Raw genomic sequence first — 144179 nt, forward strand, 5'->3', positions numbered from 1 at the left:
GGGCCCCATGTAAGCATGTAGATACACAGCTAATTGATTGCGTCAGTGCAATTCTCTCATGCAGTTTCAATCTTTGAAGATGGAAGACTCACGACAGATGACAATTCTCATGTGAAATTTACTGACAGTCATTAGAAAGAAGACTTCCATCAAAACGTCCGATTACTCTTCTCAAGATAAAAGTGAAGATAGTGGGTATGTTTGCTAGAAGAAAGGATATTGGACTCAAACATGTCCACATCATATGAAACGAACCACAAATGCAGGAGAAAAAAAGAGGAGATAGCAAAGTTACCTGTTATCAATATCAAGAAAAAGAAAATTGGTCTTCAAAATATCTCGAATAAAAAGTGATCAAATGGAAGAAACTATTAAATTTAAAAAAGAAAGACAAAAAAGAAGAACAAAGAATATGTGATGTCTTATGAAATTTCATTCTGATTCTTATTTAGGAGAATATCCTAAAAAGTAAGCGTATCTTTGCTTTGATTTTTTTGTCTGCATAAGATAAAACACATACACAAACATACACTCGACCATTTTATAATGTAGGAATCTGATTTTTTCTTGTTGAATTTGGCAATGATTTGGGCGGTACCTGTCTTTTCTAACAGATTTGCGTGGGTCTGAAAAGGATCGTTTGGGATTTCGAATAAAACAACTTATGAACATTTTGGACATCAAGTGCAACTGGCTCAAACCGTTTCCACATCTATGTCTTACTCCCGCATCTGCTGTGATAGTGGAAGTATTGGTTACTGATGCTGCTGGTGTCTCAGTGGTGGTAGTTGATGTCGATGCAATCATAGAAGGCTTAGCAATCTTGCATCATGAAGGTCTCTTGCTTTTAGGTTTGTCTCATGAAGTTTGGTACGCTTCTCTAAGATTTGTTACAAGAAAATGCTCATTTTGTTTTCATTCTTTATCCTTTTCTCACCGTTTAAAGTTTCCCACTTCTGCTCTTCTTGCGTTTTTTGTCTCCTCTTGTTGCTGTTGAACAAATACTTATCTTCTTTAAGACATTCCAAAAAATTCTATAACGTTCATTTTTCTTTCTGAAAATTTCATTGACTGGTAATGATGGAGAAGGAGGTGAAGGGATTACTACCACAATAGTTCTTGCTAAAAAGGTAAGAAAGAAATCTTACAAAGTCAATTTGAAGTTATTCTCTTAACGAACCATGCTTGCTACAGAAGCAGCAGCAATTGTACTATCACTCCGGGTATACGAAGCGTCCAGTGCACTCCAGCAATGGTAAATCGTAGGAACGCAAAATATATGTGTGTGTGCTCTGTGTTTTCTGCTCTCAAGACAGCAGAATAAAATGTGGACAAGTGTTGATATGTCTACTATCATTTCAAACATGCTGTTTAATTTGGAGTGCCTCGTGTATATAAAGTCAGCGTGAACGATCATACAGATAACACATGCATTTGGAAGAGAAGAAGCTTTGTGGAAAGGTTAGGATTCCTTAGACGATTATGAGCCAATGAACTGACTGTAAAGAGATGCTACATGCGATAACCCTTTTTGGTTAAAAAATCCCAACGACCCTTTTCAGAATGATCCTACTCAAATCATTAACACTATATATTTTATATTTGCATGTTTGTGTATTTGTAGATTTCTATATGTTCGTAATCGACTGAAACTGTATACACTTTCTACACAACTTGTATGTGATATTACGTTTGTGGGAGTGGGGTGTACATAAACACGACTTTATATTTGTGTTAGATCGTCCGTATTCTTTCACATCCTCCATTTTCGTTCGATAGTATACGTGGGGCTTTCATTACTTCACACGACTTGTTGGATAGTAAATGTGGGCTATTATATAGTATAGTGTTTTTTGTTAGATAATAGATAAATAAGTATTGGTCACTACACACGGCGTGTTGGATAGTATTTGCGGGATAATGGATTGTAAATATGGGTTGTTGGGTATTATATAAATATATAATGGATGGTAGATAATTAAGTGGTGGATAGTAGCTCAGTAAGCATTGGATAGTAGACACCTATTTAACATTACATTTTTCATCTCACCCTCTACAGACCCACACACACACTTTTTAATGTATATATATTATCTTCAATTACCGTTTGGCTCTGAAGTGCCATACAGTATAAATCTACAGCGTTAAGTTAATTCTCCTTTGACTCTAAAGTACAACATATTACTTCTGATCTACTTCACAGCTATATCATTCAGAAATAAGGCACTAATAAAATATGACACGGGAGAATAACCCATTTTCTTGGTAGTATCTTTTTCTTATTGCAAGTCCAACTGTTCTTCAATTTATCTCAACTTCTTTTCCTAGCGTTCTAAAAATTTATGTGAAAACGAGATGGCGAACAAGATAATCGGATCTTGTGGTATAACGGTGATGAACAAGCGATGAAAATACATTTTCGCATTCAACCCAATGTAACATGTACGCGTTGATTTAAAAAAGAAATGTTCATGATTGTTTACATCGATGAGAAAGTAGGAGTTTGCCAAACAGAACAGAAAAGAGAATGTATCTGAATTTCTCCGCGAAAGGAGCATGTTACACGGAATAATTTTAAAAAGCAAACGAATTAATTTCATCAAAGTCTACAGGTTTCGATGTCTATATTGAAATAAAAAGAATACTGCCACTTTTGCAACACCGTGTTTTGTATCCGCATGTGTAAAAAATAAAAAAATAAAAACGGATTCAGACTGGAAAGACAGTCATGGAGATTACATCAGTAGCATAATACAGATTAGCACTGACTTGTTAGAAATCTTGAAGACCTTTTTGAAACTGTATTCAGAATTGTGAATTCAGTGTGTGTAAGAAAGCCAAAGATCATTAATTGGAAAGGAAAATATATAATACTTGGATGAAAATGCTTTTTGTCGGTGTTCATTGTGTGTATAACAGATTAAAAGTTTTATTTTGTTGTGCTGTGGTGGTGGACGTGTAAGTTGAATAGTTGTTGGTAATTGTTCTGTTTAGTTTTGTTATGTGTGTGTATGTAGTCTTTGACTAGCTTGTGCAACACCAAACAAACTATGATAGTACCCCTCTCCCGGCAATAGGTACATTGTTATGAACTATCGTGCTGCTCCAATAAACAGGAAACACAATCAACAGCGACAGAAATGACATGGCTAACAAGGAAGTATCATTTGAGTCGTCGGAGCTTCTAAACTATGTGTTTGTACAACAAGCTTTTATAAAGACAGCTAAAGAACTGCATACATATGTGGTCAAGAAACTAAAAGCAATTCACGAGGATGTCTATAGCACGTGTTCAAAATACAAACCATGCGAACAGTACTGCAGTGAAACTTTGCAAGACTCACACAAGTAAGAGTTTTTATTAATTAGCAAGCGTTTCGCTTGCTTTCCCACTCGAAACTGCCAATGTCGCCTAATCACTGAATCTATAACAAATACTCATATCTTGTGCAAAGAGAAGACAGGGGGCGGGAGGAAGGGGGTAGGCGGGAGCAGAGGTACATAAAATATCCAATCGGCAGCTTAACCAAGGTCATCGTCGCAATTCAAAGGAGACATTCCGCTAAACCACTTCACCGTGTAGGCCTATTCTACGCGTCGGGTAATTCTGCAACAAGATACATCATTTATGTAAACATTGGATCACGTGTTGTTTTTGGTCAAAAATCCAATTTTTTATGATAAGGAAAGATCGTCCTTTAATTAAGGAAAGTGTTATTCATAAAGTGTACAAAAATATTCCACATTCCTATTCTAAATACATATGAAAATGTGATTTCTAAATGTCAACATGAAGACTTACTCCATGATGTTCTTGAACTTGTAACCCAGAAAAATGTATATAATATTTCTCCTTCAGAATCATACAGATAAATACAATTTTTAACTTAGAATAATACTGCATCTTAATCCAAGTTTCTAATTCTGCAGGAAGTTGTTCTACACCCATTTTATTGTATGCTCTCAAACTTGTCAACTTACCGCTCGAACGAATTCTCAAGAATATCCGGGTCATATAGTTATTTTGAAATTCTTTACTAATTTTATTTCCACGTTTTAAACATATTAGATCCTACTCATTGTTGTTTCTCTTCAACATATATATATATATATATATATATATATATATATATATATATATATATATATATATATATATATATATATATATATATATATATATATATATATATATATATATATATATATATATATATAATCTACTTGTTGCTTGAAGAAAGAAAAAGAACTTGTTCAAACTATTGTTAAGTTGGGCCGATTTGTCTTTCGAGTTGTGCCTAATTGTCTTTCAAGTTGGGACGAATTGACTTCATTTCGGCCCAATTCGGGCCGAATTGTCTTTGGGACGAACTGACTATAATCTGACTTAAAAGGTAAAACTCTCCCATCCCTCATTCGATCCCACAGCTTCAGTCCACTTTTTGTCTGGTAAAGAGGGTCATTCGGAAAAAGAAAGAACCCTTTTGTCCCATCATCACTCTTTTTGTTACATCCATATGCAACACAGTGCACCATATTTACTTTACAAAGGCACGATCGTAAGATATATCACATAGACATTTACGTGGGGAAGTCAAACATTGGAATGGCTAGGTTGAACAGAAGAGATAAATGTACGTCATATCCATTTTTGGCACGCGGAAACTATCGATTAATTACGGAGATTGCAGAATAATATTTGTCATTTAAAAAAGCGGATTATTTAGTCTAATTAAACGTTTCTGTGGTGTGCATACATAACAAATGCGTTTTGTTTATGATTATAATAATATCACACGTTTGTACAATATAGGGGGCAAGTGACCTTTAAGTTCCATGCTGGCTAAAGGGCTACGTACGGTTTATAACAGTTGACTAAAGTTTTGGTCGGCTAGTCGCTTCAAAAAGATTTACGCTCTTTGTGTCGCTAAGAAAGCCATATTTATTGGCTCACAGTTACTGGTGAAAAGATTTGGGCCCAAGTCTCGCTGAACATCAAACGAGTCGTACCAGCCAATCAGAATTAGAAGAATTTAAAAGTCTACCAGTAGGATGAGCTAATCTTCCAGACAGACAAGGGGACAATGAAATATCTAACCATACCTGGGTAAAATTAATCAGTGGTTTCCTGACCATTGAGAAGGGCGGAGTGTAATTGAAGTGCACGCGCAATACAGAGTCTCTCCCCAAAAGGGGATCAAGATAAAGTAGATCCAACAAGAATGGCTCTTTCCCTGACAAGGGGAGAACAACAAAAAACAACTATCACTCTAGAACAATATAGGACCAAGGAGGCATTATAAAATACAAAATTTAAAGTGTCTTCTGTCTCTGGGGTGCTGGCATCGTGTGCTGTGGCTGTACAGGCCTATGCGCGAGTGACAGTCCATATTGCAGTTGATGCAGACATACTGGGAAGTCTGAGTTACTGCGGTTGCTGCCGCGCTTTTCTTTCTCTCACGATTCTCTGCCGCCAACTGGCCTCTCCTCACATAGGCGACTGCCATGCAATTGCTTAACGGCAGTCTCCAGGTACCTTGGTCCTCGGCCAGCGCTTCCCAGCCGTTGGGTGAAATGTCACATGCTTTCATGTCCCTCTTGCACATATCCTTTAAACGGAGTGAGTGGCGGCCAACTCTTCTGGTGCCAGTGGCCAGCTGTCCATATAGGATGTCCTTTGGCAGCCTCCCATCCTCCATGCGTCGGAAGTGTCCCAGCCATCGAAGGCGGCGTTTGCTCAGCAGGGAGTACATGCTGAGGGTACTTGCACGCTGAAGGATCTAGCTGTGTGGGAATCGGTCTTGCCAGTTGATTTTCAGGATGCGTTTTAGGTACCGTATATGGAAGGAGTTGAGCCGGCACTCTTGCCTTATGTAGGTACTCCAGGTCTCACTTCCATACACAAGGGTGCTAAGAACGCAGGCCTGGTAGACCTGAATCTTGGTGTGCTCTGTCAGCGCGTTGTTTTCCCACACCCTCTTCGTTAGTCGTGCCATGATGGTGTTTGCCTTTCCGAGCCTTCTGTCCAGCTCCACATCAAGCGAGAGAGTGTTGCTAATGGTTGACCCCAGGTACGTAAAGTTATTGACTACTTCCAGGGTCAAAAATCAATTTTGATGGAAGGGAAAATGGTGGTATCTTGAACGCTCACGTTTGTCTTTTCTTGGCTAATGGTGAACCCAAACTGCTTGCAGGCATCAGCGAAACGGTCTCCCAGTCGCTGGAGGGCATCCTCTTTGTGGGTCACAGAATCGCGTCATCTGCAAAAAACATCTCCCTGATGAGCACCGACCTCAATTTGGTCTTCGAGCGCAGTCGTGCCAGGTTGAACAGCCTCCCGTCGGACCTGGTGTGTAGATATATGCCATCAGTGGACGAGTCAAAGGCGTGGGACAGGAGCAGGGAGAAGAAGATCCCGAAAAGGGTTGGCGAAAGCACGCAGCCCTGCTTGACACCGCTGTTGCTTGGGAAGGAAGCTGAGGAGGATCCATCATACAGGACTGTTCCTTTCATATCGGCATGGAAAGAGATTTCTTTCTGCTCTTCTCTTGGATTTGTCGTAGGGAGAATATCATGTCTGTCGTCGACCTGTCTGCTCTGAAGCCGCACTGAGATTCCGGGTACTCACGGTCCGTCAGCAGCCCAGGAGCGAGATCCCTCTGTAATTGTTACAGTCACTGCGGTCGCCCTTGTTTTTGTAAAGGTCACAATTGTGGTGTCGCGCATGTCTTGGGGCACTGCTCCTTCCTCGCAGCAGAGGAAAAGTAGCTCATGGAGCGGCTGAAGCATTGTTGGTTTCTCACATTTGATAGCTTGGTGCGGGATGCTGTCACTACCTGGTGCTTTGTCGTTTGGGAGGGAGTCTATTGCTTTGCTGAGCTCCTCTAAGGTGGGCACTTTATCGAGCTCCTTCATGGTGGGCAGTTTCTTTATGCTGCTAATGGTCGTATTGGTGAGTGACGTTTCTCGGGAGTATAGCTCTGAGTAGTGCTCCACCCATCTGGCCATCTGTTTCTTACGGTCAGCGATCTTCTCTCCCGTCAGAGATATCAGCGGGGCGACCCCTTTTACTGTAGGGCCTAGAGCCTTCTTGATGCCACTGTACGAACCTTGGATGTGTCCGGACTCGGCATTGCGCTGGATTCCTTCACACAGTTGTTGCCAGTACTCGTTCGCGCACTCTCTGGCGATGCGTTGGGTGTTGCTTCGGGTACCTCTGAAAGCATCAAGTGTCCGTTCATTAGGGCATTTTTTGTAAGCTATGAAGGCTTTTTGTTTGTCCTCCATTATTGGTTCCATCCTTGATAGGTGTGCGTTGAACCAGTCCTGGCTTCGCTGTTTCTTCTTGCCAAACGTGGACATAGCTGTGCTGTAGATGGCACCCTTCATGGCGTTCCACTTGGCTGTCTCCTCGTGCTCTGGCAGGTCATGGAGAGCCTGGCCAAAGGCGGACGCATACTCCTTCACCTTGGAGGGGACCGACATCTGCGCAGTGTTTATGCGAGGGAGTCCTTTTATTTTTGAGCGGTGTAGTGTGTGTGGCTGTAGGCGCACCCTGCTCCTAACGAGGGTGTGGTCGGAGTCGCAGTCTGCACTGTGGTAGGTTCTGATGGAGAGGACGCTGTTAAGGGCAGAGCGCCTTGTGATGACCATGTCGAGCTGGTGTCAGCGATGAGATGAATCCTGGGCTGACCAGACGTCAGGATTCCCCTCTCGTCCTTGCTGATGGGGTCCAAAGGAATGCTGAGCATGACATTAGGCACCAGTTCGGATGCAGGAGCTGCCGGAAGGACGTCGTAGTTGACACCCAGCTGCCTTAGGGGCTCCACTCCAGATTTTCTGTCTGGGTTTACTCCCGTAGCCTTTCCTTCTCCCGAAGATATCCACAAGGCACCAGAGCCATCATCCAGTGGATGGGACTTGGTGGGTTTGGAATCAGAGTTTCCTTCTCCTTGATGAACTGCCTGAAAAGGCTAACGAGCTCCGTCTGCTAGGGTTAAATATAACCAGGAATGAACTATGAACATTAACAACCTAAAATGAACAATAAATGGAGGGATTAAACCTCAAAATCAATGCCGTTAATATTAACGGTATCAACGAGAAAACAAACGAACTAATACGTCCATCCCAAAATTACGATATCATACTTGTACAAGAAACCCGCAATACGTCTAAAGCAACAGTACAAAAACTAGAAGAGAAGTTAAACGCTTTAGTTTTTGTAAATGAGCATAGTTCAGAGATTAAATCTGGGGTAGTTTCAATAATTAGACGAAATGCCAAGGGATTAGACCAAGAAATAGAACCAACGCCTTCTGAACTAAAAGTTCGTTATTTACATGTAAAAATACAAATTTGGAACATAATAAATGTCTATGTTCCAAAAAGTATGAATATAAAAAACTAGTTCTATAACTTTCTTAACTTTACATATACAAAAGTACGTACTATAAAACTGCCTTATAGGCGGAGACTTTAATTGGGTTGACACCGATCTGGACAGAAATGGAGGAATGCCATATGCAGATTCGGCTACAACCCCATATATTAAAACCTATAAATATACAAATAATTTATTGCGTATATTTAGAGTTTTATATATATACAAAATTGAATGCACACATATGTATTCGCAAACAAAAGGGAGTAGGATCGATACATTTTATATATCAGAAATGTGTTGGGCAAATGTCGATACATTTGCAATTCTGTCTGAGCACATCTCTGATCATAAACCAGTTGAAATCAATCTACGTGCTAAAATCCTGAATAAATGGGGTCAAGGTATATGGAAGCTGAACGGTGCAAACCTGCGCGATAGTGATTATATGAGCTCCGTTCAACACTACCTAAATGAATTTACACAAAACGAGCAACCAGACATTCTTCGTGACAGGGAAAAACTAAAAGATTTAATCAAAAATATGTCGAAAGACTATAGTACAATTAATACAATACACAGGGAATGGATTCTTAATAAATACAAGGAAGTACAGAAAAAAGAGGTCAAAACTAAAGAGGATAAAAACAAAGAAGAAGAATATGACAAAATACAAAGAAACATAAGAGAAGAAACTAGAGCTGGAGAATTTAGTGACATATATACAGAAGGAAGAGGTATTTGTAGAAGGCTTGAATTAGAAAAGGGAAGAACATAAAGATGGACAAACTCAAAATAAACAATAAAATTGTATTTAATAAAAAAGAAATACTAAATGAAGGACAAAACTACTACAGAAAATTGTATACCTCTCAACAAATTGATCTTAATATAATGGATCATTACATCAACAATACAATGTTAAATAGAATAACAGATGAAGTAAGAATAATGTGTGACAGATTCTTCACTGTAGATGAAGTCCGTGACGCAAAAAATCCCTTAACAAAATGTAAAGCGCCGGGATCTGATGGTCCTACATCCGATTTTTACATGACGTTCCAGGAACAAGTCCAATAGTGGAACTTTTGTATAATAATATTTACTTTAAAAGAGAAATGACCAACTCTACGAAAAAGGTGATTATTACCCTTATTTATAAAGGGAAAGGCGAGAGCGAGACCATTGGAAACTGGCGCCCTATCACCCTACTTAACACATAATACAAATTATTGAGTAAGATTTTAACACAAAATTAACTTCATGTATAAAAATATTAGTAGACCCAAACCAAAGTTGTGGTGGTCTAGGAAGAAATATTTTAAATAACACTCTCTCCATTGGCTCCATCATTGATTTGCTGAAGCAGAGGGATGACAGGTGAGCCATGCTGTTCTTCGAACAGGAGAAAGCCTTTGATCGAATAGAGCATGGTTTTATTTTTTTAGTTTTAACTAAATGTGGATTTTGCGATAACTGTATCGGCTGGATCCAAGCCATGTACAATCGAATTTCATCTAAAGTAGTAGTTAATGGGGCATTGACGGGAGACATACCAGTAGAAAGATCAGTGAGGCAGGGATGCCCCCTGTCCATGTTCCTATATGTACTGGCAATTTAAGCATTAAATAAAAACATATCAACAAATAAAAATATAGAAGGTATAAGAATTTCCAACATGGAGAGAGAATTTACAACCCTTCTTCATGCGGATGATTGTACAAATTTCATTCGAAATGGATACTCTTTTAATCACCTAAATAAGGAATATTCTGATTTTGGTAGAGCCTTAGGCTCTGACTTAATCATAATAAAACATAAATATTGTTAATTGGGAATTGGCAATCATCCTGGATAGCACCCACACCTAATTAAAGAGCATGTTAAGGCACTAGGAGTCTTCTATGGGACGGACGCCATAGACCTTAACTTTAAACATATTTTAAATAAAGTGGAAGATAACATTGAAAAATGGTTGTACGTTCCATTGAATATAATGGAACGAATACAAGTCTCAAAGACCTACATATATAGTCAGATACAGAAGTGACTGATAGTATGTTAAATGTTATAGAAGACAAAATCATCCACTCCATATGGACTAGAAATATGTACTACCTTCAAAAAAATTCCTCTACAAAGCTAAAAACGAGGGAGGATTTGGTCTCCCCCATTTAGGCAATAAATAGAAAGCAAATATCATTAATATAAAAAGACTATTACTAATATCCATGGGAAGCAATATATGTATATTTCTATGGATATCTATGCAAACAGTATGATCACATTTATAAGAATAACAAATTTACTAAGTGTCTGGTAGCTCCCCGCAAATGTAAACGGGTGAGTGAAATGATATATAAGTGCAGCGATTTAAAAGAATATTGGGGAAAAGACCAATATTATAAAACCTATAAAAAACTTAATGAACATTTGCTGAAACATATAAAAATGCCAGTAGAAATAAGGAATCCAATGTTAAATTGGAAGAAAATATGGAAGAAATGGGAGAAAATTAAATCTCCTTCTAACCAAACAATTATGTTTTTATTTTTGCATGACGCATGGATGACCGGAGAGGAAGCTTTTCATAGACATATTATACACCTAATCCCTCCGTTTCATCTCTGCGGTCAAAATTTAGATTAAAAGACACCTAATCTTGCATTGCACACAAACGGCGTTTGCTAGAAATAAAAGAAAAGATGCCTTAATTCAAAAACAAGGATTAGCGGAATATAACAACTTTCTATATACGAATGAAATTAACGATGATGAGCTGTATGAAGACTTGAAAGATTTTATAATCAACATTACGCTGGTCAAAGCAGGCATTGTCTTCAGCGCTCATTTGTTTATTCCGCTTAGTCATGACAAGGACGGATTCAAACCTACTACTACGTGGATTCACTGTGGCATTCTCTAGATCCTGAAACGCTAAGACAGCGGCGTCAGCAACGATGAATTTAGCAGAGGAATCGAAAAGATTCTTGAAAGTCTGGAAAGATACACCAATGCAGGATCAGCTGCTTAACCGGCACAGCAAGTACGCGCATAAAAATATCCATGCAGACGTTGCATGCATGTATTTAACACTCAAGAACTGCTCGTTAGTCACGACTTTTACTAGGGCGGTTTCAGTGAAAAACTACAGCGCACAATCGTTCCCGAGTCTGGTAAAAAACATTGTCAAATTTACTGCAGTGCAACGAGATATGAAAATGCCTTAATGTTGCAGTAGAAGGCTCAGTTGTTACAGATGCGAATGCGTCTGGTTCTTCTTTCGTACACGCTGCCAAGAAAGACACAAATGCGCCTGATATCGACCAGACAGTACAAGTCGCTGAACAAATTCCATGTGGGTTTTGTTATGTTGTGTTTCGATGTGATGGTAAAACAGAGCCTCCAGTCAGTTATCGTGCTGAGGGTTCTCTAGACACAGCAGAGGAGTTCCTTCTCGCGAACGAAGCCACAGAGAAATGGATTCGACAGCAATTCGATTCGCCACAACGCCTTATTATGACTGGTAATAACATTAGTGCGTTTACTGCAGCCACACACCACAGGAATTGTGAAAAAGCTTTCACTTCCCAAAAACAAAGCCCGTCCTGTGATGAAGGTCAAAGTCGTCGTTCCAAAGTTCTGATCACTGGAACATCACTGGAGCGTACAGAGGTGCCGCATACAACGCGCGTAATCTGTAGCTGAGAATATATCACAGCAAAACCAGAATCCCCGTAGTGCTTTATAATCTGCGTGGGTACGACGGCCACTTGATCATACAAGCAATAGCCACGGCATCTGACTCACCGATTAGCGTGATATGATACCGAACAACATGGAAAAATAGATGAATATTTCGACTTGGACAATTGAAGTTCATCGATTCAATCCATTTTAGGAACTTGTCCCTGGAGAAGTTAGCGAGCAATCTGACGGTGTAGAACGTCAAAGTCACTCGTCGATACTGTTCCACCAATACGGACATGATCGTGAGAAAAAGGACGTATTTGTGCGAGTACATGAACGACTGAAGTATATTTGCCGAAACTCAGATGACACCAATCGATGCATTCTATTCATCGTTGGCCCGTAAAGCAATTTATGCCGCCGAATACGAACTTGCGAAGAACGTTTGGTCTGCGTTCCAGAGCCAAAACCTTGGTGACTATCACGATCTGTATCTGCATACGGACGAGTTGTAGCTAGCCGACGTGTTTGAGGAATTTCGTGACGCCATGATGCACGTATACAAGCTCGATCCCGCCCATTACTTTTGCGCAGCGTGTACAGGCTGGGATGCACTGCTGTCAAATATCAACATCAAGCTGTAATTGCTCAGAGACATTGACCAGCATCTGTTTATCGAGCTTCGTGGTGGAATATCTATGTCCAGTCACAGATACGCTTGTGCGAACAACCCCAAAGTATCCGGGTATAACCCCGCTGAACCCAATCGTTACATCATGTGTCTCGATACCAATAATTTTTATTATCGGACCATGATGCAACCGTTGACAGTAGGTGGATTACATTGGATCGATCCTGGGCACATTGATCTTTCCAAGGATCTGCATGATCACAACATCCACAGTGACACGGATGCTTCTTTGAAGTCGACCTAGAATATCCTAAGCATTTGCACGTGGACCACAACGATTATCCGCTGACCCCAAAAGCTCTGTCGATGCCCGAATCGTGGTTGTCTCGTATCTCTGCTCGATCGTGACCGAGTCCGTCAGCAAGTACACCAAATGTTCCACATTCGTTCCGAGTCTCAGGACCAAACATAACCATGTACGAAATATGCAGTTGCACTTGGGACTGGGATTGCGTGTCACCAAGATCCATCAAATGCTTAAATTCCGTGTTTGGGAAAACCATGTAAAATCTGTGTCAAAGAATCTGCGTAGAGGATAGACTTCGAAGGCTCATTGCGGTCCCAGCTTTCGAGTCCAGAATAATCTTTGATGGAGGACTTCTTGCCGTTCACAGTAAAATAAATCAAAACTCACACTGACGAAACCAATCTATGTGGGATCATTCGTGCTGGACTTGTCGAAGCTGCTCATATATGAGTTTAACTTTGATAAGATTAAACCGTTTTATCAGGATCGGGTGAAGATGGTGTACACCGACACTGACTAGTTGCTGCTGTATATCGCCACCGACGATGTGTACGCGGACATGGCACAGCCAAGTTTGACCAAAGAATTTGATATCAGCGAGTATCCGAAAGAACATCCGCTGTACTCCAACAAAAACGAAAAGATGGTTGGCAAGTTTAAAGACGAATGCTAGGGCAAACCGATCGAAGCGTATGTGGGACTAAAGCAGAAATATACCCAATTTTGATTGGACCTAAAAACACCATAAAGACCAAAGGTGTTTCACGAGTGATTGTACAGAAAGATCTCAAACACAAACTGCACCTGGAAAGTCATCTAGACCTCTTGCGTTCGCACACACAGCAATATGATCCGATCGAAGAACCATCGCATATGTGTATACCGGTGCACAAGGCAAGTTTGTTCCTGATGGATACCAAATGATGGATACCAAACGATGGATACTCTCCGATGGCATCACTACTCACGTGTTTGGCAATCGCATTATTGCAACCGATACTGGTTAATGATGTGGCAACATAAATCCTGGTGTCATTTTTCTCGCACAAATCCTTGGCTAAGAGGACGAGGCCTACCGGGCGATGATGACCCCAATCGGTAAAGAGCTAGTTGACTGGGAGTATCATTCCGTTCCACCTCGACAGACCATACGGGATCAGTGGCAGGACGTTGTTATCCACGTTCCAACTTTCCAGGTGCATACAAATACCGAACAAACTTGTCTCCGAGCGGTTGTAATGGTGCCGGCTGTAAAAGCGCTTTCTGAGTAACCGTGACGGTCTTTTGTCGAATCACATTGGCTGGTTGTAATCTCGTCGTGCGTATAACTTCATTGTTTAAAGCTTCCATGACTCATGGAAGTCGTGCTACCCATTCCTGGGACCGTTCTGACTTCATACGTATTTCCTGTGTGTACTGATGGCCATATAACCGTATCGCAAGTGTACGGTTTAATCGTTCCGCTATAGCTTGATCATGATGCATACTGACATGCCCGACACGTACTCGCACACCGTATTTGGTTAAAAATTTAACCACAGATCACAGAAATTCTTTACCAGGATCCACTTGTAACAAACGTGGCCATGTGAGTGCTTGAGTTCATTTGCGACATTGACACAATGTTTGTACCTCAACGGCTTCGCATCTTTGTATATGCTGAACACATCGAAAATTATCTTGTGGAAGAAGTAACAAATTAGTTTGATTGACTTCAATCGGTGCTTGGACATCAAATCAGCAGAGCGAAATCTTTTATGGTACGGGTAAATAAATTTGCCACATGGCTTGTTTGGCCAACCACGCTCGAGCAATTCCATGAATGACCTTGTCTGCAGTAGCTAACTGCTCCACAGCGGTTTCACCTCACCAGTACCCACGGGTACTGTATTATATTTTGGATAATGTGTGTCTCTTTGTGTCCATTGTTTATACCGGTTTACTTTTGTATGCCTCGGAGTAGATTCTGTCTACCACTCAATACAATCTTGGTTTTCATGCCGCCATTGACGACCATACGTGCATTTCGTTCTCCCAATGTTGGTTTAATTGCATTCAAGTCATGGATGAGATCCACGTCGGCGCGCTGACTCCCACGGAAATCATTGGATGCTTTTTAAGGAAGGTCATATTGGTAACACGCCGAATCCACGCGATTGATAGGTGCTTCGCCGGACTTTGGCTGATTATTGTGAGAATCGAGTCGCATATGAAGAGGCGTACCATATCCACAGTAATTATATCTATAAATCTTTTTTTCGCCCGGATATTTTCTTCATTTTGCTTCTGGTAACATTGCTCATGCAGCCACGATATCAGCCCCGCCAGTGACCTTTTCTAAACTGGACCCTACAAACGTGAATTTCTTTGCTCCACTCCATATCGAACATACGTCCCGGTAACAGCTGTTAATCCATCATGTGTCTGAACTTGAGTTGGATTCTGGTACGTGTTTTCCCGTGACATCGCAATATGAAGACATGATTGCATTATAACGACCGTCAATTTTTTTATGACATCACGCACAAGACAATTCGAATATGCTTTCAGCGTCATCGATTGCTCGGCACAAGAAAGGCCTAAACCACCAAGAATGGCGATGAAACCGTGTCTCCAAACTCAGCTCGGGCACTCATAAATTATCCCTGCTGGATCTGGTAAAACACAAATGTTGTTGAACTTGGTTTACGATGGTTAACCTGAGACAGTTTGTACGTGATTGCACCGGTGGCTGATGATCAACCGTGTTATAATGTGCACAAAGATGTTCAAACTGCGTTAGGAAACAAAAATAATGCTTCCACCTATTTCTTTTCTATCTTTTACGACGCCCATGCCATTGACGATTTGGATGCTAATAAAAACAATCTGGCGGTGTACGACCAGGTGATGCTCAAGAATTAAGTCAATTCCACAAACATATTTTCTTGAGGCCCATGCAAAACGGGGACGTGATTTATTTGACACAGCGCTTGTTCCCAAAGTGAACCGTGACAACTGTAACATGTGATAATATTTCGTGGTTTTGACGGGCATGCTTTTGGAAACATTAATTGGACTTGTTGTGCCGCCGACCACAATGGGATGAATTTCGTGACATGTTCGCTTGAATCACGATTTATTGGCTGGTGGGCCACGCTATAAATTTGTCGTTTCCTGTAAAACATTTGTGGAAGCTGAGGGAAGACTGGTGAGCGAGAACATTGGTAATTATGATGCCAATCCCCAGGTGGGAATTGTTAACAATGGCATCATGGCCTAGTTGAACAGTAGATGTCATTCCATCGATGGAAATGAAACCATTGAAGTGGCCACTATGATTTTCAGACTCGCCTGATATAATTACACTAGAACCGCTGGTCCAACCATGATATTTGTCAAAGATGTAGGTCAGGGGTGCACAACTCAGGCCGGATCTGGGCCGCGAACGTGTTCTGTCCGGCCCTCAGGACAAATTAAAACAACACAGAAATCTGGTCCGTGAACAGTAATTATATTAAAGAAATTAGTGTTTGTGGCCCTCGAGTGGTCTTAGAAAAAGCAATCTAAAATGGTTGTGCACCCGTGATGTTGCTGATCGTGCAGATCATAGACCAATTATAATCAGATGGCCTCAAACTGCTGATCGTGGTGCTGTTGCAGCTAAAGAAAATTTAGCGTTTCCTAATCCTGAGTTTAAACTTGGATATACACAGCGTCAATAACAATTCACTGGCGCTTCATTGAGATGTTCGAGCGCCATTTCCCTCTGTCATATCTTTGGGTTTTGCACACATGTTCGCAAGGTGATATTTGGAGGTAAACACACGGTCACCATGTTTCTTAAAAACAATTCCAACGATGCCATTTGGCGCGGTGCATGTACTCCCGCCGATACAGTTGTGTTTGATGCACTGACTTAGTGAATGTCCGTGTTATCCCCTTCACTGAGCTCAGAATCACGCTTGTTATCGTTTATGCAATGGGGAACATCATCAACACAGTCGTTTCACGCACATACCATAGAGAAACAACCGCCCACTGGTATTGTTGGGCAGCTTACTTGGCAAATAAGTACCCAGCATGCTCTTACTGTAAGAAAACATGTGTTCTTTACGTTTCAACACCAACGCTTAAAAATTACCAGGGACAGAGTAAAACGATATTTGACAATTTAGAAGTGACTTGGGTCTCTGTGGTTAAACGGTAACAAGTAACCTGTGGAAGAAATTTGTCTTGACTACACAGAAGCCAATCACATTTCACGGGCATATCACAATCTTTGGTCGTACATGGACGGGCACTAAAACGTTGGCACGGGCCTGCAATTTTCCCAGCAAGACTTTTGTACGTCGTAGCAGATTTATTGCTTTTCATTGGAGCATCATGAGTTTTTCAGGCAGTCCGTCGTCGACATGTATTTTCATGTATGTCGGTGATGCTGGTGGTACTAATTACAAATGCTGTGCTGTGATACTTTCTGACAAGACGCTGTTGTTGGAGGACGGTGGTGACCGATGGTGATCAATGCATCTCTGAAAAATGCGTATAATTTTCTCAAATTCACAAATGAACCTGTTTCATATTTGAATAATAATGTACTACCACGAAGTGAAGGTCGGCTTTACTCAAAGTCATCTGGGAAAAAGTAAACACGTAACCAAAAACAATTTTGGGTTCACACTGAAACTGCCTGCAAGAAAATTTATTGGAAATGTCCCGGTGTAGTTGACCCAAACACAACTATCTCAGCGTAATGCTGCCAAACAAAAAAGTACTTAAGTAACATTCAAATTACCCAAGTCAGAGGTAGCGCAAATGCAAATGACTGTTGAGATATTTCAAATCATTGCAGCGATTATAATATTATTGGCAGCAGCAGCTCCAGCACATTCACAACCTGAAGCGTTAGGGGCTGTCGGAACTGCTTCTGGAATGTGTTGGAAAAGGCTGTTGTCGGTCGCATAAGAAAAGGAAGAGGTCTTTGATTGCAGGCACGAGTCGTCAAATAGCATCGGGCTGAGGTCTTCGATTGCCCGGTCGCAGAAGATCATACGTCAATTGAACAGTCTTAATTTACTAGCGATGGCACAATCGATCAAACATTTTCATGGTGTTTTTATGCAACATGAACTTGTAGAGATGGTCCCACGTACACGCGAAACGGGCATTGTCAGTCTGGATTCATCCACAGGCTCTTGCACTTACTGGGTCACATACGTGGTGACACCTCAACATAGTTTGTATTTTGACTCGTATGGACTTTCAACGCCAGTCGAAGTGGTTAATTATTTATCACGGGGTACTGGTGGAGGTAGATAACAGAGTTGTCTTCCATTGTTTCATTCGATTTGGCCAGTACAAACACGGTTGGATGGCCCATATCCGGTCATCTTGTCATGGAAGCGTTGCGTGCACTGCAGCGCTTACCAACCAGAAAACATTTCTTGATCTCACATTAAAGTACATGTGATATTATTATTGAACCATTACTATCAAGATATGTGGTCATTACTCTGCTCGACGACACGATACTGATGTTGATCTGAGTCGATCTGTCACCAAAGCGGATTTGAGCGAGATTACCAGTTGTGTTGTTGTTGGCGTCGATCCAGGTGAAGTTTTGATTTTTGAGGATAAATCTGTTAAACTGGAAACGTCAAACGTGGACATGCAAAATATCATTGTCAAGTTGAAAGACGAGTTTGTAGTAAAAAAAATCTGATTTAACTCATTGACAAGGGTGGGATTAGACAGCGGGGTGTCGGTTGCGATTACCAAAAGCTATGTTGATATAGTTAATATTGCAGTAAGGCAATACGTAACAGATGAAATCGCTCACATGCCTGAACAGCCATGTGCAGTAGGGTTATGAGTTTTAAAATTACGGAATATTATTTAAAGAAGGAGAAGAACACGCTAGCTCATCCTTGGCAAATTATAGGCTTATTTTCTCCTAATGTTGAAATGGTTTTGATGGAACTAAACGCCACATCTTAAAGGTGCGCAAGTCTGGATGGTACGTTTGTATCATAACCAGATCTAAAGTTAAGTTGGGTCGAAAGGGAATGTTGATACCTGATATATGGGATACTAGTACTGATTTTGTGCCAATAATATCACCAGTTACAAGGCCGGACAGTACTGAAATGGAATTTTACACTGTTACATTACCAATATCGTTGGTCACTGGAGATGAAATTCAGTTTGAAGCACTCATCATTTAGCCTGCCTGGTACTTAAAAGTCTTTGGCGTTAAGATTAGATTTTTACCCTTATGTTTATGTAATGGATTCAGATCGCGGTGATGTGGTTGCGGAATTTATAGAGGCTTTTTGGATCTGCTGGCAGTGGATGTTAACATCGATAACAAATTTGCGTCACTTCTCGAGGAATATCTGAGTTAGAGTGGTATCACCAATCCCGCGTATAAACTGTTATATAAATTTAGTAAGGGTCAAGTAGAAATTATTATTTGAAATCACCCTGATGTGCTACAACTTACACGAGGCCAGCTTGGAATCATCGCACGTATGCGTGGAAACGCCGAAGCGTTGACTTCTTCACCAGATGCAAATGCACTCCGGGATTGTTTTTGCTATGTTGAAATAACATTAACTGACGTCCCCACCCGGTTACGTTCACCATCGAACATTTTAAACCAACATTGATTCAACAGAGAAACGAAAGGTCTCTAGAGTTATTCACTAAAGACACACTTGTACGGGTCACACTTATTGGGCAAAGACGATCGTTTGATGTGAAAGCCTCCGGCGTAATGGTCATGTTTTTGTATGAGAGGGGTGATAAAACGCCAGAACGCACCATCGCCAAAGACTTAAGTATTTCCGAGGTAGAGATTTTTTTATAACTATATAACAATTGTGTTAGTCAAGAGGAATACTTGGCCAGAAGTGCGAGTGCGTATAGCCCCTGTGCGTAATGTTGAGACCGGGCAAGGTCTACCTGTCATGCAATTAAAATATGCGATTGTATTATTGATAGAAGAACTATGATAGACTCTAAACCGTATCGTCCTAAAAATAATCGAAGTGGAACAACAGCTGCGGGATGAAATTTCCAAGAGAACCGCGTTGATCGTAAAATACAAATGCATGTGTCTGCAATGCATGTTTCTGGTCGTAGATGCTGAGGCAGCATCTGTAAGTCTTTGTGTGACTGGAATCACAAAAACATCCACCATTGTACATTCACCAGTCGGTATTGCTGTCGGAGCTATATCGATAGTAACCATTGTTTCTGAGTGGCCCGAGCAAGTTAATTTCGATGTGACTGCAATACCGAGTAATCGTCTATTTAGAACTGCTAGTGGCCACCAAGAGCAGCCTCAATACGATCAGTAAATTTTACTCGGTAGCAGTCGAGTATAAAATAATCAGTGTGGCCAAGTTTGAGATTGTGCAGGCGGAAATGGGAAATCGTAGAGAGTTGCGAACACAAATAGGAAACAACGCTGATTTACAAATGGAAAGTCAAATAAAATTAATCTTCTTGGAGCGTGTATATCTATCGCTAGGATAACACTTTCCAGTCTCTCTGCAGAGATTTTTCTTACCAAAATCGCTGCAGACTAGCAGCAGAATCGTACGAAAGTGCTGATTGGTCTTACTTGGTACCCTATGGAGACACAGACAGCCGTACGAGAATATAACCCTAATGATTCAATTACTCGCGTCACTTGTGTGTGTTTACACTTCCAGCAACCCCTTGGCAAAAACGTAACCAAAATGCTATGGGCCGCGAGGGGGATAGCTTGTCATGGGGGGTTAGAGACGAGAACTGGTATCCGGTTGCCCATACAGTATCTAATGAGGCAAACATGTCACTTCTTTACTACTACTTCTTTCTTCTTTTGCCCCCCCCCCCAAGTAGCCATTATTAAATTTTAGGTTTTGAATTAAAATATTATACAATGTATTTGTGTTAACCTATATTCCCTATAGAGTAATGTGCACTTATAATGAATTGTGAAGTAGTGAATGGGATGGTTCACTGACTCAGTGCTACTTATATAAGGGAATAATAAACCCCCCAAAATAAACACCATTTTATTATTTTCAGCTGGTGTGTTGCATGTCAAGAATGGAAGAAAAACCTAATCAAAATACATTCGACCAAGACGGAGGCCGGTTTGCTGGGATAAAATGAGTTCATGGGAATGGCCAAAAAATTATAGAGAACTTGGAAGAGTTTTTGGCCCGCAGCATGGTGAGTATTGGAAGGAAGAAACATTAAACGATTTGCCAACTTACCTGGAAATAATCAAGAGCTGTAAGGAATTTCGACTACCCGGGAGAGTACTAGAACAGGTCAAAGAAATTAAAGAAGCCAGAAATAAATACACAGGGCATAATCCATCTTTAAAAATATCTGAAAATGTCAAACATCGTGTATTTGACATGCTAAACAAATTTATCTCTGCAGATGAAATCTCTCGAGAAATAAACTCATCGTCATTGTTACTGGTTTTACATGATATTCAGATGGGGAAACCATTTCATTTGAATCCAGAAGATTTCAATCAGGTTAAAACAGTTGAGTGTGAAAAACGTAATACAAAATGTGGCGAGAGTGGCAGTCATCAACTCCAATTAATATCAAATGATTTGGAAACTCAGCAAAATGGCACAACAATTATTAAAAAAGAGGATAAAGGAAGGAGAGATGACAGTTCTTCATACAGAAAAGTTGCACTCGCCGGTATTCTCATCTTTATTTTCTCTGTCTTAATTTTTGCTGGTATGTTTACAAGAACGGGAGAGGATTCTCTCTATGGTAAGTAATTTTATTTGATCGGCTGCATGATGATGAATACACATTATTTAGTTAACTCTATTTACGTCCTGCTAACGGTATAACTACGAGTTTGATCATTTGTCCGAAGAGTACTGAAAAGATATTTTGTCCGCCAAATACCTTAAGCCTCTCTATCCCCATGATAAATAAGATTTTGCAGACAATAACCAACACTGATTGTTTTATACTAAAGAAAATACCAGTCACTGTCTCCAAATAAAAAAAGTTATTCAAAACTGGTCCATGTACATATTTCTACCCTTCATTTAAAAGAGTTGCATTTGTTACTCCAAAAGCATAATTCTAAGTCCATCACTGCAAATTAAGTCCTTTCTCATTTAGATATTCGAGTTAAAAGGATTATGGTCATGTCCGAATAAAATCCCTTATACATTCAGATTCAATAATCTCGAATTTAAATAACAAACTTAGAACACCAGTTACTGAGCCCCACTTTCATGAAAAAAGACCATAACGGAACCACAACGAAGTTATCTCCGAAACACATGAACAGAAAATAAATGTTTAATTCAGGTTTGACGTTTGGTTTATCTCAACACTACGACATACAGTGTAACTTGTCCTGAACTACAACTCTGTTTAACGCTCATATTAACAGAGAATTTAAACAAATGTTGAAAGAGATTTTTTTTAAATGCTACATAGAATACAACTGGTTCCCATACAAGACATTAAAAATGTTTCACACATAAATATCAAAGATTACAATGATGATTCATTGCTTGACATGAAATTCTGTCAAATCAGTTCATGAAAGGCATCACGATCTTTTCGCATTAACAGATCAAAGTGTGTCCGAGTTAATAAAACTGACATGTAGGTTTTACTTTTACATTCAGTTAGGGAAACTGCTGACTGCATGATTGATACTGTTACCTGATGAACTTGCTCTTGAATCTGCCAACAACAGCTATTTAGCATGGTCTCTTGTCACCTTAATATTTTACAAAATGATGACTTGACATACGTCAAAGGAAAAATAAACATATTTTACTGATTATGGATCTGAAGAACATAAAAGAGAACATGCGGGGTTTGAAGAACCCTTACCTGACTATGACTAAAAGGCTTATAAACGCCATTATAATAGCAGAGTTTGTACAATTGAATACCAACTGTACTGTCGCTGACGAAATTTACTCAGTTACGAGAAGTAATAGAATAATGGGATGGGCTTATTTCTTTCTGCAAGTTAGCAACCCTTTAATAGCAGACTAACTAACAAGATATACTTTGACTATAAAATCTTATGTGAAGTGCATTTAACGAGCTGAGGTTCAAAATGGACCAGCTATGATATAGGCTGTTTCCATGGTACATGACATTGTTACAAACTTGTTTGAAAAATTTGTTTTGGGAGAACATGGCTATGAATCAGATGAAAACATAATAAGATTTCAGGAATATATTTCAGATGTATATATATATATATATATATATATATATATATATATATATATATATATATATATATATATATATATATATATATATATATATATATATATATATATTATGCATGTGTGTGTGTATAGACTCGTAACAGAAAAAAGGTTGCTGTTCCTTAGGATATGAATTTCTCTAAATTATTTCAGAGAAGCTATGTTTTTGAAATTTAAATTGGTCTTTTTCTAGAATTGTCTAAATCCTAGCTATTATGTCACATTGTAGAAATCTTTAGTGAAGCCAACAAGCTTTTTACAATGTCATCTAAAGTGGAGACCGTTATTTCAAATCCTACCCTGGAACAGTTAGACTCCTTGAAAAGAGGATGAATTGCTTCAGCTTGCCAGAAAATATGATCTTTCTCAGGCAAATGATTCTTTAACGAAGCGAGGAACAAAAACTATTCTGATCCAATATTTGATTTTAAAGACGGTTCTTGATAAAAAGTGCTTTGGATTTGATTTGTAAGTCTGTATCAGACTCTAGCATAAAATTAAAGTAATTAAAATTAAAATAGAAGATGGAAATAGAGTTTAAAAAGGTTTAACTTCAGAAAGAGAAAGAAGAGAACTAAATGCAAAAGCAATTAGATAAAGAGGAAAGAGAGAGGAAAATAGAATTGGAGAAAAGGGAGAAAGAGAGAGAGAGACAAATGCAGTTACAGGAAGAATTAAAAATGCAGCTACAGAAAGAATAAAAGGAAGTGGAATTGGAGAAATTATAAAGAGAGAGGAAAATGCATTTGGAGAAAGATGAGAGAGAGACAAATGCAGTTACAGAAAGAGGAGAAACAATGCAAATGCAATTGGAGAAAGAGGAAAGAGAGAGAGACAAATGAAAATGCAAATGCAGAGAGAAAGAGAAAAGGAACAAAGGGAATATCAATTTAGATTAAACGAATTAGAGCTGGTAGGTGAAAAGCGATTCTACACTTTACACACAAATTCAAGTGTTGGTGTTACTAAGAATATCAAGTTAGTACCCTATTGAAGAGAAAAAGAAGTAGATACATATTTTCCTCATTTTGAAAAAATGCTGAAAATTCGAATTGGCCAAAAGAGCATTGGGTTCTATTATTACAAAATGGACTTTATGGCTAAGCTCGAGACATCTACGAGTCCCTGTCAGTACTGCAAAGTGCTGACTATGTTCTGGTTAAGGGATGCATCTTGAAGGGTTATGAGTGAGTACCCGAGGCTTAAAGGCAAATTTTCAGTAACTATAACAAAGAGCCTGGACAAAATCATGGTGAATTGGCAAGATCAAAAGAGCAGTTATTTGATATGAGATGTTTAGCCAATGAAGTTTATAAAGATTACGAAAATCTCAGACAACTCATATTAGTTGAAGAGTTCAAGAATTGCGCTCATAGTGACATTAGACTTCACGTGATGAGCATAAAGTAGAAACGTTAGAAAATAATCATCATACAGTTGACTATTATTCATTAGCTGATAAAGGTTCTTTTGTCAATAAGTCTAATAGGAAAAAACTATTTCAGTCTAATACAAATCTCAGTCTGGCACAAGTTTTAGAAATCAAGTTTCTGATAAGACTTTTCAGAAGTCCTTGCCTTTTTTTAAGTGTACTAATTGCAATACGAAAGGGCACATTTTTTTCTCACTTGTGCAAATTGTAAAATAAGCAACAGAATCAAGACAGACCTATTCCAAATTCTATGTTTTCTAAGAATCAAGGTCATGGTCATGTATTGAAAACAATACGTTTGTTGGTTCCAAAAACCCCAGTCTGATTTTAGTATGCAGGATTATGAACCATTCATGTTTAAAGGTTCTTTATCACTCTTGGGTGGTTCTGCCAATCCTATCCCTATTAACATTTTAAGGGACAGAAGAGTTTCTCAGAGTTTCTGTTATCAGGTACTTTGCCCTTTTCTTAAAAGTCTACTTCTAATGAGAGTGTTCTCGTTCTGGGAGTAGAGTGCGGCTTTCTTAATGTTCCTCATTTATTGCTAGGCAATGACCTAACTGGAGATAAGTTTGTGGTTAATTCACTTGTATTGCTCGGATCAGGACGTTGCTTCTTTCGAAAATGAAATCCCTCATTTATACCTAGCTTGCGCAGTTACTAGGGCTATGGAGAAGAACGATCTCGAGAGTGATGTTGATCAGGAAATTAATACTTTGGCTGGTCAGGCTTTTGACGAGATCAATTTTGCCCTTCTTTTGGATCAACCAAAGGGTATTGGTCACAGTCATCCTCTTTTAAGTACTCATTCTCTTTATTCTAATAAAAGTGACAATCGAAATTCATTATTGAGAGAAACAAGATCCTGAGATTTCCTGTTTGTTACAGAAGGTTAATAGCGAAATTGAAGCCGGAGACGCACCCGTTTGTTATTTTGTTTAGAATTGGGTCCTTATGAGCACAAAGAGGAGCCTCTGAGATAACTGCTGGTGAAGTGTGGTGAGTGAGCTATCAAATGTTAATTCCAAAATCGTATAGACAGGATATTCCTAGTTTAGCCCAGTTGTTCATTCAGGGATCAATAAGGCTTATCCCAAGATCTTGTATCATATATGTTGTCCAAAAATTAAAAGTGATGTTTGTAAATACAGCAGATCTTGTCATACTTGTCAAAATGACAGGAAAATACAATCAGAATATATATAAGGCTTCTCTTCATCTTATTTCTGCATTGTCAAACCATTTATCAGAATATGTTCGTCTGTATAGGTTCCTTACCTTAAACCAAGTTAGTCAACCAATCCTTGTTGACCATCATGTGCGCGTCTACAAGATTCCCAGAGGCATTTGTTTTTCACAATGTGGCCTGCCAAATCTGTCCAATCTGATTATGGGTAAGATATTATGTCTGGAATATGCCAGCAGTTATGAGTGAATTAGCATTCAGCAAGTCAAACGTTTTGCCTATCTCCATAAAAGCCAATGGGCTTTAGAAAGATTTCATTGAAAAGATTGGGATAAAGTTCTTAATTTACTAGTGCTTGCTGCTAGAGAATCAGTTCAAGATTGTTTGGGATTTATTCATTTTGATCTAGTTTGTTCACATACTATGCGTGAACAAATGCAGTTGTTAAAAGAGACCCGTATAGTTTGTACTCTACTCGTTCAAAAATGTAATTAAGGTATTTACAAAAATACAATGGAAAGGAGTTTTGCTGAGCCTGCTGATAGAGTTCTGGCTCTCTTGCCCATACCTCAAAATCCTATTCAGGCTGAGTAGTATGGTCCTTACACAGTTGAAAAGAAGGTATGTGATTTAAATTGTATCATTATTACTCCAAGTATGCGAAAACAAAAAACAACTTGGCATATAAATATATTAAAGGTGTATGATGATAAATATAGCAATGTAGATAATGCAATCAATGTAGTTGTACCTGTCCCACAATGTGGGAAGTTAAGCTATATAATGCAATGATACTATATTGACGTTTACATAGCCAATCTTCAGAAATTATGAATAATTTGGCCCTGACATTTTCACATCTACAGCAGCAAGAAAAGAATGTACTAAAACAGGCATTACTTGTATATGAGCACTTGTTTCTAGATATTCCAACTCGAACAAATAACAGCTAACATAACGTTGAAATTGTAGATTCCACACATGTGAAACAGCATCCGTATAGGATGAACCCTCTCAAAACGTAATGTTTGAAAAAACGGAATTCAGTAATTGCGGGAGACCCATTTCATAGAAGCGAGTAAACTTGACATGAGTTCCCAATGCATTTTGTATCGAAGTCAGATAATACTTTCCGCATGTGCACCGCTTATAGAAAGATGAACAGTGTGACTAAAACAGAATCATTTCTATTGCCAAGAATCGATGAATCAATTGATAAATTGGAAATGCAAAGTATGTGACCAATTGGACCTCCTGAAATCATTCTGCAAATTTCACTGACGGAAAAGACAAAAGAACTGTCGGCATTCGTAACTCCACATGGACTTTATCAAAATAAGGTCATGCAGTTTGGGATTTTGTCAATATAAGGTCATACCGTTTGGGATGAAAGGTTCGCCCGGTACTTTTCAACGTTTAATGAACTTGATTACATTTCATCTAGACAATTGTAATGAATATAATTATATTTGGTCTAGATAATTGAAATGTTTAATTGATGATATCATCTGCAACAAAACCTGGAAAGATCACTTGTAGACGATTCGGAAATTTTGTCATAGACACAGTGATGTAAATTGGCAATTAATTTATCCAAAGTGAGTTTTGCTCTCCTTGTGTTACATTTCTAGGACATATCGCGGGACACGGAGACGTGAAATCTATAGATCCTAAGGTTAAGTGTCTCTCTGAATTCAGTGTGGCTATCAATAAAAAGCAACTGATGCGATATTTGGCTATGGCTAAATATTATAGAAAATTTTACTCCAATGTTTTCATCATTGCTGAACCTCTTACAAAGTTATTGAGTAAGAAAACAAATATTCATTGGACTGAAAAATGTCAGAAGGTTTTTGATAAGTTAAAATCCATACTAAAAAGCACACCAGTTTTTACAGCTCCAATCATTTAAAATGTCTGTTGATGAAAATGATTTGGGATTGGTGCAGTATTGATTCAAGAAGAAAAAATGATGTAAATCATCCAGTGTGCTATTTTTTAAGACATTAAACACGCGACAGAGAAAGGTTTTACAACTGAGAAAGAATATTTGGCTTTGATGCTAGCTTTGCAACACGTTGAAGTGTATATCAGTTTCGCACCTTCTCCAATTATTGTAATTAGTGATCACAGTCTCCTTACTTTCAGTAGTAAGATGAAACTCAAAGATTATTAAGGTGTCGTTTGATGTTGCATGACTACAATATTGATATTATCAGGTCAGTCAAGGGAAGTACAATGAAATAAGAGATGCACTTTAACGAATATGGAAATATTTTATTGTTTCATGTATACTTTGTGTCATTCATAAGATTTCATCTTATGTAAATTTTTGTCACATGTACATTTGCAAAATAGTTCAAAGAAATCTTTATTGCGTACTCTTTCTTTTTATTTATGAGGGGAGGTGTGATGTATATTTAATTTGTATTCCTTGTTAGAATTATTTATTCATTATATGATGTAGCATTATGAACTTGACCTTGTCCCAAATTAAATTATTTTCCACCTGACCTGAATCATTGATTTAGGTTTGTAACCAACAAGTATATTCTGACACTAGATCTTGACAAGGCTAGCTGTTGTGGAGAAGAACCACTTGTTAAAAAAATAAAGCAGTGTCACATACCAAGCAGACTACCGACTAGAGAATATACTAGAGAAACAATCGGTGATTTATTCAGCAAATGGATGTAGTAACCTTAAAGAAAATCATATAACATGAGGAGAAAACTGTGATAATCCTTTACAACTCATGGAAGTGTAAGCAGATAACAAGTACCATGGCGCAACATATTCGGAAAAGGGAAATGTCTGAACTGAACAATACATCAAAACAAAAAGGAGAGAAACGAAGGAGGGACCCTTTTTGGAATGCGTTTTCCAGACGGAACGCACGAAATCGATCTGACCCAGACCCCATTTGCGCGAAGACCATCAATGGCGGTGGCAATGGTAGCTTTAGAAATAAGAAATAAAGCTTCTCAAAATCTGCGCGAGGCGTTAGGCAAGAATCGGAAAAAGGGATATATTTTAAGACCAAAAAAACGAAACAGAACCCATCGCTCCCTACGGACGTATGGAAATATGACGAGAAGTAGTAACTATCAAGGAGCTATCACCTATTTTGAGAATATATATATGTGTATATGTATATATATATATATATATATATATATATATATATATATATATATATATATATATATATATATATATATATATGTATATATATATATACTATTATTTAAGGTGGGTCGTGGGCAGTTTTGTCATCCTCAGACGGTTTCGTGGGCAGATAAAAGTTCGTGGGCAGATTTCCATCTGCCCACGAAGCACGTCGTCCTTTTCTGCACTCTTGCCACAAATATTAATAAAATAAATGCATATTTACGCTGCTGAATGTTAAATATTCGATAAATATTCATCTGCAAAATAAATAATTGCCTTTTTACCTATTTATTTCCATTTTTTCATTAATGAATTGAATTGAATAGCACAACTTGAGTTACCTCCCATTATGTACTAGTATATACTGCACCTTAAAAATAGATTGACCCGGAAGTAGTATGTTTCAAATTTACTGCCCATGATGACAGGGGTCGTTACAAAGAAAATCAAGGGATAGGGTTCTAACCTGTAACAATATAATATGTTAATAGTGTTACAGGTTAGAACCCAAATCTGTTGATTTTCTTTGTAACGGGCCACTGTGCCCGTGATTATTATTGTGAGAGATCAAAACTGCCCGGGAACCAGGATGTGGAGTGAATAATCTGCCAATGTCGCCAACAAGCACCATACATATATACTATTTATTTTGATATCTAAGAAGTTTTCAATAATGCTAATTAGTAACATTATAATGAGTGAGCTGTTATATGTCTTTCGAAATACCTCTATTCACTATTGCTGGTCTTGAGCCCAAACTAAGAGGATTGTGGCTGTCATTAGAAATACAAGTGATACCATTTATTTAAATCCAGGCTTAGTAAGTTCATAACTTCACTTAAGTTCATATTATATGCTGCTGCATTTTCTTCTCTCAGTCTACCATTAACAACGACAACAAAAGAAAAATGGTGTTTACTCAGAATTTATTCCTATATTTATCAAAAAATTTGTTTTGGAACAGATATTTTGTTGGAAAAGCTGAAAGAATAAAATTGGGGGAAAATCATGATGGTATAATAATACAATTGTTTACTTATAATAAAAGAATACTGGATTTAGTGTACAACATCCTTGCAATAATTAAATGGCATTGTGAATATGCAGAACCCCAATTCTTTAATGTACATGTACTGTTTAAGGTACAAAACTGTTTTGCATACTTCATAACTTATTTCTCTAATAGTGCAAATAATAGGAGACAGAAGACATTTAGAAAGAATTAATTTGTCAAAATAAGTTAAATATCAAGATTAGTTTAATGGACGTTTGAAAATTTACTATTAAAGTAAAATTGCCTATTTTTGAGAGAAAAATCCTAATAGTAATACACGTAATTTTATTTAAATTAGCAGTAATGTAGAGGATGCTGATTTATTTATGAAATATACCATAAACGTGTGTTTCATGTTCATTACTCCAAAGTAAAATACCCAAGAACCACCTCGGAAAATCAGTAATGACATATTCACGTAAAACACAAAACACAATTCTAAAAAAGTGATGGAGATGCAGTTATCAGCTGTGAGTCACATAGATAACACATGTTGAGTAGCAGACTGGATGATTGGTATGGAACGAATTGTATTTGCCTTGTCAGAATAGTTGGTAAAGATTTTAAGAGGACTTCCTGGTTGGAAAAAAGTGAATTGGAGAAATGTATTATTTTTTTCATCGTAAGTGTCCTTGTTTCACTTCATTAATAATAATGATATGACTTTTGACAAATCTTTTTGTCCGAGTGACTCAATGCTGATAAGTGTAAAAAAATGTCGAGGCTGTGACAGATGTGTCCTCTGTAGAAATGGGTGTTTATTAAACTAGGTCAAAATTAGGTAGTGTAAAAATAGGAAGTGGAACAATACACAATATGGACAACGCTCGCTGTGGAAGACATTGGGCGGACATACAGACACATCAAGATGTATTTAATAAGATTCATACACATATTATATACTGTTGTATAGCTCTCCTTGTATGCTTCAGATTTATACTATAAACATTGAAGTTTGTGATACCGAGACAAACGGCAATGGAAGATGCACGTATCAAGGTTATGAAGATTGTTAAATTCACAAGCGATACAGAGTCAAATATACCAAAACTTTCATATTGCATTTTCTTACATTTCTACTATCACAGATCGATTTAGACTGATGCGAAACCTATCAATTTATATCAAATTTGTCAAAATCGGGGTTTATTTACTATTGTTATGAGTTATTCACCTGTATGGAAAACGAAAGTATAGGAAGACATTAGGCGAAATGACAGACAAAGGAAGATATACTTAATAAGATACATACACATACTATTTACAGTTGTACGGCTTTAATTATATGCTTTAGATATATAGCAATAGCATCGAAATATGTAGTACGATCGCAAAACGGCAATGGTAGATTCACGTAGCAAGGATATGCAGATCGGTAAAGTCGCACCCGATATTCAGTAAAAAGAACAAAACCTTCTATTTTGCATTTTCACACATGTCTATTGGCACAGATCGATTTAGTATGATCAAAAACATATCAATTAAAATCAAATTTGTCATCTGATATCAAATGTGTCAAAACCGTTGTTTTTGCGATTGTTATGACTTATTCGCCCATATGAAAAACTTTCGTATAGGTCGGATCTAGGCGCACGGACAGACAAATAAAGACGTGCTTATTAAGATATATACACACATTTTATAATATTGTATAGTTTTTATTCTATACTTCAGATCTCTAATATTAGCATCGAAGTATGTGCTACAATCACAAAACGGGAAGGGTGTATTAAAGTAGCAAGCATATGAAGATCGGTAAAGTCGCACCCGATATTCCGTAAAAAGTGGAACTTTTTTATTTTGTATTTTCACACACGTCTATTGGCACAAATCGATTTAGGCAGATGAGAACCTATATATTAATATGAAATTTGTCAAAAGCTGTGTTTGTTTACTATTGGTATAAATTATTCACCTATATGGAAACCGTTCGGATAGGAAGGCATCGGGTGCACAAACAGACATATGAAACCGTACTTAATAAGATACATACACATATTATTTAATGTTGTACATCTTAAATTATATGCTTCAAATCTATAGTATTAGCATCCAAGTATGTGCTACTATCGCAAAACGGGAAGGGTAGATGCACATATCAAGGATATGAAGATCGGTAAAGTCGCAAGCAATAATGAGTCATAAATACCAACTTTTTTATTATTAATTTTCTCGACTTTTTTTGGCACAGATCGATTTAAACTGATGAGAAACCTATACATTGATATTATATATGTCGAAATATATGGTTGTTTAAGATTGGTACAACTAATTTACCTATATGGAAAATCTTTGTGTTGGAAGGTATTTGGCGCACGGAAAGACAAATGAAGACGTACTTAATAATATATGTAAACATGTTATATGCTGTTGTTTAGCTTTAATTGTATGCTTGAAATCAGTAGTATTAGCATCGAAGTATGTTGTAACCCCCCTCCCCTTAGTACGCTACTGAAAGCAGACTTTGTCAAATGCTAAGAGACACTAATTGCTCGAAAATTATAATTTAAAAAATATTTATGTATTTATGGACTCGTATATTATAACCTTATAATGCGCCTTCATTTTCCATCAGGTAGGTCTCCAGGTCGAGTTGTCATGAAAAACAGGAACCAGTATCGTACATTCTTTACTAAGCGACTTCTCCGATGGTGCAATGTGTCTATAGAGCGTCCGCCTCGGATGCGAGGGGTCGCGTATTCAAACCCCGGCCGAATCATACTAAAGACATAAAAATGGTACTAGCAGCTGCCTCTTTTGGTGCCGATCATTAAGAGGTTAGTGTTCGGATTAGTCGGCCTGGTGTCAGGATAGTGTGACTGGGTGGGACAAGTTTGTCTTATGTCCGCTAAAATGCAAAAGCCTACTGAACCAAGTCGAACAGGTTACGTATTATACAACTTATTTTCGAGGTTTCAGCGCCCCCCCCCCCCCCTTAAATGCGTACATATATTATCAGTATACCTCCATGCTCAAGCCTATGCATTTGGGTTACCCCCCCCTCCCCTCTAACCATTCATGAGATGGTATTGATTCAAATTTACGAGTGCGATTGTGATGTACGCATTTCCCTACACAAACACGGGATGGTATTATTCAACCGTACATGTCCACAAAACTATATATATTTATAGATATATGTATACAACCATGGTACATCAATTAGGTATCTAATTACATAATGACAGTGTAGTGGTTAGCAAAATTGAGAAATATACTTTTTTATTCAGACACCATGCTAAAAGGAAAGAACTAACTTACAGTTTACGCTTAACTAAATTAAATTTACTATTTTTGTTTCCAGCATGGTCGGAATATGTTTACATGTTTCATATTAGGAAACAATTTGCATTATGGCTAAGTATATCTAAGAAGGAAATAAGATGTTCTTACAAACTCTTATTTTGTTGGTGTATTGGTTACCTCTCAACATATGAACCATTCTTTGCCATCTCACGATTATAATCCGTATGTACTTAAGCGTTGTCTCATTTGTAGTGTTAATTTTTAAATGTATACTTTGCTTGTAAAATGATCCCACTTTATATAAATGTACAAACACCGCAATCGTGATGTGCTTACAGGAATACATTCTTCTGAGTTCTACTGAAGTCAGTTATTCAATATAATTTGTAAAACGATATGGACTGATTGATAAAAGTGACTGTTTTCTTTACTTTGGTTTGTCGCAATATTTTTCTAACACAGTACTAATATACACTGGTCACACATGACGCCCCAAAGAAGCAGTTTTAGTTAATTCTTTTTTACCTGTAGTAATGGGATTTTTACAATATATGGCTGTGGCAGATGTACGTCGATTATCAGACAATGGTCGGCTTTTGCACTATTCGCTTATTTCCCTACTTCGAGTGCGGACTGATTGACCGTTAAGCAAAATCTCAATTAATCTCTGCGATTTATGTGCAACGTACGATATTGTCCCCAGTGTTTATTTAATTCCATCATCGTTTAACAAAACTTCTTTTCTTATCCTCTCTAAATCAACTTTTGTTGACCAAAGACAATACATTTTATAAGCAAGGCAGAACGCAAAATCACATTACCCATCCACGAGTACAATGAAAATATGTAAACAAAAATAGTTAATAAAATTCCAAGGTATGTATAATATTGTAATATATTTTGGAGTATGCGCATTTGTTTACCGCTCTCCATTTTAAGGATTCCTTATATACTTGCTTGAATATGGGAAGTCGGTGCTGGGATTATAGTCTTTAGACCAAAATAATTAGCCAATTACTAGGGGCAAACGTTACGGAGTGAAGTGTAAGTGAGTTTCAAGATGACATGGTTTACTTTTGGTGAATTCAGGTAAGAGCCGCATGAGTATCCCTGTCACTCAGTAGTCCCTATTCAAATCTAATTGCGTGAATTGATCGTGTGACTCCAGGTGCAGTATTTATGACTGGAGATTGGTAAATTATACAATGGAATCAACAGAAAAGGACTGTTCCGCCGTCGGCGGGCGCCATTTGTTGTTGCTGTGGTGGTAAATATGTTACAAAGTTACAGGCGAAATGAAGCTAAAAATCATGATTTAAAAGGCCTAAGGTGGCGTAGTAAAAACGGTTCCCTGTATTAGGTTGTTGAGTTGTATAGTTTCACGGCGTGAAATACTGGCGGTAAGTTACGGAAAGTTAACGAAGAGAAGCTTTGCAGTTGTGACATTGACATACAATTGGGAAGTTGGGATTTGTGGTCATGTATTAATTAGAGTAACATTACTGATAGATTGGACGCGTTGGACTTTCCAGTTTGCAGAAGTAGTTGTACAGGATTCCTTTGAATCGGGGAAACCTATGACTCGTAGCGGGATTCGCGCAAGGGCTTGACATCGCTCGGTCAAGAAACCCATTTGGTTGATACAATATTTCTTGCGTGAGCATAATGCAAATATGTATACTGGCTTGCACTGTTTTCAGCTATGATGTACGATGTTAAGATCTCAGTCGGTCAGGATATTCTTTAACAACGGTATCTTTTATCCTAACACGTCTTTCAATACGGTACCATTTACCCCTTGCAATAAAGTGTATCAGTTGGAGGTTGAGGATGAACTAATCGATATTGAATTTCTCTAAGTACTGTTTGGTCAATGTTCGGATCTCATTATCTTGTTATTGCAAAAAATATATATTGGTTATAATCAATTACACCTTTAGTTTTATGATTATTTAGACATTCTATATAAATCCAGCATGGTATCAGTTAATATTTCGACGATATTGTTATATGTGACCAGTACATTTGAACATGTATGATTATAAACAGTAAAATTAGGCATTTAAACTGTAGGAAAAAAAATTCTACTGAAAAATGTTTCATCAGCATAAAAAACTAAGGATTGTCAAATCCGAGACTAGCAATATTTTATAGTACCTATATTTGCTCTTTTCAGGCCAAGTTCTCACGTAATGGCTTGTTTTAGTAGATTGCTTGTTTTTGTGTGGGTTTTTTTTTTTTGTGCTCCCACACAAAATGCGCATGCGCGGAATTTATTTTCCGTTGCCATGACGTATTAAAGTTACCGGCCATGCACCAACATTTTTCTTTATACATCAGATTTGCATAACATGATTAAAACTAGTTATACTTGAACAAAAAGAACCAAAAAAAACCTATAAAGTGTACAGAAAAAATAATTTAATTTCTCGAAATAAAAGTATACATCACTGTTACTTAGATACGATTTTCCACCTATAGAGGACGCCAGCAGGAAATGACGTACATTTATCCCCACAAGACGAAGTACGGAGGGGGGGGGGGGGCCGGCACCAGACAGACCCCCCACCCCACTTTTCCAAAAAATTATAGTGTTTTATGTGTATTTATCCCCCCCCCCCCCATGTGTTGTATGTTTTATATTATGCAAAAGAATTTAGGTCAAAAAAATTTAATTCTCCTTTTTAACGGGGTATTTCTTTTAAAACCTAGTTTTATCTATAGGGTTGTTTTTCCGAATAGGTTTCCATCTTTCCATCACCTGACTTGAAATCCCTTCCCTATACTCTTGGTTGACCTTGGCTAGAGGTCGCCTATATCCCGTGTGTGCTATATATATATATGCTATAGTTTGTGTATGCTATATTTTGCTTCCATGTTGGGATAGCCTTTATTTTTTCCCAAATCTCCCCAGTAATCTTAGGACCTTATAATCGGATCAAGAAAAGGTTTATTTTTATTTATTTAATATATTTTTGAATTTTGGCTAAGTAACGGTGTATTATAATTTAATTAAGAAAAAAAAAACTTAATGTGTTCTGTGTGCAAATATATTGTGTCATTATTCACATATTGGATTTGTAAATTGAAATCCGCTGTACTCGAGTTGGAGTCCATACACTTTTTTATTTGCTTGTATTTCTCCCACCTAGAGTTAGGCCGTCTCAAATTATTTATTGGATTTCTGCCAAAATCTCTAAAAATGGTTGTTCTTCCCACACACACACACACACACACACATACACACACACAGTGGGGATTTACCGTGCAGTGCGAGAGCTGCACATTTTGAGCAAATAGAATTAGAAGAGAGACTTATTAGATCCTTTGTTTTCGTGTATGTATGTAAAGTTTCCTATATGAGGTGTTTATCCCGACTCTTTCATAGCCCCATGACGTCATTATCTCGTACTTTTCCCATATAGTTTCTCTGTCCCGATAATTAGGATTTGTGATAGTTTACATAATATAATTAAAGTCTATTTAATTATTTAATTTTAATTGTAATGGATAATAAAAAGAAACTGAAGCTGTTTAGGAAAATTTATAAGAAATTAAAAGGGTGGCGGCTACAGCAGATTCCAATCCGGGGTGGGGGTATGAGGGCAAGGGTTCACTTTGTGATGGTCCCCTTTAATGGGAGATTATCCATTGCCCCATCTCCCTCCCCTTCTTTTCACCCTTTGCAGCCCCGTCCCTCCCATTCACAAATCTTCCTAGAAGTTCTTTTTTCTAATTAATTTGAAAGGATTACAAAAAAATTTGCCTATTCATTTTTTTTATGTTTATGACTTGGTCACACGCCATCATGGTTTTAGTTATGTTATCTGTTATTTTTCCTATTAAAGCTTTGTTAAAGTTGCCGTCTTGATATAAAACTTGGTTTCTTCTGTATTTTTATTTCTTGGATATCTCCATAATTAATTGTATCCTGTCTTGTTTCCTAAACTCGCACTGTGCCATCGCATGATATTTTGTGAAGTTCGCACATTTGCACATGAGATATTTTACATGTATGCATATGTCGTGTAGATATTTGAATATCAAGCTTTGTATTTTTGGAGAGCCGATGTTGGTCCAGTACCTCCAAGATCTGTCCCAATTAACCGAGATATTTCCTCCTCTACTTTATTTTTAATTTTAGAGGTTAAATTTTCCCTTGTCCAATTATATGTTTCTTTAGTTTCAATTCCCCAAAGTTCCTCATTTTCCCTATATTTACATAAAAGTTCCTTTATACTTCTAAAGGTCCTTGTTGTTTCTAGTCTTTTTACCAGTTTATTATTTTTGTAGATGTCACTTATGTTTTTCATGCTAAAACCAAACCAGTAAATGTATAAAGCTTCCTAAGGGGTTTTGGGTTGGATATTTACTTCTTTTACATTATAAATTAAATACTAGAGAGGAGGCCTAACTCGAATCGGGAGAAACACAAATAAATAAAGAAAGAAAGTGCGGACCCTGACTCGAATACAGCCTACCTCATTTTGAAAATAGACTTTAATGTGAGAAACGCCACACCATAGTCAATCACATAAAACAAAAGGTTTTATTTTAATTTCAAATGGTAGTATACCGTTCATCTCGCCGGAATTCTAAATTGCAAATTAATTCAAAAGCAACTAAATTTATACCAGGACAAACAAATAAATTTGAAAAGTCCATAGAAAAATATATATTAAGACAACAGAGACAAATCTGACATAGTATTGCTGTCCCTACACACAGACTATATAGCATACACACACCATAGCATTGATACACATAGCATACACGGAACATAGAAAATTCTTGACAAAGATCACTAAAAATCAAGGATATGAAATCTGAAAATGGGAATAAGACCCATGTTTCAGACTACTACCCTTTAGAAAACACTAGGACTAATTATAAACTAAAAGTTTGATCAAAATTCCTTTTTTAAACTTTAAACAAGCACACACATCTTGGGGTATACAAGAGTACATGAAAACACTTTATTTTTTTTGGGGGGGTCATCTGTCTGGTGCCCCCCCCCCCCCATGATACTTTCGTAACTCATACTAGCGAAAGATTATCATTTGCACTCACATTGTATGTTCTTTAAAATAATGATTTTTTTTTTATTTGCGAGATATCGTCGTATAGTTAACCTGGATACAATATAATCTTGGTCCGTTTGCACCTTGAAACTTATCATGCGTGAATGGCAGGCGCCTTCAAGCAATCTGGTGATATTTTCGTCTCTTTTGCGATATTTTTTTATCTGACATTAGCGATACACACACAGTAAGGATGCATACGCATGCCGGCATCCGCTACATTTACGGAGTTCGTTGATATATTTTGTTCTGTAAATTTCGCATGATGAAAAAAGAAGAAATACATTATAACAATGCAAGGTTAGTTTCTTTTATTTTATTTTCAATCAAGTGTTTGTTTATTGTACCGTGCCGGGGCGGGGTGGGATGGGGGGGGGGGGGGCACAAATTCAACACAAAATTAGTTCCTTTCTTATCTGCATGGAATAATGGAGCAAATATGATTGACGATATTGACTAGTAATAACAAGCTTTCAATTTACGCGCGCACACACGAAGGCAACTTGAAAAATAGAAACAAACAATAAAATTAACTGGTAACTTCGCACTTGCTCAAGGCTTTGTAGTTACAATGGGGGGGGGGGTGTCTGTGCTATTATCTGGTTAGGCATGACTATTTCGCAGAAATACAAACAAATCTTTTGAGATGAGCATAAAATACAATTATTTCTTTTCCTCCATACATTTACGATGCTCTCAAAGGACCCACATATTTAGGTAAAAGTATGACCGTTACCAGGCGTTACCGAGTTGAAAATATGCCGAGTAAACTTACGAATTACGCCACGTACAATGTATAAACAACACTTGGCAACTTTTAATGATAAAAGATGGTGTTTTTATTTATTTACTTATTTATTTAGTTATCAGAACTCTTTCAGAATAACAATGTAACTGCCGATTATACAGCTCGCCTCTAAGAAGATTTTCGTAGTTTCCAACTGCCATGCATAAAATAAGTTTATGCCAAAGTGATCGTGACCTACAAAATGTTAGCCATTGTCACAGGGCATAAAATTCATAAAACAATAAAGAACATTCCTTTTTGTTCTACCAAAGCAGCGGAACCATAATGAGTTGATAAAACACAAGGATATTTGTTGTTATTTTGCAAACCATTGCTAATAAAATCAGCTTCAGAAACTATTATTATTGTCCGCCCTAGAGGAAAGATTTTACAAGGTGGAAATCACTGACTGTCAGTATCCCTGGAATGACAACCAGTATGACAACTATAACTAGTTTGTGCATCAGTAAATAATCTTGAGTAGCCACTGCACCTGAAATGCGTGCAGTCCATTCATCGAATACCTCCTATTCATTCATTGTATAATACACATTTTACTTACTAAGAATACCCTATCACAGTATAAATGTTTAGTCATAAATCGGGAAAGTTTACAACTGTATATGCATATTTATTTCTATTTTAACCGTACTGTCATAAAGGTACTTCTGTGGAGGCTAGTGTGTATATGTCATGATGAAAGCTTATGTCATTAATAGTTTTCTTTCTTTGCTCATTACAAAAAATCAAAATAATAAGACTTTCGTTCATCTTTTGTTAGATTTCATATTTTCTTGAGAATTTTTTTAAAAATGTATCTGGAAAGTAAACATAAAAAATACGATAATTTAAAAAATGAAATTTGGGTCTCCATCTAAAGAATTTATATATTCTTAGTTACTACTCAGTAATTTTTAATTATTCATAAATGATTGTAAGATAAATTAGTTTTACAATGTAAAAGTGCGAGTTTGCTCCATTTACAGAAGGGTTTACTTGCTATTCTCTTTGTATAATTCTCCCAGCTTTAAACTACAGATACAGAACATTACATAAGACAGCGAATTTCAGTCTTAACCTAAAGCTCGAGGCTGGAGAAGAGGTCACTAAATTACCATTTCCATAGTTACACACTGGTCAGATAGAGCAGTCTCCCGCAGGTATCATTCCCTATAGATGAATTAGAGGCCAAGTAAACTGCCTTCATTTCATGAGCTATACTAGTGTAGTATAGATGAAATAAGTTTTAAATTGCAAAAGTTGTCTCTTTTGTAACCAAAGTGCAAATCAATAAAGAAATATAATGACATGTAAAATTACATGAACAGCAATGAAGGATCTTTTCACGAGAGTCGCAAAAGATTGAAACTATTTAACGAATTTCATAAATTTCATTTTAAATAATCTTAAATGTAAGATTATGTTATGTGTATCACATGACAGAAATGATATTCAATAAAAAGCATAAAAATAGGTTACATAATTGACTTTAAATTACATTCGTCATTACACCTTCAATTCATATGTCGTCATGCCGGCATTTGCTGAGTTATTGGGTGTTATTAAACGTATCATATAGTTACGTATGATACTGGAAAATATCATATGGGTATATTAATCTTAAGAGGAGCAACATTGGCTCAGTGGTTAGCGTCTCAGACCTGCGACCGAAAGGATGCAGGTTCAACCCCTGCCATCGGATCAAATCCTCGACCTTATTGGAAAATAATGAGATAACAAGTACATTCTACAAAGACATGGAACCTATTACCTCCACTGAAACGTACGAAATGATCATCTAAATTTGCAACAAGTGATCAGGAGAAGTGCGACCTGTTGAACTCGGAAGTTTGATATGTTACACGTTTAAAAAATTATGATAAACAGTTACCGCATTTTGAAGTTAGAAATGAAACTTTTATTTCTGCCATCATTATATATAAACAAGAAATTATAGATGTAGTAACTAGTCTTGACCTAAACAAAACCGCTGGAACCAATCCAATAAGTAATAAACTTGTACAAGTATAGTTGAAGAAATGTATGTTCCATTGCAAATACATTTAAATAAATCACTCCCAGCCAGCGTGTTCCTAACACAGTGCAAGCTAGCGTATGACATACCGATGTATAAGAAAGGAGATAAAACACTACCGTCTAAATGCAGACTAATTGTTGACTTCAGCTAAATTATATACACTATTCATAAGTCCAACCTTAGAATATACTTCTAGAGTCTGGGATAATTGTTCTATTGAAGATTCGGAAAGATCAGAATAAAAGGGGGAAAATCAGATGGAAGATGCACGGATCGTTCCAGATCTATACCCAAAATTCTTCTAGATAGTCTCTTTATGCGGAAACTGCTTGGTTTGCACAACGAAGGAAAAGGAAGAGATTATGCATTATGTATTCGATTATAAATACTCAAGTACCTAACTATTTAAACGAACTTCTTCCACAAAGGAGATATGAGGCATCTAATTATCGTCTACGTTACTCTCAAAGTATCACACCAATCTCAACCAAACTTTATATTTTCACACGACCTTTTACCATATACGATTCGTCTTTAGAACTCTCTGCCTGATGATATCCGAAATCCTCCAAATCTTTCTATTTTTAAGAAACGTTTCTCTAATTTAACTAACGTGTCATCACACAAGCAGAAAGACATCTTATTGTAGGTGAGTAGTCACGTCACTTTTCAATGATAAATCTAGACTTAACCAAGAAGTGTATTGAAAGGTAGAACGAAAGAGCTGGGATCTTTGGCATTAGGTAAGGGGCAATAGACAAAGTGTTCAACTTCTTCATTATCATAAGCACATGCACACGTGAAAGAGTTAACTAAATTCACCATGTAAAGGTCGGATTTCAGGAGACTACCTGCTTGTCTAAGTTTAGTATGTAGGATATTAAGGTGACATTTGTCAGTAGCGTAATTTTAGCGTGATGACCCGTTAGTTGAATTAGAAAAACGTTTCTTAAAAACAGAAAGATTTGGAGGATGAGAAACCTATAAACTGATATCAAATGTGTTAACATCGGTGGTTCTTTACAATTGGCATGACTTATTTGGTTATATACAAACCATCAAAAAACGGCAAGGGTAGAAGCGGGTAGCAAAGATATGAAGATCGGTAAGTCGCAAGCAATACCGAGACAAAAAAGGCAACTTTCAAGGTAGCATTTTCATACATTTATATTGACACGGGTCGTTTTAGACTAATGAGAAACCAATAACTGGATATCAAATAGGTCCAAATCTTTGTAGCTTTTTTTACGATTAACATGACATATTTAGCCTTATAGAAAACGATCATGTCGCAAGGATATAGGCGCACGGACAGAGAAATGAAGATGTACTTAATAAGATACATACACATAATTTTTACTGTTTTATTGCTTAAGTATATGCTTCATATCACTAGTATCAGCATCGAGGTATGTGATACCATCGCAAAACAGCAATACTAGAGGCACGTAACAAGGATATGAAGATCGGTAATGGTAAAGTCGCAAAGGATACTGGGTAAAATATATAAACTTTTCTAGGTTGCATTTTCACACATTTCTGTAGGCATAGATCAATTTAGACTGATGAGAAACCTACCAAATAATACCAGATTTGTCAAAATCTGTGTGTGCTTACGATTGGTATGACTTATTCGACTCTAAGATAAACGTTCGTGTTGTAAAGATCTAGGAGCATAAACATTCAAATGATTATCATCGAATTATATGGTACCATCTCAAAGCGGCAAGGGTAGAGGCACGTAGGTAGAATATAGAATATGATGATCCGTTGATGATCCGTAATATCGCAAGCGACACCAAGTAAAAAATATCAACTTTTTTACTTGCATTTTCACACATTTATATATTTCACAGATCAATTTAGACTGATGAGAAACCTATCAATTGATATCAAATTCGTCTAAATCGCGTTTTTAAAAAATTACTAATGTTATAACTTATTTGCCTATATGGAAAACGCTCATTGAGGAAGACATTGAGCGGACATACAGACACACAAAGATGTACTTTATAAGATGCATACACATATTATATATTGTTGTATAGCTTTCCTTATATGTTTGAGATCTATAATATTAAAATTGAAATATGTGGTACCGTGGCAAACTGCAATGGTAGAGGCACGTATCAAGGATATGAAGATCGTTAAAGTCGCAACCGATATCGAGTCAAAAATACAAACTATTTTATTTTCATTTTCACACATTTCTGTTGGCACAGATCGATTTAGACTGACGAGAAACCTAACAATTGATATCAAATTTTGCTAAATCGGTGTTTATTACTATTGTAATGACTTATTCACCTGTTTGTTAAACGATCGTATAGAAGACATTAGGAGAAAAGACAGACAAATGAAGACGTACTTAATAAGATACACACACATATTATTTACTGTTGTACAGCTTTAATTATATTCTTCAAATTTATAGTATTAGCATCGAAATATGTGGTACAATCGCAAAACGGCAATGGTAGTTTCACGTACCAAGGATATGAAGATCGGTAATGTCGCACCCGATATTCAGTAAAAAGAACAATCTTTTTTATTTTGCATTTTCACACATGTATATTGGCAGAGATCGACTTAGAATCATGAGAAACGTATCAATTGATATCAAACTTGTCAACATCGTTGGTTGTTTGCGATTGGTATGACTTATTCGCCTATATGGAAAATATTCGGTTAGGAAGGCACTAAACGCAAGGACGTACAAATGAAGACGTACTTCATAAGACGCATACACATTATTTACCGTTGAACAGCTTTTATTATATGTGTCAGGTTTATAGAATTAGCATCGAAAAAATGTGATACGATCGCAAAACGGGAATGGCAGATGGACGTAGCAAGGATACGATGATCAGTAACGTTGCAAGCGATACTGAGTGAAAAATACCAACTTTTCTATTTTGCATTTTCACCCATTTATATTGGCACAGATCTATTTAGACTGATAAAAATTTATCAACTGATATCAAACGTGTCAAAATCGTTCTTTGCGATTGGTATGACTTATTCGACCATATGGAAAACTTTCGTATAGGTCAGATGTAGGCACACGGAAAGACAGATAAAGACGTGCTTAATAAGATACATACACATATTTTATAATTATGTACAGCTTTAATTCTATGCTTCAGATCTATAGTATTAGCATGGAAGTATGTGCTACCATCGCAGAACGGGAACGGTATATGAACGTAGCAAGGATATGAAGATCAGTAAAGTCGAACCCAATATTCAGTAAAAAGTACACTTTTTTGTATTCTGCATGTTCACACATGTCTGTTGGCACAGATCGAGTTAGACAGATGAGAAACCTATATATTAATACGAAATTTGTCAAAATCGGTGTTTATTTACTATTGGTATGACTTATTCGTGTATATCGAAACCGTTCGTAGAGGAAGGCATTGGGCGCACGAACATACATTACGAAGACGTACTTAATAAGAAGATACATAAACATATTATTTACTGTTGTACAGCTTTAATTATATGCTTCAAATCTATAGTATTAGCATCCAAGTAGGTGCTACCATCCCTAAACGGGAAGGATGGAAGCATCAAGGATACGAAGATCGGTAAAGTCGCAAGCGACAATGAGTCACAAATAGCAACTTTTTTATTATTCATTTTCACACATTTTTTTTATTATATTTTTTTTTTTTTTTTTTGTTGCACAGATCGATTTAAACTGATGAGAAACCTATAAATTGATATCATGTCGAAATCGGTGGTTGTTTACGATTGGTACAACTTATTTACCTATAAGGAACATGTTCGTGTAGGAAGGCATTTTGGCGCACGGAAAGACAAATGAAGACGTATTTAATAAGATATATAAACATGTTATGCTGTTGTTTAGTTTTAATTTTATGCTTCAAATCAGTAGTCAGCATCGAAGTATGTTGTAAACTCCCCCTCCCCTTAGTATGCAACTGCAAGCACACTTTGTCAAATGCTAAAAGGCACTAACTTTCTTGAAAATTATAATAATCAAAAAAATTCCGGATTCGTATATTATAACGTTATAATGCGCTTTCATTTTCCGTCAGGTAGGTCTCCAGGTCGAGTTGTTATGAACAACAGGAAACAGTATCGTACATTCTTTGCTAAGCGATCGCTCAGGTGGTGCAGTGTCTGTACAGAGCGTCCGCCTTGGATGCGAGAGGTCGCGGATTCAAACCCCTGCCGAATCATACTAAAGACATAAAAATGGTACTAGCAGCTGCCTCTTTTGGCGCCCATCATTAAGATATTGGTGTGAGGATAATGTGATTGGGTGGGACAAAATGCTGTATGTTTGTGGCATGATGCCACATTGCTAGACATCATTATAAACTGTCACAATGCAGACATGGTAGCGATATGATTGCATTTTTTTTTAAAGCTACGTTAAAAATTACACACACACACACGCACACACACACACACTTTGCTTGGTTATTTGCTATTTGAAGAGATAGAATATTGTTCATATTTCAACCGCTTTTTATTAATGATCATCGATGTGACCAACATATACGATAATAATACTCCCGATGATGATGATGATGGTTGTTGTTCTGATTTCTGTATTACTACTGCTCCATGGGTATATTATATATCGAACTTGAAAACAGAAGCACTACCAGCAATAAAGCAGCTTTGAAAACAAATCGCACTTAATCGATATCAATATATATTGACATCAAAATGAACGTCAAATGCTCTGTGCAACTGTATCGAAATGAACTATTACATGCTGGGTTTTTTTCTTTTTTTTTTTGGACAGTTTTAGACCGAAAAAAGTAGTACTTCAAGGCTCTGTCTATGGTATAAATATGTTCATGTACACTTTTCCATTGTAACTTTAAGTGTATAGACTGCAAATACGATGAAGCACAAATCGAGGACGTCGAGTGTTAGCATTGGAACAATGTTACTACTTCGGTCGAGAAGGATAACAACCTATATATGTATTCCTGCCCACTACCATGTAGGATGTATCAAACTGTATATTACTCAAGCGCTCTTTGTCGAGCGTGCTGGTGTGTGTGTACAAAAAAAAATGGAATATAATAACTTTAACTGAAATATATACAATTAAAATCTATATAAAAGTGATGCGGCACCTGGGAGTAAAGCAAAAATGGAAGAAACAAATTTCCGGATCGCTACTATCAACAGCAATGGGATAGACAAAGCGAAAGCAGACAAAGTAGCCAAAGAAACAAACTTTGATGTAATAATGATACAAGAAACACACTATAGAATTAAACCAGAGTTCAAAATTTTAGTAGAAGACAAACTTAACGCAATAAAGATATGCAACAATTTTACAAATAATGATATTAGAGTTGGTTGCAACAATAATATTTTTAAAAAGCTGGGAAAGGTTTGAGGAGGGGGGACTTTTTTAAGGGACGGTTGCTACGTGTTAAAATGTTTAATTGGCATATTATAAATGTGTACATGCCAGCTAATAGAAATAAGAAACTAATTTTAAAGAAAACTTATATACCTACCTACAACAATATTCGATGGAAAATCTAATCATAGGGGGAGATTTCAACTGGGTAACTATAAATTAAACCAGTCTAGCAGGATTGATAAATTTTACGGAAATTTTTATGATCCATTAATATATATTAATACTGCAATAACCAACCAAAAGCTATCAGACCATTTCATGCTCACTATTGACCTAAAAATGAAAAAAATAGAAAAATGTGGGCCAGGACTATGGAAACTAAATAATAAGATTTTAAATGACAAAGAATATGTCGAAATAATAATTAAAAAAAGAAATTGAAACCGTCAAAACTGAAGAAAATATTAATATAATAATTGATTGGGATGTTTTAAAAAACAAAATAAAAGGAATAAATATTCAGTACTCAAATAGAGGGCGGAAAAACCCCAGAAAAAAAAAGACAAACACGAACTCAAATTAGAACTAAGCAAAACAACAAACGACGATGGAGAAAGAAAAAAAAAACGATTGACAGACAAAATTAAAATCGTTGAAGAAGACGAAAATCAGGGGAGAATAATAAGGGCGGGAAAATTTACAGAGATCTACAACGAGGCAAAAAACGTATATAAGCGAGAAGAATTTAGAAAAGGGGGTGATACAATTTTAAACAATATCAAAATAAACAATGTAACCCATACTGTAAAAGAAGATATCCTAAATAATATTTCCAAATATTATAAAGAACTATACACCACACACCACACAGAACATATGCTTCAGCACAATCGACAGCTACTTAAAAAATGTCGACTGTGAGATGACATCAGCAGTACATAGAGACCAATGTGATGATGTCATCTCAGATGAAGAAATCACAAAAAGTATATCAACACTCACAAAAGTCACCAGGGAAAGATGGACTCATCGTGGAATTCTACCAAAAGTTCCACGGTGAACTGACGCCGATCTTAAACGCTTTGTATAATAATATAGTTTTAAGTAAAAATAAAATGACTAAATCTATGAGGGAGGGAGTTATCACAATTATATACAAAGGGAAAGGGAATAGAGACGAGATTAAAAACTGGAGGCCTATATCACTTTTAAACACGGACTATAAGATTTTAAGTAGGATTTTAACAAATACAGTAAAGGGTAGGATAAACAAGATAATTAATGTAAATCAAACTTGTGGGGGAGGGATATACAAAACAATATTTTAAACATTAAAACTATAATTAACTACATAAATGAAACTGGTATGATGAGTGCTATGGTACTCTTCGACCAGGAGAAAGCTTTCGACTGATTTGAACAAAACTGTATAAAGAATGTTTTTAAAAAATTTGGTTTCGGACCCAATTTCCAAAATGGACCAAAATCCTACACACTGGGATAATTAAACGGGAAATGCACGAAAGAATTTGAAATACAACGATCAGTGATACAAGGATGTCCACTATCAATGCTAGAATACGTAATGGCAATATAAATCCTACGTCACACGATAAGAAACAACCCAGATATACAAGCAGGGGCGTATTAACCATTAAGCAGACTAAGCACGTGCATAGGACACCAGGGCCAAAGGGGGCACCACAAAGTTGAGAAAAGGGTGAAAAGAAAGAAAGAAAAAAGAATGAAGATTTGTAAAAAAAACTGATACAACTAGTGCAAATTGATCATGATGTTCTGTTTCTTGATCATGGTACACCCTAGGGTTATCTTCTCAGGTGTACGTGGAAAAGAGGGGGGCACCAAGATTTGTCAGTGCTTAGGGCACCAGTGAGCCTTAATCCGCCCCTGATTATACAAGGTATACAAATACCAAACCTAAAAAAGAATTAAAAAATGCTCTAACGTGCATATGATTGCAACATCTTTATAAGAGAGGGGAAATGCTATAAGCGTCGGGTTCCAAAATAAACCACAACAAGCACGAAATCTTAAAAATAGTTAACTGGAGGGGCAACCACCCTGGATTATCGCCCCCCCCCCCACACTTACTGAGAGACACTGTAAAGGCTCTAGGGGTTTACTTTGGTAATAAAAAAAGAAGCTGTAGAAAATTATGAACATATTATCAATAAAATAAGAGAAAATGTGAAAATCTGGCCATGGCGCCATTACCTATCATGGAGCGGGCCCAAGTGGCCAAGACTTATTTATACTCAAATATTAACTACATAATTAAATCCATAGATATGGATAATACAATTTTAAACAAAACAGACAACGAAATAATAGATTATATATGGAATCATAAAATGCATCATGTAAAAAAAGAGACATTATATAGGGCCAAAAGTAGAGGGGGCTTGGGGTTGCCGAGCCCTCTACTACTATAATTAACTAACATAATCAATAGATAAAAAAAAAATGCACTCAGACCCGGCTACAGCGTGAGAAGCACCGTACATCTACTGGTTCGGCTTCACCTTGAGAAACCGACCAGAGATATACAAAAATAACAAATTAATATAAAAAAATCGAAGTGCCACGCAAATATATGAGAACTAATTTTAAAATATAGAGACAAAACAGATTTATGCAAAATTTAATAAGTAAAAGTCACGCTTGGATTAGGGAGGAGGTAACCAAAAATATAAAATGTAGAGTAGAGCAGGACAACTGAGGGGGTAAATTGGACAAAAAATTGGAAAAATTGGGGAAAATAAGATCTGTCAAAACACAAAGTATAATTTTTAAATACCTGCACAACACCTGGCTAACAGGCGAAGAAACAATCAAACATCGCATGCTGAGGATAATGCCGAAATGCCCTTTATGTAAAACAGCGAATTTCACCAAACTACGTACGATTGTCCAATGTGATAAAACTAAACATAATAGGATAAAGTTAATAATGAAAATTTGCAAAAAATATAAGTATAACAAAAATAACATTTTATTCATAGATTTAGACTACGAAAACAAAATCGTTCTAAAATGTATAGACTATATAGTAACTACGATGATATCCTGTGGACAGGTGATAAAGATTTTTAAATAAGATACGTGGTAAAAATAAGAATACTAACCACAACAAGAACTCAATACGTCTTACGACGAATAGATACTTACCGTCAGGTTGATATAACGCAATTGATGTTGGAATTGGGGGAGAGAGGGGGAGGGAGGAATAGGTATTACAGACCGAAGTATCGCGTAGCGCAATTGCGAGCTGATGCCATACCCATACCCCCTCCTCGCACCCCACAACAGCCATATTTCAAACAAAATTTCAAATTCTATTTCAAATATTTCAAAGAAACCCATATAACTTTTTTTTTTTTAAAGAGAAAATGGAAGAAAGGAAGAAAGAAAAAAATAAAAGAATTTTGTAATTTAATTTTTTTTTTCTTTCTCTGAAAGAAAATTCTAAATACATATATAGGAAGGGATACAGGGAAAATATAAGGGGGAAGTAAATGGCGATGACATCATGGGGCTAAGTCACAAGGCTCAGTGAAGTGCACAGGCCCATCATGAGTCTTTGAAAACACCCAATGTAGAACATAAACAGACAAAATAAAGAACAAATACATACTGTATAACACTTAGTTTAAAACCCTACTAACTTCTCCCGCACTGCATGGTTGACCACTATAGAATAATGTGGTCTCATAAATACGTTTGGATCTTTCAATAAAGCATAATCAGATAAACTAAATAAAGGAGGCCTAACGCGACCCAGGAAAAACACATAGAGAATAAAGAAGCGTGAACCTTGGATCGAGCGTAACCTACCTATCAACATCTTTAAAGACTATTATGAGGAACGACACATATTATCACTCGAATAATAAAATAGGAAATTATTTTTTTTAAACAAAATCTAAATAGTACACCATTCCATCGTCAAAATTAGAAAACCATAAAACAAATTAAAAGATACAATATAACATCATAAAGGAAGAAATACAACTGGGAAAGATATTTGATCTATACTTGCTGTCTCAAACATAAAGAAAATATAGCATACACACAATATAACACCATTACATATAGCAAACACTGAGACCTAGGCGACATATAGCAAAGGTTACAAAACATTTCAAGGGAAGGAACTTCGAGCAAGGTGAGGGAAACCAGACTCGGACGAACAACCCTTTAGATAACACTATGGAAACATAAATACCCCATAAAAAATTCTAAAAACTAAATTTTTTATATAAAATTTTGTTTTAATAAAACGTAGAACACATCTGAGGGGGAAATACACAAATATAAAATACTTTTTATTTTTTTTTGGAAATGGGGGCATCTGTCCGTTGCCCCCACCCCACTCCCAAAAAAGTGTGTGTGTGTGTTATTATACCCATTACATTACTTGCAAAATATATATGGTGCTGACATTTTCGGCAAGAGGGAGACCTACCGATATTCTGCATATAATTATTTTAATGTTTTTCAGAGCGAGAGTATTGGGGCCTGATCTGTTCAATATATTTCTCAACTGATACAGCAGGTATAATCAGAGGCGTAGCTGGGGGGGGGGGGGGGGAAGGGGAGTACATATGTCCCCGGGCGCCAAGGTACAGGGGCGCCAAAATGAGGCTTACAACGTTACATTATAATAAGTAAACAAGGGTAATATTCAAAAATGTGATTAAACGGGGAGGGGGCTGGGGCGCCAATTTTATAGTTCGTCCCCGGGCGCAAAATATCATAGCTACGCCTATGGGTATAATAAATACCCCCCCCCCCCCGAGTTTGCCACAGAGCGCTCGTGTAATATACGGTTTAATACAAAATACATGATTGTGGGCAGGAATATACAAATTTTGGTCGATATACATGATCGTTGGTATCTATTCAAACGAGGGCCATGAAATACATTAGCAAATTCCTACAGTATTTTAAGGCAGGCGATTACGAATTATTTAAACCACGTTTTTCATCTGTCACAGATTTTATAATCATTTTGAAGTGGCTGCTTTATCTCGAGGAAAACGAGCGGTAAGTGTTATACAAAACAAAATCTTAATAGCAATTTGATCACTTTTGCGTCATTTGACAGTAAGAATAGTAATAAATAGAGGATAATTTCTTTTCCTACGTTAGGCCTAATACCTGGTATGTTTTTTAGTGTGGTACACACACAAAAACAACCCCAAAACAACACTAACAACATTTTAAAAAACCCACAAAAACGAGTGCCGTGCCGAATCCACGGGCTAAAATGCTTTATTATCATTTTTTTTTATTTATAGCATCAATCACAAATTGAAATATATACAGTATTAGCGTTGGAAAAGAAAGTTTTCTTTTTGTTATATTTTTTTTTTCTCACCCTAGCGAAACACTTTCTGCAAATGACCTTAATAAAGAAAAATAATAAATTAACCTAAACCACTTTGAATGTCGACCGTATCTTTTATTTACACGGCATCATGCGCGGAAGAAAATACCAACTGAACCGGGATTTCAGACAGCAGATGAATTGAAGTTGATTCATTGAACATCATTAGAAATTGTACAATCAAACAGATGCAACAATGAAAAGTGGAACTATGAAAAATCGAGAATGTTAGATTTGCGAAGGATTTATTCCGAATCATTGTCTGCTAATAGAGAATTCATGTCAGTTGCTGTGTCGGCGATGCCCACACAGCGCGCCGTCCAAATGTGAAGTTGCGTTTTGCTGACAGACATAACACTGTGCCATAATTTATCTGATGGCATGTAAAGAAGCTGCTTAAATTATAGTATTTAAAAGTTTCTTCATTTTGTAAGAGCTCAAGAAATTAATTCTGGTTTGAAAGACAAGATGACGGTAAAACTCAGAAGACGTAGCTGTACAGTGCCGTTGGTGTTGGAGACATCATAATAAAGGTAACTGCGTTAACTTCGCTTTTTGTTTGGTAGTTTGTTGGATATTATCTTTTGCTGATCTTCTTTGAGCTTGGAGTAAATTTTACATTCTGAACATTTTTATTTGCACTTATCTGCTTAATATGTATTGCTGGGATATCATATAGAATATGAAGTCAGTATAATGGTACTATATTTAACATATTTGAATGATAAAAGACTGGTAAATGATATAATGATAAACTACAAAATGAATAATTTGCCCATTATCCCAAATATGTTAATTAAAACAAACATTGAATGTAAATTCAGATATAATGAGCAGTTGTAAGAAGTAAGAAATAACATTTTATCCATTGAACCTGTTATGTGTTATCATCATCAGTTTTAAAATAAACACATGGAGACAAGTTTGCTTAAATTCTAAAATTAACACACACACACACACACACACACACACACACACACACACATATGGTATTTTAATCTAATACAGAAATGGTGACATTGATATATGCAGACCAATAATTTTTTTTCTTCTACAGATATAAATTAAAAAGCCTAATTCTGAGAGTTTCACCTACAACATTCATGATGGGAAAGGGCCACTAATTAAGAGCTGACATATGTGGAAGAAAAATACCATCCATGTTGAAAAGGGCTAGAGGTAATGTGAGAAAACATAATTTATCAGTCTTATTTAACATTATTGTTGATATTTTATCTCAACTGGTCAAAAGGCTAAGTGGGTTTATGTAATGGTCCTGAGTGTGTTATTTATTTCACATCCCCTTCTGTCTTTCAACAGTAAGAAATTAGCTACTTTGGAGTCCATAGTTCTGATCAATTTGTTTATATAAAACTTGGTTTTGGGCTTAAATCAACATCTTGGATAAATCTAATAATGAGCAAAATCCAAGTATATACATGTGATCATGTATAAGATTAGTTGAGTTTTTTAACCAGCCTAAAAGCCATACTTCCACAATATAGGCTAAAATCATTAAGTTGTCCTTGAAGTTTGATGAGTGTTAACCATTAATAATAATAAGGTGATCTTTCATCTGAGTATGTTACCACCGCATGCAATATTTATACATGTAGTGCAGTTTTTACTAAACTTAGAATACATGCTTATATAAATGAGATCTAGATTGAAGAAGTGAAGATGCATACAAATACATGAGGTTATAACCACTACTGCTGATTCAAGTTTGATCATGCTTGGCCATTGGGCTTATATAGTCAAGTTTCACAATGATGCTTATTATGAGTGTGATAAAGGTATGGTAGTGAAGTGACCTTGCATCTGATTGGCAGAGTTTCTTATGATTTGCACAACAGTGTTTATGATCCAATTTAGATCTGACTTGTTTAATTATTTGCTTGTATGTCTGAGGCTATAAGCAAAATCTATGCATATAATGTGGTGGTTCTACATCTCACTAGCCATTCTTGCTACTGCTCTTAAAACTATTTCTCATTAATTTTATCAGACTTGGTGAATAGATTTATCTCATCAAGATATAGCAAAAGAGCAATTTTGTAAAAAAAAATATTCATTCATATTAAACTCAAATTCTGCATCTGATTGGTTGACCTTGCAAATACTATAAGGGCTCTATTTCTGACAAAAAGATTATTTTGATCTAATGTAGCAGAAATGCTTATATGATCAAAACATTGAACATATTTGATGACAAATAAGAAATAGTTTTTCATGCAAATTTGATAAACATTGATAAATCGGTTCATATCATTAAAAGCTTGGAATAGTTTGATTACATGCGAGACCATCACATATTAATCATTCTTTATTTAGAGAATTATTTTTGTCAGGATTTAGTAAAATATGTAAAATCAATATGGACTGGTTTTGTTATGTACAGCAACACTAGTTGTTTACTGAGTACTGAGGGAATTGGAGTAAGGCAAGGGTACATTGCAGTAGGTAACCTGGTTGACTTGATAACAGGATTTTAACACAAACATTTTTATCAGGAGTCTAGCATACTAACCATTGATTCACTGCAGATCCTGCCCCCATTAGTTACCTTTTAATACATAAAGCATTTGGGTTTTTTATGTCACAAATCCCATAGGGATTAAAATTAACATCATAGGTCTCACTGGATAGTTTCGTATTTTGACATCCCTCAAATTTTTAAGGTAGAAGGCATGAACCTAATTATCACAAGCCTAGCATTTATAAATTTACACATAAGCTAAATCTATAATGTGGTTCAGATTTACTTTGAGTTAGGCATGGAAATAGGTTGGCTTGTTGGTGACTGCCTGTCACAGTTAGATGAGCATTGGAGATCATATGCGTAACTTAGTCTGCAAATGAGCTGCCGACTTTTATTTGTGTCTGCTACAGAGGTAAATATAAAAAAATCTTGATGGTAGAGGGGTGATGAAAAGTATGCTAATTTGTTATGGTACTAGTGAACTTTATTCATGCATAAGGCACATACTGATTCTTTTAGTTGCCTTGTCACAGAAAAATATTGAAAATAGCTATTTCTAGTAAAAAATGAATGTAAAATGTACCTGCATCCTTTGACCCTACCAGAACCAAACTAAAAGCTCAAATTTGTGCAGCTGCTTTTGCTCATCACAAACATAACTGGGAGTATAACTGCTAACCCTACCCTCTAGCACACATTTAAGATCTTTAGAGTTTTTAAATACAGCCTTCTAATTATACAAGTTTCATTACATTGGTCAATAATTAGTCACATGTGATGACACTTGTAACTAATCAAACCACAGCAACTGAGAGCAGACTAAGCACTGATATTTATATGGTACAGTGGCAATATACAGTCTGTCTGCCGCAACACATGAAACAAACTGGACAAATCTGAAAGCCTTGAATTTGACTTTATTTATCTGTATGGTAGAACAGAACCTGAGTTGAAAAGCTTTTAAAGAAAGACCTTGATATCAAACCTAATAATAACTGCAGGAGTTATATTATGGATAATTAACCATTCTCTCAGTTTCAAACTGGGCATTCCATCCCATGGGGTTCTAAATGTAAACCAAGTGTAACTGATATCCTAATGAACTGTAAAGACCATAGCAGCACAACAGCAGGGGACCAGATATGTCCAGATCCAGAAATCATAGACCAGTTTCAAACTGATGATGAACCACATAAAAATTACACATCTGCTAGAACTTATGTTATGAAGATAACTTAAATTGCATTATTATTAATCCTCCTCCTCACATTCATCATAATTGAGATGCATCATATATGTTTTATTGTAAAATAGTTTATGCAACATAATTCAGTGAAGACCTTTGCTGCCAATTTACCAGTGAACCATTTGTTTCAATGAACATATTTTATGTTGTAACAAGGAGCATCATTTAAACATTATGATACACTTATCATACCTGTATATGAAATCTTAATACTAACACTTATACTTGTAGTACTACTACTAATAAAAACACCTGCATTGATAATTTGATTATGTTCAATTGGACTTGTATCTAAATGATCACCAGCTGTATGAAAAGACATATTTTAATATATAGATATTGGATGGAATACTAGTTACCACAATTGAATAGTCATATGATAAATGATATATTATTTTAAACAATTTATATTTGCAGTGAAACATACTTTTACATTATTTTCACTTAAATTTCATTTATAGAGCAGTATACTCTGCATTCATTAAATTACTGAAATGGTTAATAATACAACAACAAATACTGCAACTTCCAGAATCACAAAAATCAAAAGATATAAGGTGGCGCTATACAGTTTCGCATTTTGCATAGGGTTAGGAATTTAAAGAAAAAGAATGTCCTCGGCTTTCCTCACTGGTTATACTGGCTGTTTAAAAAAGACCTTGTATATCTTAGGTATAATGCAAAGAACCTTTAATTCCCTTTATTTTGGTGTATGATTGATGGGTGTACTATGGGTTATAGAGTATACAGCTTGGCCTTACTTCAAATGTGCACCTTTCAAAAAAGTGCTAGCTCTACTTGGTCATTTTCACTTCCTGAACTTCAGAGGTCATTTGTATAAAAAAGAGCCGATAACTTTTTTTACATTTTATATATTTGGTAATTCATTCATTGCACTTTCAGAAGCTGGTATTGTCTAGTCTGGCAAAATTCATTTTCCCTATTTTAATAGCTGCTATGTATAGTGTACTTTAGACTAATTCAGACTGATTTTTTAACACAAGGGAGCAGTCATTTTAGTTAGCAGTGTGCTTAAATCATGTAAAATTTCCAAAAGTACAATATCCAAAAGAAATATCATCCACATTACATTAATGTAGCATAGAGGTATGCAAACATTCTCTCCACTGTGCATGTTTTAAATGCGAACTACTTCACCTTACATACGTCACTCTCTCAAAAGTACATATTATCTGGTGAGCGCCACCATAAAGAAGATGTAGGTATTATTTTTTATGATTTTATTATGTTTATATGGCTGAAACATTTAAGTCGCAAGCATCAAAACAATCCTTATGAATAATTCTCCTGCTTTTTTCCCCACAGAACAGTATTTATGAGTGTCAGAGTCTCTAACAAGTCCAGCCTCCCCCCCCCCCATGATAAAAGTGAGCTATTTTAAGAATGCACATTACATTTTGTAAACATAGCAACCAATGTTATGCTGAATGACAGGAACATGAAACTAGCCAGAATTATTTCTGAGATATCAACAATGAATTTTACAATTAGAAAAGGGAGGTAACTCATCAGCTTCATAAAGGTCAAAGGTCAAAATGTAAAATATTTGCCTATTGTTTAATATGGAAGAAGCGAATTCACTTTCTCTTCATTTATTTTTTTATTTCATTGCAAATAAATGAAAAGAAACATTTTCAACATATATTTCTGTCACTTATTGCAACAGTTTTAAATTTAAGTTGACTCTATTCCTATATTCTAAGTCTTCTAATTTCCCCATAATTAAGGTCACTACTCACACAAACATACCTCATGGCAAATTACGTAAGCAAGAGAAAAATGATCATAATTAGCTTATTTTCATGCTTAAATGCAATATGAATGTACCATTTTATTCAGAACATCATGCATAATTATAAGAAAATAAAAAAAAATAATTGCAAACATTTTTTTATTTTCTATAAAGAAGATGTAGGTATTATTTTTTATGATTTAATTATGTTTATATGGCTGAAACATTTAAGTCGCAAGCATCAAAACAATCCTTATGAATAATTCTCCTGCTTTTTTCCCCACAGAACAGTATTTATGAGTGTCAGAGTCTCTAACAAGTCCAGCCTCCCCCCCCCCATGATAAAAGTGAGCTATTTTAAGAATGCACATTACATTTTGTAAACATAGCAACCAATGTTATGCTGAATGACAGGAACATGAAACTAGCCAGAATTATTTCTGAGATATCAACAATGAATTTTACAATTAGAAAAGGGAGGTAACTCATCAGCTTCATAAAGGTCAAAGGTCAAAATGTAAAATATTTGCCTATTGTTTAATATGGAAGAAGCGAATTCACTTTCTCTTCATTTATTTTTTTATTTCATTGCAAATAAATGAAAAGAAACATTTTCAACATATATTTCTGTCACTTATTGCAACAGTTTTAAATTTAAGTTGACTCTATTCCTATATTCTAAGTCTTCTAATTTCCCCATAATTAAGGTCACTACTCACACAAACATACCTCATGGCAAATTACGTAAGCAAGAGAAAAATGATCATAATTAGCTTATTTTCATGCTTAAATGCAATATGAATGTACCATTTTATTCAGAACATCATGCATAATTATAAGAAAATAAAAAAAAAAAATTGCAAACATTTTTTTATTTTCTTTAAGGTGGCGCTATACAGTTTCGCATTTTGCATAGGGTTAGGAATTTAAAGAAAAAGAATGTCCCCGGCTTTCCTCACTGGTTATACTGGCTATTTAAAAAAGACCTTGTATATCTTAGGTATAATGCAAAGAACCTTTAATTCCCTTTATTCTGGTGTATGATTGATGGGTGTACTATGGGTTATAGAGTATACAGCTTGGCCTTACTTCAAATGTGCACCTTTCAAAAAAGTGCTAGCTCTACTTGGTCATTTTCACTTCCTGAACTTCAGAGGTCATTTGTATAAAAAAGAGCCGATAACTTTTTTTACATTTTATATATTTGGTAATTCATTCATTGCACTTTCAGAAGCTGGTATTGTCTAGTCTGGCAAAATTCATTTTCCCTATTTTAATAGCTGCTATGTATAGTGTACTTTAGACTAATTCAGACTGATTTTTTAACACAAGGGAGCAGTCATTTTAGTTAGCAGTGTGCTTAAATCATGTAAAATTTCCAAAAGTACAATATCCAAAAGAAATATCATCCACATTACATTAATGTAGCATAGAGGTATGCAAACATTCTCTCCACTGTGCATGTTTTAAATGCGAACTACTTCACCTTACATACGTCACTCTCTCAAAAGTACATATTATCTGGTGAGCGCCACCTAAACAAAAACTTCCCTACATGTATCAACAGTTGTCACTTAATAGACAGAACTATGAAGATTTAGAATAGGATGTTAACAAATTAGGTATTCAAGTTAAAAAGAAAAAAATACCAAGTAAGCTTACTACCAAAAAATCAATAACACTGAATTTTAGTACATTCCCAGGAAACAGAATATATGATTTTTCTTAACTTGATCTGATACATCTTAAATCTATAGAAAATGATTCATATTGTATGACTAAAATATTATGTAAACAAAAATTCCATCACTTTTTTCAGATGCAACATGCATACCCCAACCCATCCTTCTTGATCATAAAGTATACCAGCATTCCACTATAAGATGGGGAGCTGTAGTGGCTCAGTGGTTAGCTTTCTGGACCTGTGAAATAAGGTAGGTTCAAATTCTACCATCAGACCAACCTGGGTTAGCTACCATGGTGTGTCCTTGGGCAAGGCACTATACTTAAAGTGCCTTGGCACTAAATAACTTACTTGTGTTGGTTTACCATAAAAGGCCAAACCAAACACAAAAAAACAACAACTTTAAAATATGAGTTTTGTCAATACTAAGTAAATGAAAATCATACTGAAGAAATGTTTTTGTTAATACAGTTTAATGGATCTAAAAAATCTCTTTCTTCTGCAGGAGTTTAAAATGTTAAATGAAAAAGGTCATGGTACACATTGCTTTGTTCGTACACATCAGGCTCCGTAACCCATATCCAACTAAAAATTTTAGTAGAGTCTGAATAAAACATATTTTAATCTGGATGATAATATTCTTTCTCCATTCATATATTACACCACCAAGATTGATCCAAATAAGATTACATTTTACTATAACACTGAGGATGAGTATGACTCTTAACAACTGACAAATGTGGAGAGAATGGAGTTAAACTGAACTTTGATTTCTTTTCAACCATAGCACAAGATGATCATTTATTATGAAAAAACCTGAATAAAGTTGGAGTTCATAACCATGACAGTCTTGATACAATATAAATTCAATATATTATTGTTGTCTTGAGGTATAGTTCTGTATATTACAATCTCACACAAGATCAGGGTATATTTTAGTACCATACAGTTAATTCGGGATTGTATTAATACCTATTCTGGTGAATGAACATTAAATAAGATTTACTATTTTGGAACCAGTTGCAATAAAGTTTACTAAACAAGAGAAAATATGACTTTACTATAATATCTAAAATGTAAAATCTGCAAACAGAATACTTGCTTGACTTTACACTTCAACTATATCATAATATTTATTTGAAATGAATTTATACAAATGGCATTAAATTGGGTTTCAGGCTGGTAATGACAATGGTAGTAGTGAATAGGGACGGTCTAGGGACTAGGGAACTTCCATGTTAAAAAGGGTATATCCACTCTGGGGACTATGTAATTTAACATGGGAGAAAAAAAAATATCCATTCTAGGGACAAGGGGAATTTAACATGGGAGAAAGAAAAAAAACTATTCACTCTAAGGACAAGGGAAATTGAACATGGGGAATAAATCGTGGGACTGTCTTGGGACTAAGGGAAATGGAACAGGGTCGGGACCCTATTTTAATAAGGTCCCGACCTGATGGGTCTATGAAAATGGAACAGGCGAAAATTGAAATAGGGAGGGGTCTCTATTTTTTTATTATTTTTTTAAACAAAAAAATAAAAAAAGGGGTAGGCAATTGAAAGTCAAGATCTTTTCGAGAGATAGGAATGGCCCTGAAAAGGGCCTTTGGTTTTATGTTAATATACCCTCAACATAAAGGGCATCTGTGACATCTTCTTCTTGACCTTAGGCTGCGCCTGACTGCAGGACCATAGATTAAGACTCTTTTGAGGCATCCTTGATGCTCCATATAAGATTCTTCGCATCCACAGGCTGGTGTCTGTCCTGTGGATAACTGTCCAGTTGGATCGGACATACATTGATATGTCCGTCCGGAACATCATCGAAGACACAAGCGTTGAAGATTGTACGTCGGTCCACATGTTGGGGTGCTGAGTAACAGGTGAAGGAATGCAGTGAACTGTACTTATTTATAGGGGGAGGAAGGATTGAAACGGATTGAGTTTGTTGACCAATCCAAACACGCGTTACAAAATTCAGTCAGCCCACGTCCAATCCGAAGAGAGCAGTCTGTGACGTCACATAGTCTATATAGATTCGCTAGCGCCTGTGCGCAGTCAATCTAAGCGACAGTTTTTCAACATGACGGAAACTCAGAAAACGATCAGTTTGGGTGCACTGATGGTGGAGACTACCCAAGGGAACCCAGACTTACTTTCAGAAGAGGTGAATTGGGATTTTGTGGATTTTTTTACCTTGCAAGAATTTGTTCCTGAACCTTCGTCACCTTCTCCTTCATTACCGCACATGGAAAATTTTAGACAGAGACAGAAAGAAGAATTGGAGAAATTTATACAACAGCAAAAGGAAGCGGAACAAGCTTTTCTCCTACAGCAACAGCAGCAAGAAGAAGAGGTAAGAAAAAAACAAGAAGAAGAAGAAGCAGCAGCAAATAAACAAGGGTGTCAAAATCAAACGGTCACGGTACTGTTAGACATTTTAGCGGAGTTAAGAAGTCTGAAACAAATGTATCAGACTTCTTTATTACGGCCGAAGAGAATACGACCTTCCCAAGCTAAACACTCCAACCCTGTGACTACGCCTACTGCACCACCCTTAGTGATTTCAACGAAATCATCATCAACAGTACGCAGTCCAGAAGTAGGCCTTGGCCATGGCAAAGGCTTAAGACAGTTAAAGTTGATTGTTTAAACTCACCCCTTACACCAAAAAAGGCCCTTTTCAGGGCCATCCACGTCTCTCGAAAAGAGATAGACTTTCAATTGCCAATAACTAAAAAAAACCATTTTACCCAATAGTACCTGTCTGTGTATGAGTGTGCGTGAGTGTAGGTTCTTATTTTAAAATCAAAACCCAAAGACACTTACCTTTTATAATTAATTTATTCTTTTATAAATATTTACAATTCACAATTCACAACAGAGCACTTTAAAAAGTTCATAGACTTATTCTGTCTCATTGTTCACTCTCTGTTTTTTTAATTTCTTCACCGTCATAGTCTTTTCCTCCTCTTCCTCCTCACTTTCTTCCCTTCTTTTCTTCTCCTGTTTCTTTTTCTTCACCTGTCTGTTTTCTTCCTCTTCTTCTTCCTCTTCCTCTGAAGAATCCCTCTCTTCTTCTGACTCCTCTTGTTTCTTTTTTGGGCAGTCTGGTGACCAATGTCCTTTTTCTTGACAATAATAACAGGTATCTTGACTTTTGTCTCTTCTAACCCCTTTTTTTTCTTTTTTGACGGTCTGGACACTCTGAAGACCAATGCCCTTTCTTCTGACAGATATAGCAAGTATCTTGACTTTTATCTTGAAAGGAAGGAGAGTAGTCCCTCGGCTGGTCTGAAGAGAATTTTCTAATGACCCCTCGCAAAGCTCTGACGAAACGTTCGATCTTGGTAGTCTCTTCCATCGTTGTGCTCAGTTTGAGAGTGAAATGAATAGTGAAAGGACAAGACACATACCCTTTATATACACTGGTCTGCTATGACTATAAATTAGTCCATGGTGTTTAAACTTTAGTCATTTGACTTTTTGCTATTGAGATGAAATGATCCAATTCATTTGAGAAGAAAGAAGAAGAAAGTAAGAGGCAGAAACGTGATCTATCGCCTCGTACCAGGGCTGAAGTCTTGGCACAAATTCATGCCAGTGATTTTGAAGTGGACGTGAGTGAACCAGAATCCAAACCCTCTAAACAAAGTTTACCACCCTTAGTCAACCCTGAAAAGTACTATGACATTCGAGAGACGGAAAAGTGTCCCTCTAGAAAATTTAGAATCTACGGCTTACAAATACACAGTGAAGTTTAAAGATTTCAAGTCTGAAGTACTGTTAGAGAAAGCAGAAGGGTTCATCACCGACATGTGGGATTCTTTGCTCACCACACTCAAGCGACAATGTCAACCCAAAGAAGATGATCGCTTGAGACTTTCCATACAACATGACGGCTTGAAATCCCCTGTTTGGATCGAGTTTAGCAGCCCTGCAGAATTGACCACTTCCAAAGTCATGGACAAGATTTAACACGTGCAACAATCTAATGACCAGTTTGACATCACCGATGGAAAAGCCACACTGGACATGACCCACGTCTCTCCTCCTCAAGGGACCGGACAATGCAGAAAGACCTTATTGGTCAACAACCTTCGCATTACCAAAACAAGTCTTGTCCAAATTAATAATTTTCAAGACCACATGTGTTTAGCCCGAGCCATCGTGGTGGGATGAACTTATGCCGACAAGAACACATGGTAGAATGGAAAAGAGCCTGGGAGAACATTCGAAAATCGAACCGAGCCAAACAACGAAATGAAGCAGAACTTCTGTTACAACAAGCATGCCTGTCCAAAGACAAATCCTGTGGCATTCCTGAGATGCAAAAATTGCAAGATGCCCTAGCTCCACGATACACCTTGAAAGTGCACCCTCAAGAAGTGCGCGGGTCTCTGTTGTTTCGAGGGAAAGACTTTAAGGATGGAAAATACATTCACCTCTATCATCACGATGACCATTTCGATACCATTACCACTATCACTGGATTCCTGGGATACAAATATTACTGTGAGAAATGTGACTTATGATGGTTATAATAATCGAGAGCAACACAAACATTGTGGATCGAAATGCTCAGGATGTTTGGCCTCTCAACCCTGTCTGAGCGAAGGGCAAGAACCAGTGCATTGTCCTGCTTGTCTGCGCACATTTGTCAGCCCTGCCTGTTACCAACAACATCTGAAGATGCAAGGTTCACAGAAGAAATGTGCTTGTCAACTCCTGAGATTGTGCCCAATGTGTGGACAAGGTCTATGTATCAACAGTACCAAGGCACACGTATGTTCAGGAAAGAAAAAATGTCACATTTGTCACTGCATCGTGGACTTGGAACACCAATGCTACATGCAAAAATACCAATCCCAACCAGAGAAAGAGGATGGTCACAAGAAGAAGAAAGGCAATTTCATCTTTTTCGATTTCGAATGCATGCAAGAGACCGGTATTCACATTCCTAATTTCTGCGTGGCTCATTGAGCGTGCGAGAAGTGATTCAAGAACCTATCTTGAGTTATTTCCCTCACTGCAGTAAGATTCCTGGAGGGCGTGAAAAAATCTTTCAAGGACCGAAACACTAGCCGATTTCACACAATGGGTCTTAGACCCCATCGACAAGACGTGGAGCCAAGAGGACATCGAACATTATTATGGAGAATGTCATCACCATGCCACGGTGATGGCTCACAATTTCTCCGGATACGATGGACAGTTTCTTTTGAGATGTTATACGGAACGTGGCATCGAGCGTCCTAAAATCACTTTGAACGGAGCCAAAATCATTTTCATGCAAGTGGGACAAGTGCAGTTTAAAGATTCGATGAGCTACTTAGCCATGCCTTTGAGTCGAATGCCTAAAATGTTTGGAATGACAGAAATGGCTAAAGGGTACTTTCCACACTTTTTCAATACAGAAGCCAATCAACACGCCGTTCTACCCCATTTGCCTCAGGCTCACTATTACGACCCTGACAACTTGCGTACCGAACGAGAAACTTTCTACGCTTGGTACCAGGCTCACGCCTCCGACCCTTTCGACTTTCAGGAAGAAATGCTAAAGTATCGTCGTTCCGACGTGGACATTTTACGGCGATGCTGTGGAAAATTTCGAGAACTGTTCATGGAACATGGAGGGGTTGATCATTTAAAAGAGGCTTGCACCATTGCCAAAGCGTGTTCCTTAGTCTACCGACAACGATTCATGCTTGAAAACACTGTGGCTGTCATCAGTCCTCAAACAACCAACTATGTCAAACGTCAATACTCGGTCAAAGCCCCATGCTGGTTGCATTACTTGTGCGACAAGGAAGACAAATGGATTCAGCATGCCCGCAACGGACAGGGCGAAAAGATCATCGGAATGCATTCGGTCGATGGCTGGGACTTAGAAAACCCCAAGATCATGTACGAGTTTAACGGTTGCTTATTTCACGGATGTCCCGTCTGTTACCCTGACCGCGGCACTAAAAATCAGTTCTTACAACGAACCATGGAAGACTTGTACCAGGCCATTTGTCAGCAACGCCTAAAGTTGGAACAGGAAGGATACCAAGTGGTGGAAATGTGGGAACACAAATACAATCACCGTTTGAACACCGATCCCGAGTTTAAACGTCTCATGGAAAGTTACCAGTTCATGGACCCCCTGAACCCAAGTGATAGTTTGTACGGAGGAAGGACCAATGCCACCTGTTTGCTGTACCAAGCTGACAAAGAGAAAGGAGAAGAAATCAAATTCTTGGACGTGTGTTCACTGTATCCCTACATGTGCAAATATTGTTGCTTTCCTGCAGGGCACCCACAATTGTTCACCGAACACATCGACCTAAAAAACATTCGACAATACGAAGGCTTGATCAAGTGCAAAGTTTTGCCTCCCACGAACCTATACCATCCCGTCTTACCTCGCCATTGCCAAGGCAAACTTATGTTTCCTTTGTGCCGTACTTGTGCTGAAACGTGCAACCAAGATCAACCTTGTCATCACACCCAGGAAGAACGGGCCTTGACGGGGACATGGGTCAGCGTAGAATTGTTCAAAGCTCTGAACATGGGATACCAACTGTTAGAAGTGTACGAAATTTGCCACTTTCCCAAGACACAATAATTCCACAAGGGTGACCCCACGCAGAAAGGCATTTTCGCAGACTACGTGGATGCCTTTTTGAAACTGAGCAAGAAGCCAGTGGCTATCTGTCCTGGTATCACACTCCCGAAGACCAAAAGACATTCAGAGAGAAATTCTGGGCACAAGAAGGCATTACTTTAGATCACATTGAGAAAAACGAAGGCAGGCGATTGTTTGCCAAAGTGATGTTAAATTGCTTGTGGGGTAAAATGGCACAATGACCGTGTTTACCCAAGACGGAGTATTTGACCGAACCTTCCCGCTACTTTCAGATGATTCACGACAAAGCCAAATTCATGAAACACGTGGACGTCGTTCGTGAGGATTTGATCTTGGTGAATTACGAAGAAGATCTGAACTTTGTAGAAGATGACCCCTTTGGAAATGTCATCATTGCAGCTTACATGACAGCTCATGCTCGCTTAAAATTGTACGAAGCTTTAGAACTGTTAGGGGAACGTGTCTTGTACTTTGACATGGACAGTTGCATTTATATCGATCACCCGAGTCAACAGCACCCTGACATCGAAGGAGACCGTTTAGGAGCCTGGACAGACAAGCACCCCGATGACAAGATTCTAAGTTTCGTCAGTGGCGGTCCCAAAAATTACAGCTACGAATACTGGGACAAACAAGGAGAAGTGCACACGAAGTGTAAAGTGAAAGGACTTACTCTGAATTATCATACCAGTCGAGTGGTCAACTTTGGCGTATTGAAAGAAGCCTTGCAGTCTAGAGAAAGTGACCACCTATCAACCCAACAAGATTGTACGTTTACCCACACACCACATCGTCAGTCGACCCTTGGAAAAAGTCTATCAAATCGTGTAGCAGAAGCGAGTGCGGCTTCCCACCCACTTTACTTTGCCGTATGGACATGTCGGTATAAAACATTGGTTGTAAGAGGATAGCCACCCACCAGAAGGATGACTTCACCACAGCAAGAATCGAGTGAGAAATCCAGTGAGAACTCCAAGTTCAAACCCTACCATTTTCCAGTCTTCTTACCTGACTATTGTGATTGTGCCCGTCGATTGGACACGTTTCAAAAATGGCCTACGGATAGGGAAGGATTACCTTCTTCGTATGTTTTAGCTAGAACAGGATTTGTCTACTTCGGACCTGAGTCAGGATTGGGATACGAAGTACAGTGTTTCGCTTGCGGACTGAAGTTACGAATGGATCTATGTATCTACAAAGATTCAGCTATTCTGGAACATACTCGATGGTCTCCGCACTGCCCTTACCTTTCAATGGCCTTTCCACCCATTAAACTACGGTACAATTATGACGGTACCTTAGAGACGGTACCTTCCAAAACTAGACGTAAACACATTGCATCCTATTTCATTGTTGTTTCTTTTCCACATAATAGCTTATTTTTTATAAAATGTTAAACTTTACTAATCTTTTTTCAAGATCACTTTAGTTTGCAAAAATATATCTTGTCATTTATTGGCATTCTACATTGAATTTTGTAAACTAGCTATAAACCTGACCTAATTACTCAACTTAACTGCTGACAGAAACAGTCTACAGTAAATGTATTTCATTTCTATAGCTCGATGGATAAACATTACATCTTTTAAAGCTGTGCACAGAATAGGCCGACATATCACGAGTCAGGAAAACATGGGGGTGGTATCCCCTGTGTCCAAAATTAATATCATTTTGAATAGAATATTCTAGTGACAATTGCCTCTTTTCAAATGGTAAGCATTGCTTTTTTTTATTTTTGTCAATCTGTCAAATTCGGTATGCATTTTGCTTTAATATTTGAGATGGAAGCCTTAGGTGCATAGAAATGTCAGACAGCATTGTACATCATGGATGGTGTCCAACATACTTTTATGATCATAAAACAAAATCCCATTTTTTAGTTATGGCCACTGATTTAAAAAATATTCATCCAAGCTAAATATAATAATAATAATAATGAGGACTTTGTATAGCGCCTAATCTTTAGAAGCTCTAAGCGCTTTGCAACATTAGACAACATAAAAACATACACAATGATATGATTACAAAAACAAACACCATGAAATTAGAAAACATAAAAAACATGCTGAGAATATTTAAGGTAGTTAACATTATTAAGTCATTAAGTTTGTTTTTGTAGTCAGAATAAGTAGTTTTGAGAGCACTCTTGAATGGGATCACTGCGTCTTTGTGTCTAAGTTCAGTGGGCAATTCATTCCATGTTGCTGGGCCCTGGTATGCAAAAGAATGCTGTCCATGTGACTTTGTTTTCATAGTGAGAATAATGAGTATATGATTGTCGGAAGAGGAGTGTAAGTATCTTGCTTGTGTGTACACATAGGTGAGGTTGGATAGGTATGTTGGACTAGAGTCTGTCAGTGAAACGTAGCACAGAGAACTAATGTTGTGTTTGATTCTGGATCGAATGGATAGCCAGTGTTGGGTACAGAGCAGCGGGGAGGTGTACTCTGATTGTGGTACTCTAAGTATGATCCAAGCAGCTATGTTTTGAACTTTTTGAAGTCTCTGCAGTAGATATTAAGATGAACCAGACAGAATTGAGTTACCATAGTCCAGTCTTGAAAGTAGTAATGAACACACAAGTGTTTTAGTGGCATCAACTGAAAGATATCTGAGAATGGAGCTGATGCGTCTCAGCTCAAGATATGCAGCCTTGCATATGTTCATGACATGTTGGTGCAATGTGAGAGTACTGTCCAGAGTAACACATAGGTTTTGTACTGATTGTGTGAATTTAATGTTGGTGTTGCTGATATTTATTGTGTGAGGTAAAGGATGTGAATGAGAAAGTCTTTGTGTTGTAATCAGAATGGCCTCAGTTTTATCATCATTCATCTGCAGCTTGTTACAAGTCATCCATGATTTCACATCAGAAATGCACATCTCTACACCTTGGATGGCAGCATCAACTTCAGTTGGGTGGCTAGATTTGTATATTTGGGTGTCATCAGTGTACAATTGGTGAGACACTGGATGATGATCTATGACACTTGAGAGCAGCTGAGTGTATAGAGTGTAGAGAACAGGTCCAAGAACAGACCCCTGTGCAACACCACAACATAGATCAACTGGGCTGGAGTGTAATCTATTTGCAGACACAATTTGTGTCCTGTGGCAAGGGCGATATGCAGATTGTACATTGCTAAAAAGACTGTTTGAATTCAGACAAGATGCAAGCTGGGATTGAACAACCTTTTGTAAGATTTTTTATATGAATTGGAGATTAGAAACCGGGCAGTAGTTCTTTAAATCCTTATGGTGTAGTGTTAGTTTCTTCAGCAGAGGTTTTACAATGGGAGTTTTGAAAAATGATGGAAATTATGCTGATGAGAGAGAGGTATTAATAACATCAGTTAGTGAAGGCAATACTGGATCTAAGCACTCAAGCAGCAGTAATGTTGGAATTGGATCAAGTTCACATGACTTTGGTGCACTCTAGGATGATTATTTAAAGATGAAAATCTCAAGTGGAAACCTTTCTGGTCAGCCATCTCATCCAAAACCTCCTGAAATGGAGAGTATTTTGCAGACTCCAAGATTTCCTCTTATCCTGCTGGTATGTTCTATTTAGTTTATCTGGTCTCTTTTTATTTTTTATCAATTGCTTTTATACCATGTCACAATTGGAAATTCTTTATCAAAAGTATGTATAAATTTCATCATTTTTCTGTCTGTTTAACAAGATGTGTTTAAGAGTACTTACTTACTCATGATGCTGTATATATGAGATTAGATGTTTTGTTAAAAAAGAATGCATTTTGTGATATATTGTATCACTGCTTTATATACAGTGGTCATTGCAACCAGTATGCATTTTGTTTACATGCCAAAAAATCCAGTCTGATTTCTTTGTTTCTTTTTTACTGCAATTAAGGAGTAGTGATAATCTTTATACTCTTAGCTGCATCCAGAAGGTCAACACCATCACCATCCCCATCCACTCTGGAGTGGAGAATATAAAGATTTCTCTCTGCCAGTTCCTCTGCAAGTAGTAAGTATTGAGGATGGAAAAAAATGTACATTATAGAATAATGAAACAAATACTACAGGTGTTGACTTTTATATAATCTCTTATTTCATTTACAGCTCTCTAAATACGAGTAGGTCAATTATACACTGTATTTATGAATTTAATTCTCATCTAAGGTAGTAGAACTGTTTTATGTTTGACAAAATGTTGGGTAATTTGTGGCCATACACTAAAAACACATTTTGTAGCATTTAAAAATGCTTATGTTCAGTGCACGTAAAACTCATTGGTTTGTTGTCACTTCAGTTGATAATAGTCTTGTCATCTTGTAGACATTTTGAATGTTAGTGTTCAATGCTAAGGTCATATACATTGATTCAACATCAAAATTTGTTTGCGAAATGGAAGATTATGACATGAAAGCACAAGCTCTTGTAGCTTAGATACTGTTATTTCAGAACATTGTGAGATGTTAATTAATTAAATTATAGGTCATAAAACATACTGTTCAAGACTTATTTGTGCAAATAAACAATGAATTGTTTTTCATTGATGTGTCGACTGTTCATCATTCCATTGGTTTTTTTATTTTTCTTTCTGATGTATACCATTGTCTTGTGTAAGTCAGACGCCTAAACCATCTACATTGAATGCAGACTTTACAGACACCAGCAGTGAAACAACATATCCAGGGAATAAAAAAATAAAGGATTATAGGGAAAAGTTTTCATATAAACTGTACAAAAACCATGTATTTCATTTCATAAATATATTTCATTGTTAAACCCATGTTCACTGTACAGATCTTTTTAAGGAGTTTATAATAATGATCTTGATCTTTCAAAACTAATTTCATCACAAATCTGTTACAGATTTCCAGTTCAATGTACTTATGAAACTGGACACAAATATTGAGAATTTGTTGGAGCAGCTGGCCCTCCAAGTTCATACACAAGGCCCAGACACAGAATATAGAGAAGAAATTCTTGCAATGCCATGTGATTCAGTGGAGGAACTAGAGGGCCTTTGCCAGAGGTTGGAGGAGAATCCCAAACTCTCCAAGAAGATGGTAAATTGGGGCTTTATTTTCTGTTTAAAAAACTGTTATAACCTTTATTTGCTGTTGTGAACCTCAGTATGCATTATGCAAGTTCTGCAGTGCCTGTATAATTATTTTTGGGGGTGGGGTGAACATGTAGTGGTCGGCTGTTTTGTCTTACGGATGTAGGCCAAAACATGTTTAGAGATGAACATGTAACAGGTATTTTACTACATATACACTATTACATATTATGTGGCTACTTTAATTCAATCCTTGAGTGAATGTCATTTATGAAGTTAATAGATTCACGGTGGTTAATTTGGTTTATAATTGCTATTAGTACATTGTGTTGCATAGTTAATGTTATCAAATTTTTTTCAAGTTAGAGAAATTAAATTTGCTTGCAAAACCATGGCAAAAAATAACTATATACAAGTATATTTTGTCACATCGATCATGAAATACTACTACTAATAATAATATCAAAATCAAAAAATAGTAATATTATTATTATTATTATTTTCAGATATGCTACTTGAGCTCCCTTGGCAGGTTTACAATTGGGGATAGTGTCTGCAGGATGATGAAAAAGCTTAAAACAAAAAGAGTCCAAAGGGACGTAAAGGGAAAAAAGCATTTCAAGAGCTTGTGATATGTCAGGTTTTGATAAGTAAGTATGGCTTGATTTAAATTGTGTTTTTCATGTGACTTGCCAGAGATTTTTAAATGAATTGATAAAGTAACTTGAGACACATTTCAAAGTACATGTTTTAAAAATATTCCATTGATTATTGCTGGCATTTAGAAAAATGCAATGCATCCTTTGTTGTGAAACTTATTTTAAAACATTGTATTACTCTTGCAGAAGCCTGCTTGAAAACTAATGGCAAAGCAAAGGCAAATGGAATGGAAGAGACCGTATCAGAGACCCTCAAATATGCACCCAACCAACGCAGAATGATAAAAAACAAGGTAATCCAAATGACTCTTATTTCATCAATATTGGATTCAGTTTCGTCTTTTAAAGCATAGTATTTGCAAAGCGGATGCATTTCTAAACTGATAACAAAATCAGCTTATCCTATTGCCCAGGACTATCAGAGCTAGAGTCCAGCTAACTACAATATGCATATATCTTGTCTGATCGGACAAGTGCCTCCATTTGGAATTTTTATTCACATGAAATATTTGGATGAAATAAATTCATCTTTGTGCAAATTGATTGCACCATCCACTTGCCAGAAATGACAAGTAAGTGCAAAGTTATCTTGTATCATGGCTTAACGATAGTAAGGGAAGCACAAGTGCAGTGAAGAAAATTTCATACATTTTTATAATGCTGATTAACATGACTTCTGCATATGTAACTAGTGCTGAGATGATATGACTTTATTTAAGCATTACAATTTTGTTTTAATTTGCAGGTGCCTGAGCAGAAGAAGTAATAGATAAACTTTACATTGGAGTTGGAGACTGATTCTGATTCATAATCTTAATTAAATCTAGAAAATAAACATTAAAGTCATATTAAAATATCTGTTGTATTGTTTCCTTCTTTCATTTTTCTCTTAAAAACAAATGTCTGAACCTTTAGTCTGTAAATTCAGTGGATTCCTTATCAGCCCATCTCCTTTTACTTTACACCATGCTACTTTAAAAAAAAAATGAATTATACCTGCCACATTTAAATCTAATGGAAGGCCCTGCTGTAAAGCCTGTTAGTAAAACTACCCAACAAGAGGATTTCATACATTTGCAACTCCTAGATGGATGGTAATGTTTTCATTTTTGTAATGTAGATTTGGACATTCTTGCCACCAGTATGGAATATGTGTTTCAGAAACACAAGCAGCTTTCATCAGATTTGCATATAGGTTTTATATGTTGTGAGTATGTTGTAGGAAGTTTTTTTAAATAACATCATATGAGATGATGCCAGTGGAAATGGCAGAAAAGTGTCTGTATTGTTCACCAACTACACCTTGTTCTTACAAAATGTGGCTGTTACACATTCCCATGATGATGTCACTGACAGCCATCAGTGAGGAATGCCCCAACAAGCATAATACAAATTGCTTCCATTGTAATTGTTACAATTCCATTCTGACCACTCCGGTGTCCTAGTGGTTAGAGCGTCCGCCTCAGAAGCGGGAGGTCATGGGTTCAAACCCCAGCCAAGTCATACCAAAGACTTACAAAAATGGTATTAACAGCTACCTCGCTAGACGCTCAGCATTAAGAGGTTAGTGTTAGGACTGATCGGCCTGGTGTCAGGATAATGTGACTGGGTGCAACATCATACTACATGTTTGCAGCATGATGCCCCAGTGCTATACATCACTATAAACTGCCACACTGCAGACATCGTAGCAATATGACTGAAAAATTATTCAAGCTACGTTAAAAATCCAATCACACACACACAATTCCATTCTACGATCCAGAACCAACACTAATTCCGTACTACAGTTCTTGCATTTCAATCCAATTTTGCTTTTGAAATGTAGTGCCACTCAATTCATAATGAACCCATTCATTTCAAACACTCGCAAATACTTATTATTCCTGTCTACAACTGAAAAATATCTATATAAAAAAACGTGTAACTGTGTTTTATGCAAGGGCATGGAGATGCACAAAAACTTGCACCTGAAGCTTGAATAAAACCCCGACTGTGGATAAGACTTTACCCATCGATTACCCCAGCTTGGGGATAAATTCCGACCGTGGCGATTTATTATATATCCTATGACTGCTCCAGCTTGAGGGCAAAATCCAAGCACATCCCTAAAAAGATAACAAGTATAGCGGCTCTTTACCTTCTGTAAATGCCACTTGAGCTTCCTGATGCTGTTGTATCTGCCATTTGACAGAATCACGAATGTGGATATATTTCTTAATTGCCTCTAGTTGTTGAGCTAGTTTAGCTGTATGAAATTCCTTTGTGCAGACTCACTCATTATTAATATTACAACAGTGATTTAATTACACATCACCTGTCAGCACACCGATGATAAGTCAGTTATTTTATAACACACCAACAAGCTTGCCCCTTGCACCCCCCCCCCTTTTTTTTTATTTGGGCACCTGTGGACATGAATCTGCAAGGCTCAAATTGTCATTTTTAATATAAGATCTCAACATTTTTAAGGCCTTAATTTTAAAGACATCCTTAAAACCCCCAAAAGGTTATCAACTGGATCACCAGCCTTCGTTTAGAGTAACAGCAAGTATATATATATATTTAGGTCTAAGGAAACACAATAAAAATGTTTGATTTAACAATGACATATTTGCCTCAGGTCTGTGATCCTGAAGTGAATATTAACTGTCCATTTATTTTCTTGGCTTTTCTTTACTAGGAAATTGATTATAGAGATTTCTGCAATGGTGAAGGCAATGTAAAAATTGGTTACTATAACATACTTTTTACACCATGTTTGAAAAAATAAATCCAATGGAAAGGTTATAGTCTGAAAATCTTCATTAAATTAAGTTAATATAGGGGAAAAAACTTTAAGAGTTCATAAATATTTTTCAGTGCTGAATAAAGATATAACATAACACTTTCTGCTGTGATTTTAATAGTTTCTGAGAGCATGAAAAATTTCTAGAACTATAATGTATAAATGTTTTCAAAAGATTATATTAATATGAGGGAAAAATCTGTTATGAAATAAACCGACAAGATCTTGTATGAATTCATGTTATCTTTAAATATGATATTTGTGTGAAAATATCTGGAAGAAAAAGCAAGATGGTGCCACTCACACATACAGTGTGGTTGCCACAGTAGCCATATTAAGAAACTTTTTATCGCTACTTCTGAATGGATAATTGTGTCAGCGTGTCAACATGTGTACAAAATACTTATGTTGATGTCTAGCAGGTCCTGAATGAGAATTATGGTGCTGTACAGACATCCTATAAGGCCACCAATGTGGCCATCCTGAAAATCTTGGTATAACTACTTCTCCTGAATGAATCGTCATATCAGTGAAAGACTTCTTATGTCTAGTTGGACGTAAATGAAAATAGTGCCAATCTAACCTCCAATATGGCTGTTTTAATGGGCATCTGGAAAACCCTTCCTTGCTACTTCTCCTAGATGGCTGGTCATTTTGACATTGTGCTTTCACTAGATGACCTATTTGATGTCTGGTTGGCTGTAAATGAAACTATGCATATGGTTTTGATGTCTAGTTGGTCCTAAATGTGGTTTTTGCTGCTCATAAACTTCTAATGGTATTATAGTTGGTTCCTTAATGAAACTGCTGTACAAAATTAAAAGGCCTTCTCACTTTCTATCAAGTTGGATACAATTATCTTTACCAGCTAGGATTTCTTGATCCTCTTTTTTATACATCAACCCTTCGCATATGTAGTTAGCTAAAACAGTATTTTGAACAATTAATTGCCCTCTTGCAAATACAATCCCAATTGCATGCTTTTACCAGTGTGAGAGCTCCTTATATAAGTAGCTAAGTATTCAGTAACTGAATTTCCACATCCACATGCATCAACTCAGAATTAAAAGTTGCAAAACATATACAAATTTGAAAATCTTGAGACATGTGTCACTTTGCATGGTGGGTGTTATGATTTAAATGCAACAAGGAAATTGAATTAGGGTTAATTTCTTTAAGCTGTATTCAATCATGGGGCCCTGGATTATAGAATGGTCTAGGCATACACATCACTAATCAACTCTCTCTAGTCCAACCAATGTGTGGATATGAGAAAGCTTGCCAGTAGCGTTATGTGTGTTGATTTCTTCCAATAAATATGTTGGCTGCCATGTAAAGTCTATGATGTCCTGAAAAATGGTGTTAAGCTCCATACAAGCAAGCTAAACAATCAAAGATATAATGGAATAGTAGACACCATTTTAGCTAAATATGCCAAGAATTGATTTAGAGACTTGGTTAGTGATGATGACTTAAAATTGGCAAGGGATTAAAAAGATAAAAGAAATGACCTTTCATGGCACTGTAATATAACAAATGAGGAAAAACAAAAGTTTATTGCATTTGAACCTTTTGTTTTTTCACAGTTTCAATTTAAGTCATAAGGCCCCTTATTTTGCCTTACCAAACATATAGCAAGTTATTACCTCAAGCCCTAGCACTAATAATGCCTCACAAGTAAGCAGTCTTTTATGGAGTCTCAGGTCTGAGTATATGTCTAGCAATACTTATGTCCAGTTTGTTTATAAAATTCTTTCTCACATGGTACAGTTTTCAGAGAGACACGATAAATTCAACAAGTGTGATAATGAAGGGACAGGCATTCTTTATTTATGCACACATCCCAAAGGGACATTGCTATGTTTGAATCAACACTGAACTGAAGAATGGAGCATCAGCTGCATCAATTAAAATATTGTGGCCCACACAAAATACTGCAAGGACTATAATCAATTTATGAGTGCAATGGGCATGAATTACTGTAGCAGACTGGAGGAAGTAATCCGAATTTATTAATATCTTGAAGCTAAATATAGTAAAGTTTTCATCTATAATCTGTGGAATCGTTTTTGCACACAGTTTGCAGGATTTGTCTTTGGGTCATCGTTTTTCTTTTTCTTCATCTTTCTAGCTTATGGTATCTTGATAAGTCTTATGGTGCCATGCAACTGCACTTGATGATTACCACAGCCAGTGACATTGTATCAAATCTTCTGGGATCATTGATTCAATGCAAATTCCACATAACCTATCACCATCCTCATGTTTGCCATCTGACTTACTAAGTTATTTTGCCTAAATAATAATAAAAACAATCTGGTCTGATGTATTGATAGCATTCTGAATGACCATAATATATTCTCTGTATCTACCCTAGAAAATCCTGAGTGGATCGCTGTTTGGTTTTAATAAACCAAAGTAATCCAATGAAAGGCATTTTACAGACACAAGTGTCTGTTTCCTGTATGCAGTGATTAAATGATAGTATTATGTCTTTATTTTTTTAAAACTGATGATACATATGATCACCTTCAATGTGCAATATTAGTTATGTTAATTAACGAGTGGGCAATATTTGAATTTCAAAGATAAAAGTGTATGCCATGATCACTTTAGTAGGATGATTTGTCAAGTGAGGTTATCTTTTCTGTTTGAATAAATATTGTTAAATAAACTATTTTCGCAAGTTATGACATAAGAATGATTCAAAGAAAGAAAATTCATTAAATTGAACATATAAAATGTAATACTGCAACAGAGTCTAGATGAACTATTTCTTCAGAGACACAATCCAGACTCTGTGGCAGCAAAATTATCAAATAGGATACAACTAACAGACAATCACATTTTCAGTCACAATCGTTTGACAATTATCAATGGCTTGAATTCATTGACTATGAAGGCAAAGTGATTTGCAGTTACTGCAAAAAAAGTTCCCAAACTGTCACAGATTTTAAATTCTACCAGTGGACTTGTAAGTGTAACTGACAAATTCAGGATTTAATCAAGCAAGTCTCATGATAGTATTGTACCTAATAAAGCAAAATGTAGCACAGTATATTCATGACACTTAGGCCAGCATGTACAAAATATTCCTCAAGTTACAGTTGCTAGCACTCCACTAAGAAATGTCATTTTATAATAAATAAAAATGTAATGGAAAAAAAAATCGATAAAGTGATTGCACTCTTTAACATAGCCTACTACCTAACTCAATAATGAAAATGATTTGGTTCATTATATCTTTGTGTTTTATGGAATAAATGCATACATCTGATTGAATTTTAGGCAAGAGACTGAACTTTTGGGTTAAGTTAAAATGTATGTGGAACAAATGTATTTTCTAAAACTACTTGTATCAGTGTGCATTGTGATTTTTCTTTAAGATAACTATGGTACTGGGTATATATCATTTTCTTCAACTGCACACTGTTGTCTTCCATTTGATTTGATGACTTACAGCTATACTGTCTACACAGTAGGCCTCAGCATCAGGAAAAATTCTGTATACTTCAGTTACAGCTGAAATAAGTTTTGCATTAGCACCTGAATCAGACAAAAAAGGTTGTGTTCTGGTGTGTGAATAGAAATAGCTAAAAGTAATATAGACAAAAGCCATAAGAGTACACAAGTTACATATGAAAACCACCAATTCGCTTGCATGTGTGGCATACAAGTTCAAAGATTTGCTTCATGTTTATTTGTGTACACACATTGTTCAACTCATAAGATATTTTAAGAGCTATTTCTCTATTGTATGCATAATTCATTTACAAATATGATTAGTGGGCCACACCGAAGGCCATACTATTAGTTCACTTGGCAATATGGTAACGTCAGCTGAAAAGCATAATCATCCATTAAAAGAGCATTATGATATGAACATTAGGTATTTAGGACATATAGATTTTTCTTTTCCAAATGGAGTCCAAGTAATTATTGCCCAATCCAGGTATAATTTTGTACACAAGTAAAGAACAAAATAAGATAAATCTTCATTTATTTGCAATTGACAATACACTTCTTAATGAATATACACTTTTGCATTTATTTTGTATCACTTGAATAAACAATATTTCTTTCAGTTCATTTTAAACTTTTATTTTATATCACTTGAGTAAACAATATCTCTTTCGTTTCATTTAACACTTAGAAACAGGTTCTTCCAGTTACAGTAATCAACTCTGGAAACAATAAACAAACTGGAACTTTTGACCTAATTATATTACATTTACTAGGGTTAAAACAATAAATTCCTTAACATAATAAATTAACAGTTCCAGTTAATCAAACACAAAATCATCTTTTATACAGGGTGTGAACTGTTAATATTTACAGGATAAAGCTTATAGTTTCCAAATCTATTGAAGCTTACATGTTGCAGTTGCTGGCACATATCTATTTCCAGCATGGTTTGCATACATTCCACCTTTAATAATTTTGTTACTTCCCCACCCCACCCCATTCAGTAACAAGTATCAAAAATCAGGCTCATTCTAAGGCAAAGTTTGTAACTTGTGTACCACAGTCATCAGAGAGACAAAGATGCAAAACTTTATGATGCCTGTCAAAGGAAGAAAACAGTTTGTTGTTTACCCAAGTTTTGAACCAGTTAACTTGAATTCTCAGAGTATCAATTGCTACAGCCCCACTAATTACAGTTGTTAGGGAATAATGAGAACTCAACTTCAGTTATCTGTGTATATATATAATTTTAATAACCAAGAATACCGCATGTCTGGGAACATTATAGCATTCAATGGTAACGTCAGAACTGAGATGAGAGAATTAAACAAGCATAGTACATGACATAATATATCCATAAACTATTGACTGGGAAAAATACTACAGAACACCATTTCTGCTGGCAGAAAGATGTTGAACCTATATGTCATAAATATCAGGTTGGACATCTAGGACCAGTAATATTCATAATGGGCAGTACCACCCCACCCCACCCCAAGTGAGAAAGGGCCTGATTTGTAATCTCAGCCACCCAACCTATCACAGCCTTAGCAGCAGAGAGGGTGAACAGACCATAGAATTCCGACAAAACAAATAAAACAAACAAATAAATCATCTCGTAGAAAGGTCCAGATTTTACAAATGAACTTTCCTTGAGATGTTTATTTTTGCAATGACCGATTGTGCTAATAAAACCTCAGTTTGAAATAGTATCTGAAAAAATAAAGTACTCTACGTGTTTATTTATTTCTTGTTTATTTTTTTGACGACCAACGTTGGTAGGTACCCTCTCTGCTGCTATTAATTTACCACCATACCAAGTTTGATGAATATTTTTCAACGCGTTCTCGCTGTCGTTTTTCCTCATCTGTTTCATCTTCATCTGAATCTTCGGAATTTGTTCTATGTTTCAAGTAATATTCAAGTTCTGATGGTGGTTTTTCTATTTTTGGATTTATGTTCTTTCTTTTTCTGTAATAGTTCATCAAACTTCGATATCGATCTCCACCGCAATTTTTGCAAATCTGATATAATCCTCTAACACCGTTGTTACATCCAACACATCTTCGTGGACCAGCATGAGGATTTTTCTTTATAAGATAATTATGTTTCTTGCAATATTCTCCACAGCACCTTTTGTTGCATTTATCTGTTGTTCCTTGACGCAGCCACGCACAGTTGTTCATTATATTAATGATATCTGTTTAATTCAATTTAATTTTATCATCACCCCTGTTACCCAAATATTTTATCAATACCCACACGATATCTTGTTCTTGGATCATGTAAATTTATTGTTATAAAACCATGCGGGGTAGCTTGCGCTCGTGAGAAGAAATTTTTGAATTTAATTATATCCATGTCACCACCACACCAGGTTTGATGAATATTTCGCAACATGTGTGTGTCTACGCCATTAAACACAACTAAAATGTTGCAGTTGTCTCTGATCACTTTTGGTATTTGTGTATATCGTTGAGTAACATAGATCACGTCTGTATTTTTATGTCTCCCTCGGGAAAATATTCTGGCTGGATTTGATTGTTTATCTAGCATCACATCGTCGTATACAACTAAATTATTAATAAATCCGTCTATGGAATCTACGGATGGTGCTTCATCAATATCAGTTATAAACTCTATAACATCATTATCTTCATCCAGTAATCGCGCGTTTTCATTGAAATCTTTAAGTACATCATAACATCGTTGATCATCAACGGATGGTGCTACTAAATACAACTTATCCCATTTCAACCATCTCATTATCAGATTAAGTAATAATTGCGTCTTACCCGATCCAGATGGTCCTATGATAATCATTCTGATGGAGTTCGGTAGCGCAGGATGATGCTTAACTGGCTCTCGCTGCCGAGTTGCTGAGAAATCAATTATATCCATATATATTATAACATGAATTTATATTGTTTACGTTGTAGAGTTAAAACTCCAACTACTGATTTAGCCACGGTTACAACAAAAAATAAAAAAATAGCGTATGGTGGAAAATGTTCTATATGCGGTAGAAAGAAATTTTCGTTTTTACCTAATAAGCGCGGTGGTGATATTGCTAATTTGATGTCAAAGTTTCCAGGGGCTCCATGGGCTAAATACAGCGGAGAAAAACATCTACCAGGATATAATTATTGCGGTCCTGGTACCAGACTCGATATCAGGCTCGATGATCAAGATCAACCAAAACCAGGCGAGGAACCAATAAACGCTATTGATCGAGCTTGTCATGCTCATGATGTAGCTTATAAAAGTAAAAATCTACAAGATAGGCATATTGCAGATGTAAAATTAATTCATTCATTAAATTCTATAAAAAATAAAAATATTAGAGAATCATTAGCTAATTGGTTAGTAAGATCCTCGATGAAAGGTAAATTAGCGATTGGGGCTGGTAATTAATAATGGAATCAATTTATTATTCGCCGAGAGGATACTGGAGAGGCAAAGCAGCAATTGGTAAACTCGCTGATGCAGCGGCAGTTAAACATTCTACTGCTAAAACGTGGTTATCTAAACAAGCAATATGGCAAATTTATCTACCACGTCCTAAACAAATTCAGTACTCGTATTTCGATGTCAGTGTTCCTAATGAAGTTCATCAAGCTGATATTCTGTTTTTACCGCATGATACTGTGCGTGGAAAAACGTACAAGTACGCGCTAACCGTAGTTGATGTTGCAAGTAGATATAAAGAGGCAGAGCCGCTATCAGCGAAAACATCATCTGAAGTAGCCGATGCGTTTGAACGAATTTATCAACGAGGTGGTGGACCACGAGGGTGGTCTGCGATGGCCACAGCTACTACAGGTTGATCCTGGTAAGGAATTTCTTGGTCCAGTATCATCGTTGATGAAACAACATAATACCAAAATACGACGAGGACATACTGCAATTCAGCGTGATCAAGCAATTGTTGAGCGATTTAATCGAACACATTTGCTGAACGGTTATTTGGATATCAATACGCGAGGGAATTTATTCAGGATAAAAGATCTCGCGAATGGGTGGCAAGATTACCAATCGTGATAGCTGCATTAAATAATGAGATCACACGAACAACCAACATGAAACCCATTAGCGCGGTCACAAAAAAAAATATACCAACACAACGAAAAGATGCTGGAAAACAAAAAATATTAGGTGATGTCACAGTCAGATATTTATATGAGCCTGGTGAACTTGAAGGTGGTAAAGCGAGAGCAACTGATCCTATTTGGAGTGTTACCACACACAAAATATCTACCGTGACAAGATCCACTGGAAGAAATGCAGGCGTTTCTAGACCTGCAATCTACAGATTAGATTCGGCCGCTCCTCAACGTGGATTTACACGTGAACAACTACAAATAATTCCCGCGGATACACAACTACCACCGCGATCACTTCGGTGATTTCGATCACTTAACTAGCGCCTCTACGTCGATTACACTCAAGACAGGTTAACATGGTATTTTCTCGTGTATGACCGCGACTATTATCTTTTCTATCTACGGTAAATTGTCTTGAATCATTACTCGAATACCGCCATAACATTATACAATTACAACTGATGCAGTGATTGTTCTGCTGCTGTTTTAACTCAATAATAAATTCAACATCAAGATCAAAGTCACGTTTATTTTTTTTATCAGATTGTTTGTATCCGATTAATTTTTTTCTTATTATATCATCATCGATGATGTTAAATTTATCAACGATTTCAGGAATTATGATTCTACGTAATTGAGATATATTTCTGACCCTCGATACCGCCAAATAAACTAAATTTGACCACTCGATGCGATCGTCTACAATCCAGACTCGTGTATCAGAAATAGTTAATCCCTGAGACGAGTGGATTGTCATGGCGTATCCCAACACCCATGGAGATTTGTCAGCGCGTAATGCATCTTCGACCACACTGATATCAACGGCGACACTATCATTTAATACGAGATTCTGTTTCCTTGACTCTGTCAGGGGTCCTGGAATATCAACATTAATATTCTGTTTTCGTGTATCTGATGGTCTATAACATAACGGAACGGGTAATTCTGAATATTGTTCTTTATGTAGTTGAAATAACTGTTGTTGTAAAGCGTCTCTGATTATTTTTCTACTTGCTACGATCAAATCGGTGGGTCTCCATGAGTTCAAAAAATTACTCATTGAGGTCTCTGAGATCACTCCACGTATTATTTCACACTGAATTTTGTTTGATTGTAATCTGATTAATTTTTTAAACTCCTTCAAATTTGCATCAAGAGCTCTATGATCATCATCTATTTCTTCGTAATAATCAACGAAATTTTTTAACCAATCATGTGGAGATGGTCCAACAAAAGGCGGAGGTTGACCATGATCGCCACACATTATTATGGCGGTATTTTTCGTCAACAACCAATCAAGAAACATTTTTAATGTATCCAATGACACCGTGCATATCTCATCCCAAATAATTATTTTAGGTATATATTTTTCTCCCATCCGTTCAGGAGTCCATGTATCTCCGCGCCACCGAAAGAAACTATGATACGTACACGATTGTACTTGCCGCTGTTTCATCTCACGTGCAAGTCTATGTGTGGGTGTCAGCACGATTATATCTGAATTTCTAAAAACATTAATCGTTCGAGTTGTTTTGCCGCATCCACCAGGTCCATTGAGATATACTGTCTTATATCTAGTTATTGGATCACTCAACGATGGCGCTTTCGATATTTCTGATATTTTATTACCCTCACGATAAAAATCTCTCACTGGAACATCTGCTGATTCTACATAATTGTGTAATAGTTCCTTTTTTATTCTCCACGAACCCCATCGTTCATCATTACTTGTAAATTTCATAACAGGTTCTAAATATTTACTTGAAATATAAAACGAATCTGTTGCGACTCTGACTGCGGTCTCAGGAAATCTATTAATCATCGATAATAAATTTATAGAAACATAAGCCAACATGGAAGATCTTAGATGAGTATATTGCGGGGATACGTCATTTATGTAACTAACGATCGTACCTAATTTTGTTCCGTCGGATAAATAAACACTCTCTCGATTTACAAATGTATTTTTCGCCGTTGTATCAGCGATTATAAAATCGTACTCGGCATCATCTAAAATTAATCGTGCGTGATGTCTTTTATAATCATATGCACCACCTTGAGTAAATTTACCTATAATTTTTCTACCGAGATCTTTTGCGGTTTTGAGTTTATTAGGAATATCATCCTTAAACTCGCTGATAACTTCAGAATCTGACATGGGCAACCAAACTTTGGTCTGTGCATGATATGATATAATTGCCTCACTGACCACCAACGATGTCAGTATCGCACAATCTAGCATATATCGCAACAAAACTATAGGTGCCCAACGTTTTTCACAAAAATGTCTGCCAAACCAAACATAACAAATCTTGTGAAGATTTTCGTTAAACTCGAACGACTCAATACAGGCGAATCCAGTCAGATCAAAATCAGGTAATGGTCCATTAATTGCCACTCGCGTCATCTCGTTTGTAGGGTGGCCAAATCTTTCAAAGTATGTAGAACAATCTCCGTATCCCAGAAAACTTCCTGGATAACATGCAACCATATCAACCGAAATAACATCATTGTAATTGTATTTGGTATTCCATAATCCGCCATGTCCATATTCGACGCAACTTGCGCGTACGTCCTCGAGTAAATCAAATCGTGTTGGTTTCCATGAATTTCGTTCTCTGGCGAAATGAGCCGCAACAGATGGAACGGTAAAACAATTAGTTAGTAATTTGTCAGTATTTTCCGCGTGCTTGCACTGTAAAAACGTCGCAAGATTTTTCATCTCGTCATGGAGGGATTCTGTGCGATATATTTCACCGTTCGGTTTGACAAACTGATCAAATTCACCCTCCTCATTACTTTTAAAAAACCATACCGATACAGGATCGGTTTTACTTATTTCGTTGATAAAATCAAACATACTATCTGCCCCAGAATTATCTGCCCCAGAATTATCTGGGGAGTAAAATCTAACAGTTCGATCACGTGGAAATATTGTTACTGCGTTAGTCCATGCGTGCGCGTTATGATCGATAATATTTATTGGAGCTCCCTTCGATTTATATTTCGACTGGTACAGTACTTCTCCCGTTATTGTCGCCACAGTTATTGGAAATTTTAATATTTTTCCTAACTCAGCAACATCTTTTATTGTAGCACCGGTGTCCTTAACTGAATCAGCCCACGAGTTTATTTTTTCACGCCTTAAATCAGTTAATCCATTTCCACGCATCGCGTTTGTAAAGTGTTCTATTACTCGTTCAGCCACACAATTTAACCTTGAAAATTTCATCGGCGCTAGTTTATCAACGTTGGGTTTTTTATTTATCTCATAAATTCCATAAATAACTGCTGTTACAGGATATGCTCGCTCATAATACGGTTTATCAATACCTGTCAATAGACCCGGTCTGGAATTTTTACTTAATATGATAGTTTTATTATTACCAAGGACAGGATCATATTTGTCACGGATAATCCAACTACCTGTTTCTGTTAATACAATAAATTTTACTCTGAAGAAATATTTTTGATTGCCCTCGTATTCAGCGATGTAGTTAATGATAGTTGCCGCTCGCTTGTCGTTCATTGTAGCGTCCTTGACAGTGTTGCGTATAATCTTGAACGTTGACCATGTATGAGATGCACCATCCGTGTAAAATTCCTTCTTGGCGTCGTGAATTTTCGAGATCAAACTTTTATTTTTCGGATCAACCAGATCTCGTACTGGCAAGTCAGAAGATAATCTGTCAAGGTTGAATTTATACTTAACAGGCCTAGTTTGGGATAATCTCTCAAACTCGTTCATATAATTAAAACAAATATTTAAATAAAGAAAATTATATATATATATATATATACAATGTCTCAATGTAGATGGTTGATGATCGGCTCAGTAGATCGATGCAACAAATACTGTAGAAAGGAATTTTGTTGGATGCACTCACAAAACATACGACGAGGAAGTCTAGGACCAATACCATGTCTACGGTGTGGTATTGGAGTGCGAGGAAAGACAGAATTATGTGGAAAGTGTGGCGGGAAACGGTTCAGAGAGCTTAAAAGATATTATGACAAAAAAAATAATAGCGGTGAAAACGCTATAAAATCCGTGAGGGATTATATATCAAGATTTCAGACAAACAATGATTTAAACATAATATTATTATAATGGAGCAAAATATATTTGTCCCACATCCTGTCATAACAAACTATGAATCAAATATTAATGGTATCATCAGACACTGCAAGTTGAAGAGACCAGTTGGTTGTATTAATAATGTTGGTTATCTTAGATTTACAGTTGGGAAGAAACATTATCTGTGCCATAGATTTACGTACGAGTGTCACAAGGGTTTGATCAAAGACGGTCTTGTTATTGATCATATTGACGGGGACACTCAAAACAATAATTTATCCAACCTTCGTGTTGTCACATACAGCGAGAATAATACACGTGGAAATACAGGAAGATGTAAGACAATTGGAAAGAGGGCGGTAATTTCCTCAAACATAGAAACCGGTAAAGTAATTATGTTTCAGTCTATGAACGCGGCTGCGACATATTTTGATATTAACTCGCGTTCAGTACAAAAAGTAGCAGATAATATAACCAGATCTACTTTATCGAAAAAATATAAACAGAAAATTATCTTTAAGTATCAATAACTATCATCACCACATTATTAACTATCATCACCACATTATTAACTATCATCACCACATTGAATTAATTTTTTTAATTTATGTCACAGTAGGTCCTCCATACACTACTGAATTTTTGATTACATAAGGGGAGATTACTTTGTAATATATAGTTTTCTTCGTAGATGGTTGGTTTTTTATGATCGTAATTAGTCAGTTTAACTAATTACATCGTAACTAATTACATCGTAACTAATTACTCGTAGAAGTATTATTTATGTTTTTTAAATATTTCCCCATCATACAACACATGATAATGTTATTGATCCGTAGGAAGCTGTGTGTAAACAGAAACCGTTGCTCATTGTAATCGACCTGCAGTTGTGCATTAATGCCACTGTTATTATTGATTCTCAGTCTACTTGGGAAACCCGCTACAAATACAGAAACTATTATTATTGATTCTCAGTCTGCTTGGGAAACCGCCACAAATACAGAAACTATTATTATTCAGAAACTGTTATTATTCAGAAACCGCTACAAATACAGAAACTGTTATTATTCAGAAACCGCTACAAATACAGAAACCGTTATTATTCAGAAACCGCTGTTTACTGTAAATATTGGTTCCTTAGCTATATATTAACTTCCAAAACATATGTTCGTAACAATGTTTGATAGCTCGATCAGTATGGTATTGGACTGTGGCGCTCGCGGTCCAGGATCAAACCCCCATGGCTGACAATTTGTCGGTGGTGTACGCATAATTGCGATTTTTATAATAGTGGGGGGAACCGCAAGAACCCACCCGCTCAGCAAAATTCACCCACAATATTGACTTGTGGTTGATACCTATTTTTCGTATCACCCACTGGATTAATTATTATGGGTGTGTTTTTGCTGAGCGTACCTTAATTAAGTTATATGTTTGTGCTGTCCCTGAACATCCCGACGAACTCGAAGGGGTTCTGGGATATTTTTTTTTTATTTTAAAGATTTATATATTATATAATGAACCATGAAAATATCAATGATGTAATTGTCGCTATTAAAAAATTAAAAGAAGATGGAATTAATATATCTGATGAACTTAATCCTGAAAAAATAGTTTCTGATTTTGAGATTTTACAAGAACGTAAAACCATGGGGACACACACACTATCATCTGAATACAGGCTCATGAAACGGATTCAATCGGCAATGTTTCAGTCGCTAGCTACCGTAGAAGATGATCATGTGAAGGAGTTCGTTCCTCTTTCTACCGCCGTAGAAAGAATTAAGTCGTTATTATCCCACGAGTATGAGGCAAAGAAAACGATTAGTACTCGCATAAGACTATTAAGAAAAATAATGTCAGAGAGTAACTTCGTTACTGGTGAAACGATCCAAGGTAACTTCGTTACTGGTGAAACGATCCAAAGTAGTAATTTTGAAGATGACTGAGATCTTTGATCAGAAATATTATTTCTGAATTTGATGGGTTGTAATTTGTTTTTTTTATACTGAAATTTAACAAATTTGTACAAATTTCTTAATTTTGACTACCATTTACCCCATCAAAAGCATAAAATTGTACAAATTTCTTAATTTGAGTACCATTTACCCCATCAAAAACATAAAATTGTACAAATTTCTTAATTTTGACTACCATTTACCCCATCAAAAACATAAAATTGTACAAATTTCTTAATTTTACAAATTATTTATTTCTGAATTAATTTATTTATTTACTGAATTAATTTATTTTTTTTTTACTAAAATCAAGAAAAATGCACGAACTACTTGATTCTGACGGGGTAGTTGGTAGTCAAAATCAAAGAAAAATGCACGAACTACTTGATTTCTGACGGGGTAGTTGGTAGTCAAAATCAGGAAAATTGAGCAATTTCGTTGTATTTTAGTAAAAAAAAAAATAAAAATCTCAGTAAAAATAATATTATTAATAAATAAAATTAATTTATAATAAATAAAATTTGTTAGGAACAATTTGACAAGGTTAGAATTTCTTATTTCTGACGGGGTAATTGGTAGTCAAAATCAAGTAGTTCGTGCATTTTTATGTTTCTGAGGGGGTAGTTGGTAGTCAAAATCAAGTAGTTCGTGCATTTTTATGTTTCTGAGGGGGTAGTTGGTAGTCAAAATCAAGTAATTTGTACAATTTCAGTACAAATCAGGAAAATTAATAAATATTATTTTTTTTTGTGATAGAAATTTTAATTTTACTTTCATCGACTAGCTTTTTTAGTTGCCTAGGCCGATTAATTTGTACCAAACACAAATTTGTGCCAGTAATAATAAAATATTTTTTTAAGTTGATCGAATTTGATTCTGAAGATCTACGACAGAAATCCTTACGACGGAAGTCCTTAGACAGAAATCCTTACGACGGAAGTCCTTACGACGGAAGTCTTACGACTTTACATACAGATTTATTACAAGCTCTTCTTCACGTATGTCAATCAAGCGATTAAGGTGGTCTGTGAGTTTAAAATTGATTCGTGTTAACATATTATTGTGACACCGTAAATACACGGGATTAGTTGGTTCTTGCACGATTAAACTTCCAGGGGGAACTTGTGGTGTGAACGTGTACAGGATGTATCCTTGTTGAGCTTGATTTGATCTTCCGAGATCTATTTGATAGCTGCCATCGATTACGTCACAAACCAGATTGACCGCGACAGTCGGTGTTATATTAACGATTCCCGGAGATACGTGTCTTCCACCGCCGTGTGGATCATTATCATGTCTAAGAACAGCTGCTGGTGGAATTAATTTTCTCCATGCATCGAGTATTTTAGGAAAAAACTCATCAATGACATCACTGACAGATTTTCTTAATTTATCCGGATTATAATCAGGAAACTTAAACGTTACAATGTCAGCTTCGGGTATTTTGTACTTGGCTGCGAAGGATTTTTTATAATCGCCTGATGACTTAAGAACCATATCTCTAATTCTGTTACAGATAACTTCAAAAGAATTAACTATATAATTTAAAACTTCTATGTACCTAATAATATTATCGCGCGCAGATGTTGAATCAAATAAATACTCTTGAAAACTATCACGTAAATTATTTACCTGTATTTCATGGTCTAAGTTTATCGAAGCAAATATAGAATCAATATCAAAAGCAATACCACGTTCATCAAGATTATAAAAAAGAGCTCCAGGATCATATACAGGTGCCCTCCCACCCCCTCCTGGTTTTACTTCTATGTAATCTAGCCATTCTGAACTCATTTTAATATCATGACGAAGACTTTTCGATGATGTAAAATCACCCCTCGTTGGTTCTGGTGGTCCTACATACACCGGGGGAATTTCAGGCCATCCTAGTACGGATCTTATCGTGGATTGATAAATATCAACTACGTAATCAGGCGAGTTTATTTCAATCGTCGAGGACAGGGTGGGTTCATGAACGTTTATTGATATTTTTGATTCTTTTCCCGTTATTGATTTTATTCTACGCGCAAATTCCTCACTGATCTCTTCAATCTCGTAACTGCCAGTTGGTATTCCAACAACAACCCAGTCAGGTGTTCCATCGGGTTTGTTGTTGTTAGCAAATACGAGCGAATTATTTGCTGGTGTACCATGAAATGATTTTGATCTGATATTTGGCCAGCTGTAATATACTCGTAATTGTGCTAGTGCTATTTCTTTTACTGGAATTGCAGTGGGAAAATTAACACTAAATTCAGGATTAGTTGAACTTACCGAGATCATCGTTATCTTTGGCGGAGTTGTGTTGGTCACGATCTGCTGGAGTAATTCTGTCATTATTGATACTTGTATCTTTAATACCTTCATCGTATATTTTGGTTATCATTGAAAATTCGAAATCAGATATAATTCCATCACTGAGACTCGCTGATAACAACGAGGATAATTTCGAGTATGCTACCGTCGCTGTATGTAATTTTATTTTGTAATCGGATAATTTTTCGTTCGTACAAGTACATATTTTTTTTGTGATGATACCAAGCACACCTGCAATAGTTGTTGCTGCTGAAATACAGATAGTTACAGCTACTGGTGCCATCGTTGTCAACGCTGATAATATTACACCGGTTCCAGCAACAACAGCGGATACTGAATAAACAATCACATCAACGATAACCAATCGTCGTCGATATTTTTTTACTTTTACTGTATATTGATCAACTTGATCTTTTAGCGCAGCCTGCCATTCACGCGCTTGATTGTATCTGTATTGTGCACCGTCCATATATATTTTTATACAGTAACCAATTGAGGTGTTTCAGCTACAAATTCCAAACACCACCAGAAGGATGTTGCGGTTAATTTCTTATCATCTGCTTCCAGAATAAATATTTCTTCGGTTCCGCTATTTAATACAACAGATACAACCCCGGAAAACCTGTCTGTGGAATGACGCCATGGAAACGTTGTAAATATTTCAAATTTTGCAGCACTAAACACAGACAGCCTGTACACGCCAGTGACTGTTGCGGTATATTTGATAGTATTATTTTGCTGCGACCATGTTGCAAATCCCGATGATACCGTGCATACGATGTTTGTGATATGCCCGGGAGTTATTGCAGCTGAAATTTTAATCAAATTGGTTTTACTGACAATCTCAGGAATTCCCGCTACGATGTTTTGCTGTCTTTGTTTGATCGTGTCTAGGTCAGTTTTGATATCAACGAGTTTCATGTCAATGGCGCGTGGAGTACCGAAGAATTTATCTATGGTATCATCGATTTTTTGAAAATTTCTTCGAAATCTTCCAAAAGCTCCTGCGTGAACGTCATACTCAGCCCGTAACGTGGATAATTTACCGTCTACGGTGCCATAGTTGACATCGACGTATTTTTTTGTTGCTGCGTCTTCGTCAGATGTTGGATCTTTTAAAACTACTATTTTGTTCCCGTTCATGCTAAGTTCACCCATCATTGTGTCACCGGTGTTTCTCACGCGATTAGCAACACTTTTTGCAATTTCATCTCTGATGGTTTTAAGTGACATACTTGAATCTCTGATTTTGCCGCTATCAGTAAACACGGGAATATTATCCGTAACTGCACCAAGTACTCGCCGGACTATATCATTCCATTTGATATTGCTGGTTTTTAGTTTACCATATCGATCTTGAAAAATAACAACTTCATCTGGGTCAACTCCAGCCAGGTTCATAATATCAGCGAGGTCATCTTTAGTCGCATACTTTGACAGATCAACGTCGGATTTTATTTTCTTACTAGTAGAAGATCTTCCGTAAATATCAACCATTATAATAAGATCCGTTGTTTAAAATGCTTTACGCGCAACATATCGGTTGCTTGTATAATCGTGCACGACTTTATGTGGCGGCTTGGATGATTTTGATATAGCGTCGAGTACATTAATTACTTCACGGCCGCATATTGGCGGATCTGTCATTGTTTGTGTGGGTAGCGTTGAATACCAAACTTTGTAACCAGAGGTTGTTGCGTGGAGTGGTGCGACATACTTGATAAATTCAACAGGTGGAGCTAACCCGTACGAATCAAAATAAACAATTCCACGCGGATCAACCGCGTATGATACCCAATGAGTACCGGGTCCGGAACGTTTGTCAAGATTAATAATACCTGTTTCTAGTTTGTTTGGTTGTTTCGGTAATTGATCTCGCATAAAAACACCTCTAAAGGCGGATATTTTTAATTTTTTAGCAGCATCAAGTAAATCAAAATTTGATGATGGAACGTCTAACGAAATGATCCTGGAAGCCTTAGGCCTCTCCCCCAACGAGATCCCGGTAATCTTAGACCGCGTCCCTTTTTTTGTATCCCCGCCCTGTTGCTTTCTTTAGTGCCATTTCAGCGGCTGTTCCAACAGCACCTAACGCGGCCGCTTTTGCTACGGCTGGAGCAGCTTCAGCTATTAATGCCGGAATGGCCGCAAGTAGTGGAAATATACCACCCGTTTTAACCATGTCTTTGATGGCGCTCGGGGAGAGATGGAATTGAACTCCAGTTTTTGATTCTAGGGCTTTATTGAAATGTTTAATCTGATTATTTGTCAACGATAATTTGTTTGGACCACCACTAATATGATCTCGTTTTAGTGATATTTTAGTTCCGCATTTGTTGGCGGTTTTTGATTGAAGCTTTTTTACCTGACCAGGAGTCAGAGTAACATTAACATGACCATACGACATTTTTATATAAAATATATTTTTCTAAATAACACGATTAAAGATTTTCCACCGGTGCATCAACGATCCTCATTCGACCACTGCCACCTTCAAGTAACATGGCTTTGTCGCTAAGTATGACCGCGATCGCTCTGTAGAAGCCGGGAACAATTGGTGGACCGGGTATATCAGGAGGAGGGTTAGTAACATGAGCTCGAAAATGTATATCAACAACAGATTGTTTGGATAAATCAAGATGTTCTAGTGAAAAATAATAAATCGGATATAGACCTGTAAAATCTAGTTGTGATATTTGCAACCCGGTATCTATATTTTGATCACGTCCCATGAATGACATTAAACGATGATATGCGCGCGCTACATGATTTTGAACAAAATTTAGTTGTATATTTTCTGTTGGTTCTTGATGTCCATTTATTCGCAAGGAAACTTCATTAACTCCAAGGTTATCAAATATCATATGTGAACGTTGTTGATTATTTATCCTAGCATTATTTTGTAGTGCAATAAAAATATGTCGTGGTGCAGAAACACCCTGTTGTGATGCTATATGCCATGTAAATAAACCATTAATATTGCTTTGAGCAGCATCTGTGGTTACTGTTAACCATGATAGCAATGATTTACCGCCTTGATCCATAAAAGATAGTAATTTTTGTTCCTCAGTAATAGATGGAGTCATTACTGGCATCCACAATGAAAGTTTTGTTATATCTACTTTACCAGCATCAGCAACACCAGCACCTCGCCAGATTGCATCATTATCATTACCTTTTCTTACGAGCACAATTGTGTGTTTAGCTCCAAAGATGACTTTTCTAACATTTCTGCAAAATCCAAAGATGTGAGATAATGGAATTGCACACGAAAAATTTCTATTATCTCCTGACAACGCTGCTCGGCGTGTTGCAAATCCCAGGTTGTAAGTCGGGGCAATATCTTTTATGATTTCAAAATCACCTGCTGGTCTACCTTCACGGTCTGGGTTGGCAGCTTCTGCCTGATTAGCAACAGAAACACCCTGTGGTGAAAGTAACTTGATATACTGATTATGGTTGGCGTTGTCGGTGATATCTTTAGCAAACATCATTGTTGGACCAGCTGATCTTGTAAAGTCGTCAGAATATCTCGCCAGACCAATTATTGTTGTAGCAACATCAACATCCTTCTGAATTGATTCAATATTTTTTCCATCAATCATGTATGTGGCGCTATCAAACAGTGCCATAATTCCGTTGTTGACAAAACCAACACGCAGATTGGCACCATATGCCGTATCATCATCCTTTACAAGTATACCTTCTACTTCAATAAACGCTTCAGCGGGCAAGAAATATCTACTTGTATCATGAACCTGTAATTCGATTCTCCCCTGATGATTTGGTTGTCTTGCGTCATAAGAATAAAATTGATAATCACGTACTGACTCGTACTTAAGGACAGGTGCCTCCATATCAAATGCTGGGTCTGATTCGCGCCTGAACATTTTTATTATAGTTACCATTTTTCCAAATGATGATCATCGTCGACGAAGACCACTTCCTGCTATTAAATTTGCTGTTATATTTTTTCTGCTTCTTCAGATATCGCCGCTAGTTTTTGATTTGCAGCCTGATTTATTATTTTACTTACGTCTGCAGGCATCACCTCAGTACTTGCCAGTTTCACCGGTGATTGTTGTTTTCGTCGCAATAATCGTGCTAGTCTTTCCTTGATCGCCGAGAACGCCTTACCAGCAACATTGACAATTGCACCAGGAGCTTTATCACGAACAATATCAATAGCCTTCATCGATAATTGTTTTGCAACAGGTGCTACTTTTGGAGCTATCCTCGTGAATAATCCCCGAATGACATCACCAAGTCCATTTCCGTAAATAACACTATAGATTGGTAATCGTGAGTTTACCGCTCTAACCTGTGTGGGTTTACGATGATTATCATGCACAATCATCTTATTTTATTTACCATTTATCTAACAACTAGTCATCAACGAGCTCATCAATAAGTTCTCGGTAAACGCCAATATCCATAATGCCACCTTGAAATAGTCGCCGACAAATATCAGCTGCTTCATTGGTTATTTCTGGTGAATTATTTCCAGCTCGTTTTCCTCCTATGAGAACTTCTAACCGTGACACATCATTGATGATATTATCAGGACAAACAAAATTATTTCCCAGACCACTGCCAGTAGCTCCTTCTTCTTCTGATTTCTTAAATAGTCTTAAGGGTGATCTTTTCTTAAATAGTCTTGAGGGTGATACTTCTTCTTCTTCCTCACTTATTGTTCTGAGAGATTTTGGTTCTTTTTGTGCAAGATACATGTCTATTTTTCTGCGATAATCATTATATACCTCATCACTAGGGTAAACTCTTTCTTTATTGTAATATATACGATATATCCATTTATACCAGATTTCAGGATCACTAATACGAGTGGAACTATGTTCAGGTCTTAAAAGTTCTTCTTTTTTATTAAAACTTTCTACTGCAAGTTTTGATAACGTATTAATATCCTCAATTTCTTTTATGAACTTGATACCCGCACTAGTAAATTTATTGCTCAGCATAATCATTTTCCCTTCTTCTGATTTTGTTGATTCACGATCTTTCATATCACCTATCACAGCACGAAGTTGTCCAATTTCTTCAAGTATTTCCTCACCAACAGGTGGAGGCTGAGCCGCAGCTATTTTCCCGGCTATGCCAGTTGGAAGATCTCGTAAAATCTTCTTTGCCTGTTTAGTTCTTCTTGCTATTTTTTCAGCCTGAGCCGCAGTTTGTTTTGATACCGGAAGAAGATCTTCTTTGATGACAGTTGTAACTTGTTCAGTTGCTGCAGTGACGGGTTTAAACAGTTTTTTAGTGTCTTCTTCAAACTCAACTTTTGATTCTTGCTGCGCTTGCAGATTTTTTCTAAATGAGTCTTTGACAGGAAGAAATTTTTTAATTGCTTCTAATCGTTCTCGAGCTGTTCTTGCAGTATGAGATTCTGGATGTATCATTTATTATAACATAATAATTTAATTAATATCAGCAGAAGAGGAGCAGCAGAGAGGGGTGATGATAAAATTAAATTGAATTAAACAGATATCATTAATATAATGAACAACTGTGCGTGGCTGCGTCAAGGAACAACAGATAAATGCAACAAAAGGTGCCGTGGAGAATATTGCAAGAAACATAATTATCTTATAAAGAAAAATCCTCATGCTGGTCCACGAAGATGTGTTGGATGTAACAACGGTGTTAGAGGATTATATCAGATTTGCAAAAATTGCGGTGGAGATCGATATCGAAGTTTGATGAACTATTACAGAAAAAGAAAGAACATAAATCCAAAAATAGAAAAACCACCATCAGAACTTGAATATTACTTGAAACATAGAACAAATTCCGAAGATTCAGATGAAGATGAAACAGATGAGGAAAAACGACAGCGAGAACGCGTTGAAAAATATTCATCAAACTTGGTATGGTGGTAAATTAATAGCAGCAGAGAGGGTACCTACCAACGCTGGTCGTCAAAAAAATAAACAAGAAATAAATAAACACGTAGAGTACTTTATTTTTTCAGATACTATTTCAAACTGAGGTTTTATTAGCACAATCGGTCATTGCAAAAATAAACATCTCAAGGAAAGTTCATTTGTAAAATCTGGACCTTTCTACGAGATGATTTATTTGTTTGTTTTATTTGTTTTGTCGGAATTCTATGGTCTGTTCACCCTCTCTGCTGCTGCCTTTATAGTACTTGAAACAAATATTGAGTAATAGTAAAACAAACTCTGAAAGTTATTAAAACCAATTTGTTGTATTTCCATAACTCTGCATAGTTAACTGTGCAAGCAGACTTAAACATATCAGTGTATGACAGTTAAATTGAGCTATAGCATCGATTAACAGAATCTACGAATTCATCAACAAACAGTGAACAATCATCTTCACAATAAATGTCAAACATTAGCATCCATAAGCTGTCAAGACAAGTTGTTACACTGGATATATAATCATCCATTTATTTCAAACAAACTGTGAAAAACGAACCTCACGTCCGCTATATGTACGCTGGCCATTGCAAAGGATGCTTTAATAGATTAATGTTTATCGTCGTGTCTTGACAACCATTTTGCGCGCGCACACCGGAAAGTCATGCTATATATTTGTTACCTGTGAACGTATTCGTGGGCAGTACGCTATATATTGTTCCCATGGCCGCATTCGCGGGCAGAATGCTATATGTTTGTTCTTCGTGAACGTATTTTTGGGCAGTTACTTTGTCATCTTCAACCTAAAGGTCAAAACTGCCCATGAAATTTATATATCTGCCCACGAACCGAAAACATTAATAGGACTATAACATAAGTATATATAATTATTTTCAACATATACATAATTACTATGTAAGAAATACAACCTATGTATATATATTTTGATTTGAAATGTAAACTATATCATGTCCTTCCCGTAAACCCACTTTCGGGATGACTGCCCACAACGCACCTATATATATATATATATATATATATATATATATATATATATATATATATATATATATATATATATATAAAATCATACATGGCATACGGAAGCCTGTTAACAGCTACTGTAGAACGTTTCGAACAAAATTTACAGATTAAGGTCTACAACGTGGAAATTGGGACACACACATGACAACAAACAAAGAACGGGGTGTGGATTTTTGAAATAGAAATGGAGGTGATACGTTTCTTTATGACTTCTTAGTAAGGACGTATTACAAGGGATACATTTACTACCGAAAATGTAAACACTGTGGGATATCAGAGCATGCGCCAAACAATTGCCAAACGCAGAAGGAGGATAGACAAGTGGAGGCGAAGAGAGAACAAACCATTTTAGTGAACTAGTGATTTATCCCAAACGGAACGTTAAAAAATCGGAAAAGGCCGGAAAACAGAAGGAATTAATCCCAAAGGGGGACGTGCCCCTGACAGATAAACAAACAAAGAACCAAAAACATGAAGACGTCTGTGAGACAAGAGAAGATCATAAGATCTAAAATGAAAAATAGAAGGAAATTGAACAAAGATTATGAAACAGGCAGAAACCACGTTACCATTAACCGAAGAATGAGAAAAAGAAGATAAAGATAATGACAAAAAGGAAGAAGAATGATTTCCCTATAAAGAGCTACTATAAGCAGCATTTTGACGAGGAACCTGAAGACTGTTGTTATGAGTGCATTGATATTTGCATGGAAAAACGCCGATAATTCTAAATTATATTTATTAAAAAAGATACAAGACTGAAAAAAGAGACCGATAAAAGAGACCGAAAATAATTAAGAGAGAGGGAGAGAGATCGCACTCATGTATACACCTTAAAACTGTAACGAAGAACAACCTGATTCAATTTGGACAAAAGCCCGACTAAAAGTCAACAACAGACATAAAACAAGTTTTAAAAACGAACACAAGTGACCTGGAAGCGAAGGTCACTATCCAAACTCAACTTGTGGGAAATGAGAAAGGAAACCCGACGAACCGACAGTTGTCTGAAGAGAGGGGAGTACTGAAGTTTAACCCCAAGACCTCTTAACTTGGTTATATAAGATATATACAGAAATACACAGAAGAACCTCCATAGAAGTATCAATTCTTGATAATCATGCAATAACGCCTTCGGAAATTTATAACTTTTGATGGGACATCTCCAAATTTCTAACCAGCTATGTATGCTGGACAGACAAAGAGTTGCCCACAAATCAATGTATATGTTCATTTCCATCTACGTTTAAAATTCCTCAAGAAATGCCGGGTCTACCTGTTGTTTACCACATTTTATATTATAATTGTAGTATCATACCCTCTAATTATAACGAAGATTTTATCTTGCAAACATTTGGAACCCTCTAGAATGAAATTTTCCATTAACCAATAGTTTTTGTTTTATAAAAAAAAATGTTAATTGTGACCTTTAGGTTACGTTTAGGACTATATAATCTTTTTTATCTAGGCATTATTCATTCGTGCTGTATGATCTATGCAGAATCAGTTGTATGATTGTTGTGTCCAGTAATTCGGTTTGGTTGGAATTTATTTATTCAAATTATGTAATTCAATTTATTCTTATCTGGAAATACAAGTACACAGAAATAACATTTTTGGAAAAAAGGAATTGGATTTACGCTGAAATTGAGATACCGATATATTCGTGGGTACTAATAGTGTGATTCAACAAAAGACTTTTGGCACATCACTACGACACAGGCCATCACAGGGACGTCAACGCTTCCAGCGTTGGATTTATTTTTGGAATACCACTAAACTTTATTCAGAACTTTAATCATTAGGACTTGTGTTAGTAAGTCAACGATTATTTTGAATTTAAAGAGCAACACCCCAATTTGCTTTTACATTTTTTATGTTGTAATCTAGAGAAATAAACGATTTATTGAATTTTAGAAAACTAGTTGATTTTTTCTCAATTTTATTATTTAGTTGAAAATCATCAGTATTAATAGAAGAAGCCAGAGCTGTTCCAAATTATCTTGTTTTTTGTACATTTGTCATCAGATTTACTCTTGGACCCAGTAACAATCTTGAGCTGCAATTTCTTTGCCCATTAAGGGCATTCATTTATAACTAAACAGTGACTTAGCTGGAAGTTAGGTTGTGATTAACGCACTTGTAACTGACAAGCCTGGATAAGGTCAATCAATTGATCCTATTGAAAATGAAATTCCTTATTTATACCTTGCTTGTGCTTTGGCAAAAGGAACTCTGAAGATGAAGTTGATCAGGAAATTATTCCTTTAGCTGACACATTTATAGGTCAGTCTTTTGATGAAGTCACTTTTGTTCCTGATATTAATCGAGCTAAATTTATTTGCTACAATGATCATCTTTGTTACTGCTCATTCTCTTATCCTAATAAAGGTGGCAAAGGACAGTCATTAGTTGACGAGCAGAATACAGATCACGAGTCCTCCTACTTGTTTTACAGGACTATTAGCGATTCCGCTGAGGTACCAGCTTCTTATTTTTTTAAAAAATGGGATCATTTTGATAAACTGATCACATGAAGTACCCGCTGGTAATGAGTTGTCAGTGAGCTATCATATTGTTGTCCTTAAGTCATATAGACAGGACATTCTTAGACATTCAAATAAAATTCCTTGGCTGGTGATTATGGAGAAAATAATACTTCTTACAAGATCTTGAATCATTTTTATCGTCCGAAAAGTAAAAGTGATTCTTCAAAATACTGTAGATCTTGTCAATCATCTTGTCAAACGGCCGGACTTAGTCCTGATGAATTAGTTTTTGGACATAATGTCGGTAGACCCTTGAAGTTCTTAAAAGAAAACCTTCTTTTAACAGATGATTCAGAAATTAGTCCTTTTGATTATTTCTCTGATTTTAAATATTAACTTTCAAAGGCATGTGAAGTAACAAGAAACATTGTTCACTCTACTAACGAAAAATGAAAATTAAGGCATGACTAACCTACAAAGGAATGAACTTTTTGGCTGCCTTGCCCATTCCTCAAAATTCTCTCCAGGTTATTATAGTCCCTATACAGTTAAAAAGTAAGGAAGTGACTTAGATAATATCATCAACACTCTTGGGAGGAGAAACAACTCTGCCATATAAATATGTTAAAGGAGTATGTTGATCATGGTAGCCTGATAGACCTGTTAAACATTCGATCAGCTTAGTTACAATTATCCCACATAGTAATGATAGAGTCGATTGTGTGCATTTGGAGTTTAGTCACGTTGGTTTAACCAGTCTTCGGAATTCGGAAATTTTAGAAAATCAGGACCGGATAGTTTCACATCTACAGCCACAAGGAAACAGTGATTTGAAACAACTGTTATATAAATATTATCACTTGTTTTCAGATGTTTCTACCGAACTACCATGATGTTTAAATTGTAGATTCTATACCGGTGAAACAACATCATTACTCGAGCTTCTCAAACAGAAATATTTAGAAAAGAACACTAGTTATTGAAGGATAAGTTTAATGAACGAAGCAAAAGTAATTGTAGTTTGCCATTTATTCTAGTGCCGAATCAATATAATCTTTTCCGTATGTGCAGTGACTTCAGAAAAATGAACAGTGCCACCAAACATATATTCATGTCCAATAGCAAGTATCGATGACTACATTGACAAAATTAGAAATGCAGAATATATTAGCAAGTTCCACCTGTTAGAAGGGTTGTGGCAGATTCCACTCACGGAAAGAAGAAAAGAAAATTCAGCATTTACATCTCCAAATGGACTCTACCGATATAAAGTGATGCGGTTTGGAATGAAAAAATTATCCATCAACATTCCAGGGTTTAAGGAACTTGGTAACATCTGGTATAGATGGCTGTAGTGCGTACATTGATGATGTCATTATAGCGACTTCTGGAAAGATCACATGGAAAAATCAGGAATTCTTTTTTCGACTGAGTGAGGTGAAGTTGAAAATTAATTTAAGTAATAGTGAGTTTTGCCGTGCGAGTGTTATACTTTTAGGATGTGTTGTCAAATTAAATCTGTTGAAGTTACGGTTAACGATTTATTCGAATTCCTATTAGTAAAAAGCAACTAATGCGACTTTTGGATATGGCTGGATATTATCGTAAATTTTGCTAATTTTATTTCCATAATTTGCTAAGCTACTGATAAATCCGTTGAGTACGAAAGCTACGTTTTACTAGTTCGACTAATGTCATGAGGCTTTCGATAAATAAAAGGCCATACTTAGGAGAGCACCAGTTCGTTCGGCAATATATTTCAAACAAGGATTTAAAATCTCTGTTGATGCAAGTGTTGTAGGGGTTGGAGGAGTATTAATTAAAGAAGACAAAATAGTGCTAATCGTCTAGTATGCTATTCTTGAAAAAGAAAATCAGCACCAGAGAAATTACTGCAGAGTTGAGATTGCGCAGCTGGCTTTAATTTTGGGTTTGCAACAGTTTGAAGTGTATTTTGAGTCAGCTTTATTTATAAAGTGATCACAACCCCTTTATTTCCATTGGTAGGATGAAAACAAAAATCAGATATTGTTGAGATGGAGTTTGATGTTGCAAGAATATAGCATCGACATTGGGCACATTATATAAAAAGGAAATCTGATTTCAGATGCACTTTCACTTTCTGAATACTATAGTGCTTTGTTTTGTAGATGTTTGTGTCATTCATAATACATCTTCCTATGCAAATTGTATTATTGTATTATCATATATATGACTAATATATGAAAGAAAGCTTTATTATATTAATCTTTGTTTTCCTCTATGAGGCGATGTTTTGTATATCCATATATTTTTAACTTTTGGTGTATGACCATCTATTTTGTATGTTTTAATTTTGGCACGTGGATTCCATAAAAATCCAAATCACATCACAACACATCACATCACCTTTGTTTCAGAGTCAGTTACAGTTTTGGTAAACACATTTTTAAAAGAAAATTATTCTTTCTCAGAGGAAGAATCTTTAAGTAAACTTCCATTTTGTCCAAAACAATGAACTCTTGACCACTATCCGGGAAGTGTCTTGCGTTTTAGTTAGTGTTATTACTGATGTTATGATAAGACCTATTCATTTTTATTTTCTTCAAATTAGTGAATTTCAGTTGATTATTTTCCCTCGAAATGCATAAGTGCTCTGATAATTATGGACAAATACATTTACTGGAATTAATACGAACTTCTTAAAACTGGAATAACATTTTCTGTGATTCAACAAGTGACTGTTGACACATCAGTACAACGCTGACGTCATCGCCTTCCATTCTGGATTTTAGTCGGGATTTGAACTGTGATTCACTTAGAACTTTTCATTGATGGGACTTGAGTTTTTCAATTCTTGGATTATTTTTGGATTTAATTCGTAAAACCATAGGTTCTCTTTTTCTTTTGTTTTCCACTTATTATTCTAGGAAAAAATTTTTTTGTTAAAATTTACAAAGATTGTTGACATCACTCTTTTCTGTTAATTATTTTAAGAGCATAAACTCGTAACAATAAAAAACCTGGATATTCACATTATGAAAGCTTTCTATCTTTCAAAACCTCTTGACCATAACACTGAACTAGAGAACCCATTTAGGCGTTATGTCTATTGCGTTTTCTACTTTCTTGCTAAATCTTCTGTGTTCTAAGATATTGACGCAGGAGTAAAATGAGTTAAGAATTCTTGGTGGAAAAATATTTCTCGATGCATTCTTTTACAAAGACGACATCAATCTTTATATATCCTTTATTCAACAACGATGATATCTATCCCTATCAAATAATTTTGGTATCTCCAGGTGATAGATCATTTTTCATTCTGTTGCTAATAAGTCTGTATACAATTTTGTAGCTGTCTCTGATTGTTGCGGTAGCGCAGCGCTAAATATGCCAGAATGGTAACCCAAATGGTGCGGATTCCAGTCCTACAGTCGGTATATCCTAGTACAAGGAATTTTACTCAGATTGCATGGGTACTACTTAACCTACTTGTATGTTGTTGTATTTTTGAAAGATAAAACATCGGAACCATTATTTACACTTCTTTTTGGGTGTGTAGGAAACCAGTGTTCATAACTGTAAAGGTTATATTTTCCTGATCTATACGGATGACTTTTTAGTGGGTTACTCATAGATTCTTAGGCATAAAAGGAACATTGATGATTTTTATCGTGAACGTTAATATGCGTTTGTATTTTTAAACCGTTTTGCTAACGTTATATATGATCTTCCTCTTACAGACTACTGTCTATGTACATTTAATATTTGAAACTGTATCCAGCTAAAACATTAGATTTTATCCTTGCTTATATCGAGACCAAATTGCATGTGTAATAATTTGATCATCCTGTCAATTACCCTTTGCATTTCATTTATGTCGATGATACTTAAAATCCGTTTTCTGTGATATCAATTCCTTTCAAATGTCATATTGCGTGTTTTCCTTTTCATATAAAGCACTATATCAAGCTTCACTCAATAGTCTTCAACTTTTATTTTACTCAAGCATTGTTCGACATTATCAAAAATAAATACAAATCCTGATTATTTTCCCATAAGTTCTCTACTCATTTAAACTCTTTTATGCTAGTCCAGCAACCTTTCTGTCATTCTTTGTTCTTTTTGCCTAACATTTATTTTACTCCCCCTCTTAATTTGTGACAAAATTAAGGTAGCTCTACGTTCTAATTTGATTAAATATCTTTGATAGTCAAACTGTATTTATTTTCACTATTATTGTTCTAAGAAGGACTGCCTGTCAAAATCGTGCTTGCCACTGATCATTCAAATGACTAACATACACCATTTTTATGGAAATTATATTTTGCTTGCTTCTGTAATGAGTATGTAGATTGTCTGGTTAGCCATTAATTTAACGTACTGCATTTTATTTTCTAATTTTAATATGTTCCACAATTGATTGATGTTTATGTAAGCAACCGTAGTTTCCTGATCGCTGTATAGATAACACATACTTTGTATTGCCTTGTATTTCAAATATCCGTGATCAGTCATAGATTTTTAAGTTATTTTCACAATTTAATAAATATTTTCAATTCAACTATGTTTTAAGAAGTATGGATATATGGTTTTTGTTGTAGGATAACTATTTCGTATGCGAAGTGATCTTTGTTTAAGGTTCGGTGACTGAAAAGTATGATCTAACGTAATTGTCTCAAAACAACACTTGCGAGAGAATATTAATATCTCTACGTCTAACACGAAAAAGACAAATAGTGTTCCTTGTGTTAGAAATGCTGGAGGAAAATAAAAATTATTTTAAACTGTGATACCATTGAAATTATTATTGCGGTTTAAGCAAAAGTGCAAAGAATCTGTTATATGAAAAAGGGTATTCATTCACATTTGACCTAAATGTTTACGTATAATCTTTTTCAACTCTCTTCACAATAGAACTGGAAAAGATTACATTTTTCAAAATCTCTACTTGGATTTGTCTTAAACGGAGAACATTTTTAACAGATTATCTATTAACTAAAACAATATTGGAGGAATCTGCATGTGGACTATTTTTAACTAACAAAAAGATTAAAGTTTGTAAGAAACTTTCAACCTTTAATAACTTCGAGAGAAATGGATCGTTGTAACTCATCAATTATAAGTGTATCTATCATACATGACAGGCATGTTGGTCTGTTAGATACGTTTGAATATAAATTTTACTTGTACGTATTTGTGGGTTTTGAACACAACTTCAGCTTTTCTATTATTCACATATGGCAATATAAATAAGTCGGATCATTCATGACAAAGTCAAACAATCATCACTTTTACGCACCACCAGGCTGCTAGTTTAGTATTTACGTAAGAATATTTACAAGTTGTGTTTCCTATGTGGGCTATTGGACTGCATTGGTCTTCCAAACGTAAAAGAAGTTGAGTCAGTGCAATATGACTCGAGGTTACCTGTCTCTACCTAGGTAAAAAAAGCTGAAATATATCAAATTTAATAACATGGATATTTAGTGAAGATTGAATTGATGGATCAGTTCATGCGGAATAGCCATTTTCCTTTACATGAACTAAAATAAAAATAAAAGGATTGATTAATTTTTGGTTTGTGTTTTTGTCAGTAAGATTTAAAACTTTTAGACTGGCGGTATAATTTTGTATATAAACATATGAAAGGAACATTTCTCGAGTGCGATATCGAACATAAGCACCAGAATGAACATATATGATCCAAACACAATAATTAGTTACAAAATATCATTACTGAATCCGATACATAAAGAATTATTGTTAATTTAATCCCAAATTGTCTTGTATCTAATAGTATTCGTACAAGAATAGAGACTCTGAAACTAAGCAACTAATTACACAGTTCTAATATGCAACACATCAATGCCACAATTATGTAAAAACACACCCTCCAGCTAGCATATGAATGAATTTAATTTTTCAGTGGTTGTGCTACAAAATAGGTTTGCTTCATCAACTTATCAATCACACTACAGGCTGGCAAGTATTGTGAGCTCAACAGAGAAAGTATTTCATTTATTTTATATATATTATTCAATTCTAACAAATTTTTGTACCTCAACTTAATATTAAGTATTTACTTTATTCGCCAAAGTATTTTCTTCCTGTCGTAGTTTGGATGTTTGTGTATAGTCTCTAAAAATGTTTTGTATGAGGAGGCCAGCGCCAAGTAGCCAGTGTTCTGAGTATAGTGTTTTAAGTTCGACTGTATAAAACTCGAATTCATAATAGATATTATAGGCATATAATAATTATCTTTCCTAATCGAATATCAACCCAATAATGACGTTACTATTTGAGTGATGGAAGTTAATGTAATCTACTCTTTTTTCATTACTGCCACTTCCTTTCCTTGGATAAATTTGTTATGGCCACTATGGTGTCAATTCGTACTGAGCTGAATAGAAACTCAAATAAAAAGGAACAAAAGTTATTGGTAAAGTACTATACCAGACGAAAACTAAAAGTGTTTCACGGTATTAGCTTTAATCTGTTTAATATTATTTTTCTTCTAGGTTGTTTAACAGAAGACTTTTCTTATCCGCTTCGACCAGACATTTACCTCTCTCATTACATCATGGAACATACCAAAATTGTCGGACGGGAATGGTTATTACAGAACATTTCAAATACAATTTTTGACAAGCAATTTGCCAGTACAGGAGTATTACTGGTGGCGGAAATGGGGTTAGGAAAGTCGGCTCTGATTTCACATATTGTTTGTGCTGAAGCTGAAGAGCCTGGTGGTGAACTGAGGGCATGGCTTCTTGCATATCATGTCTGTAGATTTAATGCTCTAAACACTAAAAGATCAGATATTTTTATTCGAAGACTTGCAGGAATGATTGCAAATTCAATCCCTCAGTTTGGGTCTGCTCTTGAAACTTCGTATGGTGCTCTAAGCCACTTAAACTCAACGAAATGCAACTATGATCCAGTTGGATGTATGGATCAAAGTATAATTTACACATTATCCAAAATGGAGTCATGTATGGATACAAGACGGACTTGGGTTATAGTTATCGACGCCTTAGATGAATGTGAAGACGCTGATATAAATAAAAATGAAATGCTAAGCGTTTTAGAAAGCACAGCATACAGATTTCCGAAATGGATAAAGTTTGTATATACCTCTAGAAATATCCCAATTATGGTTCGGAAATTGGGAGATTTTTGCCTCATGGAAATCAGTGCTAACGACGTCAGAAACAAAAGAGATATACATGATTTTATTGGTAAACATGTTAATGAGGACCAGTCAGTTTACCAAAAAGTGTCAACCGTCTTTGTGCTCGATAAAAGCAATATTGTTGATAAACTGTGCGAAATGAGTTTCGGAAATTTTCTGTACATTCGCCACGCTCTAGAGTATTTAAAATCGATGAATGTGCTGAGCCTTCAGAATGTACCTAATTAGTTAGACAAAATTTATCAACTTAATTTCGAGCGCATTTACGGCAAAACGGAGGAGCGTTTTCATTGGGCCAGAAAAGTGCTGCAAATATTGTGTGCATCCATCGAGCCATTAACGAAAAAAACAAAACATTTTTGACATGTTACTTCTTGAAAGCAAACATTTGAGCAGAAATAACATTTTACAAAGAGATGCACACTCTAATGCATTTTGTCAGATATTGGTCTGATGAAAGACTGTATTTCACTCACATTTCAATTTATCATTGGTTGACCGATGTTAAAAGAGAGGGAATGACTTACTTTATTGAGAAAGAAAAGGGTCACAACCTAAGACCAAGATACTTGTTTCAGTTGGTTAAGGTGTCTAACAATGACAGTGATACGCACATTATAAATCTTGCGCTCCATGTTACTGAAACAAAGCGACAAGATTTGATATCAAACTTTAAATATCTTCCACGCAGGATTTTCAATAGAATAGATGAGTCTGGTTCATTGCTTCACAAATTAGCCAAGAGTTTAAATTCCTACTCTGCCACAGAACTGTGTCTTTCATTTATCAGAGATGTCGATATCCTAAATGCCGATAGCCTAACAGCAGCTTTCATTGCAGCTGGGAGGGGCAATATTGAAACTCTTAGAGCATTAGTGGAAGCAGGAGCAAACATAACGTTCCGGAAACCATTTCCAAAACTATTTCTCTCTACATTTGATGCCGCATTGATTGCTAAAACACGCACATTTTGGGGATATGAATTACTTGATATTGCTGCTCAGCATGGTCATGTCGACACCATACTCCTCCTTTTGAACAGGAGTAAGAATATAGCTAATCTTTCAAACGAGATGAATGTGAAAGCTCACCATCTTGCTTGCGAGTTTGGTCAAAGTGCTTGATATTTTCTTGAAACTCAGTCCAAGATTTGCTGATCAGAGATGTCTTTATAAAGCGGCATCCAATGGACATACAAAAATCGTACAACGACTGCTTACTTTGGACGCACAAGATATATGTCTTCAGTGCAACGGAAGATTTTATTGGTTGAAAGAAAATGAAAGCAGAATGCAGTCTCCATTTTTGAATGCGAATAGTTTAGCTAAGTATGATTTGGAATATGTAAATGAAACATTATCAAAAAGAAAACCATTTGACGACTGGTGGACAATATCTTGTGAAACAGCTCTTTATGTATCGTCACGATTGGGATTTACAGATATTTTATGTCTATTGATATCTCGGGCACAAAATGGGATCCAGTGTCGAGACAAAGCTGGAAGAACTCCTTTCCTTACAGCTGTCATACATAATAGAACAGACATAGTTGTACTTTTATATCCATTAGCAAATGCATCCGACAAATGCGTGAAATGGAATTTGACACATGAAGAATTCGTGCATTTGAATAAAATGGAGATAAATACATTTTCAGAAGGCAAGTGTTCCAATGGTTCATCAGTGGTACATCTGATCGCAAGATATGGATTAACCAATCTGGCACAACATTCTCTTTTCCATGATATGGATTGGGAAGAAGAGGACATCGAGGGATGCAGACCCATTCATCATGCTGCTTGTCATGCTGGCTTGGATATGTTAACCTACCTATATAGACGGAAGGTGGACTTTTTTTCTCGTACTAAAAATGGATCAACTGCATTTCATATGGTAGTTTTATGTCGTCCTTACAATTTATACGCTATGTACGTTTTGAATTCTGAAAAGATGCCACCACTATTTGATACGTTTAATCGTAGCATTCTTCATCATATGTACATGCATCCACTATCCATTGATTCCAGTTATGCATTGAACCGCATCTCAGACGTAATATGGGTGATGAAGAGTCTTTTTTCAAAAGACGATATCACACATATTGATTTAACCGGTGCAAATCTACTGCATTATGTGATGAAGAATGGTTACTTTAATGTAATACCATATATCTACAACAAATCTCAAGATATATTTTTTAGATTTATTCTTCAAAATGACAATTTAAAAAATAGACCTCTCGACGAAGCATTTTTTAACCTTCCTTATGATGAGCATATTGTTCGAATACCTTACAACTGTTCCATGAACAAGGTAATTTCTCAAACATGTGATGGGGTGAATATAAATGATTATCTTATGTATATGTCGCCCACTGAATTATCAATTTTCTTTTTTGTAAAGACTGTGAGATGGAAACCTGAATGCTACAAAATGTTTAACCGATATGTGCATGAAGCAATCAAAAGGTCTAATGTATATGTAACTCTTATATTTTTGATATTGGTGCCTGCACATAGTTCTCTTGGAGAAGGTAGATTTAATCCGTTAACTACTTTCGCATCCACAGGAAATAATCCAATTATGGCAGATCTTTTCCTTGTAGATGTGATTGTTTAAAATGCGGAATGCCAATTGAAAAATCCGCCCTTCGTTAGATTTCTTTGAATATGAATAATTCATTCTGGTTCGTTTCAGCCCAACGGTTAATTTTGGCTCCTAGATGCAGTGCTTAGAATGGCAGAAAAAATCCAACGCGACAGTAAAAGACTACTGTACCACCGTGCCAGAAACACGTGGAATCAAAGCAAGCAGACGCTTTGGCATTTCTTTTGTCATTGCTCATAGGGTGCATGATGACGTCAGCATGCAGACCAGGAAACCTGACATCCTGATGTTTAGCCTGACGTTGACGGCACAGCTGGGGAAAGCTGCAGCAGGCCAGCAGGTTGATGTGACTAAAGTCTTAACTAGCATCTTTGGCTGGAAAATTGGTATCTACCCGCTACGCATCAATGAAGAAACAAAGCCATCTGCCCTGGACCAACTGCTACTCGCCAAGGACCCAATCAGGCATTAGGTCTACACAAGAAAGACCTGAGCAGCATGGTGAGGCCTTCACATCTTCATGATGCCTTCACGTCTTCATTTGGATTGACATACTGGAGTGCACACTAAAGAGCGCATTCGGCACTGGAAAAAGTCACAACGTGTGTCCTTACTGGAGGCAGTGCGAATTCTAACCTTAATCAATGAATATAACCAAGGATCTTGGTTAGTGGCCTTATCAAAATGTTGACGTATAACTTCTACTTCAATACTGTCAAAGCCAGTTACGGGGGAAAGGCAAGGCTCCTAGAAACGGACACCAAGAGGCTACTTATTCAAGACTAAACAGAGGATTCGTTCCACGACAAAGGAGATGAGTCACGCCTATATGAAATTAACGGTTACCCAAAATAGCGCTATATTCTCAGCAGCGCCAACAAAAATGTCATCGACAAATGCAAGGATAAAAAGGTCATCGACAAATGTAAGGATGAGTGCACAAGTTCGCAATGGCAGAGGTGGTGGCCGCTGACTAAAAATACACCACATCCTCTGGACAGTATGTAAATCCAGAGAGGTAAAGGAGTATCAAAAGCAGTAGTGAGAAACGGCATAGAGGCTCTTGCCGAGCGAAAGGAGTTCTATCACCAGATGATGGCTATTCGCAGCGACTATCAGAAAATAGTGGTCTCCAGAATGTATAATAGACAGGACTATCGCCGTTGGACATCAAAACGTTGATTGTGACGGTTTGAATGAGACTCGGGCATGCGGCTACGACCGCACTGCTCTGCAGCTATATAGGGGCACAATTTTGGATTTCGTTTATATGATGTCATCGAATGGATCAATTTAACATATTTTCCGTTCATATAAATTGTAGATTTCTTCGTTGTATTGACAGCTCACGCCATTTGTGATTATGTTTCAAGTGTCATTTATAGCATTGTTTAATGGGTTATTAATGTTACCCCAAGACCCAACATGCGACCAAGAAGAATTCATCAAAATCAATTTTGCTGTAAATCCTTCCATTTTATATTATCGATAAGATTTTATTTGCTAAAGCAAACTACATTAGGGCTTTGAACCTGGATTATTTTTGTATCGCCTCTCGTTAAATTGCTTATCGGAATCGTACATCACTCAACACGTAGTATCTAAGTTCAAAATTCGCTCAAAATTCAATAGTTATTTCATAATGGTAAATGCGCTAGACTTCAAATCTGGCGACCCAGGCTCTAGCAGGGAACATTTGAGGGGAGTGCGATTTTATTTCTCAGTGCATGTTGAAAATACCTCTGTGAAATTTGTATGAAGGGGAGGCTGGGGAACTTACATAGGATAATGATATGAGTGTGGATACAGATAAATTATGTACATTAATCAAGAGGGTTTTCTTACAATTGGCTACTGCATGGCTCTTTGAGGAATTGTATAATTCGTGCTGTCACCCTCCCGTATACTAACAGTTCACTTAACTGTTTGAAAGGAGATAGCATGACGGATTGAATATCATATTTTCTACATTAAGGTGAACGAAACATATTGAGCACTATGTGCATGAAATATATTGAACTCAATCATCTAACTAACAGGGTGATTTTGGGTTGGGTTTGGATTTAGCAAACACAATGAAATCAGTTTCGTAAATGAGATATTTGTATATAATGATCAAATGGACCAATGTGTAATGCAATTTCTTCACCACCAGCCGTATCTCAAACACAAGTGGAATATATTTCTGGAGTCAATGTATGTAGAAACAAAAGAAAGCCCTTAACGATCCCATTTATTAATCTATTGTAACACCTACGGGTTACACGAATCCAACAGAGATATACGACTCCTAATCCAAAATCAACTATACATCTGTAGATTGTTCCCTTAAGGTGGACAGCGTCCTGACAAAAAGCGTTGTATTTTTATAAGAGTCCGACGTTACCCTATAAATACACTGATTATGGTGAAATCCACGGCCATAGAGTTTAAGGTCATGGGGATTCTCACTGCTAGTATTGTGCTCGTTTTATATTTGGTGGGCCGAACTCAGCATTTTGAAATTGCTAAAGACTAAAATAAACCATCCTCAGGTAACGCTGTTGGCAGTAATGTAACATGAGGTTATTTTCGTTCATGTATATTGCATATGCTCAATGGAAAACTCGATTTTACGTTTTGCAGGTTACATACTGTCTTTAATTATATAAAACACTATCTAGGCAGTGATGACGAAAGTGTCTGACTGAGCGCATCAAATAGTAAATGGAATATGTTATGTTTATGTACTGGTAGGTACACTGCTGTCGGGCATTTCTGCGCTCCTAAGGTTTTCGTTTCCAATATTGAAGAAAAACGCATACGGAATTCGAGCGATTGACAAAAATAAAATACAGCAATGCTTACCATTTGAATAGATGCAATGGTCACCAGAATATTCTGTTCAAAATAATATTAATTTTGGACACAGAGGATACCACATCCCTGTTTTCCTGACTCGCGATATGTCGGCCTATTCTGCGTATAGCTTTAAAAAGATGGCATGTTTATCCATTTGGGCCACATAAATGAAATATATTACTTTGGGCTGTTTCTGTCAGCAGTTCAGTCGAGTAATTAGGTCAGGTTTATAGATAGTTTTACAAAATTCAACGTAAAAATGCCAATAAATGGCAAGAGGTATTAAGCAAACTAAACCGATCTTGTAAAAAAGTTAGTAAAGTTCAACATTTTATGAAAAATAAGCTATTACGTGGAAGAGAAACAACAATGAATAGGATCTAATGTAATTACAACGTCTTGTTGATGGGGAAAAATTACTACAGAATTTAGAAACAGACTCTACGCCGAGGAATTTGTTGATAATGTATGTTCTAGCGGCAAACAGACACGTTGGGTAGCAGACGACTTTGTACGTGTGCGACAACTTCTTGCAAAATTGGAAACTTGGATTAAAATACAGTTTTGTTTTAAGGTACACATTTCCATCTTTTATATAATGTATTTATTTGTATTATTCTAAAAGATGCATAGTAAATCGAATTTTCTGGGTTACAGGTTCAAAGAGAGTCATGGAGTGGGTCTTCACGTTGCCATTTAGAAATCACATTTGTATGTGCATTTCGAGTCTAAATGTGGGATATTTTTGTACACTTTATGAATATCACTTTTCTTATTAATATACGATTGTTCTTTCTGGATACAAAATGGATTTTTGACCCAAAATAGCACGTGATCCAATGTTTACAGAAATGACGTATCGTTGCGCAGAATTACCCGACGCGCAGAATTGGCCGACATGGCGGTATATGGTTCATATGTAACAGTGAATCTAAGGCATATTTAATCGTTCAAAAACTGTTATGTTGGCAGCTGATAGGTCACTATGTTTTATAGAATATAAAAAACGATGTTTGAAATATACGGATATTCTGATGAAATCTTTATGAAATGGACAGAGGTCGTTAAGCACCGACTGGTAGAAGTGCCATTAGTTCAGTGAAAGCATCATTAACGAATATAATGCACGTATTAGAGACCGCCACTGACATGCTTGGACGTATCAAATAAAACAATTAACTAATATGTTCATGTATTTCCATACAATGTGTTGTTACGATTCTGTGGTGATAAACTAAGTAACAGAAAGAAGCAAAACCAAGTTTTGTTATATTAAACAAATAATTCAATCATCAAAGTTATAAAATAATAATTGAAGAGGAACTTAAATTATTATGAACTGAAACCGAAATGACAATAAAACGTTCTATATGTCAAAAGGAATCGAATGTTCCAAATATATTCGTCTGCCAACACTCCTGATGTATTAAAATTGCTTTGTCCAGGACTCCTTTGAATAAATTCACATTAGACACTGAAAAATGATTTAGTCGAGTGAGCACTGTGGAAGTAACATGAATAATGTAAACTAATATTTTCGTTGCAATTATATCTGAAATTATATGCATATAATATATGTATATATATGCATATACATGTAATATATATATATGAATTTATATACATATATATGTATATACACATGATTTATATATATATATATATATATTATTTGTATATACATATACATACATACATATATATGTGTACACATCTATATACACATGCACGCACGCACGCGCACACACACACACACACACGCACGCACGCACGCACGCACGCACACACACATACATACATACATACATACATACAAACATACATACATACATAACATCTCCCCTCATAAATGAAAGAATGATTTATGGAATAAAGATTTTTTAATGATATTAATCAAACATATACAAGATAATAATAATAATAATAATACTAATACTACTACTACTAATAATAATGAAATTACACGGGATGATTTCTTCTGAATGATACAAAAATATATACAAAATAAAGCTATATAGTACTTGTACGCATCTGAGAGTGCATGTGCAACAAGATTGTCTATTCAATGATGTGCGTAATGTTGATATTCTATTCTTGCAATATCAAACCCTATCTCAATAATCTCTGATTTTCTTTTTCGCTTTATTGATGAAAGTAAGGCGTTGTGATCACCGAAGACAATAATCGGAGAAGGTGCTGAATTATTATACACGTAAAATTGCTGTAAATCCAAAATTAAAACCAAGTAATCACGATAGTGGAATAATTTATCTGGTGCTAATTTAATTTTTTTAAGAGAAATAGCACACTGGATCATCCATATCAATTTTGTCTTCTTGAAAGACACCACCAGCCCCTACATCATTTGCATGAACATATATTTTAAATGATTGGATGAAATCTTGAGATGCAAAGAACAGGTGAACTTTTAAGTTTTGCTTTTAATTTATCAAGTGTCTCCTGACATTTATGAAACCAATGAAACTTAGTTTTCTTACTCAACAGATTGGTCAGGGACTCAGCAGTAATGGAAACCCTTTTTCAAAATTTCCAATAATACCCAACCTAAATATTACATTAGTGCTTTTTACTGACATGCATTTAGGTTCAACATTAATTGCTGCAGATTTAACCTAAAAATGTCTCACAACATGTCCTAAAATGTAACACTCAGTCGAACAAAGAACGGTGAAACCACATTAGCGGAGACTGTCTACTTTTATCGGAAAGTTGTGGAATGGTCCTTAGGAACAACAAGCGGATGTAAAAACTTGTTCTCAGATCAGGCTGATGATTCTCTCCATTGGAATTTATTATTTTATTCTACTATTATCGTGGTAATAAGGTCTTGAACGTTCCAATGACGGTCATTTCAATGGAGGATGGTTGAGTTGTTGTTTAATTTCTCACGACTAGTCGAGATTCCATCTGATATAGACTGTTAGTAACCTGGCCAAATAGTTAGCGCAGAATTGTTTTGCTTGTGGTGATAATTTTAAAGCCATCGACAGAGATGTTGTAACTTCATGGCTAATCTGTATGTGTCACGTTGTTCTCAGCTAGATCTAGCCGAGGCGCAGCTAGTAAACTTTTGTTAATATTGTCTATGTACACATGCAGTCACCCTATACTCCATCCTCTAAATTCACACACATTAGCGTAAGTGGATATATAATTTCTTAAGATTAGAATAAAATGTAGTTACTGATATAGCAAAATATCTTAATGTATCAGAGGTAGCTCCCAGTTGCCTCTAAAAATGGACATAAAATATATCTCTTTTCAAAATACCCCGCTTTGCAATTAATGTATCCTTGTATTTTCAACGATGTTGTTCATTTATTGATTCGAATCCGGTCGAGAATAGGCCAGGTCAGTCGTGAGGTATTTGGCGAATACATTTTACTCTAATTGCCAGTACAGGATATTACATTGCATGTGTATAAGTGCCATGAATAAATCAGTCTACCAACTTGTTTTGGAGAAAACACTAAACACCCTTCAAACTCTAGGTTTTGCTAATTTTCAATCAAGGGTACATTTTAATTAAAACAATGCATTGTAGCTTCATGGATGGGGGTCTAATAAGTCACAAAATCCAAAGGCGTGTTAAATAAAGTTTACAATTCGAGATATCAAAGTCCTTCTGAAATACGCTGCAGAGGTTCCTCTGGGAAATTTGATAAGTTTCTATCATGCTAAACATGGTGGGAGAATAACAAATAGCACTCTAATTTATGTCCAATCAAGAATGAAATTATGGAGCATTCATAAGAAAACAGACGACAACATTTCTGAATAAAATTTACTAACGGCCATGTTTTGTCTCTTCTTCCAGGGAAAGATTGCAACAAAATCCGAACTGAAAAACAGGCGAAAATCCATAAATCATAGCATGGAATTAGAAGAAGAAAAAAACTGTCCACTTGACAAATATATTATATTCGACAAAACTGTTGTGTGCAGCTAAAACAAGCCATGTTATGCCTATTTGTAACATCTGTCTGAAGTATGATGAAATAATATTAATGTGGCAACATGAATAAACTTGTAACTTTAAGACAGAGAAAGATGGATATAACGTGTTCCATGTTAGATTAGATAAATAAGAGAGAGAGAGAGAGAGAGAGAGAGAGAGAGAGAGAACAATACTCATAGCTACATTATTTTCTAGTCCCCACGCGAAATTTGGGAGAGATGCAAAGATCGTCGCATACCGCCCAATAGCTTGATTGCAGTGTTCGTAATTTCTTTATGAGATGATTTCGAGTGTTATTTATACTTACATTCCCGTGTATGGCTCTGACAGATTGGAGTGGTTATTTGTTTGATCGGTTTAGGAAAGAGATTTCTCAAACCGTGCATTTAGCCATTTACGTAGAGGCATCATACTGCACCGTACTCAAATGACATTTTGGTAGCATGGATTACTTTCATAAAGTAGCCCACCTAAAATTAGAGATAGGGATAATTATGCGTATTATGTATATTATTAGCTGCAGTGACTCATTTGGTAGAGCGTACGACTCGTAATCCAAGTGTTCGATACACCATGTATATGATGAAGCCATTAATGTGCTAAAAGTACTGCTAAAATCAACAAAAACAGTTTTGTAACATGTGACATGGCATACCGATATAGGGATTTGAATTGTGTACAAATCAATCATACCATTGTAAAATTAAGACAGACCACCGGAATGTGTGGTCCTTAGTCTGATTACTGGAAATTATTTGTGGTATAAGCGCGTTAGTGGCGTCACTAGGAGGGTGCAGACCGCACCGGGTGACACCATCAGAGAGAGTAACTCCAAAATGACTGTCTATAAATTGTAAAACTTTTGTGCAGGAAGGAGGTCCATGTGGGTGACACCATGAGTTACCGCACATGACTGTCTATAAATGTTTTGAATATTTTTGCAGGAAGGAGATCAATGGGGGTGACATCATGAGTTACCACACTGGGTGACACCAACCCTCGTAACACCACTGAAGCGCGTTTAACGCGTTTCCAGTAACAATGATTTAATACGAGTTTGATGCCCTTTGAAATATTGGAGAAACAGCAACCTTAAGCCAAACTCACGAAATGTGTACGACATTTCTTATGAAAAAGAGTTACATTTTTGTTGCGAACTTGACCTGCTGTTAGACACCTTTTATTTCACAATGCAGTAGAAACGAATTCTACTAACGCAAGCATCCAATGATCTACAGGTACTTGGCATCGCCTTTTATACTTCAACACAAAACGCATGAATATGTGACACTATAATATGCAGTCATTAAAATGACTATTAAAAGTGATTATCTAAGTCAAATTCTGAAAGCTAGCAAACATTGGTAAATATATGTCCTATACATATACATAATTATAAGATTCTAAATGTCATGTAAATATATTGGTGCACGCCTGAATTATTGATTGCACATATCAAAAGTCTATTATTATTATTATTATTCAGGTGAATTATCTCAAGCAAAGATTACATGTAATATCTGTATCATTTAATTTCCGAGGCATGGGGTGTTCTTTCAATTTGTATTTCTTGTTCCTTTTGATAACTTCTTATTTTCAATTTAATGGATATCATTGGTAATTTCTTTGGTAAGAACCAGAACAGGAATATTTTCAAGCTCTAACATGGTTTTCAAACTCCTTCACAAAATTGCAGATATGTTATTGGTCAGATATGCACCATTCTGATTCATTACCAGTTAAATATTACAAGCGGTGTTTTGATGAAAATATCGTGTCGATGCCATCACTCATGCAAGGAGAGTGTTGATAATATTTTTGAGATGACTGTGGTGCATTGTTGGAGGTCAGATAAGCATCATTTTCATTAGAACTACACTTATCAACATATAGCCATATATTTAGCCAAAATCCCATTTATATATGAATATTCAGGAGAAATAGCCATAAATACAGTCTCAGGATGGGTATAGAGGCAGCCATTTGAAGGTTGGATCAATATCATTTTAATTACAGATTGCAAAAACTAGTGGATAAAGGCTTAGAAAAATGTAATTGAGGCCATAAGTCCTGGAGAAATCGATTCAACAGGATTGGTCAAACTTTGAGAGGTCACGCTGGTATCGTTTTAATTTGGACCAACAACATTAGTAGGAAGTGTCTTATTGAAAACCGCATAAGAGTATGATCATCCCATAAAACGGACTAGTAGTGACAAGGTTTTCATCGTGGTAGCCATGACCATCGTGTTGTAGGTATGATCATACTATTTTATTGAAAACCTACTAGGTATCGTACAAATTCTGTCAGTGTAATCGCATGTTACTACATCCATCCATTCTGAAGTAGTTACAACAAACTGCTCAAGATGGTCACACTGGCAGCCATATTTGATGTCAGATCCACGCCTTCTTTGTTTGTAACCAAATAGACATTATAAAGGGTCTTTATGCGAAATATGCAGATATTAACATCCAATTAGAAGAAGAATGAACGAAACATAGTTTGAAGATGGCTGCCATGTTGGCCATAATAAATGTCCAATAGGCACCATCTTCATTTAGGACCAACCAGACCCTAGGATGAATGTATGTGCATGTAAGGTTTAATGCCAGTCCTCCTAATAGTTTCATCAGTGTAGCAATACGTGGCTGTATTAACTAACAGTGGATAATCTTAATAGCTCTTCTAGTCTATAGTGTTAAAAATGGTACATTTGTACTTTTAACGGATATAGTTTCATGATACATAATGGATTTCTGTAATGTAGACACGTTGTCAAAACTCTAAAGTCTTTCATATTTTGATTGATCTTGTTATCCAATTTTCATGATACAATAGTAAAATAAATAACTGAAAAACATTATACTTGGTTTTAGCGTTTATGGAATACTTTATACATTGTATCAATATATTGATACAGTTTCATTGACACAAATTTTAAGTGTTAGTTTTGTGACTGGTGTCTATTTATTTTCTTTGATCTTGGACTGCATTGGACATTTATGGTTATGCCACACCTGCAAATGTGTTTTAGGGTATGGTAATATGGATGCGAAAACATTGTTTATTTCCTATCCTTTTTATGATGTCATGTTGATATAGTTTACATAACAATGATGTCAAATTTAGTTAAAAGATACTTTCAATGTGTAATGTACCGTCCTAAAGAGCAGCCGTAATGATGAGGGGAAGTGTAATATACCGACATAAAGAGCAGCCTACATAAAGAGGAGCCTTGATGATGAGGGGGAAGTGCTAGAAGGATTAAGCTTTGGAAATATTACTTATTCCAACTGAATGAAAACATATGTTGTCTGTATATGTCTGTACAGACAGAGAGATTAGTAACCTATTAGAAGAAATCCAAGTTAATATGCAATTCAAGAAGAAATACAACGTAATTGAAATGTTAAAGAGTGTACTGTATAAATGTATTCACTCTATCAATGAAGATCTGTGGATATTTTTAAAAAAATCTATGAAATCAAGATTTGCCTTGCAGCAATAACTATTTGATTATACACCCTGGACGTACAGGACTACATAAATGATTCGTTCTAGTTTAACAGAACATTGTGCACTGTTGAATATGTGTGTGTGTGTGATTTAGATTTTTAACGTAGCTTTGAAACAATTTCAGTCATATCGCTACGATGTCTGCAGAGTGACAGTTTGTAGTGATGTGTACCACTGGGGAATCATGCCGCAGACATGTAGCATGATGTCCCACCCAGTCACATTATCCTGACACCAGTCCGACCAGTCCTAACACGAACCTCTTAGTGCTGAGCGCCAAGCGAGGCAGCTACTAGTCCCATTTTGTAAGTCTTTTGTGTGATTCGGGCGGGTTTCGAACCCGCAACCTACCGCATCTGAGGCCGACGCTGTAAACACTAGGCCACCGGAACGGTGTTGAATATACAATAAAACCATTAAAAACTGAACCCTCAGTATATCAAATTCTCTTTAAGATCAAAGTTTGCATTTGGTAGATAAGTCAATTAAAAAGGAATAGGTTTATTTGCTTATTATTTAATCATGTTTATTATTATTATTATTATTATTATTATTATTATTATTATTATTCCTTTGTGTGAATGATCATTAAGTTCCTGGATTGCAATAACTAGGACTGAGGCTTTGCTTCTGATACATTACTTACGGAGATGGAACAAACAGTATTCTGAAGAAACGTTCATGGTACAGGGAGTTTTTTAATTTAATGTTAAAAAGCAAACATAGTACTTTGCACTAATACATGCACGTAGTCGTACATATTCACCACTTAAATGCATTCTAGTTACTTAAATGCTTTCTATAGATCAAACAAACTAAATTCTCTTTCCATCTGTTTCAAATCGCATGAAAAAATATATCTGTTCAAAAATTAACACTTTTTTGTGTTTAAAGTTTAAGGCTGGTAATAATGATGGTGTGCTTCTATATCTTCTTAAATATTATAACGCATATATTGTCTTCATACTTGTGATACTTTCAGTAAACCAGAAATCAAGAATTAGATTTGCTCCAAAAGAATTTCAGTTTTGAAAGTGTTTCACTGTACCAAATGTTGTATTCATGTGACGCATGCCTATATCTCTCATCACGCTAAATCCTAAAATTTGAAGATAAGTAATTTCATTTTGACAATCAGTTTCAACAAATCTAACATTCCTTAAACATTGGAGTTATCTTTTCTATAAAACCTTTAAACCCTTCTAAACTGGCATTGGGATGAGTGACCAAGAAATAGATTACAACTTCGTGACAGAAAATCTATTGTAAGAATTTAACACACAGACACATACACAACACTATATATATATATATATATATATATATATATATATATATATATATATATATATATATATATATATATATATATATCCAATCTGCCTACCTGTATATCAGTACTGTCCTCTTTGTGTGTGACAGACAAGGATAACAATGGACTTTCTTTGCCTTTACCTGAGCATAGCAAGCTTCTTCAAATTTTAAGCCACTTTCGATATCAACATAAAAGAAATACCATAAAGATTAGCTATTTCTTAAATTACCAGATGTTTTCCAAAACATTAAAAAAAATCTTCCAAGTTCTTATCAAAACTCCCACCTCTAAATATTGCTATAAATATAATGCTATTAGCTGATGAACATTCTATAACATTTTGGCAAACGTTAGGTTACACAATAACAGAGAACATGGTTAAAAAGTATGCAGAGATGACAAAAATGTGAACACTCTTATAATCAAAACAGCGGATGTTGATGAGACAAATTATATAACACAGGTTGCTGCTTTTATAGTTGTTATAACGTTTCACCTGATGGTAATTGTTCTTTAACATTTGAAGATGCATTTTTAATATTAGCTCTAATGTTATTCTCTAATGCTAAGCTATCTGTGTGATTTTGCAATATTTCTTGCTAGTTAGAGTTTGTATATGTGTCTGATTCTTTGGTTATTTATTTCTTGCCCTTGAGCTGTTTGCCAAACATATTGTGTGATTTCGTATTATAAACCTACTCTCTTTTTCTGGTAGAATTATTAATCTTGTAATACAGATTTCTTGAATTGCTGCTTTATTAGCGTTTCTGCATATGTATATTTTTGTCTCCTGTCCAGCTCAACTTTAGCCTTTTTGCCAAACTTTAAAGTTATGTCCTAAACATTCACTTGAATTACGCTATGTGTTAATTTGCATTATTTTATCGCCCTTTTCATCGTAATACAGTATTTTTTCACCAGTATTTTAGTGATGCTTACTTAATTTATATTGTGTTTGGTCTATGTTAAAAATTGTATTTACCAAAATCCTGTATTCATTCACAGTGTACATAACTTAATAAAGCTCTAAACGGCTACGTTTAAATAGTCAGATATCATCAACGATAGCTACTGGATTTGTGGATTATTAAGATGAAAGAGCTGCCAGGTTGTGAGAACTTGTAGCAAGAAACCCCTAGTTCTGAAAATGTGGCAATAAAATAAGCTTAAATCAAACGGATCTGGTGTAATTGTTATACAGTTAGCAGGAATTTTAATCTAATTTATATTTAAAAATTGTTTCTGTTTCTGTTTATTTCTAATTTAATAACTTATTATCTGAAATATTATTTATATGCATACTTTAGCAATTACGAGTCTAAAGTCTAAGTGATGCTTCATTGCTTTATATGTTACCAAATTATTATGTTACGTGTTTAGGCTCGAATAAACCGTAAGAAAAGAAAGAGTGAAAACAATAAGCTATGAAAAATTTAACAAATATTTTATTTCCCTGGAAATAAAAGCACTGTAAAAATAAAAGATAAGAAGTTACGGTTTTAAGAATAAAATACAAAATTAATCCAAGAATAATCCACGAATAAAAATTTAGAAGTCCTAATAATGAAATGTTCTAATGAATTCAAGTTCGAGTCCCGACGAAGAATCCAACATGGAAGGCGACGAGGTATGCTATATCCTGTAAAGTGCAGTTGTCTACAGTTCCTTGTAGAAACACAAGAAATTACACTCCGGTGTTCGAACTCCGAATAAAATTTCTAAGAAATGTCTTTGTTCAAGAATTCTGCATGAGCATTCAAATTATTGCAGAGAAACGATTTAATATTTTAGAATCCAAATAATCTGAAGAAAAACTAACATATAACTCGAACACTGGCTACAACAGAAGAAACGACATGACATCAAGTGTTTTAAGCACAGATGGATCTCTCTCTCTCTCTCTCTCTCTCTCTCTCTCTCTCTCTCTCTCAGCATCACTATTAAAAGTAACTAATGCGCATTTTCGGAAACCCTAGAATTGCGAAATGGAGGCTGTTTACATATAACAAATCATGTAGCCCCAGTATGACCTTGATAAAACCAATCATTTTAGTCCGAGAATAAAAATACAATAAAACGGTATTTACTTCTCTCACTGACTTTTAAATCAATTTCGGGAACTAGGTCAGCTTTAGGTGTTTACAACTGGGGTCAAGTTCAAACTATTTTCTGAAAAAATATCGAGTTCCTAGTAAATAAAGCTACATTATTTTGACATGTAATGAAACTAAAATATTAAATGTTGTTAAAACTTACAAACATATAAATTAAATCAAATATACGTAACACTCGCCCTATAAAGAAAAAGAAAGATTTATATGATAAAGTTTTCTTTTTAGCATATATTATCTAAACATGAAGTTAAAAAGAACTCTTAAAAATTACATACAGTGTGCATAAAATAATACATTGTTATACACGGGAAAGTACATCTGCTGTTAAATTATCTTTCCCCTTGATGTCCTTGCTGTCAATATGATATTCATGTAACAACAAAACTCCACCTTAGTAGTCTTTGATTTTTATTTTTCATCTTGCCGATGGAAATAAGGTGGTTGTGGTCATAATACACAATGCTCGAAGAAGGAGATGAACTAATGTAAACTTCAAAATGTTGTAATGCCAATATCAAAGCCAAACAGTCCTTCTCGATCGTTGTATAATTTCTTTGGTGCTTATTTAATTGTTATATATATTGTATTATACACTTTACGAACTCGAATGGGGCCCCGTGTAGCCTAGTGTTCCGCAGCGGTCGCCTACACCGATCACTACCATCTCACCTCTGTCCGCGTGAGTTCGAGTCTTCGGCTCAGTCAGTATGGATATATGAGGAAGCCTGCCAGCAGCTTTGGTGGTTGTCAGCAGGAATTTCAAAAGTTCACCCACCACCGGTTAAATCTGGCAGCCATGTATAATCTATCACTCGATGAAGAAACGACTTTAAATCCAAATCATCACCAACGAACTGGAATACTTGACAATATCATGTATGTAAATTACTTCAAAGAGTTTAAGTAGAAGAATTTACGGGTATTTGCTTACATCCTTGCAATACTTTATGACTGCCTTTAAGATAACACTTTGCCAGAAAATTACAGCAAAACATTTAACTATGCGGAATAACTTATACACGGTCTTAGAAGTTAATATATAAGTACGACGTTACAAAAAACGTTTAAAAACGTAATTCAACAAATTCTTCGGCAGGAAGATCTTTACAAAACTCTGTATATATCTGTTTTCTGTGTTGATATTACTGGTTTATTTTTTTCCAGCTGGATCAAGGTGTAAAGTTGTAAGCGGAAGTGTCATTTGTTTCAAACATTTAATGGCACGGTGTGCCATATCTGGTAGTTTTTGAAATTGTGCCACTTAGTCTCTAGATATAAACACCCATATTGGAGTAGTCATGGGACTCTGCCTCGACCATACACGCTCTTAGGCGTGTGTTATTTTCTAAGAGCATTTGGGCGTCCCTTTCCTGCATTATTGTCTTATCTTCTTTAATGTCCACAAAACACTTAATGAAGGTTTGCAACGCAATTGTGAGCTTTTCCTATCATTTCTTAGCCAACCCAGTCGATGAAGCGGGGAAATGCCTTATTAGATACTGGTTCTGTACGGAGAAGAAGGGATCGAATACAAGGTCCTTGGGAAGTTGCTATAGGACTCTCGGTACTAATTCAACTCCAATGGTAAACATATGGAAACACTGTCATATTTAAAATTATATCACTTAAAATGTATTGGTGCTGATGATAAGACCTATAATTCACCATGCACAACTAACCTTGGTGCAAGCTTATGAATGGAGAACACCATATGAGCCGCACCATTTTGTTTTTCTACATGTGCATGAAACACATGCTATTGATTCTGCACCAAATGAATCAGGTGCTACTTTTATTATTGAGTACTCCTAAGTCAAGCCTGTAAAAATACTAAAATTGCATCAATATAATTTTGTCTATATTCTTTTTAAATTACATACAGGATAAACTCTCAAAATATATTTTTACCAAAATTTTAATTTTCATTATTAACCAATTATGGACCACCAAACCCGTAAATACTCTATTATTTGTTCACTCATTTCTAGACTGGTTCACAGTTCTTCCGTATAATTAGTACCGTGTGTCCTATTACCAGATTTAATGATTTTTAGAAAAAGTTGTATTTTACTCATTGATATTGGAGCATAATTGTAAGAAAGAATTGGTCATGCTTGTGCATGGATAATAGTGCAATAGCATTTTATGTGATACCAATATCTATAGCTAAATTGCAGCCGCATTACATGTTGCTGTGCTGTATTGTACTTATTATTGGCTTATTCTTGTTATTAAACTAATTGTTTTCTGCATTTGTATCTTCATGTTATCTTTCTATGGCATACATGATACACAAAAGAAACACAAACATGCTGACATCAGCAAGTATGACATCACAGGGTATCAAATTACGTGATGCATTTTATTTTCATCTCTCGCTACAAGACAAGTTTTAATGTTCTAAATTTCAAAATTGCATTTCGTTTCTTGTTGACTCTGACAGAAATAAGATGCAGTGCATCCCTATTCATATCATTCAAACAAAACAAATAAGTGTGCCACATGACAGGTCAAAATGATAAGAGGCTATTGCCCTTTTTGACTAAAACAAATACACACACTCATGAAGCATCAAGATATGCTGACATTCCAAACTTATTTAAACTATCATCACACGTCATTCATCACCCCATACTCTAAATAAAAATGTATAAAATCCAAAGAAAAGTTCCATAAACTTTATTATACTGAAGAATTAAATAACAGAGTGCTACATTTTAGTATAAAACTATGGGGAAGGTTAAGGAAGCAAAGAATAGACAGAGTCATTTCTTCAAGCCTGGCAATGTTCCCCCACAACAAGGGGGAAAATGTGCATCAACCCAAAAGACACAGCCACTTGAGGTATGTCACATAAGGACAACAAGAGACAAATTTGAAGAAAGCTTTCCAAAGTTCCTATAATGCTGAGAATGATGTTGGAGACAGAAAGCCCATGTACAAAACTGCTGCGGCCCAAGCTAAGAAGAAAGCTGGAGGTGGAGAAATATGTGGAAAACTTTGCGATGCCAAGACGAGTCCATGTTTCTATGCAATATTCAGACACTGATAAAACTTATCACTGCATAAACTACTTGTTAAATTTAAGTAATGGAATTGAATTGCATATTAAAGTTGTCTAATACATAAATCTATACCTACATTTACCCAAACCCCATAAAAAGTGAAGAAAATTTCTCAAAATCATTACTGTGACTACTTTCCACTATAAGCAGTGTTAAATTACTTACTTTTAAATATAAGGCTGAATAAAATGCACAAATTATTGAAAAAGAGAAAAAAAGCAAACCTTGCAATCACTCAATTACAGTCAAAGGGGTGGTAATACACCTTGATTTGGCAAACCAAATAGCAAGCTCTAATTTACAGCTAAATGATTCCTTAAGCAGCAGTGAGGCTGAGCAGACTCTAATTGAAATTTCTCAAAATTATTACTCGGAGGCTTCCTACGAAGATTTATTCGATAGAGAGCTTATTTAGCCTCTTGGAAGCTTCTAATAAATTAACTACTTAGAATAAGGTCCGGAGTCACGCCCCTCTGTTGCTCCGAAGATTTTATCAGATTTTATTTTATTAGTATCATCCGAAGATTTTATCAAGACCGATTCGATAAAATTTTTTTATTAATAATTAAAATCATTGATATATTAATATTTATGGATATCGGAGAAGCATATACTACTCGATTAGCGCGAGAGCGACTAGAATCAATAAAGAAATATCTTCCGCTGAGAGATTCAGTCAAACGAAAAATACGAGCAGTTGAGGATGCGAAGCAAGGTTTTGAAGAGTCAACTGAATTGTTATTTAAACCTATCACTGCAACCACTGAAAAGGTTTTATTAGAAGATATTGAAGATCCTGATGTAAGAAAAAGAGGTATCCTTCCGGTATTAAAACAAATTGAAGAACAAACTCGACCTCAACCTGTACCTGCACCTCAACCTGCACCTCAGCTTAGACGTTTACCTAAGATTCCACAGCCGGGTAAATCGGTTATTTCCTTCCTGGAAAGGTTTAATGATGAAGGTGTAAAGTTAATAAAAGAAAATCAATTTGAAACCTATGAAAATATAATTGATTTTGGTTTGCTTGCTAGTTCAAAACTTAAAGAAAGAGATAAATATTTAAAATCTGAATATATTGCAGATGTTAATACTCGTGATAAATGGTTTGATTATCTGTATAAAGCGAAAAAGGGCATCACCCGCATAGACAATATTGGTGATGAGGAATATCGTGAATTTAAAGAGGGAGTAAAATTAAAAGAAAAGCGTGACCGAGAAGGATCTGAGGCGCGAAGAAGAGAAAAATTTGAACGATCTATTCAAAAAAGAAAAAATTAAACAAGATGAAGGAGAAGTGAAAAAGGTAATAGGTGAAATAATGCAAAAAAGTAAAGAAAGACAAATAACTGAACAAAAGGAAGAACCTTTTAAGTTTCCCCCATCCTTGCAATCAGTAAAACAAGATCAAGATCCAGTTGAAGTTTTTACACAGGAAGCTCTTAATACTTTTGCTGACCAAGATACATTAATTAATATTGCTGCGTGCGATTATCCTTACAGAGCAAAATATCTGAAGCCTGGATACTTTGATAAAGTAACATCTGCAAATTGGTTTTCTTCATTATATTTTGCCTCTAAAAGTTTACCCGTTGACAGAAAAGATCCAGGTTATCTGCAGTTTTAAAAAAGTGTGGAAAAAATAAGACCAAAACGATCTCAGCAGTCACAATTACCAGAAAAACAACCAGAATCTCCAGAAGATAAACCTGGTGCTACTGGTAGCGGTTTTGGAAATAATTCTCTTTGCCCCGATAGCATTATTAATGACGTATCACAATTAGAGGTTCTTATTGGAGGGAAACGAGCCGGAAATAATTCATCAGAGATAATTAATGAAGCAGCTGATATCTGCCAAAGGTTATTTCAGGGTGGCATTATGGATATTAGCGGTTATCGAAATCTTATTGATGAACTTGTTGATGATTACAATGATTAGATGTTAGATAAATAAATAATTTAATAAGATGATCGTACACAAATATCATCGTGGATCTGTGCCGGTTCGAGTAGTGCACGCGCGGTTACCCATGTATCGAGTCACTTACGGAAACGGATTAGGTGATACTGTTAGTGGTTTCATCACAAGAATAGCTCTTAAAGCTGGATCTATTGTAAAACAGTTATCGATGAAAGCTATGGATTTTGTTCGTGATAAAGCCACCGTTGCCATTGGTAATGTTGCCAGTAAGGCGTTTAGCGCCATCAAAGACAGAATATTAAATTTGATGCGCAGAAAAAACCTTCGCTGCGGTCAAATTACCTAGCACCGCAGTAATGCCTGGCGATATTAGCAAGGTAATAAACGACGCGGCGAATCAAAAACTAACATCTCTGATAAATCAAGGAGCCGAACAGATAAATACTAGAATGATATCGGGAAGCGGTCTTCGTTTTAGGAGATAACCTTTATAATAAAATGTTCAAGCGAGTATCTAATGCTGCTTTTGATATGGATGATATGGATGATTCGATACGCGATTATCAATGTTACTCGTATGATGCAGTAGTACCAAATCAGAGCGGACGAATTGAGTTATGAGTACATGATACAAGCAGATATTTTCTACCTTGTGAAGCATTTATCGAAGTTACAGGTGAACTTGTAACAACTGTTGTTGCTGATGATGGTTCATTAACACCATATGACGCAGAAATATTAGTCGGATTAGTCAATAACGGTATTATGGCGCTATTTAGTAAGGCCGTGTATATGATAGATGGAAAGGAGATTGAAGCAATTAACAATGATGTTGATGTTGCTACAACAATTATAGGCTTAGCGAGATATTCAGATGATTATACCAGATCAGCTGGTCCAAATATAATGTTTACCAAAGATAATTCCGATAACGCAGATCATCGACCGTTTAATTAGTGCAAGTACCACGTGATACTGCAGTTGATCCACAACCAGCTGGAGCAATAGATAGACCAGCTGCTGCTTTTTTAATGCTGCAAAGTTCTAATCCTAATTACAGCCTAGGATTTGCTGCATGTAAATTAATGTTAAGAGGTGATCGCAGAAGATTTTCATGTGTAATTCCGCTGTCTCATATTTTTGGATTTTGCAGAAATGTCAGAAAAGTAATTTTTGGAGCTAAACACACCATTGTTCTTCAGCGAAAAGAAAACAGTAATGATGCAACTTGGAGAGCACTTGGTGCTCCAGTTGGTAGAGTAAATTTATCTAAATTATCCTTGTGGATGCCGGTAATGACCCCATCTCTTATTGAGGAGGAGCGGTTACTCTCTTTTATGGATCAAGGTGGTAAATCATTATTATCCTGGTTATCAGTAAATACGGATAATACTCCAAGTAACGTTAACGGTGAATTTACCTGGCATATATCATAGCAACAAGGTGATTCTGCGCCTAGACATACCTTTATTGCTTTTCAAAATGTTGTAAGATTAGATGATCAAACACGTAATCCAATGATATTTGACCAATTAGGTGTTACCGGAGTATCTTTAAGAATAAATGGACGTCAGGAACCATCTGAGGATATATTAATACAATTTTACTGATAATCAGGTAACACGTGTGTATCATCGTCTGATGTCATTTATGGGACGAGATCAAAATCCTGATACTGGTTTACAAATATCACAGTTAGATTTTACAACATTATATCCGATTTATTACTTTTCGCTGGAACATGTTGATTTGGTAAAACAATCTGTTGTTGATTTACATTTCAGAGCCAGAGTAAATAAAGGAGCTATCGTTAATTACAGAGCAATTGCTGTCATACTTAGCGACAGAACCATGATTTTAGAAGGTATCGGTGGCCGAATGAGAATAATTGATGCACCAGTAGAAATATGTAGACAATTAGATCAATCCATTAATTATAATGCCATACGACCATGTTAATGTAACTCTGACTCCCGGTCAGGTAAACAAACTTCAGTCAAATTCAAGAAAGCTTCACCGGGTAAAATTAACCTTGAAGCATGATCAAATTTCTCATGGTGGTCCAAATAAGTTATCGCTAACCAAAACACAATTAAAATATCTCAATAAAGCTAAATCAGCAAATACAGGAGTTCAAGTTGGTCTTTCTCCAGGCGCCATCAAAGATATGATTAAAATAGGTGTTTTTTCCCGCTTTTAGGTTTATTGCCAGCATTAATTGCAAAAATATCAACTGTTGCCCCGATAATAGGAAAAGCCCTCGCGTTAGGTGCTGCTGGATACGCTGGTAGCAAAGTAGCAGAAAAGATAACCGGAGGAAAATACGGTAAAAAAAGGGATACGGCCTGAGATTACCAGGAACCCCTCCGTCATGGTACGGAAAAGGCCTTCGATTACCAGGAACCCCTCCATCATGGTACCCAAAATGATTCTAAAACAAAGTATTACTCCGATGTCAAATATTGACTTAACTAACGCGGCTAAAAAACTAAAAATAAAATTCTGCAGAGGAGTATTTATGAGAAATCAGCTACCGGAGCATCCAAAACTTAACAAGACCGGAATAATATCTTGATTCAAGTGTTGCTCCAGGAACACACTGGGTCTCGTACGCGATTAATCCACGCGAAATTATTTATTTTGACTCGTATGAATTAGAGCCACCACGAGAATTTCTAAGTTACGCAAGACAATTAAGTATTCCAATCTGGTATTCAACGCTACCAACACAAACATTAACTGATCCTCCAATATGCGGCATCGAAGCAATTAATGTTCTTGACGCAATATCAACATCAACTAAACCGTATCATAAAGTTGTTCACGAGTATACTTCTGATAAATTGAATAAATCACTAACAAATAATGGTTGACATTTACGGAAGATCCCTGCTATCACGAACATTAAAAAAAAAACTCTTCGATGTGGATTTATCAAAGTATGCAACAAAAGATGAATTATTTAGTATTATTAGTCTAGCTGGCGTTGATCGTGATGAAGTTGTTATATTTCAGGACAAGCAAGGCAAATTAGTAACCAGCGACATGTCGTAGAATGATATAATCAGACGCGTTTTAGATGCCGTGAAGATAATATTCCGATTCTCACCAATGACGGTAAAATTAAAGACTCAAAAAGTCATTTGCGACTATCAACGAAGAAATTAATAGATCAGTATCTAGGCGCGTAGAAATTACCGTCGATACAATATTAGGAGAACTTAACACGAGCAAAAATAAAATATCTTCACTTGGAGACCCAACAACTGAAGAAGATGAAGCAACAAAAAAGTATGTCGACAACGTAAATTTAAAGTTAGCTACGTTACGTGCTGAAAATGATGTTCATATAACCTCATTCACAAGCGTCCGAAGAAATTTTGCAAGATTAAACAGAGTCGCTGAAGAATTCTTTCGAGATCCACTTTTAGCTGGTATAAAACTTACAGTAATCAGAACAAGTATTGGTGCAATTAAAAAAGCCTCTGAAGATATTGAACTTTTTAGGATCTACATAGAAAGGTTACTCGTACTAACCGCAGGTATTACCAATATAGTTCATGTGGTATCATCTTCGTCTACAACATGGACAAGAACAGACAATACCATAAAATATACCCCAACAATTACAGGTATAAACAGATTATCCGTGATTAGTTCCGTAGAATTTAAAGTAATCACAGCAGGTATAATAAGTGAATCTTTTTATCCGGTAACTGTTGAATTACATAAGGATATTGAAAAAGTGTTCACGTTACAACCAGCCGATGACGATTTATCTAGAGCATCTTACTTATACACGTTAGAATTTATTGTTAAAACATCTTAATCATTTGAATCATGATCAAAAATATAATGATCACTCGTGACAGTGCATCCCAGTACAGGTATAATCAGGCACGTGAGCCGCAAACTAAATTAAAAGACATCATCGACGTGTACACGACAAAGATAAAAAAAAGTATCAACGGCGACTAGTTATCGCTGATGTACTTGTCTATTCGGTATCAGCGGTTGTTGTTGCTGCAGGTGTTATGTTATCCGCGGTGACAATGCTAGCTCCGGTTGCCGTTACAATCTGCATTTCAGCAACAAGAACAATTGCTGGTGTTTTTAATATAATTACAAAAAAATATGTACCTGTACCGTAGAAAAATTATCTGATTACGCGATGAAACTGCACACGGCAAAAGTTGCTTACTCGAAATTATCTTTGTTGCTATCGAGAAGTCTCAACGACGGAATTATATCCGATATCGAGTTTTTAGACATGATTTACGTGTACAATTCTACTGGTATTAAAGATATAAATAACAATAATGACCGAATTTCTCCGGCAGATAGTCACGAACACAGTCCCGCACAAAACAACAATGATCTTTGCAAGCTCGATTGAGCCAGAATTTAGTATTAATTTTCCAACCGCGATTCCTATAAATGCAATTGCGCTATCACAATTACGCGTATATAACAGCTGACCCAATGTCAGATCAAAATCATTTGGCACGTTAATGTCAAATAACTCAATTGTGTTCGCAAACAAAAACAAATCAGACGGAACACCCGACTGGAATGTCGTTGGATTACCAACAGGTAGTTATCAAGTTGAAAAAATTAATAATGAGTTACTACTTAGAATAAAAAATATTACCGGGGTAAAAGCACCTGGAATACAAATATCGGCTCACGAACCAACATTTTCTTCAATTATTGAAATAACTTCACCTAATTATGCCGTAGATATTTATCAATTTTCAATTAAAACTGTTCTAGGATAGCCTGTAATTCAACCACCAGCACCACCGGCGCCACCAGAACCTAAAAAATCCGATTATACCACAGACAGGGAATCTTATCACGAAATTGAACCAAAATACAAGCAACATTTATCTTCGATGAAAAAATATACTTCGAGGATTGAATTTATTATTGAAGGAGAATACAATATAGAATGGAGTTTTTATAGTGATAAATTTCAAATAGATCCAGCAGCATTAGGAGAAAGTTTTCATGTTAGCCTATTTGAAATTCTTGAGTGGTTCCAAGAAATTAATCAAGACACCAAAAACAACTACAGCTATTACGACAATATTTTCAGGAGTGTGTTTTTAGTGCATCAGGTTCATGCAACGAGGTCATCAAACGCGTATAAATATTAAATCAGCTCGCATTCGACATGAAATATATTAACCAGCGATTAATTCAGGGAATAATTGATGATAAAACAGGCGAGAAACAAGATTTTTTAAATATATTTTTGCTGACAGCGGCGACGCTACCAAATTATAAATTTCGTGGATATAACGCACTTGAATTAAGAATATCCGTCAGCGACGTAATTGATGAATATTTCTCTAAAATGCTTGCCGCGTGGAGAAAATTGCTACCACCAGCATCCATACTTAAACACAATAATAACCCAGATGGAACCGGCAGACAGATTTCGCTAGAACCCGTAAATATCACAACCGTTGTCGCGGTCAATTTAACGTGTGATATCGTCGAAAACAGCTACAGCGCAGACGCAACAATATCGAATCAAGCTCAACAAGGTTTTATTCTTTACTCATTCTCGCCGAAAGATCCTCCTGGATTTTTAGTCGTACAAGAACCAATCAATCCGGTTTATCTACGATGTCACAATCAGTTATTATCAAGAATGAGTTTCAGATTAACAGATCAAAATGGAAATTTACTTGATTTACGAGGCGAAATATTAAGGATTAACCTACTTGTAAAATCTTAAATCTTGTAACGTAAAAAGAACATAAAACAAACAGATAAAAACCTAGAAAAATTAGCAAAAATTATTAAAATTATAAATAATCAGTTTTTTTGCTGAAAAATATTCAATTTTATTAATTCTGATAGGGTATTTACCAGTCAAAATTACAAAACTGTTCGATTTTTTTTTCCATTAGTAATTGGGTGGCCAAATTATAAAACCATGTAATTCGCTAATTCTGAGTAAAAATTTAAATAATATCAGTAAAATAAATAAATAATTTTAGATTGTTATTGATTCTTCTTCGGAGTTCATCATTTTTTTAACTGCCTCACGCGAACACTGATTGTCCTCGCTGATTCATATTCGTTAGATAATTCAGATCTGATTTTTTCAATCGCGCGAGATAAATTAACAAACTTTTTTATTTTTGATTCATCTACGGTAGCCAGTAATCGATAAACCGCAGAATGAATTTTCTTTATTAACCTGTATTCGGACGATAATGTGTATCTGCCGTCGTATTTATTTTGTAATATTGTCCCGATGTCAGGAATTATCTTTTCAGGAATTAGCTCATCCGATAATTTTATTCCTGATGTTTTTAATTTTTCAATTTCGTTAATCACGTAGTTGATATTCTCGTTATTCATCTATTACAAATATCATTTATTTAAAAGTGAAAAAAATATAATTTGTTGATTAATTACCTAAATAAGACTAATTTTAATCATCTAGTATTAAGGGAACATAGTAGAATGAGATCCACTCACCAAATTTGTATGAGAAAGTCGAATTAATTATTTTTTCTGCAGCTCGTCGTACCGAGGCTGAATTAACACTAAAATATTCACCAGCAGAATTCATCGACTGGAATATTATTTCTTCATTAGTTTCTAAATTTATTGATTTAACCGCTTTTGCATTTTTATTGTGACAACCAGTATCCCCAAGAAAGAATTTTCACATTGAGTAACAGTTTGAAGGTTAGTTATAGAGTTATTGAGTTTGTTCCCATCGATATGATCAATTACAAGGCCATCTTTGATTAATCCGTGGAAACATTCGAACACGAAACGATGGTTGAAATAATGTTTCTTTTCAGCCCTGAAATGAAGATAACCAAATTTATTAATATTACCAACATAATTTTTTAATTTGATATGTCTGACAACGCCATCGCATGATGCTTCGTAGTTATCAATGGTTGGATGCTTCATGAAGATTGGATTCATATAACAATAATCATTTGTCTAAATCAAGATTTGCTTGGAAATCTATTAAGATAATCCTCTTCGGATTTAATAATTCTATCATTGATGTCACCTTTTTTTGTCATAATGTCGCTTAAGTTCTCTATAGCGTTTGCCGCAACAATTGGCGCATAAACGAGTTTTTCCTCTAACTCCAATATCACATTTTATGCATTTTATTCGTCTTAAATGACCTTTACGCATACCTTGTAGACGCTCACCGCAGGATTCACCCTTGCATGATTTATTTCAACAAGTTAACGAACCGACTATTAATCGCTTGCATTTATTCATAATATAATTAGATATTTGTCTAAAATATAATGTGAATCAAATATTTGATCTTGATGAAGCTGAAGAGACTTTAACTGAAATTGATTCTGCCAAGAAAGAATTCTACAATGATGGAGCATCTCATGTATGGTCCACGTGGAAAACTAATGATATTAATTTTACAATGAGTGATGAGCGAGTGAAAAATTAATTAAAAGTCTTAACGATGAAAAATAGATATTTCGAATAAAATTTATCGTGCAAACGAATGATCCGGATGTGTGGATAATTCGAGATTACACTATTATTGGTGCGAAAAATAACATAATTTTACATAAAAATTCAAAACCAGGACTATTAACTGGCTTAGATAAACCTTATTATGATCGATCTTATCCTGTTACCGCTGTTGTTTATTGTCTTTATAAATTAAATGATAAACCTAACATCGAAAATCTTGCCCTGATGAAAATTTCTGTGAAGCTAAATTGTGTAGCAGAACGAGTAATATAACATTTCACGAAAACAAAACGCGGATCGGGTTTAACTGATTTTGCTGTGTTATCAGCGAAGTTAAAATTTCCCATGATGGTAAAGACGATATCAGGAGAAATTTTGTACTCGTCGGTAAGTAAATCACGAGGATCTCCCATAGAAATAATTGATCATAATTGTCACGTTTGGACATCCGCGGTAACAATTTTTCCACGAGATCGCGTTGTTAAATTTTACCCTTCAGAAAATTCTGACGCGGAGATGTTTGATTTTATTTACGAAATAAATAAATCAGATCCGGTATCGATATGGCTGTTTCGCAGCGATGAGAAGTATGATCAGTTTTTTCGGGTTAATGGAGATTTATACCGCAAAAAATCTCTTCATGATGAAATGAAACAGTTATTAGAAAAATACTCAGTGGATAAACAATTATTAAGTAGTTGTTTTACGGTTCATCAGTTGCTGCTCACGTTGCTAGAAAGAAAAATCTGTGGAAGCCAACGCGAAATGAATTTCTTAGTGATGTTCAATCAAGTTGTATCGAATACGGTCATGGCGGTCTGTGGAATACTAAATATAATTACGCCGACATGATATCTGTTGACGTGGTTGCGTGTTATCCTGGAAGTTTTCTAGGGATGGGAGAATGTGCTAAGTATTTTGAGCCGTTTGGACATCCGACTCATGAAATGACTCGTGTAATAATTAATGTCAGATTTTCCCTTGACGAGATTCGCTCGTATGGTATCATTTGAATTTGCTAAAGGTTTCCATAAAATATGCTATATTTGGTTTGGAAAACATTTTTCCGAACAACGTTGGGTGCCAATAGTACTATCAAGATATATGTTAGATTCTGCGATGCTAAAATCGCTGATAATCAGTGAAGCAATTATTTCATATAAAAAACAAAAATCAGTTTGGTTGCCAACGGATCATGAGTCTGCAAGAGAGTTAGGTAGAAAAATGATAGGTAAATTTACTCAAGGTGGCGCGTATGATCATCAACGACATCATTCTAGATTAATCATCGATGATGCTGAATTAGATTTAATAATCGCCGATACCGCCGCGAAAAATACCTTTTGTAGTCGAGAAGTTGCTTGTTTATCTAACGGAACAATATTAGGCACCATTGTCAGTTATATTGAAGGAGAGTCTCAGCAATATACTCATTTAAGATTGTCAATGTTGGCTTATGTAAGTATAAATTTACTATCGATGATAAATAAATTCCCTTGTGACGCAGTTAGAGTAGCTACTGATTCATTTTATATCTTTAGTAAACACTTAGAAACGGTATCAAAATTAACAGGTGATGGTTCATGGGGCACATGGCGAATTAAGGATGAGAGTATTCTTGGTAATTGTGAATCGGCTGATGTGATAATTAATGACAACTATTACCGCGGAGAAATATCAGAAATTTCTTTAGCGGCATCCGTGAATGATCCAATATCGCGATATAAAACAGTCTACGTGAATGGATTAGGTGGTTCAGGTAATATAACGCGGTTAATAAAATTATTTCACGACTCTGACATGGTTGCGTTGACGCCAACACACAGACTAGCTAGAGAAATGAAGCAGCGGGTGTTAATTCATGTACGTATCACAGCTTTTTCAAATATAGCGGTGGCTCATGGACTTCTTCGCGAAAAGGAGAAAAATATATAAATAAAATTATTATTTGGGATGAGATTTGTACTGTATCTGTTGATGTACCAAAATATTTCTTGATTGGTTATTAACGAGAAATACGGCCGTGATAATGTGTGGCGATCACGATCAACCTAACCCTATTGAAGGAGAATCTCCTCATGACTGGTTAAAGAATTTTGTTGATTATTATGAAGAATCTGATACCGATTATATATCTCTTGACGAGAAATTAGTTGAATTTAAGAAATTAATTCGATTACAGCCAAATAAAATTCAATGTGACGTAATGAGAAAAGTAATTTCAGAAACACCGATGAGAAATTTTTTAAATATATGGAGACCAACTGATTTAATAGTTGCTAGCAGAAAAATAGAGATAAAATTAAAGAAAAGTTATTTCAGCTACATAAAATAAAATCCCCCCCCGACGATAAAGTTCCGCTTTGTTATCGACCAGCAGATACGCGACAACAAAATAATGACGTTGATGTACCAGGAGAATCAATAAAGCAAAATTTAGTACTAAATGATATTGTTTTGGTTAATATTGATGTTGTTGAGTGTGCTCTACATATGAATAAATCTCCTTGGACACTTGGATATGCTATGATAATTCACTCGTCGCAGGGATTAACTATCGCTGATACACGAGTTTGGATTGTTCATAATCACGTTGAGTGGTCGAATTTAGTTTATTTGGCGGTATCTCGGGTTAGAAAAATATCTCAACTTGGTAGAATTGTTTTAGATTCGATAATAATAGATGACAAAACCTGCAATGACACAATAAAGAAAAAATTATCCAGTTATGAGCAATATGACAAAAAAAAATTAATTACAAATTTGACCTTGATGTGGATTTTATTTTACCGTTAAAGCAACAGCAAAATAATCATTGCGCGGTTTGTAATTGTGTGATGTCGTGGAGATATAAAAAAAAATAATTCAAGATAATTCACCGTTGACAGAAAAGATAATAATTACGGTCACACAAAAGAAAATGTTACATTAGCGTGCTTGGAGTGTAATCGCAGTCGTGGAGCTAGTTAAGTCATTTAGGTTGTAATTGAGTATCCGTGGAAATTACCTGTAATTCTTCAGGAGTAAATCCGCGTTGAGGAGCATTTGAATCAAGTACATACATTGCTGGTCTACCGGTTGATCTTGTCACGGTAGATATTTTATGTGTTGTAATGCTCCAAATAGGATCATTTGCTCTTTTTTCTGCCGCCTTCAAGTTCACCGTCCTTATATAAATATCTTACGATGATACTACCTAGCACCGGCTGTGTTGAAAAATCGAGTCGCTTTATTGGTATAATTTGTTTTGTAATCGCGATGGCCGGTTTCATATTTATTGCTCGTGTTGGTTCGCTATTTATCGCTGATATAACGTCTGGTAATCTTTTAGCCCACTCGTATGATCTTGAATCCTGAATAAATTATTTTGCGTATTGATATCCAAATAATCTCTCAGCGAGGGTTTTATTAAATCGTTCAACAATTGCTTGATCTTTGTGAATTTCAGTGTGTCCCCTCCGTATTTTAACGTTATTTTGTTTCATTAAAAATGAGACCGCACCTAAAACCTCTCTACCAGGATCAACCTAAAGTAAATTTAGCCATCGTAATGGTCCTCGTTGATAAATTTTATTGATCGCGTCTGCAACATCAATGGCGGCTTTTCCTGTTAGCGGCTCTGCTTCTTTATATCTGCTAGCAATATCAACTACGGTCAGTATGTACTTGTACGTTTTTAGACCAATAATATCATGATATAAGAACATTATATCAGATTGATGAACTTCATTAGGGACACTAACATCAAAATGAGCAAAAGGAATTCGTTTGGGTGGTGGTAGATAAATTTGCCATACTGCTTGTTTCGATAACCACGACGCAGCAATTGGAATCTTTACTCGAGCGGCCTTAGCGAGTTTATTAATTGCTGATTTACCTTTCCAAAATCCAGCAAGAGAATAATAAATCGATTCCATATTATTAATTACCAGCACCTAAAACTAATTAACCTTTCATCGCCGATTTTATTAGCCAACTTGATAATTTCTCTCTGTTAGATTTATTAGGAATGGAGTTTAACGTGTGAATCAATTTTACAGCCGCGAGATGCCTTTGTTGTAGATCGTTACTTTGATAAGCAATATCATGAACATAACATGCTCGATCAATTGCATTTAAGGGATCTTCATTTAATTTTGGTTGATGGTTTTCGTCAAATCTGATATCTAGTCGTGTTCCTGGACCACAATAATTATATCCGGGAAGATGTTTTTCTCCAGGACATTTAGCTCAGGGAACACCTGGCAACGCTGCTAATTTTGCGGCGATATCACCTCCGTGGATTATTTTTTTACAAATCTAAACTTTTTTATGCCACAACAGCGCATTTACCCGTAATAGCTGATTTATTATTGCGCGTTGTAACTGTAATTGGATCAATTGTTGATGTGCGAGATTTACATTTCACACAATATAGATCCATGGTATATTTATATCATGAATGTAATTGATTTTTCAGCTACAAAAAAAAAAACAAGAACCAGTTAAACATCATGCTGCGTTGCCAAATTCCATTAGAATGTTAATAATAGGTCCATCTGGTAGTGGAAAAACTCAGTTGTTGCTTAATTTGATAATTAGATGGCTAAAATGGGATAAATTATATTTAGTTGCACCATCTGTTGATGATCAGCGATGTTATGAGGTACTTAAAGAATTTAACGAGAATGCATCACTGATAAGTGCGCGCGATGATAGTGTTATTAAATTTATCATCGACATCGATGAAGCACCATCAGTTGATGATCTTGACATGAGCGTTAATTTAGTTGTGTATGATGATGTGATGTTAGATAAACAGTCGAATCCTGCCTGGATATTTTCTCGTGGCAGACATAAAAACACAGATTTTATTTATGTAACTCAGCGATATACACAAATTCCAAAAGTAATTAGAGATAATTGTAATATTTTAGCTGTATTTAACGGTGTAGATACGCACACGCTAAGAAATATTCACCAAACCTGGTGCAACGGTGATATGGATATTATTAAGTTTAAAAACTTATTTAGTCATGCTCAGTCAACTCCGCACGGATTCATAACGATAAATTTACATGATATCGAATCGGCCTTGATAAAATCTTCGGATGATACTAATAAAAAAATCTGATAAAATCTTCGGAACAGCAGAGGGGCGTGACTCCGGACCTTATTCTAAATAGTTAATTTATTAGAAGCTTCCAAGAGGCTAAATAAGCTCTCTATCGAATAAATCTTCGTAGGAAGCCTCCGAGTAATAATGTTGAGAAATTTCAATTAGAGTCTGTTCAGCCTCTCTGCTGCTTTCCTTACTATTACTTGATAGTAAGTGCAGGGCAATGTTGGCTTTATAAATAGCTTTTGTTTCAAATATGAAACCAAATTTCTGACATGAAGCTTGTTTTCATCTATTCACAACAGATCTGGTGAACAAAACACATATCACTTAGTGTACACAGGGAAAAATGCTGCGATGTGGGATAATGTGTTCCGAGAGCACCAGTTCCAACACCCTGACTATAAAGGGTTTCTATCATGGGACTTGGTACATGAAGAGAAAAGAGGTATGGTGTGGTGGGAGAGAGCAATATGTTCACCATGCAGTTATACATCAAGAACGTTTCAACTGTATGAAGAGATGCCAAAGAGAGGTTGGGGAAGAAAATCTGCCTCTATAAATAATGCAATACATATAGGACTTTTGCAGACTTATGTTGGGAATGAAGGGTTGAAAGTTATTCTTTTAAGTGAAAATGTCCCTCCCTGCTCCCTCAACAAAAGGGATGCAGAAAAGTTCCAATACTGTTTGCCAAAAAATTGAATGTACCAATATGAGAAACATGCTGAACATAGAAAAGGTGTCAAGGAGTTTAATTCTATGATTGGAAATAAGACAGATATAATTGATATTCAATGTGACTCGACATATAATAATGCAATTTACAGGTTGAGGCAATGCAGCATGTCCAGTTTTGTGCACAGTCCTTGATTTTTACAATGTTCTCTGTTTTGATCTACAGAATGTGTCTCTAAAGTAAGTATTGATCAGTAGTGATACATAAGTGATTGTGACATAGGTGGCTTACATTTAAAATCTCTCCCCTACCCCCTTTTGGGGGAATTGTTGCATGTGTTAAATGGTATTTAACCATATAGGCCAATCTGTGGGCACCATCATATGAAATTCTGCCATCAGGCCATACTATGCTCTTTTCCTCATGGCCTGAGATATCTACTGCCACTGTCCAGTGTATAAAACTATTCCTTTCTGTCTTTTGTATAGATGTTTTCTCCAAAATCACACCCAAACCATTAAAAAAGACTCCATTATTATTGTTATATGCAAAAAACACCAAAATGATACTCTGGATGCACATGGTAACCATGGAAATAACAAGCTCCTATTATGGTATAGTCGCATATAGGACTCACGGTACTAATTCACCTACAATGGTAAACATATGGAAACACTATCATATTCAAAATTCAATAACTTAAAATTTCTGGGTGCTGATGATCAGGCCTATAATTCACCATGCAAGATTATGTATGGAGAACACCATATCAGCCGCGGCATTTTGTTTATCTACATGTGCATGAAACACGTGTCATTGATTCTGCACCAAATGAATCAGGTGCTACTTTCATTATTTAGAACTCCTAAGTCAAGCCTGTAAAAATACTAAAATTGCATCAATAGAATTTTGTCTATATTTTTTTAAAATTACATATAGGATAAGCTCTCAAAAGATATTTTTACCAAACTTTTAATTTTCATTATTAACCAATTATGGACCACCAAACCCGTTAATAGTCTATTATTTGTTCATCCATTTCTAGACTGGTTCACAGTTCTTCCGTATAATTAGTATCGTGTGTCCTATACGGTTCCCAGGATAAGACGTCACTCGTCTAGCGGTTGGTGATCGCTGGACAGAAATGCCAGAAGAATAAATGGAAGAAGACGAACAGGCAGAACCACCTTCTTCCGAAGAAGGGAACGAGATAGAATAAGATAAAAAGGTAACAGTGTTTGGGAGCAGTTGATGTTACAGAAGCATAACTTCTTCTAAAACGTGATGTCGCTGTACTAGAATGCCAAAGAAAGAGAATCTAGAAGATGACCAGGAAGTCACAATTCCTTCAAAAGTCGAAAATATATTAAGATTAGATGAATGCATCTGAGAGCAAGTGTTCGGACCTGAGCTGGAAGTTGGGGCGCTGAAATCAATGGCTCCACTACTGTTGTCTTTAAATCGAGATAGATGAAAAAATAATCGAAAACATAGAGTGTGTTAGCCCTAGGCTCCGCCCGTGACTTTGCGACCAAAGCTTGAGTCATATAAGTATCCAGACTGTGTAATCGTCCCAGATGCCGACTTAGCCCACTGGAACTATTGAAGGTTTGCCGACAGATCAGACATACTCTGTAAGTAAACATAGGATGATGAACTTCTTCCTAATGGCTCATATACTTCCGGATATTAAGATTCGCGCAACCATGACTTTATCAATGGAGCAAAAAAATGTCCCCATCGGTACTGGAATACAAAATACTTTCATCGTCAGTATTTCCTTGTCTACACAAAGGTCCATCTGTGCAACATAAACAACCTCATCAAAAGGACAAGTTTTTTGCAGAGTACATGATACATAATTCTTTAACTACAGTCAAAATATCTGACCTTTAAAATACTCTAATCCTGGCATGTATAACCTGGTTTTATCCCTTTAAATAATATTGTTTGGCTTCAAATAAAAATCCTTGCAGTAAGTTTCATATTACTGCTTTAATTAAGAAGCATTTAATCCTAAAAATATTAATAACGAAAAGCTACCTGGTATATATCATCAATGATAGAATCATTTCAAATTTAAAGTCTTTCTACAGCAACATCCTTTGTTATGGGACAATTATGTTCCAGATAACTAAAATAAAATTACAATTTGCAACATGCATATTCTACTGACTATTCATTAGTCTGTATATGGGAGGACAATCGTGTGAGATATAATCAGGAAAATACCCAGCTGGGTGCTTCATATTTCTTCCAGTTCCGGGGAATTTTAGTGGAAGAGTTTTCACCTCCAACGGCGTATTTCCGTGACTTGAAAGAACGAGAACATGAAGAAAAACAATTTGATGAAGAAAACTAATTTTACAACCAAAAGGCATCTTTAGTGGAAATATTAAACTTAAATTTCAATTCTGATGACTAGATTGTGGAGGAAAAAAAACTTGCATAATATAACAATAGAAAGCTGATCGAGAAATACAACACCAAAAACATGGACTTGAATACAGTAAAATTTAGAACAAAAAAGACAGGTTCAAAGTATACATCAAATTATACTCTTACATTAAAAGCAGCATCTATGAAATAACTATATATATCAGACGGTGAGAAGATGAAAATACAAATGCATCGTTCAAAAATATCATCTGCATATTTTACTGAGGAGCAATTGTAAACTTAACACGCGATACCTGTTGGTCCAGGGGTTCACAA

The 144179-nt window shown here is 35.9% G+C and overlaps 1 protein-coding gene and 1 pseudogene across 10 annotated transcripts; both read left to right on the plus strand.

Moving 5' to 3' along the window:
- The first annotated feature begins 3182 nt into the window (after window positions 1-3182).
- LOC149789443 (uncharacterized) lies at window positions 3183-109454 on the plus strand (annotated as a pseudogene). The gene is made up of 5 exons (XR_016424060.1): window positions 3183-3348; window positions 21073-21786; window positions 106162-107040; window positions 107232-108728; window positions 109239-109454. The product of XR_016424060.1 is annotated as an uncharacterized LOC149789443 (transcript).
- Window positions 51449-72394, plus strand: LOC149789444 (uncharacterized). 9 transcript variants are annotated; one of them, XM_089975545.1, is made up of 8 exons: window positions 51463-52570; window positions 53095-53216; window positions 59338-59452; window positions 69737-69826; window positions 70678-70874; window positions 71374-71517; window positions 71713-71819; window positions 72272-72392. In XM_089975545.1, coding segments are annotated over exons 2-5 (225 nt in total). In that variant the 5' UTR covers window positions 51463-52570; window positions 53095-53197; the 3' UTR covers window positions 70679-70874; window positions 71374-71517; window positions 71713-71819; window positions 72272-72392. The 9 variants fall into 9 exon arrangements, with proteins under 9 accessions (XP_089831669.1, XP_089831671.1, XP_089831668.1 ...); XM_089975542.1 differs by having other exon boundaries at window positions 51466-52570; window positions 69710-69826; XM_089975539.1 differs by having other exon boundaries at window positions 51520-52570; window positions 72272-72391.
- Window positions 109455-144179: the final 34725 nt, after the last annotated feature.

Source organism: Sinohyriopsis cumingii, chromosome 11 (genome assembly GCF_028554795.1).
Source record: "Sinohyriopsis cumingii isolate HCF-2022 chromosome 11, ASM2855479v2, whole genome shotgun sequence".
NCBI classification, from domain to species: domain Eukaryota; kingdom Metazoa; phylum Mollusca; class Bivalvia; order Unionida; family Unionidae; genus Sinohyriopsis; species Sinohyriopsis cumingii.

Coding starts and splice junctions, on each gene's coding strand:
- LOC149789444 (XM_089975539.1), top strand. CDS start 70,698: ATGAAACTGGACACAAATATTGAGAATTTGTTGGAGCAGCTGGCCCTC. Junction 70,875..71,373: donor CCAAACTCTCCAAGAAGATG/GTAAATTGGGGC, acceptor TATTATTTTCAG/ATATGCTACTTGAGCTCCCT.